At 39.4% G+C, this 144,179-nt stretch overlaps 1 protein-coding gene and 1 long non-coding RNA gene across 3 annotated transcripts; one reads left to right on the forward strand and one right to left on the reverse strand.

Annotated features, from left to right (window-relative positions):
* Positions 1-25,597: 25,597 nt before the first annotated feature.
* Positions 25,598-107,338, reverse strand: LOC128312178 (uncharacterized). Its single transcript, XR_008291130.1, has 3 exons — positions 104,731-107,338; positions 98,284-98,379; positions 25,598-27,274 (listed from the first exon to the last, which is right to left on the reverse strand). It is a non-coding gene; the product is annotated as an uncharacterized LOC128312178 (long non-coding RNA).
* SPATA31F3 (SPATA31 subfamily F member 3) lies at positions 79,737-87,483 on the forward strand. 2 transcript variants are annotated; one of them, XM_027039348.2, is made up of 6 exons: positions 79,737-80,932; positions 81,427-81,472; positions 81,971-82,031; positions 83,060-83,166; positions 83,430-83,543; positions 86,936-87,483. In XM_027039348.2, the coding sequence occupies exons 1-6, from the start codon at positions 80,789-80,791 to the stop codon at positions 87,397-87,399; spliced, it is 936 nt and encodes a 311-aa protein (XP_026895149.1). In that variant the 5' UTR covers positions 79,737-80,788; the 3' UTR covers positions 87,400-87,483. The 2 variants fall into 2 exon arrangements, with proteins under 2 accessions (XP_026895149.1, XP_026895150.1); XM_027039349.2 differs by lacking the exon at positions 83,430-83,543.
* Positions 107,339-144,179: the final 36,841 nt, after the last annotated feature.

A 144,179-nucleotide genomic window follows, 5' to 3' on the forward strand; every position in this document is an offset into this window, starting at 1 on the left:
CCCAGCCAATACCTTGATTGCAACTTTTTGAGACTCTGAACGGCATCCAGCTAAACCAAGCATGAATTCTTCACCCACAGAAAGTGTGAGGTAATAGATGTGTAATGAATGTGTTGTTTTAAGCCACTATGGTTGCGGTAGTTTGTTAAGCAGCAGTAGAAAGCAGTAGAAAGCAGGTTCCAAGTTGTCAGCAAAGAGCCTGATGCAGGGCTCAGACTCACAAGCTGTGAGATCATGACCTGAGCCGAAGTCAGACACTTAACTGACTGAGCATCCAGGTGCCCCAACAATGTCTATTGTTTAATTCGTGTGTTTATGCTATTTATATTTAGCATAGTTATTGATTCATGGATTTAGGTCTCTTCCTCTTCATGTTGCTTATTCATTGATTCAGCAATTATTTTTAACATCTTTATTGATAATTTACATACCATAGAATCCACTCAAGTGTACAATTTAATGATTTTTTAATATGAAATTTATTGTCAAATTGGTTTCCATGTAACACCCAGTGCTCATCCCAACAGGTGCCCTCCTCAATGCCCATCACCCACTTCCCCCCCCCGACCCCCCATCAACCCTCAGTTTATTCTCAGTATTTAAGAGTCTCTTATGGTTTGCCTCCTTCCGTCTCTGTAACTTTTTTTTTTTACCCCTTCTCCTCCCTCATGGTCTTCTGTTGAGTTTCATAGGTCTCACTATATATGGGTGAAAACAAATGATACCTGTCTTTCTCTGCCTGACTTAACAATTCAGTGATTTTGAGTACATTTCTAGAGTTGTGTGACCATCACCACAATTCTTCAGTCTTAGAATAGTTTTACCATCACTAAAAGATCCTTCTTGCTATATACAGCTACTCCTTGTTCCTAACCCCCGTCAACCATAAATCTACTTTCTGTCTGTGTAGATTTGCTTTTTCTGGACATTTGATATAAATAGAGTTGTATAATATATGGCCTTTTGCATCTGGATTTTTATTTTTTAATTTAATTTTTATTTTTTCTTTTAGAGAGAGAAAGAGCGTGAATGGGGGAGAAAGGGAGAGGGGAGGAGAAGGGAGAGAGAGATAGGAAGAGAGAGAGAGAGAGAATGGATCTCAAGCAGGCTCAATGCTCAGTGAGGAGCATGTCACAGGGCTTGATCCCATGATGCTGGGATCATGACCTGAGCCAAAATCAAGAGATCACAGCCAACTGACTGAGCCACCCAGGCATCCCTGCATTTGGAATTTCAACTTTAACATGTTTCTGAGCTCCATCTGTGTTGTAGCATGTATCACTTCTTTCCTTTTTATTGCCTCCTGGTAGTCCATTGTATGGATGTCATGTTTTTTGTTTATCCATTCACCAGTGGATAGACATTTGGACTAATTCATGAAGTTTTTGGCTGTTTGGCCATTTATTTCTGGAGTCTCAGTTCTGCTTATTGATCTATATGGCTGTCCTTCTACTAGTATTATGCTATCTTGATTACTGTAGCTTCAAAATAGTTTTGAAATCAGAAAATACAAGTTTGTTCTTCAAAATCATTTTTTTCTATTTTGGGTTCTTTGAATTTTCACATGAAATTTAGTAGTCAGCTTGTCAGTTTCTGCAACAATGACAGCTTTTATTTTAATAGGGATTGCACTGGATCTATAGATAGATTTGGAGAGAATTGCTATTTAATAATATTTTCTAATCTATGAAAATGAAATCTCTCTCAATCTATTTAGCACTTTCTCTTAGCAATGGTTCAGAGTTTCCTGTATATAGTTTTTATTTATTTTTTTGTTAATTTCTAAGAGTTGTTTTCTTAATTTGATATTTGGTCACTCATTGGTAGTATTTAGAAATGTAGTTTTGCATTGATCTTCAATCTCATGACCTTACTGAATTCATTCATTAGTTTTACTAGTTTCTTGTTTGTTTTTTTATTCCTTAGTTGTTGTTGTTTTACACACAGGATCGTATTATCTATGAATAAAGATAGTTTTACTTCTTCCCTTCCAATATGGATGTCCTTTTATTTCCTTTTCTTGCCTAGTTCTACTGACTAGAATCTTCAGTACAAGTTACATATCAGTGGTGGGAGCAGACATCATTGCCTTGCTCTTAATTTTAGGGGGAAATCACCCCATATTTCACAATCTCCATAAGTATGATGTTAACTATGGATTTTTCATAGATGTCATTTATCAGGTTGAGAAAATTCTCTTGTCTTCCTAGTTTGTTGAAATTTTTTTCACAACAGCAGGGCTCTTATCAGGTTCTATTTTTGTCACACAGCAGTTAAATTACAGGTTATTGAACCTTGGGTCATGTCTGTCAATTAAAGAGAATCCCCCTGGCCCTCAACTCTTGTACTTGTCAACCTATGACTAAGTTAAAATTGAGGATTTCCAGGAAAGGAAAAAACAAAACAAAACAAAACAAAACAAAACAAAACAAAACAAAACAACAACACTCCCTTGAAGCAGACAACAAGGCAAAGTAGATAGCTTCCACCCAAGACCACAGAACAAAATTCTGCTAGATCCCCTGTCTTTTACTAGAACTGATTTTTATAACAATTATTATGATATTACTGCTTTACAAACTAGCACAAAACATTCATACTCATGTTCCTTTTTCTGTTAGAGATTTTATCTACTCACTAAGACCTATTCAATGCATACCGTCCTTTACTAATCAAAATGATTATTGGTTATGTAGCCACTTAAATGCTCAGGAAGACTCTCAGTTAATATTAGAACCAGCTTGAGGGTGCCTGGCTCAGTTGGCTAAGGGTAAGACTTTGGCTCAGGTCATGGTCTAATAGTTCATGAGCTTGAGCCCTGAATGGAGCTCTGTGCTGACAGCTCAGAGCCTGGAGCTTGCTTTGGATTCTGTGTCTCCCTCTCCGTCTGCCCGTCCCTTACTCACACTCTGTCTCTCACAAATAAATAAACGTTAATTTTTTTAATTAGAAAATATTAGAACCAGCTCCTATATGTGCTTGGATGATAGGAAAATGGCTTTACAAAAAGATTTGATGTCCATCCCTTGGCCATTCAGCTAATACTTATGGCCAGTTAATCTGGTACTGGGCGAAGTTTGGAAGCCAAAGGATGGCCCATAACCCCTGCAAACTTCATTGTTGGCAATTTGTCCCAATGCATAGAAAGCCTAATGGTGCTTGACCTAATATAGGGCATGTTCTAAACTCACTCTGTAATCATACACTTTGGTTTGACTCATATGATGAAGATTGGACTTCTACATATAATAACACAGATTTTGAAATAGATTATGACAGTGATACTTTTGATTATGCTATTAGGAAAATTACTGAACCCAAACTTATCTTATTCTGCAAAACAGGTGACAATTTTCACTTGGACCACTTCTTGGATATGCCTTTGAAAGTCCTAGATGAGGGGCACCTGAGTGGCTCATTTGGTTAAGTGTCTGACTTGATTTTAGCCCAGGTCATCATCCTATGGTCATGAGATCGAGCCCCATGTTGGGCTGTGTGCTGAGATTAGAGCCTGCTTGGGATTCTCTCTCCTTTGTTTTCTCGCTGCCCCTCCCCCATGCTTGCATACATGTTATCTCTCTCTCTCTCTCAAAAAATAAAAACATTTAAAAAATACATAGATGCAATTCAAGCCGTTTGCCCAAATTGGCATGAGGTGCTCACTTAAAAAATTAAAAAAAAAAAAAAAAAGGCTTCATGTCCAGTGCAGAACCCTGATCTCAAGACCTGAGCTGAGATCGTCAGATGCTTAACCAACTGAGCCACCTAGGCATCCTGAGATGTTCACTTTTAACCAATTTTAAATAATTAGGAAAACTCTAATGATATAACCAGTCATTAAAAATAATAAACAACCTCTGCATTCTCACTATATAAGCTGTCTTATAACAATATACCTTTGACCCTCACTCCACTGTTAGTTTGAGAGCTCCCAGTTGCAAACTATTTGTATGTGCTTAGTAAACTCTAATTAAAAAAAAAAGGGATTTTTTCCCCACAAATTGCTGTTGGAGCCTGTTGAATGTTTTTTCTGCATCTATTAAGGTGACCATGTAGTTTCTGTCCTTTTTTCTATTACCATAGTGTATTACATTAATTGATTTTTATATGTTAAATCAGACATATTCCTGGGATAAATTCCACTTGATCATATTGCTTAATCCATTTTATATTTTGCTAGGTTCAGCTTTCTGTTATTTTTCTGAGCACTTTTGTGTGTCTATATTCATGAAGGAAATGGTTTATATTCTTTATTTTGATGTCTTTGTCCAGTATTTATGTCATGGTAATATTTACCTAAAAGAATAAGTTGGGAAGTGATCCTTCCTCTACTGTTTTCAGAAAGGTTTGTGAAAGATTGTTATTACATATTCTTTTTTTTTCAAATGTATGAAATTTATTGTCAAATTGGTTTCCATACAACACCCAGTGCTCATCCCAAAAGGTGCCCTCCTCAATACCCATCAACCATCCCCCATCAACCCTCATCAACCCTCAGTTTGTTCTTGGTTTTTAAGAGTCTCTTATGCTTTGGCTCTCTCCCACTCTAACCTCTTTTTTTTTTCCTTCCCCTCCCCCATGGGTTTCTGTTAAGTTTCTCAGGATCCACATAAGAGTGAAAACATATGGTATCTGTCTTTCTCTGTATGGCTTATTTCACTTAGCATCACACTCTCCAGTTCCATCCACGTTGCTACAAAGGGCCATATTTTGTTCTTTCTCATTGCCATGTAGTACTCCATTGTGTATATAAACCACAATTTCTTTATCCATTCATCAGTTGATGGACATTTAGGCTCTTTCCACAATTTGGCTATTGTTGAGAGTGCTGCTATAAACATTAGGGTACAAGTGCCCCTATGCATCAGTACTCCTGTATCCCTTGGGTAAATTCCTAGCAGTGCTATTGCTGGGTCATAGGGTAGGTCTATTTTTAATTTTCTGAGGAACCTCCACACTGCTTTCCAGAGCGGCTGCACCAATTTGCATTCCCACCAACAGTGCAAGAGGGTTCCCGTTTCTCCACATCCTCTCCAGCATCTGTCGTCTCCTGATTTGTTCATTTTGGCCACTCTGACTGGTGTGAGGTGATATCTGAGTGTGGTTTTGATTTGTATTTCCCTGATGAGGAGTGACGTTGAGCATCTTTTCATGTGCCTGTTGGCCATCCGGATGTCTTCTTGAGAGAAGTGTCTATTCATGTTTTCTGCCCATTTCTTCACTGGGTTATTTGTTTTTCGGGTGTGGAGTTTGGTGAGCTCTTTATAGATTTTGGATACTAGCCCTTTGTCCGATATGTCATTTGCAAATATCTTTCCCATTCCGTTGGTTGTCTTTTAGTTTTGTTGGTTGTTTCCTTTGCTGTGCAGAAGATTTTTATCTTCGTGAGGTCCCAGTAGTTCATTTTTGCTTTTAATTCCCTTGCCTTTGGGGATGTGTCGAGTAAGAGATTGCTACAGCTGAGGTCAGAGAGGTCTTTTCCTGCTTTCTCCTCTAGGGTTTTGATGGTTTCCTGTCTCACATTCAGGTCCTTTATCCATTTTGAGTTTATTTTTGTGAATGGTGTGAGAAAGTGGTCTAGTTTCAACCTTCTGCATGTTGCTGCCCAGTTCTCCCAGCACCATTTGTTAAAGAGACTGTCTTTTTTCCATTGGATGTTCTTTCCTGCTTTGTCAAAGATGAGTGGGCCATACGTTTGTGGGTCTAGTTCTGAGGTTTCTATTCTATTCCATTGGTCTCTGTGTCTGTTTTTGTGCCAATACCATGCAGACTTGATGATTACAGCTTTGTAGTAGAGGCTAAAGTCTGGGATTGTGATGCCTCCTGCTTTGGTCTTCTTCTCCAAAATTACTTTGGCTATTCGGGGCCTTTTGTGTTTCCATATGAATTTTAGAATTCCTTGTTCTAGCTTCAAGAAGAATGCTGGTGCAATTTTGATTGGGATTGCATTGAATGTGTAGATAGCTTTGGGTAGTATTGACATTTTGACAATATTTATTCTTCCAATCCATGAGCACGGAATGTGTTTCCATTTCTTTATATCTTCTTCAATTTCCTTCGTAAGCTTTCTATAGTTTTCAGCATACAGATCTTTTACATCTTTGGTTAGATTGATCCCTAGGTATTTTATGCTTCTTGGTGCAATTGTGAATGGGATAAGTTTATTTGTCTTTCTGTTGCTTCATTGTTAGTGTATAAGAATGCAACTGATTTCTGTACATTGATTTTGTATCCTGTGACTTTGCTGAATTCATGTATCAGTTCTAGCAGACTTTTGGTGGAGTCTATTGGATTTTCCATGTATAGTATCATGTCATCTGCAAAAAGTGAAAGCTTGACTTCATCTTTGCCAATTTGGATGCCTTTGATTTCCTTTTGTTGTCTGATTGCTGATGCTAGAACTTCCAAAACTATGGTAAACAACAGCGGTGAGAGTGGGCATCCCTGTCGTGTTCCTGATCTCAGGGAAAAAGCTCTCAGTTTTTCCCCATTGAGGATGATGTTAGCTGTGGGCTTTTCATAAATGGCTTTTATGATGTTTAAGTATGTTCCTTCTATCCCGACTTTCTCAAGGGTTTTTATTAAGAAACGGTGCTGGATTTTGTCAAAGGCCTTTTCTGCATCAATTGACAGGATCATATGGTTCTTCTCTTTTTTTTTTTTTATTAATGTGATGTATCACATTGATTGATTTGCGAATGTTGAACCAGCCCTGCATCCCAGGAATTAATCCCACTTGATCATGGTGAATAATTCTTTTTATATGCTGTTGAATTCGATTTGCTACTATCCTATTGAGAATTTTTGCATCCATATTCATCAGGATATTGGCCTGTAGTTCTCTTTTTTTACTGGGTCTCTGTCTGGTTTAGGAATCAAAGTAATACTGGCTTCATAGAATGAGTCTGGAAGTTTTCCTTCCCTTTCTATTTCTTGGAACAGCTTGAGAAGGATAGGTATTATCTCTGCTTTAAACGTCTGGTAGAACTCCCCTGGGAAGCCATCTCTTATTTGTTGGGAGATTTTTGATAACCGATTCAATTTCTTTGCTGGTTATGGGTCTGTTCAAGCTTTCTATTTCCTCCTGATTGAGTTTTGGAAGAGTGTGGGTGTTTAGGAATTTGTCCATTTCTTCCAGGTTGTCCAATTTGTTGGCATATAATTTTTCATAGTATTCCCTGATAATGGTTTGTATCTCTGAGGGATTGGTTGTAATAATTCCATTTTCATTCATGATTTTATCTATTTGGGTCATCTCCCTTTTCTTTTTGAGAAGCCTGGCTAGAGGTTTGTCAATTTTGTTTATTTTTTCAAAAAACCAACTCTTGGTTTCGTTGATCTGCTCTACAGTTTTTTTAGATTCTATATTGTTTATTTCTGCTCTGATCTTTATTGTTTCTCTTCTTCTGCTGGGTTTAGGCTGCCTTTGCTCTTCTGCTTCTATTTCCTTTAGGTGTGCTGTTAGATTTTGTATTTGGGATTTTTCTTGTTTCTTGAGATAGGCCTGGATTGCAATGTATTTTCCTCTCAGGACTGCCTTCACTGCGTCCCAAAGCGTTTGGATTGTTGTATTTTCATTTTCGTTTGTTTCCATATATTTTTTAATTTCTTCTCTAATTGCCTGGTTGACCCACTCATTCTTTAGTAGGGTGTTCTTTAACGTCCATGCTTTTGGAGGTTTTCCAGACTTTTCCTGTGGTTGACTTCAAGCTTCATGGCATTGTGGTTCGAAAGTACGCGTGGTATAATTTCAATTCTTGTATACTTATGAAGGGCTGTTTTGTGACCCAGTATATGATCTATCTTGGAGAATGTTCCATGTGCACTCGAGAAGAAAGTATATTCTGTTGCTTTGGGATGCAGAGTTCTAAATATATCTGTAAAGTCCATCTGATCCAATGTGTCATTCAGGGCCCTTGTTTCTTTATTGACCGTGTGTCTAGATGATCTATCCATGTCTGTAAGTGGAGTGTTAAAGTCCCCTGCAATTACCACATTCTTATCAATAAGGTTGCTTATGTTTGTGAGTAATTGTTTTATATATTTGGGGGCTCCCGTATTCGGCGCATAGACATTTATAATTGTTACCTCTTCCTGATGGATAGACCCTGTAATTATTATATAATGCCCTTCTTCATCTCTTGATACAGTCTTTAATTTAAAGTCTAGTTTGTCTGATATAAGTATGGCTACTCCAGCTTTCTTTTGGCTTCCAGTAGCATGATAAATAGTTCTCCATCCCCTCACTCTCAATCTAAAGATGTCCTCAGTTCTAAAATGAGTCTCTTGTAAACAGCAAATAGATGGGTCTTGTTTTTTTATCCATTCCGATACCCTATGTCTTTTGGTTGGCGCATTTAATCCATTTACATTCAGTGTTATTATAGAAAGATACTGGTTTAGAGTCATTGTGATGTCTGTATGATTTATACTTGTAGCGATGTCTCTGGTACTTTGTCTCACAGGATCCCCGTTAGGATCTCTTGTAGGGCTGGTTTAGTGGTGACAAATTCCTTCAGTTTTTGTTTGTTTGGGAAGACCTTTATCTCTCCTTGTATTCTAAATGACAGACTTGCTGGATAAAGGATTCTCGGCTGCATATTTTTTCTGTTCAGCACATTTTAGATCTCGTGCCAATCCTTTCTGGCCTGCCAGGTTTCAAAAGAGAGATCAGTCACGAATCTTATAGATCTCCCTTTATATGTTAGGGCACGTTTATACCTTGCTGCTTCCAGAATTTTCTCTTTATCCTTGTATTTTTCCAGTTTCACTATGATATGTCGTGCAGAAGATCGATTCAAGTTATGTCTGAAGGGAGTTCTCTGTGCCTCTTGGATTTCAATGCCTTTTTCCTTCCCCAGTTCAGGGAAGTTCTCAGCTATTATTTCTTCAAGTACACCTTCAGCACCTTTCCCTCTCTCTTCCTCCTCTGGGATACCAATTATGCGTATATTATTTCTTTTTAGTGTGTCACTTAGTTCTCTAATTTTCCCTTCATACTCCTGGATTTTTTTTTCTCTCTTTTTCTCAGCTTCCTCTTTTTCCATAACTTTATCTTCTAGTACACCTATTCTCTCCTCTGCCTCTTCAATCCGAGCCGTCGTCGTTTCCATTTTGTTTTGCATTTCGTTTAAAGCGTTTTTCAGCTCCTCCTGACTGTTCCTTAGTCCCTTGATGTCTGTAGCAAGAGATTCTCTGCTGTCCTCTATACTGTTTTCAAGCCCAGCGATTAATTTTATGACTATTATTCTAAATTCACTTTCTGTTATATTATTTAAATCCTTTTTGATTAGTTCATTAGCTGTTGTTATTTCCTGGAGATTCTTCTGAGGGGAATTCTTCCATTTGGTCATTTTGGATAGTCCCTGGAGTGGTGCAGACCTGCAGGGCACTTCCCCTGTGGTGTGGTGTATAACTGGAGCTGGTGGGCGGAGTCGCAGTCAGACCTGACGTCTGCCCCCAGCCCACCGCTGGGGCCACAGTCAGACTGGTGTGTGCCTTCTCTTCCCCTCTCCTAGGGGCGGGATTCACTATGGGGTGGCGTGGCCCATCTGGGCTACTTGCACACTGCCAGGCTTGTGGTGCTGGGGATCTGGCGTATTAGCTGGGGTGGGTAGGCAAGGTGCACAGGGGCAGGAGGGGCAGGCTTAGCTCGCTTCTCCTTAGGTGATCCACTTCAGGAGGGGCCCTGTGGCAGCAGGAGGGAGTCAGACCAGCTGCTGGAGGGGTGGCTCCACAGAAGCACAGCGTTGGGTGTTTGCGCAGAGCAAGCAATTTCCCTCGGAGGAACTGGTTCCCTTTGGGATTTTGGCTGGGTGATGGGCGAGGGAGATGGCGCTGGCGAGCGCCTTTGTTCCCCGCCAAACTGAGCTCTGTTGTCCCCGGGCTCAGCAACTCTCCCTCCCTTTGTCCTCCAGCCTTTCCGCTTTCCGAGCAGAGCTGTTCACTTATGACCTCCCAGATGCTAAGTCGCGCTTGCTGTCGGAACACACTCCGTCCGGCCCCTCCGCTTTTGCAAGCCAGACTTGGGGGTTCTGCTTGGCCGGCAGGCTGCCCCTCCGCCCCGGCTCCCTCCCGCCAGTCCGTGCAGCGCTCACCGCCTCTCCGCCCTTCCTACCCTGTTCTGTGGGCCTCTCGTCTGTGCTTGGCTCCGGAGACTCCGTTCTGCTGGTTTCTGGTGGTTTTCTGGGTTAGTTAGGCAGGTGTAGGTGGAATGTAAGTAATCAGCGTCAGGACGCGCGGTGAGCCCAGTGTCCTCCTACGCCGCCATCTTCCTATCCCAGAACATTTAAATTATCAGTCAAGGTAGGTTTTTTTCTTTAAAAAAATTTTTTTAAATAAATTTTTTAAATTTACATCCAAGTTAGTTAGCCTATAGTGCAACCATGATTTCAGGAGTAGATTCCTTAATGCCTCTTACCCATTTAGCCCATCTCCCACCCACAACCCCTCCAGTAACCCTCTGTTTATTCTCCATATTTAAGAATCTATTATATTTTTGTCCTCCTCCCTATTTTTATGTTGTTTTTGCTTCTCTTCCCTTATGTTCAACTGTTTTGTATCTTAAAGCGCTCATATGAGTGTAGTCATATGATATTTGTCTTTCTCTGACTAATTTCACTTAGTATAATACCCTCTAGTTCCATCCACGTAGTTGCAAATGGCAATATTTCATTCTTTTCGATTGCCAAGTAATACTCCATCGTATATATGTATCACATCTTCTTTATCCATTCATCTATTGATGGACATTTGGGCTCTTTCCATACTTTGGCTATTGTTGATAATGCTGCTATAAACATGGTGGTGCATGTGCCCCTTCTAAACAGCATACCTGTATCCCTTGGATAAATACCTAGTAGTGCAGTTGATGGGTTGTAGGGTAGTTCTTTTTTTAATTTTTTGAGCAACCTTCATTCTGTTTTCCAGAGTGGCTGCACCAGTTTGCATTCCCGCCAGCAGTGCAAAAGAGATCCTCTTTCTCCGCATCCTCGCCACCATCTGTTGTTGCCTGAGTTGTTAATGTTGGCCATTCTGACAGGTGTGAGGTGGTATCTCATTGTGGTTTTGATTTGTATTTCCATGATGATGAATAATGTTGAGCATTTTTTCATGTGTCATTTGGCCATCTGGTTGTCTTCTTTGGAAAAGTGTCTACTCATGTCTTTTGCCCATTTCTTCACTGGGTTATTTGTTTTTGGGGTGTTGAATTTGATAAGTTCTTTATAGATTTTGGATACTGACCCTTTATCTGATATGTTGTTTGCAAATATCTTCTCCCGTTCTGTCAGTTGTCTTTTAGTTTTGCTGATTGTTTCCTTCACTGTGCAGAAGCTTTTTATTTATTTTTATTTTATTATTATTTTTTTAATTTTATTTTTTAAAATTACATCCAAGTTAGTTAGCATATAGTGCAACAATGATTTCAGGAGTAGATTCCGTAGTGCCCTTTACCCACTTAGCCCATCCCCCCCTCCCAGAACCCCTCCCATAACCCTCAGTTTGTTCTCCATATTTATGAGTCTCTTCTTTTTGTCCCCCTCCCTGTTTTTATATTATCTTTGTTTCCCTTCCTTTATGTTCATCTGTTTTGTCTCTTAAAGTCCTCATATGAGTGAAGTCATATGATTTTTGTCTTTCTCTGACTAATTTCACTTAGTATAATACCCTCCAGTTCCATCCACCTAGTTGCAAATGGCAGGATTTCATTCTTTTTGATTGCTGAGTAATATTCCATTGTATATATATACCACCTCTTCTTTATCCATTCATCCATTGATGGACATTTGGGCTCTTTCCATACTTTGGCGATTGTTGATAGTGCTGCTATAAGCATGGGGGTACCTGTATCCCTTCGAAACAGCACATGTGTATCCCGTGGATAAATGCCTAGTAGTGCAATTGCTGGGTCGTAGGGTAGTTCTACTTTTATTTTTTTTTTGAGGAACCTCCATACTGTTTTCTAGAGTGGCTGCACCAGCTTGCATTCTCAAGAAGCTTTTTATTTTGATGAGGTCCCAGTAGTTCATTTTTGCTTTTGTTTCCCTTGCCTCGAGAGATGTGTTGAGTAAGAAGTTGCTACAGCCAAGGTCAAAGAGGTTTTTGCCTGCTTTCTCCTTGAGGATTTTGATGGCTTCCCATCTTACATTTAAGTCTTTCATCCATTTTGAGTTTATTTTTGTGTATGGTATAAGAAAGTGGTTCAGATTCATTTTTCTGCATGTCGCTGTCTAGTTTTCCCAGCACCACTTGCTGAAGAGACTGTCTTTGTTGCATTGGATATTTTTTCATGCTTTGTCAAAGATTAGTTGGCCATACATTTGAAGGTTCATTTCTGGGTTTTCTATTCTGTTCCATTGATCTGAGTGGCTGTTCTTGTGTCAGTACCATACTGCCTTGATGATTATAGTTTGGTAATACAGCTTGAAGTCTGGATTGTGATACCTCTTGATTTGGTTTTCCTTTTCAAGATTGCTTTGGCTATTTGGGGTCTTTTTTGGTTCCAAACAAATTTAGGATTGTTTGTTCTAGCTTTGTGAAGAATGCTGGTGTCATTTTGATAGGGATTTCATTGAATATGTAGATTGCTTTGGGTAGTATCGACATTTTAACAATATTTGTTCTTTCTATCCAGGAGCATGGATTATTTTTCCTCTTTTTGGTGTCTTCTTCAATGTCTTTCATAAGCTTTCTGTAGTTTTCAGTGTATAGATTTTTCACCTCTTTGGTTAGATTTATTCCCAGGTATTTTATGGTTTTTGATGCAATTGTAAATGGGATCAATTCCTTGATTTCTCTTTCTGTTGCTTCATTGTTGGTGTATAGGAATGCAACCGATTTCTGTGCATTGATTTTATATCCTGCCACTTTGCTGAATTTAAGGATCAGTTCTAGCAGTTTTTTGGTGGAATCTTTTTGGTTTTCCATATAGAATATCATGTCATCAGCGAAGAGTGAAAGTTTGATCTCCTCCCGGCCTATTTGGATGCCTTTTATTTCTTTGTGTGGTCTGATTGCTGAGGCTAAGACTTCCAATACTATGTTGAATAACATTGGTGAGAGTGGACATCACTGTCTTGTTCTTGACCGTAGGGGGAGAGCTCTCATTTTTCCCCATTGAGGATGAAATTAGCAGTGGGTCATTCGTATATGGCTTTTATGATCTTGAGGTATGATCCTTCCATCCCTAATTTCCTGAGGGTTGTTATCAAGAAAGGATGACATATTTTGTCAAATGCTTTCTTTGCATATATTGAGAGGATCATGTGGTTCCTGTCTTTTATTTTATTGATGTGATGAATCACATTGATTGTTTTGTGGATATTGAACTAGCCCTGCATCCCAGGTATAAATCCCCCTTGGTCGTGGTGAATAATTTTTTTAATGTATCGTTGGATCCAGTTGGCTAATGTCTTGTTGAGGATTTTTGCATCCATGTTCATGAGGGAAATTGGTCTATAGTTCTTCCTTTTTTGGGGTGTTTGTCTGGCTTTGGAATCAAGGTAATGCTGGCTTTATAGAAAGAGCTTGGAAGTTTTCCTTCAATTTCTATTTTTTGGAGCAGCTTCAAGAGAATAGGTGTTAACTCTTCCTTAAATGTCTGGTACAATTCCCCTGGAAAGTGATCTGGCCCCGGACTCTTGTTTTTTGGGAGATTTTTGATTACTAATTCGATTTCTTTACTGGTTATGGGTCTGTTAAAATTTTCTATTTCTTACTGTTTCAGTTTTGGTAGTGTATATGTTTCTAGGAATTTGTCCATTTCTTCCAGATTGCCCATTTTATTGGCATATAATTGCTCATAATATTCTCTTATTATTGTTTTTATTTCTGCTGTGTTGGTTGTGATCTCTCCTCTTTCATTCGTGATTTTATTTATTTGGGTCCTTGCCTTTTTCTTTTTGATCAAACTGGCTAGTGGTTTATCAATTTTGTTAACTCTTTCAAAGAACCAGCTTCTGGTTTCATTAATCTGTTCTACTGTTTTTTTTGGTTTCTATAGCATTGATATCTGCTCTAATCTTTATTATTTCCTGTCTTCTGCTGGTTTTGGGTTTTATTTGCTGTTATTTTTCCAGCTCTTTAAAGTGTAAGGTTAAGTTGTGTATCTGAGACCTTTCTTCCTTCTTTAGGAAGGCCTGGATTGCTATATACTTTCCTCTTATGACTGCCTTTGCTACGTCCCAGAGGCTAGGGGCTGTGGTATCATTTTCATTGGCTTCTATGTACTCTTCAATTTCCTCTTTAACTTTTTGGTTAGCCCATTCATTTTTTAGTAGGATGTTCTTCAGTCTCCAAGTATTTGTTACCTTTCCAAATTTTTTCTTGTGGTTGATTTCGAGTTTCACAGTGTTGTGGTCTGAAAATATGCATAGTATGATCTCGATCTTTTTGTACTTGTTGAGGACTGATTTGTGTCCCAGTATGTCATCTATTCTGGAGAACATTCCATGTGCATTGGGGAAGAATGTGTATCCTGCTGCTTTAGGATGAAATGTTCTGAATATATCTGTTAAGTCCATCTGGCCCAGTGTGTTATTCAAAGCCATTGTTTCCTTGTTGATATTGTGTTTATATGGTCTGTCCATTGTTGTAAGTGGGTGTTGAAGTCCCCTACTATTATGGTATTAGTATCAATGAGTTTCTTTATGTTTGTGATTAATTGATTTATACATTTGGGTACTTCCGCATTTGGAGCCTAAATGTTTACAATTGTTAGGTCTTCTTGGGGGATAGAACCCTTAATTATGATATAATGCCCTTCTTCATCTCTTGTTACAGTCTTTATTTTAAAGTCTAGATTTTCTGATATAAGTATGGCTACTCTGGCTTTCGTTTGTTGACCATTAGCATGATACATGGTTCTCCATCCCCTTATTTTCAATCTGAAGGTGTCTTTAGGTCTAAAGTGGGTCTTTTGTAAATAGCATATAGATGGATCTTGTTTTCTTATCCATTCTGTTACCCTGTGTCTTTTGATTGGAGCATTGAATCCATTGTCATTTAGAGTGATATTGAAAGATATGAATTTATTGCTATTGTGTTTCTTGTAGAGTTGGAGTTTCTGGTGGTGTCTTCTGGTCCTTTCTAGTCTTTCTTGCTTTTGATCTTTTTTTTTCTGTTTTTTTCTCTCCTCAGAGAGTCCCCCTTAAAATTTCTTGCAGGGCTGGTTTAGTGGTCAAAAACGCCTTTATTTTTGTTTGGGAAACTTTTAATCTCTCCTTCTATTTTGAATGACAGCCTTGCTGGATAAAGAATTCTTGGCTGCATATTTTTCCTATTCAGCACATTGAATATATCCTGCCACTCCTGTCTGGCCTGCCAGACAGGATAGGTCTGCTGCAAAACAGATCTGTCTTCCCTTGTAGGTTAAGAACTTTTTTTCCCTTGCTGCTTTCATGATTCTTTCCTTGCCCGAGTATTTTGTGAATTTGACTGTGATATGCCTTGTTGATGGTTGGTTTTTGTTGAATCTAATGGGAGTCCTCTGTGCTTCCTGGGTTTTGATGTCTGTGTTCTCCCCAGATTAGGAATGTTTTCTGCTATGATATGCTCACATAACCCTTCTACCCCTTTCTCTCTCTCGTCATCTTCTGGGACCCCTATGATTCTGATGTTGTTCCTTTAATGAGTCACTGATTTTTCTCATTCTTAAATAGTTCTCTTTATGCCTTAGTCTCCCTTTTTTTCCTGCTTCATTTTTCTCTATAAGTTTGTCCTCTGTATCGCTGATTTGCTGCTCTGCCTCATCCATTCTTGCCACTGTGGCATCTATTCGAGATTTTAGCTCAGTTATAGCATTTTTTATTTCATCATGACTAACTTTTACTTCTTTTATCGCCATAGAGAAGGATTCTAATCTATTTTCGACCCCAGCTAGTATTCTTATTATTATGATTCTAAATTCTGTTTCACACATATTGCTTGTATATGTGTTGGTTAAGTCCCTGGCTGTCGTTTCTTCCTGTTCTTTCTTTTGGGGTGAATTCCTTCATTTCATCATTTTGAAGGAAGAAAAGGAATTAATAAGGTAAAAAAATTAAAATTAAAAAATTAAAAACAACACACACACACAAATCAAATAAATGATGCTAGATCCTAGGTGTTTTGGTCCAGTTATTGATAGGAGCTTGTTAGTTTAGAGAAAAAAGGGGGGGGGAGAGAGGGAAAAAAAAGGAAAACGTCTGAAAATTTGAGAAAATGAATACAATGAAATAGAGTAAAATGAAATCGAAGTAAAATAGAATTTGAGAAATTTACAAAAAAGTAAAAATATAGTAGCAAAATATTAAATAAAAATATTTTTAATAAAAATTGAAAAAATAAATAATTTCTCTTTCTTTATTCAAGAAAAAGAAAATTGAAAAAAAAAGAAAATTGAATAGATGGACCAGTGAACAGACTGAAATATGATTTAAATGACATAGTTTTCCCCTAGAAGTCAAACTATGAAGTACTTGGTATCCATAAACTAAGCAGGCAGAGAGATTTGTGGTGTTCCTGAAGAGTGGGTTTGGCCCAGTTGGGCAGGGCTTAGTGAAATGGCTCTGTTCTCCACTAGATGGCACAGCTTAGCTTACTGGGATGATTGTTGTGGTGCTTGAGGTGTGTATGCGCATGTGCGGGAGGGGTGAAAATGGGGTCACCCAGCTGCCCAGCCTCTAGTATCAGAACTCTGTGCTCTCCCCAACCAACAATCATGTACCTGTCCTTTGTCTCCAGCTTCTGTCCACTCTCTGCTTTTACATTGTCCGTGACCAAGCCATCAGGTAGCCAGACGCCACCTCCCTCCTGAGTTTTATGTCAAATGCGGCTGTTTGCCGACTCCTCACTTCTGACGGACTGCAGCTTTGACCCACTTAGATCCTCTGGGGAAGGTCTCACTGAGCAATGGCTGGGTGCTGGCTGCACCCAGGAATGTTCATGGGACTGTGCTGCTGCTGATGCCCAGAGACTGCAGCTCGGTGCCAGTCCACTCCAGAAAAAGTTCTCACAATTGTGTAGCAACATCGTTTCAGGGATTATGGGAAACCACAACACACACCTGGCACCAGCCTTCACCCTTAGCGACCTTGTTCCAGCACCAGTGAATGTGGTTGTTCTCTGGTGTCTGCTGGGACCAGATACAATAGCCTCTACTAAATGTCCTTCCAGCAGTGGAACCTCTTTTCCCTGTCTGTCCTGAGGACCTCCTGAACCCCACTCTGCTCCTAGGGATTCACCCTTCCTACCAGAGCACCGCCAGGTATTGAGCTGTGGAGTTTCAGACTCTGCACTCCCCCTGTTTATAGAGTCTTAATGGAATTTAAACCCTTTCCTTTCTCCTTTCTTCTTTTTCCTTTTTTAGTTCAGTCTCTGTGGCTGTTTCCACTTTTCCACTTTCTCTCCAGGTGCTTTTGGGGGGGGTTTCTTTTCCCACACTCTTCCCCCCATCTCTGTTGTCTCTCTGCAAGCAAAAACAGCTTTCTGCCTTCCACAGCTTCTCTCTCCCCAAGTTGACCACTCTGTGCCATCTACCTGCTGAGTTCTGTGATTCAGGTTGTGCAGATCGTTTTGTTAATCCTCAAATCAGTTTTCTAGGTGTGCAGGATGGTTTAGTGTTGATCTGACTGTATTTTATGGATGTGAGATGCAAAAAAACTTCCATGCTTTTCCACCATCTTGACTCCTCCAGTCAAGGCAGGTCTTTTATGCTAAGGTAAGGGTCCTAACCTGGAAAACCTGGGACCCTGGTGTATAAGATAGGGACATCTGGATGGATGCTTCTAAGGATTTTGGCTCTAAAGACTCCCCTAAGAATTTGCACAGTTGGCTTACTATTCCATAATAAGATTGATAGACATTGTATTGTATTATAAATTGTATAATCCCTTCTCCCATAAGGCAGCAGGTCCCCACTTCAGGAGCCCTACCCCCTCTCCTGGGTGGTAGGCCAATAACTTGGGGTTCAATACTAGCACAACCTGGCCAGGGAAATGCTGGAACTGGTAAGGGAGGAAAAATGTTATACACTGAAGGATCTGCAAGAATTAGCTAGCAGAAGCAAGGTGGTATACTTGGGGTTGTATTTTGAGGGTGATTTATCAGGGGTTGGAATGTAAGACTGGATAATCAAGAATCCAAAGACTTAGGGACACTTTTGGGGGGTTGCAGGATTTAGCACACTGGCAAGAACCCCAGGGGATGAGGTGGTTCTTAGAGTCTTTAAGAAAGGAACAGCCAGTGTTGAATGAAATAGAAATGTTTGAGCTATCCTGGCAGATAGTAGAAGAAAGCAGCTAAGGAAAGTGGGCAAGCAGGAATAGCTATGTTATATGACACCACCAAACATACCAATTGATTTTGTTCTATGGGAGAGCTTAGAAGACACACCATTCATGAGGCCATCAGGAAAACACTGGTGAGAATACCATCAGCATCATAGTGGCAGCTCTTCTCTGCAGGTCAGGGATGATTGTAGGAGAGGTGGTTACAGAGTGGGGCTCATTAATATCCATGAGGATGATGAGCTTCAATGTAATAGAGGCCACAATAATTATAATGACCTTTGAGGCCCGAGGGTACAGCTAAGGGACTAGAGCTGCACAGAATTGTAGAGATGGTAATAGAGAATGATGTCTCTAGCAGAAAAAGAGGTAACAATACCATGGCAAGTACATACTATGATGATTCTCGTAGTTCTTTTCTAAAAGGGACTTCTGGTAGTTTACTCGGGTGGTTGTATACTGGGGAAGGGAAAATGCTCAGACATTTTGAGGACTATTAGACACACAGTTTGAGTTGACATTGATACCTGGAGACCCAGAGCATCATCATAGTTCTAATAGAGTGGGGGCCTATAGGGACCAGGTAATAAATTAAATCCTTGCTAAAGTCTGGCTCAGAGTGGCCTGCTAGGTTTGTGGACACACCCAGTAGTTATTTCATCTGCTTCTGATTGCATTGATATACTTAGATGTTAGAGTAACCCTCATACTGGGTTCTTAGTCTGTAGAATAGAAGATAGAGTGAGGTATGCCAAGTAGAAACCTCCAAAATTGTTCCTTCACCTTACTTCTTTTCCCAGCCAAGATAGTAAATGGGAAATAATATCACATCCCTGAGAATGACTGAAGACTATTGCTGGTTTAAACAAGCAGTAGCTTTCGTCACAGCTACTGTGCCAGGTATAGTCTAATTGCTAGGGCAGATGGATAAGTCTTCAGATATATGATATATGGCCATTATCTGACAAAAGCAATTCTTTTTTTCCAAATCCAGTCAGGAAAGAGGATCAGAAACAGTTTGTATTAATGTGGGATGGCCAGCAGTATTTATTCATTTACACTTTGGCCTTAGGGCTATGTCAGCTTCCCTACCCACTGCCACAATATAGTTTGATGAGATCTGGGCTGTCTGGGTGTCCCACAGAACCATCACACTGATCCATTTCATTGATGGCATGCTGATGTGCTCCAGGTAATGTGGTAGGAGATAAACCCTACCAAGATTAAGGAACCTGCCATTTCAGTGAAGGTTTAAGGAATCTAATGGTCTGGAGTATGTTGGGATAGCTCTCCAGAGTAAAAAAATGCTGCATCTTTTATCCTCTACCATGAAGATGGAAGCACAGTGCCAGAAGTCCTCTTTGGGTTCTGGAAGCAATATATTCTACAACTAAGATCATTGCTTTGGTTCATATACCAGGTAACATGGAAGGCTGCCAGCTCTGAGTGAAACCTGGAGAAAAAAAGAGCTCTGCCGATAGGATCTGGAGAACCCAATGATGTTGGAAGTGTCAGTGATGGGAAAGATGCAACGTGGAGCTTTTGTTAAGCTCCAGTAGGAGAATCATAATGCAGGCCCTTAGAATTCTGACTATTGCTGCCTCTGAATGTTCAACTTGTCAATAGTAGAGATCTATGCTGAGCTCTCGATAGAGCACTATTTGAGGAAACCAACCAGTTACTTGGTGGCAAGTCAACTACAGTGGGCCTTGGGCAGTGGTTCATCCTCCAGAGATAGGTGACTTATTTAGGGTATGAGTTTGCCTTTTCTGCCTATAGTTCCTTGGCCACCATCACTATTTAGGGGCTTATGGAATGCCTATTCTATAAGCAGAGATTCTCACACAGCTTAGCATCCACACATGGAACCTACTTCACAGTAGAGGATGTGTGAAGTGGATCCATGGTCATGAGTCCACTGGTCATATAATGCACCATCCAGGGGCAGCTGGCCTTAGAAATGTTGGAACAATTTTTGTTTATTTTTTATTTTGTTAAATTTTTTTCAATATATGAAATTTATTGTCAAATTGGTTTTCATACAATACCCAGTGCTCATCCCAAAAGGTGCCCTCCTCAATACCCATCACCCACCCTCCCCTCCCTCCCACCCCCCATCAACACTCAGTTTGTTCTCAGTTTTTAACAGTCTCTTATGCTTTGGCTCTCTCCCACTCTAACCTCTTTTTTTTTTTCCTTCCCCTCCCCCATGGGTTTCTGTTAATTTCCTCAGGATCCACATAAGAGTGAAACCATATGGTATCTGTCTTTCTCTGTATGGCTTATTTCACTTAGCATAACACTCTCCAGTTCCATCCACGTTGCTACAAAGGGCCAGATTTCATTCTTTCTCATTGCTACGTAGTCCTCCATTGTGTATATAAACCACAATTTCTTTATCCATTCATCAGTTGATGGACATTTAGGCTCTTTCAACAATTTGGCTATCATTGAGAGTGCTGCTATAAACATTGGGGTACAAGTGCCCCTATGCATCAGTACTCCTGTATCCCTTGGGTAAATTCCTAGTAGTGCTATTGCTGGGTCATAGGGTAGGTCTATTTTTAATTTTTTGAGGAATCTCCACACTGTTTTCCAGAGTGGCTGCACCAATTTGCATTCCCACCAACAGTGCAAGAGGGTTCCCGTTTCTCCACATCCTCTCCAGCATCTGTCGTCTCCTGATTTGTTCATTTTGGCCACTCTGACTGGCGTGAGGTGATATCTGAGTGTGCTTTTGGTTTGTATTTCCCTGATGAGGAGCAACGTTGAGCATCTTTTCATGTGCCTGTTGGCCATCCGGATGTCTTCTTGAGAGAAGTGTCTATTCATGTTTTCTGCCCATTTCTTCACTGGGTTATTTGTTTTTCGGGTGTGGAGTTTGGTGAGCTCTTTATAGATTTTGGATACTAGCCCTTTGTCCGATATGTCATTTGCAAATATCTTTTCCCATTCTGTTGGTTTAGTTTAGTTTTTTTAGTTTAGTTGGTTTAGCCTTTTAGTTTTGTTGGTTGTTTCCTTTGCTGTGCAGAAGCTTTTTATCTTCATGAGGTCCCAGTAGTTCATTTTTGCTTTTAATTCCCTTGCCTTTGGGGATGTGTCAAGTAAGAAATTGCTACGGCTGAGATCAGAGAGGTCTTTTCCTGCTTTCTCCTCTAGGGTTTTGATGGTTTCCTGTCTCACATTCAGGTCCTTTATCCATTTTGAGTTTATTTTTGTGAATGGTGTGAGAAAGTGGTCTAGTTTCATCCTCCTGCATGTTGCTGTCCAGTTCTCCCAGCACCATTTGCTAAAGAGACTTTCTTTTTTCCATTGGATATTCTTTCCTGCTTTGTCAAAGATTAGTTGGCCATATGTTTATGGGTCTAGTTCTGAGGTTTCTATTCTATTCCATTGGTCTCTGTGTCTGTTTTTGTGCCAATACCATGCAGACTTGATGATTACAGCTTTGTAGTAGAGGCTAAAGTCTGGGATTGTGATGCCTCCTGCTTTGGTCTTCTTCAAAATTACTTTGGCTATTCGGGGGCTTTTGTGGTGGAACAATTTTTTAAAGGTACAACTGAAGTGCCAGATTTGTGATAACACTCTAAAGCAATGGGAAATATATAAGGAAAACTTGTGGTGCTACATCCCCAATGAGAAGGATACATGGGTCTGGGAACCAAGAGATGCAAGCTTATCAATTACTCACAGTGACCCCATGGAGGATTTTGTACTCTGTATACCTGCAGCTCTCAGCTTTGCAAAGTTGGAGGCCCTGATTCCCAAAGAAGGTGTGCTCTTGCCAGGGACACAGCAAGGATCCCACTGAACTATAATCTATGGCTGCCATGAGGACAATTGCAGATTCTTTGTGTCCAGGGACTAGACTGGATTGGCATAGGTAGTTGACCCTGATCATCAGGAAAAGGTAAGTCTGCTTTTATACAGTAGGGACAGGGAGGGAATATGTGTGGAATCTATGTGATGCATTTGGGCATCTCCTGGTATTCCCTTGACCCTTGAATGGACACATGCAGCAACTCCAGCCTGAGAAGGATGTGATTACCAGACCCTTCAGAAATGAAGGCTTAGGTCACACTACCAGTAAGCCATCAAGACCAGGCAGGGTGACAGATGACAGTGAGGAGAATTTAGAATGGAAAATCCAGAGTATGGGTATCAGTTGTGGGCCTGAGATCAACAGCAGTGATCAGGGTAGTTCATTCCATTAACCTGGCCCTTCTTCACAAAAAAAGGCCCCTGGGAATGAAGGAAGAACTGCTCCACAATCGCTTGTAGAGAGGGAGATGTGTGCAACCGTGAGAATGTGCCTTTCTTGTCTCTGACTGTGGGGAGCATAACTGATTGATGCCCCCAGCTGCTATATTGTAAGTACACTACCGCATTTGCTCTGAGGCTATGTTTCCTGTGGTCTGTTTCTAGCCAGTGAGGTGCACAGCAGGGATATTGCACCAGGCCCTTTCCTGTGAGGCAGAGGACGCCTCTGACTGATGACTTTGGCCTGAGGATTCTATGTTAGCTTTGCAGAAACTTTCTGAAAGCTTCATGGCAGTCTAAAGCTCTTCCTATCCTACTTTACTTCTTTCCCTTTCTCCTTCCTATGGGTCAGACGTGTGTCATTGTCTGACAGATCTCACCCTTCTCTAGCTCCCTCCCCATTTTCTTTCAGAGGCACTCTCAACCAATTTCTTGCAAGTCTAATCTGATCTTGATGCTTACTTCTTGGAGGACCTGAATGAACACAGGTAGCTATAAATTTACCCATTGTATAGATGAAGAAACTATACTTCAGAGGGATTAAGTAACCTGCACAAGGTTAAACAGCCACTTAGTGGCAGAGCAATGATATAAATCCAGGATTATCTGGCTTCAAAGCCTGAGTACCTAGATGTCATATTCTTGTTTTTCTGCCTCTGCCCTTTCTGTTTGATTCATTCTCCCTTAGTCTCCTGGAAGGGCTTTTGAATATTCTAGTCTGTCTCTACCTTGCAAAGGCAGGAGGAGTTTTTGACTGCACTTGTACCAGAATGTGAAAGGAATAACAGTTGTATTCCTGGGGTTGGTAGTTCTTGAGGTTAAAGAGTCCCCCTGGGGAAGGAGAAACTCAGAGGATATGGTTGGGGCAGTTTTGTTGAGCTTTCCCTCCGCTGCCTGGAAAGTCTCCTTGGAGAGTTAAATTGTGAAAGTTTAGTTTTATAAGAGAAACCATATGCCTTTATACTCATTATCTTATTAGAACATGTCCCTCTCTCACACAAAATCTTCTAGGATTTAGTAAGGTTTCTTTTTTTATTGAATAAAACACAAAATTTTTAAGGTGAACACTGAAATGAAAACCAAGGGCTGTCTGGACTTTGTGGCTCAGGTACTACGTCTGTGGAATTAATTCACTTTTTCCTGATGAGTTTATCTGTTCTCCTTTCACTGTTTCTCTTCCCAGTTTTTCTTGAACTCACCACATCAATTCCCACCATTCCACTGAGAATGTTCTTGGGAAGGTCCCCAGTGGCCTTCAGGTTATGAAATCCAATATTCACTTTCTCAGTTCCCATATTGCTTGTCCCTAGGCAATGTTAACATAGTTGATCACTCCCTAATCTTACCTTAAAAATGATCTTCATATTCACCTATCTTTGGAGACGCCACCTTTCACTGTTTTTCTGCCTATATCATGACCTGCTCCTTGTCATATTTCTTATTATATTAGAGTGCCCTAGGACACAGACCTCAGCAAACTACTTCTATATTGGGCCAGATACTAAATATTTTTTTGTTTGGGGGCCATATGGTCTCTATTACAACTACTCAAGAAGCCATAGACAGTATAGTAGTTCCCCATTATCTGTGGTTTCAGTTACTCACGGTGTGGTAGCAGATGTTCCTCCTGTTATAACGTCAGAAGGTCAGTAGTAGCTTAACAGTACTTCACAATGCCTATATCATTTACCTCATTTTGTCTTATCATGTAGGTATTTTATCATCTTACATTATCACAAGAAGGATGAATACATATAGTAAGATATTTTGAGAGAGACCACATTCATATAACTTTTATTACAGTATATTGTTAAAATGATTCTTTTTTATTATTAGTTATTTTTGTTGATCTCAGTGTGCCTGATTTTTAATTTTTTTAATGTTTATTTATTTTTGAGAGATAGAGACAGAGCAGGAGCAGGGGAGGGTCAGAGAGAGAAGGAGACACAGAATCTGAAGCAGGATTCAGGCTCTGAGCTGTCAGCACAGAGCCTGATGTGGGACTTGAACTCACAAACTGTGGGATCATAACCTGAGCCAAAGTCAGACACTTAACTGACTGAGCCACCCAGGCACCCCTAGTCCTAGTGTACCTGATTCTTAAATTAAACTTTATCATAGGTATGTATGTATAGGGAAGTGTGTGTGTGTGTGTGTGTGTGTGTGTGTGTGTGTGTGTGTGTATACACAGTTCAGTACTGTCCACAGTTTCAGGCATCAGCTGAAGGTCTTGGAACATATCCCTTGAGGATAAGGTAGTGGGGGACGACTCTACATAAGTGAATGTTGAATTGATCATTGTCAAGATTGCTATATTTATTCAGTGCTTATGATGAGCCTTGCATTGCTAAGTAAACAATAATTTGTCAACCTGGTATTTCAGCATAGTTATGCGAACATGACTGGAGCTCAGAGGGAGGAAAAGTTCCCTTCCAGTGTACATAAGGGCAAAGAATTCTGTTTTGAAATGTCTATTTCTCTAGGCCCTGTGCCAAATTTTATTTGAAATTCAGGGATTTTGAAAGGCTCAAGTCTCCATCTGAACTCTTTTTTCTTGTTAATGTCAGTATTCAGCCTTTGCTAATGACCTGAGAGTAGGAAGTATGTAGGGGTAAGGAGGAGAAGAGCTTCAGCTGGTGGGGGGAATGTGGGGCAGCTTCTTAGTAGGGTCTAAGAAAGAAAGAGGTTACTTTATTTGTTGAGATGTAGTGATTAAACTCCCAAAGTGCATTTTGAGAGACAGTTGCACACAAGAATAAAGATGACAATTAAAATTAATTACTGTTGTTGTAGATGTTTGCATTTCTATAGCAGTTTGTATTTACTAAGAATTTTGTAATCAGTTATTAACTCTCCCTTACCAGAGCCTTGTGACATGGGCAACATTACTACAGATATTTGTTTCGTCTTCTGGGAAGAAATATGAGCTTCTTTAGCCAAATACTAGGATTAAGGAATCAAAATCCTTATTGCTGCTCTTTCACTGACTGTGTGATTTTGAGAATCCAAATAATGAGAACTTGAACATTGTCTTACTCTGTAATTTTATTATGAAGAATAACTCATGAAGATGGTTCTGGGGTTTGGTAAATTAAAAAAGGTATGTAATAATATTTACCTCTCAAATTCATTTTCCTCTAGGTTTTATTTTTTTAATTTTTAATTTTTTTAAGTTTATTTATTTATTTTGAGAGAGAGACAGAGAGAGAGCACGAGCAGGGGGAGGGGCAAGAGAGAAGGGATCCCAAGAAGGCTCTACACTCAGTGTGGAGCCTGACATGGGGCTTGAACTCATGAAATGTGATATCATGAGTTCTCATGATCATGAAATCAAGAGTCGGATGCTTAACCAACTGAGCCACCCAGGTGCCCCATTTTCCTCCAGGTTTAAAAAAAATAAAATTAATAATAGCATTTATGGAGTATTTTTACATACCAAGTACTTAGCCTAGTACCTAGCATATTAATAAACCCTTAATAAAAATTGATAATAAAAATTATCAATACTGTAATAAAACTTACGTAATATATGCATTATTTTTGCTTCCATTCGATTGCAGTCATATTACTGTCTTTGGATGAAGATGCATGCAGATGTACACTCACTTATTCAGCAATATTTGTTGAGTGACTACCATTTATCATGCAGTGTTCCTGGAGCTAGGGATATAGCAGTAAACAAAAAGGAGTTCCTACTCTGATGAAGTTTATATTTTGGCAGGAGGGGGAGGACTCACATTATCGTGGTGGAGAGGCTTATATTCCAGTGGGAGTTAGGCCAAGATAGAGAGGGTAGAAGCATGATTAGGATATATTTAGAAAATATGTGGAGAACTTTTTTCTGATTTTTATATAAAATAGTATTTTATTATAGCAGTAGATTAAGAACAAGCTATTGATTTTTATAAAAATATTTAAATGCATACTTGTATATTTTATTTTAAAAACAAATATGCTGGGGCACTTGGGTGGCTCTGTCACTTAAGGGCCTGACTCTTGATTTTGGCTCACATCATGATCTCATGGTTGGTGACATCAAGCCCTGCATGGGTCTCTGCACTGCTGATAGCATGGAGCCTGCTTGGGATTTTCTCTCTCTGCCCCTTGTGTATTCTTTGGGTAAATACCCAATAACAGAATTATTGAATCATATGGTAATTCTATTATTAATTTTTTGAGGAACCTCTGTATTGTTTTCTACAGTTTTCTGGCAGTTTGCATCTCCACCAACAGCACACAGGGTTCTTTTTCTCCACATCCTCACCAAACTTATTTATTATGTTTTTTATTTTAGCTATTCTGACAGGTGTGAACTGATATCTCATTGATATGAGATGGTTTTGATTTGCATTTCCTTGATGATGAGTGATATTGAATTTTTTCATGTGTCTGTTGGCCATCTGTATGTCTTTTTTGGAGAAATGTCTACTCATGTCTTCTGCCCGTTATTTAATTGGGTTATTTGGTTTTTGGGTGTAGAATTGTATGAGTTATCTATGTATTTTGGATACTAACCCCTTCTCTTATTCAGTAGGTTGTCTTTTTGTTTTGTTGATTGTTTCCTTTGCTGTGCAGAAGCTTTATATTTTGATGTAGTCCCAATAGTTTATTTTTGCTTTTATTTCCCTTGCTATAGGAGACATATCTAGAAAAAATCTTCAAGCTTTTTTATTACATGAAGACCACAGGATTCCTGGTTCTTCTTTTAATGGTGAGGCCTCCATGCTCTGCCTTTCTGTTGGAAAACCCTGTAAGGGTAAGAAACAAGAGAACATTACAGGGGAATACTCCCAGAAGATGTCTCTGATCTTGGATTCCTTCTGTTTTACCAAAGGAAAATTCAAACAGGTTAGCCTCTGACATGAAGAGACCCAGGCATAAGTCCACAGCAGCATGTAAGTACACTGAGAAACCTGCATAAAAATAGACCATCTTAGGCACTCAGAACTTAAACTTCAGGCTTGGATTAAGCTCCTAGACACATTAGGGAGACAACCAACAATTATTCTATTTTACATGGAAATGCTAATTTCACTTGCAAAAGAGAAGTACTAAAATAGTATTATGATTATAATAGTAGAAATGTAGGAGTATGAAATTTGTAATGTTATAGACAAATTAAGCATGAAATGCAAATACCACAGTAGAGTGGGCTGGGTATCCAGATTTCAGCTGAAATTCTCTGAAAGGGTTACAATGGCTAGCTAGTGCCACTGATTAAAGGGCCCTAGAGTAGAGTGTTAGGAGAAGGAACAAGTATAAAGAGAGGATATAGACAAAAGGTAAAGTGGCTTTAATGTTTTTGACCTCTTCTTAGCTCTTCTCAGGAGGCCGTTCATAGATTTGAATATTTATAGTTGTGTATTCTCTTATTGGAGTATGGGTACATGAGAGCTAATTTAATAACTATTACTTTTAATATGATGACTGTGAGTGGTAGCTTGAAGACTGTCGTAGCATTCTTGGGCTTATATACCAAAATATAATAGACTGGCTGGCTTATAAGCAACAGAAATTTATTTCTCACAGTTCTGGAGGTTGGAAAGTCCAGGATTGAAGTGCCTGTAGATTCATTGTCTTGTGGGTAAGGGGCATTAAGGAATCTACTACTGAAATCATTGCTTTACCGTATGCTAACTAATTTGGATATAAATTTTAAAAAATAAAAAATAAAGAAAAAAAGATTTAAAAACCAAAAAAAAAAAAAAAAAAAAAAGGAATTCTTGGCTGCATATTTTTCTGATTCAGCACAGTGAATATATCCTGCCACTCCTGTCTGGCCTGCCAAGTTTCTGTGCATAGGTCTGCTGCAAGCCTGATCTGTCTTCCCTTGTAGGTTAGGGACTTTTTTCCCTTGCTGCTTTCATGATTCTCTCCTTTCCTGAGTATTTTGTGAATTTGACTATGATATGCCTTGTTGATGGTCAGTTTTTGTTGAATCTAATGGGGTCCTCTGTGCTTCCTGGGTTTTGATGTCTGTGTCTTTCCCCAGGTTAGGAAAGTTTTCTGCTATGATTTGCTCACATAACCCTTCTACCCCTTTTTCTCTTCCTCTTCTGGGACCCCTGTGATTGTGATGGTGTTCCTTTTTAATGGGTCACTGATTTCTCTGATTCTTAAATTGTGCTCTTTTGCCTTAATCTCCCTCTTTTTTTCTGCTTCATTTTTCTCTATAGATTTGTCCTGTATATAGCTGATTCTCTGTTCTGCCTCATCCATCCTTGCTGTCGTGGCATCCATCCATAATTGCAGCTTAGTTATAGCATTTTTAATTTCATTCTATTTTTTTACTTCTTTTATCTCTGCAGGAAGGGATTCTAATCTATATTCGACTCCAACTAGTATTCTTATTATTGTGATTCTAAATTCTGGTTCAGACATCTTGCTAGTATCTGTGTTGGTTAAATCCCTGGCTGTCGTTTCTTCGTGCTCTTTCTTTTGGGGTGAATTCCTTTGTTTTGTCATTTTGAAGGGAGAAAAGGAATTAATGAGATAGAAAAATTAAAATAAAAAACACTTAAAAATTTAAAATATTAAAATTAAAAAATTAAACACACAAAAAAAATCAGATAAATGATGCTAGATCCTAGGTGTGTTTTGGTCTGGGTGTTCAAAGTGGTTTGGCAGAAGAGAAAAAAAGGGGAAAAAAAGGAAATCTTTTGGGAATTTGAAAAAAATGAATACACTGAAGGAGACTAAAATGAGATGATGGGAGTAAAATGGAATTTGAAAAATATTACACAAAAATAAAGAATATAGTAGAAAAAAGTAAGGAAAAATATTTTTAATATGATAATAAAAATGATTTTTTTCTCTTTCTGTATTCAAGAAAAAGAAAAGAAATGAAAAAAAATCATTTGAAAATTTGAAAAAGTGAATACACTGTAGTAGACTAAAAATGATGGAAGTAAAATAGAATTTGAAAAAATTTACATAAAAGGAAAAAATATAGTAAGAAAGTAAAGAAAAATATTTTTAATAGAAATTGAAAGTAAAAATGAAGTTTTTCTGCATTCAAGAAAAAGAAAAGAAACGAAAGAAAAAGAAAAAAAGGAAATCGTTTGAAAAGGTGAATACACTGAAGTAGACTAAAATAAAATGATGGAAGTAATAATTAGAAAAAATTTACACAAAAGCAAAAAATATAGTAAAAAATTAAAGAAAAATATTTTTAATAAAAACTGAAAATAAAAATGAATTTTTTCTTTCTGTATTCAAGAAAAGTGTAAAAGAGAAAAAAAAGAAAGAATATTGAATAGATGGACCTGCTAACAGACTGAAATAGGACTGAAATTACTTTGTTTTCCCCTAGAAGTCAGACTATGTAGCGCTTTGTAGTCCATAAACTAAGTAGGTGGTGAGACTTGTGTTCCTCAAGAGCGAGGTTGGCCCAGTTGGGCAGGGCTCAGTGTAATGACTCCGTTCTCCACTAGATGGCGCTGCTAGCATACTAGGGTGGATTGTTACAGGGCTCGTAGTTGTGTATACGCATGCGCAGGAGCCGTGAAAATGGCATCACCCAGCTACCCTGGCGCTAGTATCGGAATTCTGTTCTCCCAGATCAGCAGTCGAGCACCGTCCTCTGTCTTCAGCTCTCGTCTGCTCCCTGCTTGTTCACTGTCCGTGACCAGGCCCTAGGCAGTACCTCTCTCCCAAGTTTTGTTTCAGATGTGGCTGTTTTCCCTGGCCCCTTACTTCTGAAGGACTGTGGCTTTGATCCATTCCGCCCCTCTGTGGGAGAGTCTCACTGAGCAATGGCCGAATGAGTAATGGCCGAATGTCAGCTGCATCCAGGAACGCTTGCTGAACCCTGCTGCTGCCGGTGCCCCAAGATTGTGGCCAGGTGCCAGCCCGCCCCAGAAAAAGTTCACGAGATAGTGTAGCAGCAGCTTTTCAGAGATTATGGAAAATCACAACACACATCTGGCACCAGGCTTCACCCTTAATGACCTTGTTCCAGCACCACCAAATGTGGCCGTTTTCTGGGGTCTGCTGGTACCAGGTGGCTTCAACCGTCTCTACCAAATGTCCTTCCAGCAGTGGAACCGCTTTTCCCCGTGTGGCCCGAGAACTTCCCAGGCCCCACTCTCTATTCCTGGGGATTCGCCCTTCCCACCAGAGCACCTCCAGGTATGGAGCTGCGGAGTTGTAGACTTTGCACTCCTCTTGTTTACAGTCTTAATGGAATTTAAACCCTCTCCTTTCTCCCTTTTTAGTTTAGTCCCTGTGGCTGTTTTCAATTTTCCACTTTCTCTCCAGCTGCTTTTGGGAAGGGGTGCTTTTCCCATATTCTCCCCACCCTACCCCCTCCCAGTCTCCGTCCTCTCTCCGCCTGCAAAAGCGGCTCCCTGCCCGCCCCTGGCTTCTCCCTCCCCAAGTTCAGCTCTCCTGCCGCATATCTGCTGAATTCTGTGGTTCAGGTAGTGCAGATTGTTGTATTAATCCTCCAATAAGTTTTCTAGGTGTGTAGGATGGTTTAGTGTTGGTCTGGCTGTATTTCATGGAAGTGAGCCACACAAAAAGCTTCCATGCTGTTCCCCCATCTTGGCTCCTCATACCCTATTGGAAATTTTTTGATTATTGATTCAGTCTCCTGGCTGATAATTGCTTTGTTGAAATTTTCTATTTCTTTCTGCTTCACTTTTGATAGGTTATGTTTCTAGGAATTTATCCATTTCTTCTAGATTGTCTAATTTGCTGAAACATATAGTTTTTCATAAAATTCTCTTACAATTGTTTGTATTTCTGTGGTGTTGTTATTTCTCTTTCATTTATGATTTTGTTTACTCGAGTCCTCTCTCTCTCTTTCTCCCTCCCTCCTTCTTTTTATGAATCTGGCTAGAGGTTTATCAGCTCTGTTGATCTTTTCAAAGAATTAGCTCCTGGTTTCATTGATCTCTTCTATTGTTTTTTGTTTGTTTGCTTCCATATCATTTATTTCTGCTCCATTCTTTATTATTTCCTTCTTTCTGCTGTTTTTGGGATTTTTATATTTTTTTATTTTATTTTTTTAAATGTTTATTCATATTTGAGAGACAGAGCATTAGCAGGAGAGGGGCAGAGAGAGAGGGAGACACAGAATCTGAAGCAGGCTCCAGGCTCTGACCTTTCAGCACAGAGTCCAACATGGGGCTTGAACTTACAAACCTTGAGATCATGATCTGAGCCATAGTTGGACACCCCACCGACTGAGCCACCCAGGCACCCCTGGGATTTGTTTGTTGTTCTTTCTAGCTTCTTTAGGTGGAAGGCTAGGTTGTTTATTTGAGATTTTTCTTGCTTGAAGTAGGCCTGGATTGCTATAAACTTCCCTCCTAGAACTATTTTTGTTGCATCCCAAAGGTTTTGGACCGTTGTGTTTTCCTTTTCATTTCTTCCATGTAATTTTTCATTTCTTCTTTGATTTCTTGGTTAACCCATTCATTGTTTAGTAGCATGTTATTTAATCTCCATCTATTTGTGCTCTTTTCATACTTTTTCTTGTTGACTTCTAGTTTCATAGCATTGTAGTCAGAAAAGATGCATGGTATGACTTCGATCTTTTTTTGAATTTCTTGAGACTTGTTTTGTGGCCTAACATGTGATCTATTCTGGCAAATGTTCAGTGTGCACTTGAAAAGAATGTGTATTCTGCTGCTTTAGAATGGAATATTCCAAATATATGTGTTAAATACATCTGATCCAGTGTGTCATTAAAAGCCACTGTTTCCTTGTTGATTCTGTTTAAATGATCTGTCCATTGATGTAAGTGGGGTGTTAAAGTCCCCTACTATTACTCTATTGCAGGCAATTAGTTCCTTTATGTTTAACTGTTTTGTGTATTTGGGTATCCCCATATTGGGTTCATAAATATTTACAATTGTTATATCTTCTTGTTGGATTGTCCCCTTTATTATTATGCAGTGTCCTCCTTTGTCTTTTTTTTTTTTACAGACTTTGTTTTAAAGTCTATTTTGTCTGACATAATTACTGCTGTTTTAGCTTTTTTGACATCAGTTTGTATGAGGGATGTTTCTCTTCTCACTTTCAATCTGCAGGTGTCTTTAAGTCTAAATGAGTCTCTTGTAAGCATCATATAGATGGGTCTTATGTTTTCATCCACTCTGTCACCCTATGTTTTTTAACTGGAGCATTTATTCCACTTACATTCAAAGTAATTATTGATTGAAATGTATTTCTTGCCATTTTGTTACCTGTTTGGTGGTGGTTTTTGTAATTTTTTTCAGATCCTTTGTTCTCCTTCTGTCTTTCATGGTCTGCTGGTTTTCTTTAGTGATATATTTGGATTCCTTACTCTTTATTTTTTGCATGTCTATTACTGTTTTTTGATTTGTGGTTACCATTCAGTTTATACATAACAAATTCTGCATATAGGTGTCTTTTCTAAGTTGATGGTCACTTAATTTAGAACTTATTCTTCTCTCCGCTCCATGTTTCAGATTATTTGGTCTATTTTATATCCTCTTATTTATGCTTCTCTTGATTAATTTTTTACAAATATACTTTTTTTTTGCTTTTGTGCCTCCTATTTTTATTACTCTTACTTATGGTTTTTGTTTTCCACTCACAGAGTCCTTTTTTTATATTAAAGATGCATTTTATATATTTTTCCAAATTTTTATTTAAATTCTAGTCAGTTAAAGAAAAAAGGTTAGAGTGGGAGAGGGCCAAAGCATAAGAGACTCTTAAAAACAGAACAAACTGAGGGCTGATGGGGGATGGGAGGGAGGGGAGGATGGGTGATGGGCACTGAGGAGGGCACCTGTTGGGATGAGCACTGGGTGTTGTATGGAAACCAATTTGACAAAAAATTTCATATATTTAAAAATAAAATAAAATAAATGAAAAAAAAAATTCTAGTTAGTTAAATACAGTGAAATACTGGTTTCAGGAGTAGAATTCAGTGATTCATCAATTACATACAACACCCTGTGCTCATTATAACAAGTGCCTTCCTTGATATCCATCACCCATTAGCCCATCCCCCACCCACCTCCCTCCATCAACCCTCAGTTTGTTCCCTATTTGAAAGGTCTCTCTCCTTTCACTCTCAAAGAGTTCCTTTTATTTATTTATTTATTTATTTATTTATTTATTTATTTATTTATAAATATGAATTTATTGTCAAATTGGTTTCCATACAACACCCAGTGCTCATCCCAACAGGTGCCCTCCTCAGTGCCCATCACCCATCCTACCCTCCCTCCCAACCCCCATCAACCCTCAGTTCTCAGTTTTTAAGAGTCTCTTATGGTTTGGCTCCCTCCCTCTCCAACGTTTTTTTCCTTCCCCCTCCCGCATGGGTTTCTGTTAAGTTTCTCAGGATCCACATAAGAGTGAAAACATATGGTATCTGTCTTTCTCCATTTCCACCCACATTGCTACAAAAAGCCATATTTCATTCTTTCTCATTGCCAAGTAGTATTCCATTGTGTATATAAACCACAATTTCTTTATCCATTCATCAGTTGATGGACATTTAGGCTTTTTCCATAATTTGGCTATTGTTGAGAGTGCTGCTATAAACATTGGGGTACAAGTGCCCCTATGCATCAGCACTCCTGTATCCCTTGGGTAAATTCCTAGTGGTGCTATTGCTGGGTCATAGGGTAGGTCTATTTTTAATTTTTTGAGGAATCTCCACACTGTTTTCCGGAGTGGCTGCACCAATTTGCATTCCCACCAACAGTGCAAGAGGGTTCCCGTTTCTCCACATCCTCTCCAGCATCTGTCGTCTCCTGATTTGTTCATTTTGGCCACTCTGACTGGCGTGAGGTGATATCTGAGTGTGCTTTTGGTTTGTATTTCCCTGATGAGGAGCAACGTTGAGCATCTTTTCATGTGCCTGTTGGCCATCTGGATGTCTTCTTGAGAGAAGTGTCTATTCATGTTTTCTGCTCATTTCTTCACTGGACTATTCGTTTTTTGGGTGTGGAATTTGGTGAGTTCTTTATGGATTCTGGATACTAGTCCTTTGTCCGATATGTCATTTGCAAATATCTTTTCCCATTCCGTCGTTTGCCTTTTAGTGTTGTTGGTTGTTTCCTTTGCAGGGGAGAAGGTTTTACCTTCATGAGGTCCCAATAGTTCATTTTTGCTTTTAATTCCCTTGCCTTTGGGGATGTGTCAAGTAAGAAATTGCTGCGGCTGAGGTCAGAGAGGTCTTTTCCTGCTTTCTCCTCTAGGGTTTTGATGGTTTCCTGTCTCACATTCAGGTCCTTTATCCATTTTGAGTTTATTTTTGTCAATGGTGTGAGGAAGTGGTCTAGTTTCATCCTCCTGCATGTTGCTGTCCAGTTCTCCCAGCACCATTTGTTAAAGAGACTGTCTTTTTTCCATTGGATATTCTTTCCTGCTTTGTCAAAGATTAGTTGGCCATACTTTTGTGGATCTAGTTCTGAGGTTCCTATTCTATTCCATTGGTCTATGTGTCTGTTTTTGTGCCAATACCATGCTGTCTTGATGATTACAGCTTTGTAGTAGAGGCTAAAGTCCGGAATTGTGATGCCTCCTGCTTTGGTCTAATACTTCAAAATTACTTTGGCTATTCAGGGCCTTTTGTGGTTCCATACAAATTTTAGGATTGCTTGTTCTAGCTTCGAGAAGAATGCCAGTGCAATTTGATTGGGATTGCATTGAATGTGTAGATAGCTTTGGGTAGTATTTTAAAATACAAACATTTTAGAGATGGTGGCGTAGGAGGATGCTGGGCTCACCGCATCCTGCTGATCACTTAGATTCCACCTACACCTGCCTAAATAACCCAGAAAACTGCCAGAAGACTAGCAGAATGGAGTCTCCGGAGCCAAGCGCAGACGAGAGGCCCACGGAAGAGGGTAGGAAGGGCGGCAAGGCGGTGCGCACTACGCGGACTTGTGGGAGGAGCCGGGGCGGAGGGCCGGCCCGCTGGCCAAGCAGAGACCCCGAGTCTGGCTTGCAAAAGCAGAGGGGCTGGACGGAGTGTGTTCCGACAGCAAGCAGGACTTAACATCTGGAAGGGTATAAGTTAACAGTTCTGCTCGGAGAGTGGAAAGGCTGGAAGACAACGGGAGGGAGAGTTGCTGAGCCCCCGGATGACAGAGCTCAGTTTGGCGGGGAATAAAGGCACTCACCAGCGCCATCTCCCTTGCCCATTCCCCAGCCAAAATCCCAAAGGGAACCAGTCCCTGCCAGGAACTTGCTGGCACCGCGCAAACACCCAACTGTGCTTCTGCGGACCCACAGCTCCGGTGGCGGGCCTGACTCCCTCCCGCTGTCACACGACCCCTCCCAAAGCGGATCACCGACGGAGAAGCGAGCTGAGCCTGCCCCTCCCGCCCCCGTGGACCTTGCCTATCTATCCCAGCTACTACCCCAGATCCCCAGCACCACAAGCCTGGCAGTGTGCAAGTAGCCCAGATGGGCCACGCCACCCCACAGTGAATGCCGCCCCTAGGAGAGGGAAAAAGAAGGCACACACCAATCTGACTGTGGCCCCAGCGGTGGGGTGGGGGCAGACATCAGGTCTGATGGCGGCCCCACCCACCAATGCGAGTTATTCAAGACAGCACAGGGGAAGTGCCCTGCAGTTCTGCACCACTCCAGGAACTATCCAAAATGACTAAATGGAAGAATTCCCCTCAAAAGAATCTCCAGGATAACAACAGCTAACGAACTTATCAAAAAGGATTTAAAAAATATAACAAAGTGATTTTAGAATAATAGTCATAAAATTAATTGCTGGGCTTGAAAGCAGTATAGAGGACATAAGAGAATCTATTGCTACAGAGATCAAGGGACTAAGGATTAGGAGGAGCTAAAAAATGCGATAAACGAGCTGCAAAATAAAATGGAAACGACCACGGCGCAGATTGAAGAGGAAGAGGAGAGAATAGGTGAACTAGAAGATAAAATTATGGAAAAAGAAGAAGCTCAGAAAAAGAGAGATAAAAAAATCCAGGGGATGAGGGGAAAATTAGAGAACTTAGTGATGCATTAAAGGGAAATAATATACGCATAATTGGTATCCCAGAGGAGGAAGAGAGAGGGAAAGGTGCTGAAGGTGTACTTGAAGAAATAATACCTGAGAACTTCCCTGAGCTGGGGAAGGAAAAAGGCATTGAAATCCAAGAGGCACAGAGAACTCCCTTCAGATGTAACTTGAATCGATCTTCTGCACAACATATCATAGTGAAACTGGCAAAATATAAGGATAAAGAGAAAATTCTGAAAGCAGCAAGGGAGAAACATGCTCTAACATATAAAGGGAGACCTAGAAGACTCGTGACCAATCTCTCTTCTGAAACTTGGCAGGCCAGAAAGGAATGGCAGGATATCTTCAATATGAGGAACAGGAAAAATATGCAGCTGAGAATCGTTTATCCAGCATGTCTGTCATTAAGAATACAAGGAGAGATAAAGGTCTTCCCAAACAAACAAAAACTGAAGGAATTTGTCACCACTAAACCAGCCCTACAAGAGATCCTAAGGGGGATCCTGTGAGACAAAGTACCAGAGACATCACTACAAGTATAAAACATACAGACATCACAATGACTCTAAGCCCATATCTTTCAGTAGTAACACTGAATGTAAATGGACTAAATGTGCCAACCAAAAGACATAGGGTATCAGAATGGATAAAAAAAAAAAACAAGACCCATCTATTTGCTGTCTACAAGAGACTCATTTTGGACCTGAGGACACCTTCAGATTGAGAGTGAGGGGATGGAGAACTATTTATCATGCCACTGGAAGTCAAAAGAAAGCTGGAGTAGCCATACTTATATCAGACAAACTAGACTTTAAATTAAAGGGTGTAACAAGAGATGAAGAAAGGCATTATATAATAATTACAGGGTCTATCCATCAGGAAGAGGTAACAATTATAAATGTCTATGTGCCGAATATGGAAACCCCAAATATATAAAACAATCACAAATATAAGCAACCTTATTGATAAGAATGTGGTAATTGCAGTGGACTTTAACACTCCACTTAAAGAAATGGATAGATCATCTAGACACACGGTCAATAAAGAAACAAGGGCCCTGAATGATACATTGGTCAGATGGACTTGACAGATATATTTAGAACTCTGCACCCCAAAGCAACAGAATATACTTTCTTCTCGAGTGCACATGGAACATTCTCCAAGGTAGATCACATACTGGGTCACAAAACAGCCCTTCATAAGTATACAAGAATTGAGATCATACCATGCATACTTTCAGACCACAATGCTATGAAGCTTGAAATCAACCACAGGAAAAAGTCTGGAAAACCTCCAAAAGTATGGACGTTAAAGAACACCCTACTAAAGAATGAGTGGGTCAACCACGCAATTCGAGAAGAAACTAAACAATATATGGAAACAAATGAAAATGAAAATACAACAATCCAAACGCTTTGGGATGCAGCGAAGGCAGTCCTGAGAGGAAAATACATTGCAATCCAGGCCTATCTCAAGAAACAAGAAAAATCCCAAATACAAAATCTGACAGCACACCTAAAGGAAATAGAAGCAGAACAGCAAAGATACCCCAAACCCAGCAGAAGAAGAGAAATAATAAAGATCAGAGCAGAAATAAACAATATAGAATCTAAAAAACCTGTAGAGCAGATCAACGAAACCAAGAGTTGGTTTTTTGAAAAAATAAACAAAATTGACAAACCTCTAGCCAGGCTTCTCAAAAAGAAAAGGGAGATGACCCAAGTAGATAAAATCGTGAATGAAAATGGAATTATTACAACCAATCCCTCAGAGATACAAGCAATTATCATTGAATACTTTGAAAAATTATATGCCAACCAACTGGCCAACCTGGATTATGGACAAATTCCTAAACACCCACACACTTCCAAAACTCAATCAGGAGGAAATAGAAAGGTTGAACAGACCCATGACCAGCGAAAAAACTGAATCAGTTATCAAAAATCTCCCAACAAATAAGAGTCCAGGACCAGATGGCTTCCCAGGGGAGTTCTACCAGACGTTTGAAGCAGAGATAATACCTATCTTTCTCAAGCTATTCCAAGAAATAGAAAGGGAAGGAAAACTTCCAGACTCATTCTATGAAGCCAGCATTACTTTGATTCCTAAACCAGACAGAGACCCAGCAAAAAGAACTACAGGCCAATATCCCTGATGAATATGGATGCAAAAATTCTCAATAAGATACAACCAAATAGAATTCAACGGCATATAATAAGAATTATTCACCATGATCAAGTGGGATTCATTCCTGGGATGCAGGGCTGGTTCAACATTCGCAAATCAATCAACATGATACATCACATTAATAAAAGAAAAGATAAGAACCTTATGATCCTGTCAATCGATGCAGAAAGGCATTTGACAAAACCCCAGTTCTGGGGCTTCTATTCCATTCCATTGGTCTATGTGTCTGTTTTTGTGCCAATACCATGCTGTCTTGATGATTACAGCTTTGTAGTAGAGGCTAAAGTCTGGGATTGTGATGCCTCCTGCTTGGGTCTTCTACTTCAAAATTATTTTGGCTATTCGGGGCCTTTTGTAGTTCCATATGAATTTTAGGATTGCTTGTTCTAGTTTGGAGAAGAATGCTGATGCAATTTTGATTGGGATTGCATTGAATGTGTAGATAGCTTTGGGTAGTATTGACATTTTGACAATATTTATTCTTCCAATCCATGAGCAGGGAATGTCTTTCCATTTCTTTATATCTTCTTCAATTACCTTCATAAGCTTTCTATAGTTTTCAGCATACAGATCTTTTACATCTTTGGTTAGATTTATCCCTAGGTATTTTATGCTTCTTGGTGCAATTTTGAATGGGATCAGTTTCTTTATTTGTCTTTCTGTTGCTTCATTGTTAGTGTATTAGAATGCAACTGATTTCTGTACCTTGATTTTGTATCCTGCAACTTTGCTGAATTCATGTATTAGTTGTAGCAGACTTTTGGTGGAGTCTATCGGATTTTCCATGTATAATATCATCTCATCTGCAAAAAGTGAAAGCTTGACTTCATCTTTGCCATTTGGATGCCTTTGATTTCCTTTGTTGTCTGATTGCAGATACTAGAACTTCCCACACTATGTTAAACAACAGCAGTGAGAGTGGACATCCCTGTCGTGTTCCTGATCTGAGGGAGAAAGCTCTCAGTTTTTCCCCATTGAGGATGATGTTAGCTGTGGGCTTTTCATAAATGGCTTTTATGATGTTTAAGAATGTTCCTTTTATCCCGAACTTCTCAAGGGTTTTTATTAAGAAAGGGTGCTGAATTTTGTCAAAGGCCTTTTCTTTATTTTTATTTTTATTTATTTTATTTATTTATTTTTCAATATATGAAATTTATTTTCAAATTGGTTTCCATACAACAACCAGTGCTCATCCCAAAAGGTGCCCTCTTCAATACCCATCACCTACCCTCCCCGCACTCCCACCCCGCCCCCCCAATCAACCCTCAGTTTCTTCTCAGTTTTTAACAGTCTCTTATGCTTTGGCTCTCTCCCACTCTAACCTCTTTTTTTTTTTCCTTCCCCTCCCCCATGGGTTTCTGTTAAGTTCCTCAGGATCCACATAAGAGTGAAACCATATGGTATCTGTCTTTCTCTGTATGGCTTATTTCACTTAGCATCACACTCTCCAGTTCCATCCACGTTGCTACAAAAGGCCATATTTCATTCATTCTCATTGCTACGTAGTCCTCAATTGTGTATATAAACCACAATTTCTTTATCCATTCATCAGTTGATGGACATTTACGCTCTTTCCATAATTTGGCTATTGTTGAGAGTGCTGCTATAAACATTGGGGTACAAGTGCCCCTATGCATCAGTACTCCTGTATCCCTTGGGTAAATTCCTAGTAGTGCTATTGCTGGGTCATAGGGTAGGTCTATTTTTAATTTTCTGAGGAACCTCCACACTGCTTTCCAGAGCGGCTGCACCAATTTGCATTCCCACCAACAGTGCAAGAGGGTTCCCGTTTCTCCACATCCTCTCCAGCATCTATAGTCTCCTGATTTGTTCATTTTGGCCACTCTGACTGGCGTGAGGTGATATCTGAGTGTGCTTTTGGTTTGTATTTCCCTGATGAGGAGCAACGTTGAGCATCTTTTCATGTGCCTGTTGGCCATCTGGATGTCTTCTTGAGAGAAGTGTCTATTCATGTTTTCTGCCCATTTCTTCACTGGGTTATTTGTTTTTCGGGGGTGGAGTTTGGTGAGTTCTTTATAGATTTTGGATACTAGCCCTTTGTCCGATATGTCATTTGCAAATATCTTTTCCCATTCCGTTGGTTGTCTTTTAGTTTTGTTGGTTGTTTCCTTTGCTGTGCAGAAGCTTTTATCTTCATAAGGTCCCAGTAATTCATTTTTGCTTTTAATTCCCTTGCCTTTGGGGATGTGTCGAGTAACAGATTGCTACAGCTGAGGTCAGAGAGGTCTTTTCCTGCTTTCTCCTCTAGGGTTTTGATTGTTTCCTGTCTCACATTCAGGTCTTTTATCCATTTTGAGTTTATTTTTGTGAATGGTGTGAGAAAGTGGTCTAGTTTCAACCTTCTGCATGTTGCTGCCCAGTTCTCCCAGCACCATTTGTTAAAGAGACTGTCTTTTTTCCATTGGATGTTCTTTCCTGCTTTGTCAAAGATGAGTGGGCCATACGTTTGTGGGTCTCGTTCTGGGGTTTCTATTCTATTCCATTGGTCTATGTGTCTGTTTTTGTGCCAATACCATGCTGTCTTGATGATTACAGCTTTGTAGTAGAGGCTAAAGTCTGGGATTGTGATGCCTCCTGCTTGGGTCTTCTTCTTCAAAATTACTTTGGCTATTTAGGGCCTTTTGTGGTTCCATATGAATTTTAGGATTGCTTGTTCTAGTTTGGAGAAGAATGCTGATGCAATTTTGATTGGGATTGCATTGAATGTGTAGATAGCTTTGGGTAGTATTGACATTTTGACAATATTTATTCTTCCAATCCATGAGCAGGGAATGTCTTTCCATTTCTTTATATCTTCTTCAATTACCTTCATAAGCTTTCTATAGTTTTCAGCATACAGATCTTTTACATCTTTGGTTAGATTTATCCCTAGGTATTTTATGCTTCTTGGTGCAATTGTGAATGGGTTCAGTTTCTTTATTTGTGTTTCTGTTGCTTCATTTGTCTTTCTGTTAGTGTATAAGAATGCAACTGATTTCTGTACATTGATTTTGTATCCTGTGACTTTGCTGAATTCTTGTATCAGTTATAGCAGACTTTTGGTGGAGTCTATTGGATTTTCCATGTATAATATGTCATCTGCAAAAAGTGAAAGCTTGACTTCATCTTTGCCAATTTGGATGCCTTTGATTTCCTTTTGTTGTCTGATTGCAGATGCTAGAACTTCCAAAACTATGGTAAACAACAGCGGTGAGAGTGGGCATCCCTGTCGTGTTCCTGATCTCAGGGAGAAAGCTCTCAGTTTTTCCCCATTGAGGATCATGTTAGCTGTGGGCTTTTCATAAATGGCATTTATGATCTTTAAGTATGTTCCTTCTATCCCAACTTTCTCAAGGGTTTTTATTAAGAAGGGTGCTGGATTTTGTCAAAGGCCTTTTCTGCATCGATTGACAGGATCATATCGTTCTTCTCTTTTTTTTTATTAATGTGATGTATCACACTGATTGATTTGTGAATGTTGAACCAGCCCTGCATCCTAGGAATGAATCCCACTTGATCATGGTGAGTAATTCTTTTTATATGCTGTTGAATTCGATTTGCTAGTATCTTATTGAGAATTTTTGCATCCATATTCATCAGGGATATTGGCCTGTAGTTCTCTTTTTTTGCTGGGTCTCTGTCTGATTTAGGAATCAAAGTAATGCTGGCTTCATAGAATGAGTCTGGAAGTTTTCCTTCCCTTTCTATTTTTTGGAATAGCTTGAGAATCATAGGTATTATCTCTGCTTTAAACGTCTGGTAGAACTCCCCTGGGAAGCCATCTAGTCCTGGACTCTTATTTGTTGGGAGATTTTTGATAACCGATTCAATTTCTTCGCTGGTATGGGTCTGTTCAAGCTTTCTATTTCCTCCTGATTGAGTTTTGGAAGAGTGTGGGTGTTTAGGAATTTGTCCATTTCTTCCAGGTTGTCCAATTTGTTGGTATATAATTTTTCATAGTATTCTCTGATAATGGTTTGTATCTCCGAGGGATTGGTTGTAATAATTCCATTTTCATTCATGATTTTATCCATTTGGGTCATCTCCCTTTTCTTTTTGAGAAGCCTGGCTAGAGGTTTGTCAATTTTGTTTATTTTTTCAAAAAACCAACTCTTGGTTTCGTTGATCTGCTCTACAGTTTTTTAGATTCTACATTGTTTATTTCTGCTCTGATCTTTATTATTTCTCTTCTTCTGCTGGGTTTGGGGTGTCTTTGCTGTTCTGCTTCTATTTCCTTTAGGTGTGCTGTCAGATTTTGTATTTGGGGTTTTTCTTGTTTCTTGAGATAGGCCTGGATTGCAATGTATTTTCCCTTCAGGACTGCCTTTGCTGCGTCCCAAAGCGTTTGGATTGTTGTATTTTCATTTTCGTTTGTTTCCATATATTGTTTAGTTTCTTCTCGAATTGCGTGGTTGACCCACTCATTCTTTAGTAGGGTGTCCTTTAACGTCCATGCTTTTGGAGGTTTTCCAGACTTCTTCCTGTGGTTGATTTCAAGCTTCATGGCATTGTGGTCTGAAAGTATGCATGGTATGATCTCAATTCTTGTATACTTATGAAGGGCTGTTTTGTGACCCAGTATGTGATCTATCTTGGAGAATGTTCCATGTGCACTCGAGAAGAAAGTATATTCTGTTGCTTTGGGATGCAGAGTTCTAAATATATCTGTCAAGTCCATCTGATCCAATGGATCATTCAGGGCCCTTGTTTCTTTATTGACTGTGTGTCTAGATGATCTATCCATTTCTGTAAGTGGAGGGTTAAAGTCCACTTCAATTACCACATTCTTATCAATAAGGTTGATTATGTTTGTGAGTAATTGCTTTATATATTTGGGGGCTCCCGTATTTGGCGCATAGACATTTATAATTGTTAGCTCTTCCTGATGGATAGACCCTGTTAATTATTAATAACGCCCTTCTTCATCTCTTGTTACAGTCTCTAATTTAAAGTCTAGTTTGTCTGATATAAGTATGGCTACTCCAGCTTTCTTCTGACTTCCAGTGGCATGACAGATAATTCTCCACCCCCTCACTTTCAATCTGAAGGTGTCCTCAGGTCCAAAATGAGTCTCTTGTAGACAGAAAATAGATGGGCCTTGTTTTTTATCCATTCTGATACCCTATGTCTTTTGGTTGGCACATTTAGCCCATTTACATTCAGTGTTACTATTGAAAGATATGGGCTTAGAGTCATTGTGATGTCTGTAGGTTTCATGCTTGTAGTGATGTCTCTGGTACTTTGTGGTCCTTGCAACATTTCACTCACAGAATCCCCCTTAGGATCTCCTGTAGGGCTGGTTTAGTGGTGATGAATTCCTTCAGTTTTTGTTTGTTTGGGAAAACCTTTATCTCTCCTTCTATTCTGAACTACAGACATGCTGGATAAAGGATTCTCAGCTGCATATTTTTTCTGTTCCTCACATTGAAGATTTCCTGCCATTCCTTTCTGGCCTGCCAAGTTTCAGTAGATAGGTCTGCCACTAGTCTTATGAGTCTACCTCTGTAAGTTAGAGCGTGTTTATCCCTAGCTGCTTTCAGAATTTTCTCTTTATCCTTGTATTTTTCCAGTTTCACTATGATATGTCGTGCAGAAGATCGATTCAAGTTATGTCTGAAGGGAGTTCTCTGTGCCTCTTGGATTTCAATGCCTTTTTCCTTCCCCAGATCAGGGAAGTTCTCAGCTATGATTTGTTCAAGTGTACCTTCAGCCCCTTTCTCTCTCTTCTTCTTCTTCTGGAATTCCTATGATACGGATATTGTTCTGTTTGATTGCATCACTTAGTTCTCTAATTCTCCCCTCATACTCCTGGATTTTTTTTATCTCTCTTTTTCTCAGCTTCCTCTTTTTCCATAATTTTATCTTCTAATTCACCTGTTCTCTCCTCTGCCTCTTCAATCCGAGCTGTGGTCGCCTCCATTTTATTTTGCACCCCATTTATAGCATTTTTTAGCTCCTCATGACTGTTTCTTAGTCCCTTGATCTCTGTAGCAATAGATTCTCTGCTGTCCTCTATACTATTTTCAAGCCCAGCGATTATTTTTATGACTATTATTTTAAATTCATGTTCTGTTATATTGCTTAAATCGTTTTTGATCAATTCATTAACTCTTGCTACTTCCTGGAGTTTCTTTTGAGGAAAATTCTTCCATTTTGTCATTTTGGATAGTCCCTGGAGTGGCGGAACTGCAGGGCACGTCCCCTGTGCTGTCTGGAGTAACTTGTGTTGGTGGGCGGGGCCACAGTCAGACCTGATGTCTGTCCCCAGCCCACTGCTGGGGCCACAGTCAGACTGGTGTGTACCTTATCTTCCCCTCTCCCAGGGGCAGGGCTCACTGTGGAGTGGTGTGGCCCCTGTCTGGGATACTTGCACACTGCCAGGCTTGTGGTGCTGCTTCGATGGGATCTGGCATATTAGCCAGGGTGGGTCCGCAAGGTGCACAGGGACACGAGATGCAGGCTTAGTTCACTTTGCCCTCGGTGGTCCCCTGTGGGAGGGGCCCTGCAGCACCTGGAGGAAGATCTGTCAGAGGGATGGATCCATACAAGCACAGTGTTGGGCGTTTGCATGGTGCAAGCAAGTTCAGTGACGGGAACTGGTTCCCTTTGGAATTTCGGCTGGGGGATGGGAGAGGGAGATGGCGCTTGCCAGCGCCTTTGTTCCCTTGCCGAGCTGAGCTCTGTCTTCTGGGGCTCAACAACTCTCCCTCCCGGTGTCCTCTCGCCCTCCCGCTCTCCGAGCAGAGCTATTGACTTTTAACATTCCAGATGTTAAGTCCCACTGGCTGTCAGAACTCACGGAGTCCGGCCCCTCCGCTTTTGCAAGCCAGACTTGGGGGCTCTGCCTTGCCGGGCGAGCTGCCCCTCCACCGCCCCGGCTCCCTCCCGCCAGTCCGTGTAGCGCGCACCGCCTCTCCGCCCTTCCTACCCTCTTCTGTGGGCCTCTTGTCTACACTTGTCTCCGGAGAATCCATTCTGCTAGTCTTCCGTCGGTTTTTTCTGGGTTATTTAGGCAGATGTGGGTGGGATCTAAGTGATCAGCAGGATGAGGTGAGCCCAGCGTCCTCCTACACTGCCATCTTCTCAAGGAGTCTCAAAGAGTTCTTCTTAACATTTCTTGCCGGGTGGTTTAGTAGTCATGAATTCTTTTTCCTTTTGTTTATCTGGGAAACCATTTCTCTTTCTATTCTGAATGGTAGCCTTGCTGGATAGAGTATTTCTGGCTACAGTTTTTTCCTTTTTGGCTCTTTGAATATATTGTGTCACTCCCTTTTCTCATGCAAAGTTTCTGCTGAAAAATCACCTGATGCCCTTTTAGAGTTTCTCTTGTACGTAGATTTTTGCTTCTCTCTTGTTGCTTTTTAAATTCTTTCTCTTTAACCTCTGACATTTTAATTATTATGTGTTGTAGTATGGATCTCCTTGGGTTCATCTTTTTTGGAACTTTCTGTGCTTCTCGAACCCAGATGTCTATTTCCTCCCCTATACTAGGGAGATTTTCAGCTGTTATTTTTTCAAATAAATTTTCTGTCCCTTTCTCTTTCTTCTTCTGGGATCCCTATAATGTGAATGTTCATGTGCTATTGTTTAAGAGGTCTTTTAAGCTATTCTCATTTTTAAAAAATTCTTTTCTTTTGCTGTTCACTGAAGTACTTTCTTTTATCCTGTCTTCCAGATTGCTGATAATTTCTTCTGCATCCACTAATCTGTTGATTTCCCCTAGTGTATTTTTTGTTTCAGTTACTGTATTCTTCAACTCTGATTGGTTCTTTTTTATATTTTCTGGGTTTTTTTTTTTTTTTTAGTTTTTATTTAAATTCCAGTTAGTTAACATACAGTGTAATATTAGTTTCAGGTGTCAAAGAGGAAAGAGAGAGAGACAAATCTTTTATCTTTTTTTATATTTTCTCTTTATTGAATGCCTCACTGAGTTCTAATCTTCTCTCCAGCTTGGTGGGTATCTTTACAATCATTACTTTAAGTTCTTTATACAGTATATTGCTTATCTCTGTTTAATTTTTTTCTAAGACTTTGTCTTTTTTTTTCTTTTTGAGCATATTTCTCTGTCTCCCCTTTCTTCTCTGTTTTGACTTTCTGTGTTTGTTTCTATGGCTTAGGTGGAACAACTGCTTCTAAACCTGAAGGAATGGTCTTATATATGGATATCCCCTGTGTATATTGTGTGTGCTCGGTGACTTACTGGCTGGCTAGAGCTGTGGCTGATGTGAGCTTGGAGTCCTGGAGCTCTCCACACAGTGGGCACCCTGGTAGGATGGCTATAGCTGAAGCGGGCATGTATTGGTACAGTCCGTGGACTCCCCACATTGCAGATGTCCTGGCCAGAGAGCTAAGGCTAAAGTGGGTGCAAGCCAGGGTGTCCTGAGGCTTTACACATAGAGGGCACTTTGGCAGGATAGCTGAAACTGAAGTGGGTGTTTTTGAGGGTGTTCCAGGGTTGTCTGTGCAAAGGGTACCCTGATAGGGCAGTTGGAGCTGAGGCACAGTGTGGGCTTGGAGGTCCTGGGGGTTTCTGTGCAGTGGGTGCCCTGGTAGAACAGCTGAAGCTGAAGTGGGTGGGTGCTGGAGGATACCTGGGTACTCTGTGCTGGGGTGTGCTGGCAGAGCAGGTGGAGCTGAGGCTGTGTGCAGCCTGGGAGGTCCTGGGTCTTTCCACACAGAAGGCACCCTGGAAAGATAGCTGAAGCTGAAGTGGGTGTAAGCTGGGAGATCCTTTGGCTGTCTACACAGCAGATTCCCTTGTCTTCATCTCTCTTGCTGTTCTTGTTTGCTGTTCTATCTTTCATTGTGCAGAAGCTGTTCATTTGGCCCTTGGTTATTCTTCAGGAGGAACTGCTCTATAAATGGGTGTAATTTGGTATGTCTTGTGGAGAAGGTGAGTGTAAGGTCTTCCTATGGGGCCATTTTTGACTAGAACCTATACTTAAATGTTAGTTTTCTTCTGGGGCACTGTTGCCTACTGGTCCTGTTCCCCTAGCAGCCAGCAGAGCCTGGCAGGAGTGCAGGGGCCATGGCACCATCAAGAAGCAGATGTTGTATATGGGGCACCTGGGTGGCTCAGTCAGTTAAGTGACTGACTTCAGCTCAGGTCATGATCTCACTGTTTGTGGGTTCAAGCTCCATGTTGGGCTTTGTGCTAACAGCTCAGAGCCTAGAACCTGCTTGGAACCTAGAGCCTGCTTTGGATTCTGTGTCTCCATCTTTCTATGCCCCTCCCCGAATTGTCCTCACTCGTTCTCTCTCTCAAAAATAAACAAACATTTAAAAAATTTAAAAAAGAAGTAGATATTGTATATTCATTTTTTTACTTAAAATTTTTTAAAAATGTTTACTTTTGAGAGAGACAGAGTGCGAGTGGAGGAGGGGCAGAGAGAGAGGGAGACACAGAATTCAAAGCAGGCTCTAGGCTCTGAGCTGTCAGCACAAAGGCTAATGTGGGGCTCAAACTCACAAACCGTGAGATCATGACCTGAACCTAAGTTGAACTCTTAACTGACTGAGCCACCCAGGTGCCTTGTATATTCATCTTTTTTTTCAATATAATTTATTGTCAAGTTAGCTAGCATACAGTGTATACAGTGCTCTTGGCTTTGTGAGTAGATTCCCATGATTCATCATTTACATACAATAGCCAGTGCTCTTCCCAACAAGTGCCCTCCTTAATGCACATCACCCATTTTCCCTTTCTCCCAAATCCCATCAATCCTGGTTTGTTCTCTGTATTTAAGTCTTTTATGGTTTGTCTCCCTCTCTGTTTGAAACTGTTTTTTCCCTTCCCTTCCCTTCCCCTATGGTCTTCTGTTAAGCTTCTCAAATTCCATGTATATTCATTTAAAAAAATAGTTAATGTGTGATAAAAATGACACTTTACCTGTGTCATCTTCCTCTCCAAACCTCCATAATCCCAGGCTAATCATGAGAACAACAATAGACAAATTCCAATAGAGGGACATCTTCTACCTTGTACTGCCTGACCAGTACTCCTCAAAACTGTCAAGGACATCAAAAACAAGGAAAGTCTGTGGAACTGGCACAGCCAAGAGGAGCCTAAGGAGACATGACAGCTAAATGAAATGTACTATCCTGGATAGGATCCAGAAACAGGTAGGGAGGATTAGTTAAAAATTATGGAAATTTGAGGAGTACCTGGGTGGCTCAGTTGGGTAAGTGTCCGACTCTTGATTTTGGCTCCGGTCATGATCTCATGAGCCCCGTGCTCTCCCTCTGCCCCTCTCCCCAATTTATTCTCTCTCTCTCTCAAAATAAATAAACTTTTTAAAATATTGGAATTTGACTAAAATGTGGACTTTAATTAATAATAATGTATTAATATTGTTCATTAATTATAACAAGTGTGCCATAATAATATAATAATTAGTAACAAGGGAAAATGTGTGAGGGGGCTGAGGAAGGGAAGAGACTTTTAGCACTTCAATTTTTCTATACATCCAAAATTTCCAAAAAAACCAGTTCATTAAGAAAAATAAACTACACTTTAAAAATGAAATTAAAATTAATACTTGTGAGATGTTTGAAAGTCCTGGAACACTTTGCTAGAACCCAGCATTTTGCAGAGCACAATATGAAAACTACAAGTTTAACCAATATAAATGATTCTTAAGGTAATTCATTTTCCAGCACAGGCAGTTCTTACTTTGCACAGTAGCCTGGGACCATAAAAAGGACTGTGCAAGCTGAAACCAGGTAAAGTGATCTTAAATAATCAATGGGGAAATTTACAGTTATTTAGTGAACTTTAAAATTGTTTTCTCAAAACATTAAAAACTCCCTTATTGCCAGTAATAATGAATAGGGAAATGAAAAAAGTAGTAAAACTATTTAGTATACTGTAATTAGAAATACTGAGACTTCAAGCGTTTTATTAAAAAATTTTTTGATAAGACAATTTACCAAGATACTACTGCTAAGGATTTTCCCTTCCTCTGTCTCTAACTCTGAAGTGGTATCTTAAGGCTTACATATTGATCTTTGCTACTTATAGAAGACATTTTAGAGGATATGTTTTATGTATTTTTTTCCAACACAAGAATTTTATAGGTGTGAACACCTCAGTAACTTTGTAAACAAAAAAATCACTCATGGTTTGGTCACCAGTACTCCAGTATTCAAAAGCTTATGAGTTTTAAATTAAACTATTCAGTGATATTTAAAATTTTTCAAAGATACAGAATAATTAAATAGGAAAAAGGGTTTTTCTTTTTACTGTATTATTGTCCATGTACATGGAAAGTTTGTATTTCTCCATATGTTTTCACTCATATGTGGATCCTGAGAAACTTAACAGAGAACCATGGGGGAGGGGAACGGGGGGAAAAAAAATAGAGAGGGAGGGAGGCAAACCTTACATAAGAGACTCTTAAATGCTGAGAACTGAGGGTTGATAGGGGGTGGAGGAGAGGGGAATGTGGGTGATGGGCAGTGAGGAGGGCACCTGTTGGGATGAGCACTGGGTGTTGTATGGAAACTAATTTGACAATAAATTATATTTAACATACAATTTTTTTAAGTTTTAAATAAATTTTAAAAAATAAAGTAGAAGCTTTTGAGGGTTATTGTATAATCTTGAGATTTTTAACCTGAAACAATAAACTGAATTTCTTTTTCATTCTAAAAAAAAGTATGTATTTCTCTTTAAAAAATGTATCATTTTAAGAAGGTTGCATGGTATAACAATGATGATAATGCTTTCAGATACTCTCTGAACTGTCTTGCTAAGATTTAAATTTTTTTTAAGTGAAAAAAATCAGTGGGAACTCTTGACACCAAATTTACTACTTTGAAATATCTGTAATTAAAAAAAATTTTTTTTAATGGGAAAAGACTTGCATGGACATGTCACCAAAGAAGATGTAGAGATGACAAATAAGCACAGAGAAAAAAATGCAAATCAATATTATTACTCATTAAGGAAATGCAAATTAAAACTTTTAAAATTAAAAGTTATAAAGAGTTTGTAAGCAAAGCTGAGAGTCAAGCTGAGAAACCAAAAGCAGTTGAACAATCTGGAAGTAGGATCAAGGCTGAGATTGAGAGAAAAATGAGAAAAATTCACATACAGGTTTTTGTGTGAACACAGGCTTTCATTTCAGTTTAGTAATAAGTAGGACTGGGATTACTGAGTGGTATGGTAAATATCATAAATTTGTAAGAAACTGGAAAAATGTTTTACAAAGTGGCTGTACCATTTTGTATCTCTACCAGCAATGTATTGTCAGTTTTGTTTTGGTTTGTTTTTTACGCATTCTATTGGGTTTATGTTAGTATTTCATTGTGGTTTTAGGGTTTTTTTTCCCTGTCCAATTAGTTTATTTTTCAGTCCAATCTCTTTACCATGGTTCTTAACCAGGGTGTACATCAGATCATCTGGGGAGCTTTTTGAAATATGAATAGCTGTGCTCTGCAGTCTCAGTTAACCAGTACCTGCCCCTGTGATTCTGATACACATCCTTGGTTGAAAACCATACTCAGGAGGTCCCATACCCAGCTAACCTTCAGAATCACTGAAAGGGCTTTAAAATGCAGATTCCTGGGCCACTCCACCAGAGATTCTGATTTGGTGTGACTGGGTTTGGGCCTAGAAACATGTATTTTTGAAAAGTTTCACAATTCACTTTAATGATTAGTCAGATTTGGAAACCACCTTTGTCCTGAGTCATATTAATTTCACCAAAAAAGCAGTTTTTGATTAAAAAGAAAAATAATCTGGTCATGTGTATAGTACCTTTGAAACAATACCTATGTTTCCATTGTTTTCACCTTAAACTTTTTCCTAGCTTTGTCCCTGCCTGCTTCTCTCCCATCTCAGTAGAAGAAATGCCTGATCCTTTTCTCCTCTGGTGCCCCTGACCTCCTCTCTTCCATCCCATCTTGTTATTTTCTTAGATACTCTTCCTACTTGGGCCTATAACCTGTTCATATTTTCCCAAACAAAACAAAAATGGCCACAGCCATCAACCATTGTAGCTACTGAGCTCTCCTGGGTCCTCCTCCCTGACTGCTTGTCTACTATTGCCACCTCTGGCAATGTAATTGTGGGCCACCATGACCTATTTGTCACTGGGCGAAACCAGTGGCCCTTTTTGAGTCTGTAATTTCCTTGATGTCTTTGCAGCCAGTGACCCTATGAATCACGCCCTCTTTGAACCATCTATTCCTTGTCTGTGATCCTACTGTGTTCTCTTGGTTTTCCTACCAGGGTTCAGGCTTTGGTCTGTTTCTTTTTCTCTGTTTCCTTCTCGTAGTGATCTTAATCCATTCCCATAGCTTTAACTCGCATCTCTGTCCAGATGCCTCTCATATCAAGATCCCTAACTCTGATGTCTTCCTTGAGCTTCTAACCAGTCTTTCCTTGCATCCACTGAGACCCCAAATCCTGTATGTTCAGAATCTAATACTCTTCTCCATTCTTTCCCCAGCTCGTTCTCTTAAATCACGTACTTTTGCTAACAATGACCCCGAGACTCAAAACCTTGGTCTCTCTCCCATCCTTGGCACCAAAACTCGGTTACTTGCTATATGCCCTATCAAGTTTTATGCCCACAGCTTCTCCTACGTAGTTCTTTTTTTTTTTAATTTTATTTTTTATTTTTTAAAATTTACATCCAAATTAGTTAGCATATAGTGAAGCAATGATTTCAGGAGTAGATTCCTTAGTGCCTCTTACCCATTTAACCCACCCCCCAACAACCCCTCCCGTAACCCTCAGTTTGTTCTCCACATTTATGATCCTCTTCTGTTTTGTCCCTCTCCCTGTTTTTATATTATTTTTGTTTCCCTTCCCTTATGTTCATCTGTTTTGTCTCTTAAAGTCCTCATATGACTGAAGTCATATGATTTTTGTATTTCTCTGACTAATTTCACTTAGCTTAATACCCTCCAGTTCCATCCCTGTAGTCGCAAATGGCAAGATTTCATTCTTTTTGATTGCCGAGGAATACTCCATCGTATATATATATACCACATCTTCTTTATCCATCCATCCATTGATGGACATTCGGGCTCCTTCCATACTTTGGCTATTGTGGATAGTGCTGCTATAAACATGGGGGTGCATGTGTCCCTTCGAAACAGCACATGTGTATTCTGTGGATAAATGCCTAGTAGTGCAATTGCTGGGTTGTAGGGTAGTTCTATTTTTAGTTTTTTCAGGAACCTCCATACTGTTTTCCAGAGTGGCTGCACCAGCTTGCATTCCCATAATTTAGCTTTTTTTTAAGTTTACTTATTTACTTTATGGGAGAGAGACAGAAAGAGACAGTGCATATGAGCAGGGGAGGGGCAGGGAGAGAATCACAAGCAAGCTCACACTATTAGCACAGAGCCTGACACAGTGCTGAAACTCATGAACCATGAGATCATGACCTGAGCTGAAATCAAGAGTTGGACGCTTAACTGACTGAGCCACCCAGGCAGCCCAAAAGACTTTAGAGCAGTTTAGGTTCACAGAAAAATTCAGAGGAAGGTACAGAAAGCTCCTATATACTCCTGCCCCCACACATGCATAACCTTTCCCATTATCAATATCCCCCACCAGAGTGTTACAATTGATGAACCTACAGTGACACATCACAATCACGCTAAGTCCACAGTTACACTAGGGTTCCACTCTTAGTGTTTCACTTTCTATGGGTTTGAGAAAATGTATAATGACATGTGTCCATCATTATAGTATCATACAGAGTATTTTTAATGCCCTATAAATTCTCTGTAGTCTGCCTATTTATTCCTCCCCCAACTCCCAACCTCTGGTAACCACTGATCCTTTTACTGTCACCATAGTTCAACCTTTTCTAGAATGTCAAATAGTTGGAATCAAATAGTATGCAGCCTTTTCAGATTAGCTTCTTTCACTTAGTAATATGCATTAAAGTTCCTCCATTTCTTTTCATGGCTTGATAGATCATTTCTTCTTAGTGCTGAATAATATTCCATTGTCTGGGTTACCACAATTTATTTATCTATTTACCTATTGAAGGACATCTAGGTTGCTTCCAAGTTTTGGCAATTATGAATAAAGCTGCAGGTTTTTGTGTGGAATAAGTTTTCAACTCCTTTGAATAAATACCAACGAGCACAGTTGCTAGTATAGTAAGAGTATGTCCCATTTTGTAAGAAACCACCAAATTGTCTTCAAAAGTGGCTATATAAATTCACATTCCCACCAGCAATGTATGAGGGTTCCTGTTGCCTCACCCCTCACCAGCATGTGGTGTTGTTGGTGTTCCAGATTTTGGTGATTCTAATAGTTGTATAGTGGTATCTCATTGTTTTAATTTGCATTTCCCTGATGACAAACTATGTGGAGCATCATTTCATATGCTTATTTGCCATCTGTATATCTTCTTTGGTGAGGTATCTGTTAAGGGCTTTGGCTCATTTTTTAATTGGGCCATTTATTTTAGTACTGTTGAGTTTCAAGAGTTCTTTATATACTGGGTACAAGTCTTTCATCATATATCTGATTTGCAAGTATTTTCTCCCAGTCTGTGGCTTGTCTTTTCATTCTCTTAACAATATCTTTCAAAAAAGCAGAAGTTTAGAATTTTGATGAAGTCCAGCTTATCAATGTGTCCTTTTATGGCTTTTGCTTGGATGGTGTATCTAAAACCTCTTTGCCCAGCTCAAAGTACAAAAGTCTTTTATGTTTTCTTCTAAGAGTTTTATAGTTTTATATTTTGCTTTTAGGTCTCTGTTCAAGTTTGAGTTAATTTGGAATGTGTGAAGTATAGGTCAAGATTCAGTTAGGCTTTTTTTGTGTGTGTGGTGGTGGGGTGCAAATGGATGCCCAATTATTCTGGCACCATTTGTTGAAAGACTGTCATTTTTCTATTGTTTTGGCTTTTCACTTAGGTCAAAAATCACTTGGCCATTTATGTGTTGAGTTTATTTCTGGACTCTCTATTTCAGGAATTGACTTTTTTTCCTTAAAGGGCCAGACAGTAAATATTAAAGGCTACTAGATAGTAAATATTCAGGCCATATGGTCTCTGTAGCAACCACTCAACTTTGCTATTTTAGCATGAAAGCAGCCATATATGTACAATATGTAAAATGGGCATGAATGTGTTCCATAAAACCTTATTTTCAAAAATAGGCAGTGGGTCAGACGTGGACCACAAGCTGCCGTTTATTAACTGCTGTATTCTATTCCATTGATTTTTGTGTCTTTTTTAAATCTGATACCACACTGTATTGGTTACTGTAGCTTTATACAGTAAGTCTTGATACCAGGTAACATGAGTCCTCCACTTTATTCTTCTTTTCCTCACTTGTTTTGGGTATTCTTTCTTTGCCTTTCCATGTAAATCTACAAAAAAGTTCTTCTGGGGAATTAACAGATCAGTTTGGGCAAAGTTGAAATGTTAACAATAGTAATTTTCCAATCTTTGAACTTAATATGTCTCTTTGTTTGTCTATGTCTTCTCTAATTTCTTTCATCAGCATTTTGTCCAAATATTTGAGGATTCTCCAGATATTTTTCTAGTCATTAAACTATCACTTCTAGTTTAAGTCTCTAATAGTGAGATAATATACTTTGTACAATTTCAGTTTTCAAAATCTTAATTTTGTTTTATGGCCCAGATATGTTCTATCTTGATGAATTATTCCATATGCACTTGAAATGAATGGGCATTTTGCTTTTTGTTGGGTGGTGTGTTCTATACATGTCAATGTGAGACTGAAACCATGAAAACACTAGAAGAGAGCATAGGCAGTAACCTCTTCGACATCAGCCATAGCAACTTCCTTCTAGATATGTCTCCTGAGGCAAGGAAAACAAAAGCAAAAATACACTATTGGGACTTCATCAAAATAAAGAGTTGCGGCATGGCAAAAGAAAGTCAACAAAACGAAAAGGCAATCCACAGAATGGGAGAAGATATTTGCAAATGACATAGCTAATAAAGGGTTAGTATCCAAAATATGTAAAAAACTTATGAAACTCAATACCCCAAAACAGAATAATCCAATTAAAAAGTGGGCAGAACATATGAATAGATATTTTTACAAGGAAGATATACAGATGGCCAATAGACACATGCAAATATGCTCAACATCACTCATTATCAGGGAAATACAAATCAAAACCATGATGAAATATCACCTCACACCTGTCAGAATGGCTAAATTCAACAACATAAGAAACAAATGTTGGTGAGGATGTGGAGAAAGGAGAACCCTCTTGCATTGTTGGTGGAAATACAAACTAGTGTAGCCCCTCTGGAAAACAGTATGGAGTTTCCTCAAAAAGTTAAAAATAGAACTACCTTACAACCCAGCAATTGTACTACTATTTACCCAAATACAAACACACACACACACACACACACACACACACACACACACACTCACACTGGAATATTAGTCATAAAAAGAATGAAATTTTGCCAATTTGCAATGACATCGATGGAGCTAGAGAGTATTTTCCTACACTAAATAAGTCAGTCAGAGAAAGACAAATATCAGTGATTTCACTCATGTGTGGAATTAAACAAATGGGCAAAAGGGAAAAAAAGAGAGAGGCAAACCAAAATGGCAAACTGTGATGAGCACTGGGTGTTGTATGGAAGTGTTGAATCACTATATTGTTCACCTGAAACTAATACTGTATGTTAAATGGAATTTAAATAAAAAAATAAATGTCTGTGTGGTCAGATTGTTTGATAGCATTGTTGATGTCTTCTGTATCCTTGCTAACTTTCTGTCTCCCTATTACAGAGAGGAGTGCTGATGTCTCCAGCTATACACGTGCATTTGTCTCTCTTTTCAGTTCTATCAGTTTTTGCCTCATGTATTCTGGAGCTCTGTTGTTAGCTGCATATACATTTAAAATTGTTACATCTTCTTTGGTAATTGACCCATCAATCACTATATAATTTTCCTCTTTACTGCTATTAATTTTCCTCATTCTGAGGTCTACTTTTCTGATATTAAAGAACTATCTGGCTTTTTTTCTGGTTAGTGTTTCCATTGTATATGTTTTTCAACGTGTGTGTGTGTGTGTGTGTGTGTGTGACTCCATATATGAATAGTTATATTTAAAGTAGGTTTTTTGAAAGCAGCATATAGTTCTATAGCTTGGTCTTTTTAAAATTCAATGTGAGAATTTCTGTGTTTTAATTTGCATTCATAGACCATTCACATTTACTACGATAACTGAAATGGTTGGATTTAGGTGTACTACTATATTATTTTTCTGTTTGTCTTCTATATTTTTTTAGTCCTTTTTTCCTCTGGCCTAGCCTCTTTTGGAATTTTTGCATATGTATTAGTATTCTGTTTTAATTTATCTATATAATATATTTATTGGGTTTTTAGCTATATAGCTTTGCATTATTTTTTAGTGGTTGCTCCAGTGACGATAATACACATACCTAGTACTCACAGCCTATTTCAATTTAATATTTTATCACTTCAAGTGAAACACAGAAGCCTTAACAACCACAAAGGTCCCTTATCCTCTCCCTTTATAAAAGCTGTCTTATGTATTACATACAAATACAATGTTATAATTGTTGCTTTCAACATTCTTACATATTTTGATAGAAATTGAAAAGTAGCCTATTTACCCTGATATATACTCTTTCTGTTATTCTTGATTAATACATGAAGTTCGAAGTTTCTTCCTGGGATCATGTCCTTTCAGTTCTTTAGGAGCTTCTTTCAGCATTTCTTTAAGAGCAGGTCTGCTGGCAACAAATTCCCTTAGTTTTCTTTCATATAAAAATGTTTCTAGTTCATCTTCATTGGATTTCAAGTTTTATTTAAACTTTAGTTAGTTGGAGCGCCTGGGTGGCTCAGTCGGTTAAGCGGCTGACTTCAGCTCAGGTCATGATTTCACGGTCTGTGAGTTCGAGCCCCACATCGGGCTTTGTGCTGACAGCTCAGAGCCTGGAGCCTGTTTCAGATTCTGTGTCTCCCTCTCTCTCTGACCCTCCCCTGTTCATGCTCTGTCTCTCTCTGTCTCAAAAATAAATAAACGTTAAAAGAACATTTTAAAAAATAAATAAACGTTAGTTAACATATAGGGTAAAATTGGTTTCAGGTGTAGAATTTAGTGATTCATCACTTACATATAACACGTAGTGCTCATCAAAACAAGTGCCCTCCTTTATACCCATCACCCATTTAGCTCACCCCCCACACACCTTCCACCATCAACCCTCAGTTTGTTCTCTATAGTTAAGAGTCTTTTATGGTTTGCTTCCATCTCTTTTTTTCTTCCATGTTCATCTGTTTTGTATCTTAAATTCCACATATGTGAAATCATATGGTATTTGTCTTTCTCTGACTTATTTCACTTAGCATAATACACTCCAGCTCAATCCATGTCATTATATATGGCAAAATTCCATTCTTTTTTATGGCTAAAACTCCACTGTGTAAAAATACAACATCTTCTTTATCCATTCATCAGTCAGTGAACATTTGGGCCCTTTCCATAGTTCGGCTAAGGTTGATAATGATGGGTGTATGTGCCCCTTCAAATCAGTACTGTTGTATCCTTTGGAAAATACCTATCAGTGGAATTGCTGCATCGTAGGGTAGTTCTATTTTTAACTTTTTGAGGAACCTCCACTCTGATTTTCCAGAGTAGCTGCATCAGTTTGCATTCCCACCAACAATGTAAGAGGGTTCCACTTTCTCTGCATCCTTGCCAACATCTGTTGTTTCCTGTATTGTTAATTTTAGCCATTCTGACAGCTGTGAGGTGGTATCTCATTGTAGTTTTGATTTGTATTTCCCTGATGATGAGTGACACTGAGCATCTTTTCATGTGTCTGTTGGCCATCTGGATGTCTTCCATGGAAAATGTCTGTTCATGCTTCTGTCCACTTCTTACCTGTATTATTTATTTTTGGGATACTGAGTTTGATAAATTCCTTTTAGATTTTGGCTACTATCCCTTTACAGATACGTTATTAAACAAGAGATTAGCAAATTGAATCCAACAGTACATTGAAAGAAATATTCACGAGAGGTTCTCGAGGAAGATGGCAGCGTAGGAGGACGCTGGGCTCACCTCATCCTGCTGATCACTTAGATCCCACCCACATCTGCCTAAATAACCCAGAAAAAACCGACGGAAGACTAGCAGAATGGATTCTCTGGAGACAAGTGTAGACAAGAGGCCCACAGAAGAGGGTAGGAAGGGCGGAGAGGCGGTGCGCGCTACACGGACTGGCGGGTGGGAGCCGGGGCGGTGGAGGGGCAGCTCGCCCGGCAAGGCAGAGCCCCCAAGTCTGGCTTGCAAAAGCGGAGGGGCCGGACTCCGTGAGTTCTGACAGCCAGTGGGACTTAACATCTGGAATGTTAAAAGTCAATAGCTCTGCTCGGAGAGCGGGAGGGCGAGAGGACACCGGGAGGGAGAGTTGTTGAGCCCCAGAAGACAGAGCTCAGCTCGGCAAGGGAACAAAGGCGCTGGCAAGCGCCATCTCCCTCTCCCATCCCCCAGCCGAAATTCCAAAGGGAACCAGTTCCCGTCACTGAACTTGCTTGCACCATGCAAACGCCCAACACTGTGCTTGTATGGATCCATCCCTCTGACAGATCTTCCTCCAGGTGCTGCAGGGCCCCTCCCACAGGGGACCACCGAGGGCAAAGTGAACTAAGCCTGCATCTCGTGTCCCTGTGCACCTTGCGGACCCACCCTGGCTAATATGCCAGATCCCATCGAAGCAGCACCACAAGCCTGGCAGTGTGCAAGTATCCCAGACAGGGGCCACACCACTCCACAGTGAGCCCTGCCCCTGGGAGAGGGGAAGATAAGGTACACACCAGTCTGACTGTGGCCCCAGCAGTGGGCTGGGGACAGACATCAGGTCTGACTGTGGCCCCGCCCACCAACACAAGTTACTCCAGACAGCACAGGGGACGTGCCCTGCAGTTCCGCCACTCCAGGGACTATCCAAAATGACAAAATGGAAGAATTCTCCTCAAAAGAAACTCCAGGAAGTAGCAAGAGTTAATGAATTGATCAAAAACGATTTAAGCAATATAACAGAACATGAATTTAAAATAATAGTCATAAAAATAATCGCTGGGCTTGAAAATAGTATAGAGGACAGCAGAGAATCTATTGCTACAGAGATCAAGGGACTAAGAAACAGTCATGAGGAGCTAAAAAATGCTATAAATGGGGTGCAAAATAAAATGGAGGCGACCACAGCTCGGATTGAAGAGGCAGAGGAGAGAACAGGTGAATTAGAAGATAAAATTATGGAAAAAGAGGAAGCTGAGAAAAAGAGAGATAAAAAAAATCCAGGAGTATGAGGGGAGAATTAGAGAACTAAGTGATGCAATCAAACAGAACAATATCCGTATCATAGGAATTCCAGAAGAAGAAGAAGAGAGAGAAAGGGGCTGAAGGTACACTTGAACAAATCATAGCTGAGAACTTCCCTGATCTGGGGAAGGAAAAAGGCATTGAAATCCAAGAGGCACAGAGAACTCCCTTCAGACATAACTTGAATCGATCTTCTGCACGACATATCATAGTGAAACTGGAAAAATACAAGGATAAAGAGAAAATTCTGAAAGCAGCTAGGGATAAACACGCTCTAACTTACAGAGGTAGACTCATAAGACTAGTGGCAGACCTATCTACTGAAACTTGGCAGGCCAGAAAGGAATGGCAGGAAATCTTCAATGTGAGGAACAGAAAAAATATGCAGCTGAGAATCCTTTATCCAGCATGTCTGTAGTTCAGAATAGAAGGAGAGATAAAGGTTTTCCCAAACAAACAAAAACTGAAGGAATTCATCACCACTAAACCAGCCCTACAGGAGATCCTAAGGGGGATTCTGTGAGTGAAATGTTGCAAGGACCACAAAGTACCAGAGACATCACTACAAGCATGAAACCTACAGACATCACAATGACTCTAAGCCCATATCTTTCAATAGTAACACTGAATGTAAATGGGCTAAATGTGCCAACCAAAAGACATAGGGTATCAGAATGGATAAAAAACAAGGCCCATCTATTTTCTGTCTACAAGAGACTCATTTTGGACCTGAGGACACCTTCAGATTGAAAGTGAGGGGGTGGAGAATTATCTGTCATGCCACTGGAAGTCAGAAGAAAGCTGGAGTAGCCATACTTATATCAGACAAACTAGACTTTAAATTAGAGACTGTAACAAGAGATGAAGAAGGGCGTTATTAATAATTAACAGGGTCTATCCATCAGGAAGAGCTAACAATTATAAATGTCTATGCGCCAAATACGGGAGCCCCCAAATATATAAAGCAATTACTCACAAACATAATCAACCTTATTGATAAGAATGTGGTAATTGAAGTGGACTTTAACCCTCCACTTACAGAAATGGATAGATCATCTAGACACACAGTCAATAAAGAAACAAGGGCCCTGAATGATCCATTGGATCAGATGGACTTGACAGATATATTTAGAACTCTGCATCCCAAAGCAACAGAATATACTTTCTTCTCGAGTGCACATGGAACATTCTCCAAGATAGATCACATACTGGGTCACAAAACAGCCCTTCATAAGTATACAAGAATTGAGATCATACCATGCATACTTTCAGACCACAATGCCATGAAGCTTGAAATCAACCACAGGAAGAAGTCTGGAAAACCTCCAAAAGCATGGACGTTAAAGGACACCCTACTAAAGAATGAGTGGGTCAACCACGCAATTCGAGAAGAAACTAAACAATATATGGAAACAAACGAAAATGAAAATACAACAATCCAAACGCTTTGGGACGCAGCAAAGGCAGTCCTGAAGGGAAAATACATTGCAATCCAGGCCTATCTCAAGAAACAAGAAAAACCCCAAATACAAAATCTGACAGCACACCTAAAGGAAATAGAAGCAGAACAGCAAAGACACCCCAAACCCAGCAGAAGAAGAGAAATAATAAAGATCAGAGCAGAAATAAACAATGTAGAATCTAAAAAAACTGTAGAGCAGATCAACGAAACCAAGAGTTGGTTTTTTGAAAAAATAAACAAAATTGACAAACCTCTAGCCAGGCTTCTCAAAAAGAAAAGGGAGATGACCCAAGTAGATAAAATCATGAATGAAAATGGAATTATTATAACCAATCCCTCAGAGATACAAGCCATTATCAGGGAATACTATGAAAATTATATGCCAACAAAGTAGACAACCTGGAAGTAATGGACAAATTTCTAAGCACCCACACACTTCCAAGACTCAAACAGGAAGAAATAGAAAACTTGAACAGACCCATGACCAGCGAAGAAATTGAATCAGTTATCAAAAATCTCCCAACAAATAAAAGTCCAGGACCAGATGGCTTCCCAGGGGAATTCTACCAGATATTTAAAGCAGAGATAATACCTATCCTTTCAAGCTATTCCAAAAAATAGAAAGGGAAGGAAAACTTCCAGACTCATTCTATGAAGCCAGCATTACTTTGATTCCTAAACCAGACAGAGACCCAGGAAAAAAAGAGAACTACAGGCCAATATCCCTGATGAATATGGATGCAAAAATTCTCAATAAGATACTAGCAAATCGAATTCAACAGCATATAAAAAGAATTATTCACCATGATCGAGTGGGATTAATTCCTGGGCTGCAGGGTTGGTTCAACATTCGCAAATCAATCAACATGATACATCACATTAATAAAAGAAAAGAACCATATGATCCTGTCAACTGATGCAGAAAAAGCATTTGACAAGATTCAGCACCCTTTCTTAATAAAAACCTCGAGAAAGTTGGGATGGAGGGAACACACTTAAACATCATAAAAGCCATTTATGAAAAGTCCACAGCTAATATCATCTTCAATGGGGAAAAACTGAGAGCTTTCCCCCTAAGATCAGAACACGATAAGGGTGTCCACTCTCACCGCTGTTGTTTAACATAGTTTTGGAAGTTCTAGCATCAACAATCAGACAACAAAAGGAAATCAAAGGCATCAAAATTGGCAAAGATGAAGTTAAGCTTTCACTTTTTGCAGATGACATGATATTATACACGGAAAGCCCAACAGACTCTACCAAAAGTCTGCTAGAACTGATACATGAATTCAGCAAAGTCACAGGATACAAAATCAATGTACAGAAATCAGTTGCATTCTTATACACTAATAATGAAGCAACAGAAAGACAAATAAAGAAACTGAACCCATTCACAACTGCACCAAGAAGCATAAAATACCTAGGAGTAAACCTAACCAAAGATATAAAAGATCTGTATGCTGAAAACTATAGAAAGCTTATGAAGGAAATTGAAGAAGATATAAAGAAATGGAAAAACATTCCGTGCTCATGGATTGGAAGAATAAATATTGTTAAAATGTTTGTATTTAAAATACTACCCAATCAATACTATTGTTAAAATACTACCCAAAGCTATCTACACATTCAATGCAATCCCAATCAAAATTGCACCAGCATTCTTCTCGAAGCTAGAACAAGCAATCCTAAAATTTGCATGGAACCATAAAAGGCCCTGAATAGCCAAAGTAATTTTGAAGAAGACCAAAGCAGGAGGCATCACAATCCCAGACTTTAGCCTCTACTGCAACGCTGTAATCATCAAGACAGCATGGTATTGGCACAAAAACAGACACATAGACCAATGGAATAGAATAGAAACCCCAGAACTAGATCCACAAAAGTATGGCCAACTAATCTTTGACAAAGCAGGAAAGAATATCCAATGGAAAAAAGACAGTCTCTTTAACAAATGGTGCTGGGAGAACTGGACAGCAACATGCAGGAGGATGAAACTAGACCACTTTCTCACACCATTCACAGAAATAAACTCAAAATGGATAAAGGACCTGAATGTGAGACAGGAAACCATCAAAACCCTAGAGGAGAAAGCAGGAAAAGACCTCTCTGACCTCAGCCGCAGCAATTTCTTACTTGACACATCCCCAAAGGCAAGGGAATTAAAAGCAAAAATGAACTATTGGGACCTCATGAAGGTAAAACCTTCTCCCCTGCAAAGGAAACAACCAACAAAACTAAAAGGCAACCAACGGAATGGGAAAAGATATTTGCAAATGACATATCGGACAAAGGGCTAGTATCCAAAATCTATAAAGAACTCACCAAACTCTACACCCAAAAAACGAATAGTCCAGTGGAAAAATGGGCAGCAAACATGATTAGACACTTCTCTAAAGAAGACATCCAGATGGCCAACATGCACATGAAAAGATGCTCAACGTCACTCCTCATTAGGGAAATACAAATCAAAACCACACTCAGATATCACCTCACGCCAGTCAGAGTGGCCAAAATGAACAATTCAGGAGTCTATAGATGCTGGAGAGGATGTGAAGAAACGGGAACCCTCTTGCACTGTTGGTGGGAATGTAAACTGGTGCAGCCACTCTGGAAAACAGTGTTGAGGTTCCTCAAAAAATTAAAAATAGATTTACCCTATGACCCGGCAATAGCACTGCTAGGAATTTACCCAAGGGATACAGGAGTGCTGATGCATAGGGGCACTTGTACCCCAATGTTTATAGCAGCACTTTCAACAATAGCCAAATTATGGAAAGAGCCTAAATGTCCATCAATTGATGAATGGATAAAGAAATTGTGGTTTATATACACAATGGAGGACTACGTGGCAATGAGAAAGAATGAAATATGGCCTTTTGTAGCAATGTGGGTGGAAATGGAGAAAGACAGATACCATATGTTTTCACTCTTACGTGGATCCTGATAAACTTAACAGAAGACCATGGTTGAGGGGAAGGAAAAAAAAAGTTGGAGAGGGAGGGAGCCAAACCATAAGAGACAGTTAAAAACTGAGAACAAACTGAGGGTTGATGGGGGGTGGGAGGGAGGGTAGGATGGGTGATGGGCATTGAGGAGGGCACCTGTTGGGATGAGCACTGGGTGTTGTATGGAAACCAATTTGACAATAAATTTCATATTAAAAAAAATTCACAATCAAGTGGGTTTATTTCTGGGCTGCAAGGGGTGGTTCAATATTCACAAAGCAATAAATGTGGTATACCACATTAATAAAAGAAAGGATAAGAAACATATGGTCCTCTCAATAGATACAAAACATTTGAAAAAATACAACATCCACTCTTGATAAAAACCCTCAACAAAGTAGGGATAAATGGAACATAACATCTTAAAGGCCATAGAAAAAAGACTCATAGCTAGTATCGTCCTCAATGGAGAAAAACTGAAAGATTTTCCTTTATGGTCAGGAATAAGACAGGGATGGACAGTCTCACTATTGTTATTTCAGATAGTACTGGAAGTTCATCTTTATTTTAAAGGACATTTTAGCCAGATACAACATTGTGGATTGATAGTGGATTCTTTTTAACACTTTAAAGATGTTGTTACACTGTCTGCTGGCCTATATGGTTTTTTTAATAAGAAATCCAGTCATCTGAACAGTAACATATTGTTTTCAAGAGTTCTTTGGTTTTAAGAAGCTTGATTATGGTGGGTCTAGGCATGGATTTCTTTTAGTGTATCCTGTTTGGGCTTCACTGAGCTTTTTGAATGTGTAAATGTATAACTTTCATTAAATTTGGGCAATTTTCACCCACTTTTTTTTGAAAAAGAGAGGGGGACACAAGTGAATGAGGGAGAGAGAGAGAGAGAGACAAGTGGGGCTCACCCATATTGGGGCTTGTGTTCACCCAAAGCGAGGCTTGAGCTCACCTGAAGCAGGGGTTGAGCTCTCCCAATCTGGGACTTGAACTCACAAACTGTGAGATCATGACCTCAGCTGAAGTCAGATGCTCAACGACTGAGCCACCCAGGTACCCAGCCATTACTTTTTCAAATATATTTTCTATGCCAATGATACATATGTATGTATATACAGTAAAACCTTGGTTTGTAAGCATAGTTCATTCCAGAAATATGCTTGTAATCCAAAGCACTTGTATATCAAAAAAAATTTTCCCATAAGAAATAATGGAAACTCAGATGATTCGTTCCATAACTAAAAAATATTCATATAAAAGTGATTACAATACTATAATATAATACAAAATAATAAAGAAAAATATATAAAGTAAAATAAACCAATTAACCTGCACTTAACCTTTGAAAACCTTCATGGCTGGTGTGAGGGAGACAAGGGAAAGGAGGGTTACTCTGTAGGATGACTTTCACTATCACTAACAGAATCACTGCTGTCTCTTGGTTCAATGGAATCTTTTTCTTTTTGTGCAACTTTAACAAGGAATTTATCCAATGACACTTGCTTTTGCCTCTTTTTGAGGATTTTGCAGAAATGTGACATTGTGTTGTCCTTAAACAGATTCATTGCTCACATTGCTACAGCCTTATTAGGGTGGTGCTTTTCTACAGAATTTTGCACTGTTTCCCATATCTTACACATCTCCCTAATCTCATTTGAAGTGAGGGATTCCTATGCCTTTTTTTCTTCCTCCTCTGCAGATGAGATGCAGACGTGGACTTCTTATAAAATCTTGCAATTCTGGCCACTCACATACTTCATTCGTACTTTTCAATGATTTCCTTCTTAACTTCAACCACAATCATTTCCTTCTTACCACCTTTCTTTTCAACTTTTTTCTGCAGGGGGGGCATTATATATACTTGCATGGATGTTGACTACAGCACAATATTAGTAAACTCTTGTCATATACTGTATTTAATATAACTGGCAATAAGGCAGCAAAGGAAAGGGTCTATAACTGCAAGCAGCCTGACCTAGAATAAAGCAAAGCATTCCTAAGCTTACTCTTGTATGGAAAAGCAAAGGGCTATCTGTAGGTACTTTGAAGTGACAAAAAAATACACTAGTGCCAGTTGTGGGCACCTTCCAACATTCTGAAAAATCACTGATTTCTGCCAAATACCGTGCCCTGAGACTGAATATCCAAGCATGGGAGCCGATCACCCACAATCCTGCAGCAAGAGAGGGAGAGAACCATTGGCTCAGTTGTGATCATGTGACATTAAGCATCACATAATACTCGTATTGCAAGACAATGCTCATTGAATAAGTTAAGATTTATTAGAAATGTTTGCCCATAGAACACTCACAGAACAAGTTACTCGCAATCCAAGGTTTTACCGTATTAGTTTAAATAAAATGGTAATGATATCTTTTCAAAGGAGTTTAAGAAATTCTTACAATTCTAGAACTCATAAGGATATAACATATTAGCCAAAATTGTATTTCCAGATTCTTTTTAAAATATTTATTTATTTAAAAAAAAATTTTTTTAACGTTTATTTATTTTTGAGGCAGAGAGAGACAGAGCATGAATGGGGGAGGGTCAGAGAGAGGGAGACACAGAATCCGAAACAGGCTCCAGGCTCTGAGCTGGTGAGCTGTCAGCACAGAGCCTGACGCAGGGCTCGAACTCACAGACTGCGAGATCATGACCTGAGCCGAAGTCGGCCGCTTAACCGACTGAGCCACCCAGGCTCCCCTAAATGTTTATTTATTTAGAGAGAATGCGCACAAGAGTGGAGGGAGCTGCAGAGAGAGAAGAGAGAGAATCCCAAGCAGTGTCTGCACTATCAGCAGAAACCTGATGTGGGGCTCGATCTCACGAACCATAAGATCATGACCTGAGCCGAAAACAAGAGTCAGACACAACTGACTGAGACACCCGGGTGCCCCATATTTCCAGATTCTTAACTAACTTTAAAACTTTAATATAAAATTAAACAGATGATCAGTTTAATTAATAAACAATCTCTGGATACCTGGATTATTTCTAAGAAACAGATGTGGAGGGGCACCTGGGTGACTCAGTCAGTTAAGTGTCCGACTCTTGGTTTTGGCTCAGGTTATCATCTTAGTTTGTGAGATCAAGCCCCGCCTTGGGTTCCATGCTGGCAGCTCCGACCTTGCTTGGGATTCCCTCCCCTATCTCCGCCCCTCCCCTGCTCACGTGTGAGTGTGTGCTTTCTCTCTTTCAAAATAAATAAACTTTTTAAAAAATTTAAAAAAAAGGAACATGTAGAAATACTGCTCACTAAGCATAATTTTGATTTGTTCTCATTTCTTAGAATGGCAATATATTAACAAATATGAAAAAATATGCAAGTGCACTGGATGATTGTTTACTACCTCAGTTTTCTTAAGAGGATATATAGTAAATGCCTATGGAAAAAAACTAGCTAAATCATTTTACATTTCTTTTAGTTTTCTCCTATGTCTGGAGAAAATTTGGTTACTTTCATTAAAGATGATAATTTATATACTTTGTTGATTGTGCCAGGCATTTTTTCTGTTTTGCCAGCAATTAGAACAATGCCTTTAACCTACACAAAAGCACCCAATTAAATTTTGATGAATCAGTTAATGAATTTACTATGGCAGTGACAGTAAAGACAAAAGTCCAAGACTTACCCTAAAATATCTTTACAACAAGAGGTACTCCCTTTCCCAATTTAAAAACATTTGATTTTGGGGTGTGGGTGGGTTATGGTATTAGCTCCATACATTAGAAGAGAAAGGAAAACTCACAGAGAGAGAAAACTTCAATGAAGAAAGGAATAGAACTGGGATGATAAGGAATGAAAGGAAGAAATAAAATTTGATTTTTGACAATGAAAAAGAAAAGAAAAAACTGAAAGAAAATAAAGAGGAAAAATGAAAAGAGATAGAAAGTGATGGATAAAAGATGGCATTTTGAAACATTAGCCTTTTACTAATAAATGTATTCTTAGAAAAAGAACTTCTAGGTCCATGGGACAATGAATTATCAACTATTTAAAATACTAATAATGTGTAATAGTTTCATATTTGGGTTTCAGACAGGTTCCCCTCAACATCTTACTTTCTCCCCCCCCACCCAGTCCCCCGCCTTTGCCACCCTTCTAATCCTTGCTCTGTCATTCCTTCCTGTCCTCTCAGGACTGCATGAGCACACACCTAAAGAGATCAAAATATCTATAGAGAAATGCACCCACACAGACGTTTATACCTAGAAACACATATGGTCAGATTCAGGAGACCCACCTTCATAATTTATGTCCACAGGATACAGAAAAATACACCCACAAGGAGATATCCACAACCTCAGTTTCCATATGAAGACAAAATGAAGTCTAAACCTCACCACATTGAGATCAAATATATACAAAATAAAATGTACCCAGAATGAAATAAATATTTCAAGAATCCTTCTGTTATCCCCACATATCATTACACAGAAACACCAGCAAACTCTGTGTGCATACTGACTCCTGGCATTTAAATCACTTTCTCTTCTGATCCCACACATTATAATTTTCTCTCTGTTTCAAGCACCAGCTTAAATGCCATTTGCTGCATGAAGGTTTCTCAGATCACTTCAGCCAAAAATAATCTCTCTCCTCTTTATAGGAGACTTATATAGCCATTTGTCTATGCCAGGCACACTCTGAGATAATTTGAGTATTTTTGTATAACTGTCTATTATTTCCTATCAAGCTGAAAACATACAACTTTTAAGTGTTCAGGATAACATTTATTACCCCCCCCACGTGTTATTCATTAAATAGCCTTTAATAGATACTACTTTATACTAATGGAAGAAAACTAAGGCACACATGAGGAAGGGAGCTTAGACTGAGAAACAGTGGCACTCACTGTCCTCTGTGATGAAGCTGGGGACTGTGGTCATTGCAGAAGCCTGATGTTTAGGATTGTTCTCCCTGCCTCTGCAGCTGGTTAGGAGGATGGAGACTACTGACTAAGAGGATCAGAAAAGGGAGGAGTAAAAGTCAGCGTTCCTCAGATTTACAATTTAAAAAACTCCCATCTTGTCAAACTCTGTGAGACAATTGGTTTCTTCAGGATGGACAGACGGTAATCAAACTGAAAAGAATGTGGGGCATGGGGCTGGGTCAGTCAGTGGAGCGTGTAACTCTTGATCTCAGGTTTGTGAGTTTGAGCCCCATGTTGGGTGTAGAGATTACTTAAAAATTGAATCTCTTTAAAAAGAATGGAGGGAGATGGGTGGGAGATGGGCTAGATGGGTGATGGGTATTAAGGAGGGCACTTGTTGTGATGAGCACTGGGTGTTGTGTGTAAGTGATGAATCACTGAATTCTACTCTTGAAATCAATATTCCACTGTATGTTAACTAAAATTTAAATTAAAAAAAAGGAGGCATAAATTGTAATACTAATATACTAATTTACACTGGGAAATATAATCCCATGAGACCTCTCATACTCCCACTTGCTGGCCAGGGCATTCTCTTCTTATAGGTTTATTTACATTGAAAGGTACATTCTGCTCAGAGTGAGAAGCCTGTAATCAAGCCAGGAGTGTGAATGGGACAATCTTAGAAAGGGTCCCCTTTCTTCCTTGTGTTCCTGCATTCTTAACCTTCATTTATAGTTTACTGTCTATGTTAGGTCATTGCTAGAGCTGACCAAACTTACCTATTGTAGGCAGATTTTTCACAATATCATCCACATAGAATTGCTTTAAATTTTATGGGACTTTTGTTATCACCCCATTTCACTCCCCCCTCCCCACAAGAGCTCTTTCATTTTTAACTGAAATCTGTCATATATAGGAATTAAATTTTCAGCACATTTAGAAGCATTTCTTTAAATGGGAAAAAAAGGTATATCTTTTTAAAACATTTTTGAAATCAAGACAAGTTTCATTTTTATAAAGTTTCTTCTAGATATGTTATTTAAGGCAGAGGGAAATGTATTATTTTCTTTCATTGGATGGGTCACTTTAATAACAGTAATATTTAATAGAATAACATTTTATATAAGAATAAAAATTCATTTTTGTAATCATAGTAACATGCTACTTGTAAGATATGAATAAAATTTAATCATTTTGATTATAAAAAGCTTTATATGTATATTAATTCAAAAGCATTTTTACGTATTTATTTATCTCCTGTCTTCTGACAGTTTTTAGTTGTTAGTAAGGTATTTAAAAGCATTTTACTTTGGAAGATTCTATTTTTAATTATCTTTTTAGTAAGGCAAATTTCAAATATATTACAATTGTTAAGAGAATAACATACCTTCATATACATGTCACCCAACTTCAATATTTGACATTTATAGGGAACATAAGTTGTTTCTTCTATACCACCACACTATTCCAACTCCACTTATTTGAGAGAGAGAGAGAGAGAGAGAGCGAGCGCGTGAGAGCAAGCAGGGGAGAGTGGCAGAGGGAGGGAGAAAGCAACCCAGGAAGACTTCATGCCTAGCGGTGAGCCCAACAGGAGCTCCATCCCTTCCCCTGGGGATCATGAGCTGAGCCGAAATCAGTAGATGCTCAACCAACTGAGCCACCCAGGTGCCCCTCAACTCCACTGTTTCGAAGTAACTCCCAGAATCAGAGTTATATCAGTATATTTCAGTATGTAAAAATATACAAACTTAAAAATGAGTGTACAATGATTATCAACTCTAGAAAGTTCACAATAGTTTCTTAATATCATCAAATATCCAATCAGGGCTGGATTAAAGTCTCTTGAATTTCTGTGTCTTTTAAAAAACAGAGGTTCTGCTCTATTGCTGACTCTTTTTTTCTATATAATTTTTCTGGCTGAAGAAGCTAGATCAATTACCTGTATTCTTGATTTCAGTAATTGCATACATATGGTTTAGAATATTTCTATGTCTTCTGTATTTCCTATTAATTGGTAGTTAGATTCAGGGTTTGATCAGATTTAAGTTCAATTCTTTTTGACAGGAATACTTCATAAGTGGTGTTATATACTTCCTTTAGAAAATACATAATACCTGGTTATCTGTTCATGGTGTCAGTAATGTTTTTGATTAATGATTAGATCCATTAATTCATTAGAGTTTTCACCATGTTGATTTTGAAGTTTTAAGTTTTGATAAAACCCAGTTTATTAATTTGTTCTTTTATGAATTGTACTTTTGGTGTAATATCTGAGAAATCTTTGCCTAACCCAAGGTCACAAGGATTTTCTCCTGTGTTTTCTTCTAGAAGTTTTATAGCTTTAGGTTTTTAGTTCTTTGATCCTTTTTATTTTTATTTTTTTAAGTTTATTTATTTACTTTTGAGAGAAAGAGTATGAGCAGAGGAGGGGCAGAGAGAGGGAGAGAGAATCCCAAGCAGGCTCCGCACTGTCAGCATGCCTGACTCAGAGCTCATACTCACGAACCATAAGATCATATCTTGAGCTGAAAGCAAGAGTCAGATGCTTACCCAACTGAACCATCCAGGTACCCCAACTTTTTATTTTTGAAGAAACCATTCATTAGAAGGGCTACATCCAGAAAGACCTAAATGTTAAGACAGGAAGCCATCAAAATCCTAGAGGAGAAAGCAGGCAAAAACCTCTTTGACCTTGGCCATAGCAGCTCCTTACTCAACATGTCTCTCAAGGCAAGGGAAACAAAAGCAAAAATGAATTATTGGGATCTCATCAAGATAAAAATGTTCTGCACTGCAAAGGAAACAATCAGCAAAACTAAAAGGCAGCCGGTGGAATGGGAGAAGATATTTGTAAATGACATATCAGATAAAGGGTTAGTATCCAAAATGCATAAAGAGTTTATCAAACTCAACACCCAAAAAACAAATAATCCAGTAAAGAAATGGGCAAAATACATGAATAGACACTTTTCCAAAGCAGACATCCATATGGCTAACAGACACATGAAAAAATGGTCAACATCACTTATCAGCTGGGAAATACAAATCAAAACCACATTGAGATACCACCTCACACCTGTCAGAATGGCTAACATTAACAACTCAGGCAACAGCAGATGTTGGCGAGGATGCAGAGAAAGAGGACCCTTTTGCACTGCTGGTAGGAGTGCAAACTGGTGCAGCCACTCTGGAAAAAAGTATGGAGGTTCCTCAAAAAAACTAAAAATAGAACACCCTACGACCTAGCAATTGCACTACCAGGTATTTATCCAAAGGATACAGGTGTGCTGTTTTGAAGGGGCACATGCCACATCCCAATGTTCATAGCAGTGCTATCAACAATAGCCAAAGTATGGAAAAAGCCCAAATGTCCATCAGACATTTGACATCAGACATCAGACAGATGAATGGATAAAGAAGATGTGGTGTACACACACACACACACACACACACACACACACACACACACACAATGGAGTATTACTCAGCAATCAAGGAGAATGAAATCTTGCATTTGCAACAACACGGATGGAACTAGAGTGTTTTATGCTAAGCGAAATTAGAGAAAGACAAATATCCTATGACTTCACTCATATGAGGACTTTAAGATACAAAACAGATGAACATAAGGGAAGCAAAAATAATATAAAAACATGGAGGGGGACAAAACATAAGAGACTCTTAAATACAGAGAACAAACTGAGGGTTACTGGAGGGGTCATGGTTGGGGGGATGGGCTAATTGGGCAAGAGGCATTAAGGAAGACACCTGTTGGGATGAGCACTGGGTGTTATATATAGGGGATGAATCACTGGATTCTACTAACATCATCATTGCACTACATGCTAACTAACTTGGATGTAAATTTAAAAAAATAAAAATGAATTTGCAAAAAAAAAAAAGGACTACATCCAGTTGAATTTGTTTACACTGACAATTTATCTACTCTACTAATAATACAAAATCTCAGCAAATGCAAATGGCATTCCATGAATAATTCCACAGTTTAAACATTTCAATTTTATTTTTTTAAGTTTTTATTTTAATTCTGGTTAGTTAAAACACTTCAATTTTAAATGACATGTGTAAAGACCTCTTTTTTTTTAAGTTTATTTATTATTTTGAGAGAGGAAGAGAAAGCAAGCACTGTCAGGACAGAGCCTGATAGCAGGACTCAAACTCGTGAACGGTGGGATCATGACCTGAGCCAAAACCAAGAGTCAGATGCTTAACTGACTGAGCCACCCAGGTGCCCATGACCTCTTTATTCATATATTAATCCTGATTTTTTTAAAAGGAAATATCCATATTTCCCATGGAAAAATTATGTAGACCCTCTCTAAAAAACTTACAAAGATAATATCAAAAAGCTGTAAATACTGTCATGTATTTTGCTATACTGCCCAAGTCTTAGCACAAGAAGAGCTGCAAATCTTATATACTTGCATAAAGACTTTTGCCCCACAATCAAATGCCTGTCATTTTTTTCATTGTAAAAGGTACATAACATAAAATTTACCATTCGAACCATTTTTAAGTGTACAGTTCAATGGCATTAAGACATTCACATTGTTGTGTTTCTGATCCATTTTAAATCTGTATTTGTACATATATTGTGAGAAGAATGGATTGAAATAAATCATGCATCATTGTGAAAAATCGTATGTTCATATATGTGTGAGTCTAAGGACTCTTTCTTCTGTTCCACTGATCTATTTATCAATATTTATGCCAATATCACACTGTTGATTATGATAGCTTTATATTTATCAAATCAGGGAGTAATAGTCCTTTGTATTAGAGTTATCCAGACAGAAAGAACCAATAGAATATACATGTGAGATTTGTTGTAAGAAATTGATGTGATAATGTGATAATGAAGAAGTCACACAACCAGCCATCTACAAGCTAGAGACCCATGAGAGCCAGTAATGTATTTCTAGTCTGAGTGTAGAAGATTGATATCCCAGTTCAAAAACCGGAAGAGAGCATATTCTCCTTACCATACATTTTGTTCTTTTCAGGCCTCCAATGGATTGGGTGAGGCCCACCTGCATCAGAGAGGGCAATCTGCTTTACTCAGTCTACCTATTTAGATGTTAATCTCATTCAGAAATACTCTCACAGATATACCCAGAGTAACATTTAGGCAAATATCTGGGCATCCCATGTCCCAATTAAGTTGACACATAAAATTAACAATCACACCCTAAACTTTATTCTTTTTTTTTTCTTCAAATTTTGCTATCCAAGGGCCTTTGTACTACCATACAAATTTTAGAATTCTATTACCAGTTCCTGCAAAAGAGCCTTCCAGGATTGCACTGACTCTGTAGATCAATTTGAGAGAAATGACATCCTTTTTTTTTTTTCTGACATTTATTCATTCTTGAGAGACAGAGCATGAGTGTGGGAGACATAGAGTGAGAGAGGGAGACACAGAATCCAAAGCAGGCTCCAGGCTCTGAGCTGTCAGCACAGAGCCTGATGCAGGGCTCGAACTCATGAACTATGAGATCATGACCTGAGCCAAAGTTGGACGCTTAACCAACTGAGCCACCCAGGCGCCCCTAATGACATCTTAACAATACTAAGTCTTCCTTCCCATGAACAAAGTATACCTCTCCATATATGGGGTCTATAAATTTCCTTAGAAGTATTTATAGTTTTCATATTTATACTTTTATAGTATAAGTCTCTCACATCTTCTGGTAGATTTATTCCTAAATTTGTCATGTTTTTGGTAATATTGTAAATTGTATTAAAAAAACTTTAATTTCTGACTGTTGCAAGCACATAAAAATCCAACTGGTTTTGGTACATTGATCTTGTATCAGCCTTGCTAAATTTACTTACTAGTTCTAATAGCTTTTTAATAGATTCTATAACACTTTCTGCATAAACAATCATGCTATTTGCATATTAAGGCAGTTTTACTTCTTCTTTTTCAATATGGATGCTTTTATTTCTTTTCTTGCCTAATTAAACTGGCCAATACATCTAGTGCAATGTTGAAAAGAATGGTTGAGAGTGGATGCCCTGATCTTAAAGCAGAAAGTATTGTCTTTCCCCATTAGTGAGTTTTTTGTAGATGTTCTTTATCAGACTGTGAAAGGTCCTTTCTATTTCAAGATTGCTAACACTTTTTATGAAGAATGGATGTTGGATTTTTTGTCCAATGCTTTTTCTGCATCTATTGAGATAATCATATGGTTTTCTTTTTTAGTTTTTTTAACTTGTTGGATTTCAGTGATCAATTTTTGACTGCTAAACCAACCTTGCATTCCTAGGATAAAGTATCTTGGTCATTATGTATTATATATTTTATATATTGTTGGATTCGAATGGTAAAATATTCTTAAAATTTTTTGTGTATGTGTTCATGAAGAATATTGGTCTTTAATTTTCTATTCTTGTAATGTCTCTGTTTAGATTTGGTATCAAGGCAATGCTGGTCTCAATTAATAGAGAAGTATTCCCTTGTCTTCAAATTTTTGGAAGAATTTGTGTATAATTGGTACTATATCTTTCTTAAATCTCTGGTAGAGTTCACCAGTGAGGAAATATGGTCTTGGCGTTTCCTTCATAGTGATTTTTTTTTTACGATAAGATTTTAACTAAAAATCCTCTTTAAATAGACGGATGTATGGTTATTTGGGTTATCTGTTTCTTTGAGTAGGGTTTGATGATTTGTGTCACAGAATTTGTTTAGTTAAGTTGTCAGTTTACATGTTAAATTTTATTTATTTATTTATTTATTTATTTATTTATTTAGAGGGTGCAAGTGAGTGAGAGGCAGAGAGAGAGGGAGAGAGAGGGAGAGAATCCCAGTAGCCAAGACATGGAAACAACCTAAGAGCTCATCAATAGATGAATGGAAAAAGAAGATGTGATTATATACATATATGGGGTATATTATTGAGGCATAAAAAAGAAGGAAAAACCTTGCCTTTTGCAACAGCATGAATGAATAGTGAAGGCATTATGCTAAGCAAAAATAAATAATGAAAGACAAATATTATATTATCTCACTTACATGTGTAACCTAATAAACTCTTGAACCTGAGAACAGTTTGGTGATTATCAGTCAGTGGCAGGTGGTGGAGAGTAGAGGAAAAGAAAGAAGGTGGTTAAAAGGTACAAACTTCCAGTTATAAGATTAATAAGTTCTGGGGGTCTAATATATAGCATGGTGACTATAGTTAACAATACTATATTGTATATTTGAAAGCTGCTGAGAGAGTAGATTTAATTTCAAAGTTCTCATCATAAGAAAAAAAATTGTAACTATGTAGGAGATGAATGTTAAACTTATTGTGGTAATAGTTTCTCAATATATACATAAATTACTATGACGTACACCTTAAACTAATACAATGTTATATGTTAATTATATCTCAGGATAACTGGGTGGCCGGTGCTGTTGCTAGTATCTCCCAAATATACATCCAGACCTTAGTGCTTTATTGCTTGAGGATTATTTTTGATATTAATATGTAGATTGCTGGGCCCTGCCTCTAAATATTCTGATTCATTAAGTCTGGGATGAGGCCAGGAAATCTATATATTTTACAGGCTTCCCAGTAATTCTGATGTAAGGCCAGGATTGAGAGCCACTGGAACAGATGACGTTTTAAAGTTTCTGTCAGTGAGAGTTCCCTGGACTAGGAGAATTGAGTGTGCAGGTGCTGCCCTCTAGTGTCTCTGGCTGCTTGCTACACTCACTGTATGCTGTAATCTGCTGCATGAGCAATGGTGGTCTTGCTGCCTGACACTTCTCTAGGGCTTCCTGTCCAGCGCCCTGCAAATCTTAACTCTTGGGCATTAATAAAAACGCTCATATATAAAAATGTTGCTGCTGAATATCACAACTGTGATTCTCTGTTCCCGGTACCTTGGCACATCTAAGATGTTCAACAATACTTCCTGATGAGACACAGCAAAACTCCTTTGTAAGGTTTGTGTGGAGGGACAAACTCACATCAGTGGCATGTCTCTCAGGATTTTTCTGTATGGAGTTGTGATATGACCCATGGTACTTTTGAGTCAATAAATTAACAGTTTCCTGAAGAAATTCTACTATTACAATAATTGTACCAATGTAGCACAATCATGGAAGCCAGTCTGGCTTTAGCAAGTTTTCTAGAAACAAATGAATATGAATCTATAGTTGTGTAGCCCTCCAGAGTCCATAGAGTATTTTCAGGTACCTCCTCTCCCTTGTTTGCTGTTCACTCTAAACATAAAGCAGAAAGAGCAAATGTGAAGATCCATGCCCACATCATTGATGTGGTCATTACATGAATGTGCCTTTGTTTGGAAAAACACTGGTCCCACTGTCCTAACCACTCAAGAACCCTTCATCACTGAGTATCAAATCAGTAAATAAACCTGTACTAAAGGCCTACCCTGAAAAAACACATAAGATTGTCTTTGGCTCTAACTCCTGAGCTCTGAGACAGAGGAGCAAGGGTGGGCGAGTTGCCGCAGAGGAGTTTGCAGCAGATGGTTTTAATGGCTTAGTGGGATGGCAGTGGCTGTGGGCTATCTGTAGGGTGAATAGTGCACTGGTTGGAGCAGGTGCAAAGTTTGCAGAATTTGATGGTTTTGCCTTGAGTGAGAGGTTAGGCTAATGGGAGACTGAGAACTGTTTCAGCAGTAAAAAGGCTGCAGCAGCTGTAGAAAGCAGGGGCTGGTTTGATAGGAGATACAATATTTGTTCACCTCCTTTTCATCCCATTGGTGAGGGTGAGTGTCCTGGAGGTCTGGGGATGGCTGAACTCACAGCACTTGACACTGGACCTATGAGACTGACAGCAGTTTATTAATCACATATAATCACAGCCCAGGAGAAGAGGACACCAAACACCATACAGGGCCACGTTAAGTCAGGTTAATGGAGGACAAAACTTTTGCAGTAGCATAGAGGGCAGCCACAGCTACAGGGAGCAGGAGTAGGTTGGGTAAAAATAATAAAAATAAAAGATTCAAGCTACATTGAAGGTATATCAACCTGCTACTAAAAAGCTTATGCAGGGGCACCTGGGTGGCTCAGTCAGTTAAGCATCTGACTTCAGCTCGGGTCATGATCTTACGGTCTGTGAGTTTGAGCCCCACATCGGGCTCTGTGCTGATACCTCAGAGCCTGGAGCCTGCTTTAGATCCTGTGTCTGTCTCTCTCCCTGCCCCTTCCCTGCTCGCTCTCTCTCTCTCTCTCTCTCTCTCTCTCTCTCTCTCTCAAAAATAAACATTAAAAAAATTTTAAGTTAATGTAAGCTACTTTTTAACTGATTTTTGTTCACTTGTCATTCAGTGCTCTGTGGTTGAAAAAGTCTTCTCATTTTTGTGTTATGGAATTTGCAAGTTCAGGAGAGATGTTAAAATGACTCAAATTTATCCCATCATCAGGGTGAGACTATTCTTAAATTATCTTAAATGTAAGGATGTATTTGTTTTAATTCTGTTCTATTAAAAGGACACTTAAGAAAAACAATCACTATTCTATATTTCTTTCAAATCATTTTTGGAGTATTTTTCCCTTGTAGCTAATAAAAATCCCTCATACTAATGATTGGTACAGGGTTTTGTTTTGGTTCTTTTTGCCTTTTGTATCTTAAACTGTGGTGTATATACTTAACATACAATTTATTTTTTTAACTATTTTTAAGTGTATAGTTCAGTGTCACTGAGTACATTTATAATGTTGTGTGCTGTCATCACCACTATCCTTTTTCAGAACTTTTTCATCATCCTAAAGAAAAACTCTGTACACACTGAATAATAACTCCTTAATCTCCACTTCCCCAACTCCTAGTAAGATTGATTTTTTATTCATGTGAAGTAGTCTTATCTTTGTAACTCAGTTTTTAAGTGTCTTGAGAGCAGGCAGATAACACAACTCAGATGTCTTTGTGCCTTTGACACTTGCCCAGCTTAGGGATGAACACAGATTGAATGCTCATTACATCTGTTTACTGGTGGACTGGGTGCTGGAGGAAGGACCAAATAGCACTTTCAGAGATTTTGAGCCCAACAATTTTGTGGGTGTGGGACCATTCTCATCAGGGCAAGAACTTAAGGAAATTCAGAAGTCCTAGAATGTTGGAGGCATTTCACATTGTTGACAGGGGCCATAAAGTTAACATTCAACCAAAGAAACTACAAGTTTGTAGCCTTTAATCAAAAATTTTACCAATGATCCATCTCCATGAATAGGCAGGATGCTATAAGATCTGTAGAGGCTGTTCTAGAAAATCAAGCTCCAGAAGTGAGCGTCAATTATGTGCCTCCTGGAAGGCAGTATTTACAGTCTTTTCCCACCCATCCCAAGCTTGGCCATAGACTGGGAGGAATCCTCCTTTAACTCTCAGAAAGTTATTTTAAAAGATATTATCTAGGGGCACCTGGGTGGCTCAATTGGTTGAGTATTGGAATTTTGATTTTGGCTTGGGTCATATTCCCAGAGTTGTGGGATTGAGCCCTACATGGGGCTCTGTGCTGATCATGGAGCCTGCTTAAGATTTTCTCTCTCTTTCTCTCTCTCTCTTCTTCTCTCTCTCTACTTCTGTCTCTCTCTCTCCCTCCCTCCACCCCTCTGCCCCTTCCCCCTCTTGTGAACTCTCTCTGTAAAATAAGTTAAAAAAAAAAAAGACAACAGCTATATCCTTTCCTTGACACATCAAACATGATCCTCTTCTTGAACCTCTTAATACTGACCATCAATTGCCTGTAACATCAAAATCCTCACTTTCTAACACTTAACAAGATAATGGATGTCCTATCCTCTTGTGTGTTTTTTAGTTATCCTCCCAGTACAGGTGATGTAGTTTATGGAGTTATTCTGACCTAATCACTCTCTTATAGTGCATGCAGTATACATAAAGATTCATTTACTTAAGGATAGATGCCAGATTTTTGTCTTTTTTAAAGTTTATTTATTTATTTTGAGAGAGAGAGCATACACATACGTGCACTCAAGCGGGAGAGAGGCAGAGGGGAGAGAATCCTAAGCAGGCTCTGTGCTGACAGCACAGAGTCTGACATGGGGCTTGAACTCACAAACCGTAAGATCATGACCTGAGCCAAAATCAAGAGTCAGATGCTTAGCTGACTGAGCCACCCAGGCACCACACCAGATTGTTGTCTTACTGAGAGAACTGAGCCATCAGGTTATAGGGAATAGAGCCTGAAAGTCTATACTGCCCATGACGTTGGCACCTCTAGGCCCAGATTCCGCAGGTCATACAGAGACAACCAGAGACCTTCATCTGAAACACTGAATCACATGAGCTTCTCCTAGACAAATAAAGGCCTGTGATGCTCTGCATGCCTTTTGAAATAGGAGAGCTTTGTGATGTAGTCTGGTGATCTGGTTCCATCTTCTGTGAGGCAGAGATGACAAGGTCTAGAATTTGGGGGCATTAGGTGCCAAGTTCTTGAAAGTCTAGGAAGAGAGATGGCTCGTCAGGTTTAGATTATGTTGAGCCCTACCTTTATTCTGTGGGATGTTGGATATCCCTTATATGCTTATGGCTCCATTATTATTATTGCATTAATTATTTGGCAAGTGAAAAAGAGCCACCAAGAATTTAGGTTGGGACCTAACAGGAGCTGTTGCCGGGTAGGGAAACACAATGACCATGACTGAACCAATTAAGCCGCAAACAAGATTTTATCTCCTTACTTTTTCCTGTGACACTTACTCCTACTTTTTTATGGGGTTTTCTCAGTGAATCCAAGAACAGCTCAAAATTTGGGTGATTCTTCTGGTTGGGAGACATTGAGGGCCTGGATAGCTAAAGTCCTTTGGCTACTGGACTTCTTATCCTTTAATCTGTTCCTCTTTTCTCCTGTCTCATTACGACCTCCCCCACAGGACTTGTTCAGAGAATGGGGGTGGAGGTTATGGAGTATGGAAGAGCCTCAAAATAAATTAGAAATAAGAGAAGGGAAATGATGGAGTGAAAAAGATAGAGTAGGGAAAAGAATGGTAGGAGGATGTATAAAATTGGAATAAAAAAACATTTGGGAAATATTTACAGGTTTTGTTTGTTTCATTTTAGACACAAAGAGTAAAGGTGCCCAGCTTAATACTCTAACTGTTTTGTTTTCAAGCGTCACCGGAGAGTCAAACAAAGAGCTAAAGATAGAACATCAAGAGGTAAAGTTCTAGTTTTCCCTCTGACTCCCTTCACTATAGGCAAGATTCCCCTGATTCATGTCCCCTGGTGCCAGGAACCAGGTGCTCTAACCACTGAAGGGTCTAATTGCCTCAGCTGACAAATTCTTCCAGATTTTCTTGGGTGTAAGATTCTCCATCTTACCCCATCTGCTAGTAATGAAGAATGAGGAAGTAGGACAGAAGCCCTTACTAATTTTTTGATCCTGTGGAAATCACTTCATCTCTCAGTCTGTGATTCATGAAATGGGTCCTGCCTCACTCATAGTGTGGTTTTGATAATCAAATGAGATTAGGTCCAGGACAGCATGATACAACTGGTTAAGTTGTACACAGACATGCCTGAGAGCATTTACTGTTGGGGTTTTGAATCTCCTCTTACTCAAAGGCCTTCAACTTCCTATAGGACGTCCCTTCAACTTCCCACAGGACGTCCCTGTATCCTCTCATTCCTTGTAACACTGTCTCCTGGTTTCTCAGCTAGGAGACTTTCCTGGGAAGAAGCTGAGAAGCCATGGGAGCTGCTCTCTGTCATGAAAAGGTGACCACTTGCTCTTTGCAGTCTCCAAACTCCAGCCTGGCCCGTCATCATTTCTGTGCTTGGCCTGGGGAAGGGATGAGGAGAGGGATAATGGCTGGGTGGGAGTAAGACACAAGTGGACACTGAGCACAGTTGAGAGGGTTGCCAGGGCAGAGGGGGACCAGGTGTCTCAGAAGAGAGGAGTCTCCCAGTTCTGCTATGGGCTCAGTTAACAGTGGTCCTGGAATTCAGGATTTCACTAGTATGTAATTCATTAAAGACTCTACATGAGTTTGCACTCAGCCACAAGACAAGTTATCCAGTCAAGAGAATAGACAAATGTGCGCATAACTAAATGTCCATTGTCATATTCCCTTTACAGTTACAATCATTCAAGGGCAGACCTGTGGAACCTGTTGACATTACCTCCATGGTTTTGTCTTGGGGGAGGCCAGTTCCTGGGACAGCCCTCAGGAAAGAGCCTGTCATCTTATCCTCTTCTTAAAGTCTCTAGAGAATGGGACTGGCTCTGAAGGGATGCTATGAACAGGAGCTGGGACACCCCAAAGTCCCCAGAATGTAGAGTTCCCACAAAGACCTCATTTCCCACAGTTTAGAAATACCGAATACAGGCTGTGGCCTTCTTAACCCCAAAGGAGACTGACTCCAGAATCTACCTGGTCATGTTCCCAGTGATGCCCCATCAGCTAACCATTGGCTTCCCCTCCACCCCCACCTGGTTCCCTTCTCCTAGTTTAGCTTCTCAACACAGGTCAACAGAGAACTCACCTCACCTCCCAGTCTGTCATGGCCCTGTGCTCCCATGAGCTGTCTGAGACCTTGCCCAACAAGGTCCAGACCCTCAGTCCAGCCCAATATAACTTACCAGTGGCATTTTCCTTGGAGGAAAAGGAGATGGGTAAACACCCTGGGGGTACAAGCCCCCAAGGTTCCCAGGACTAGGGAAAGCAGGCCCAATCTCCAGGCCATACGCATTCAAAGAGGCAGGTGTCACTCCATCAGTAATGGTTGCCATCTTCCCTTCCCAGCCAGGGCTGGCTTCCTAAGGAGGGAAGTGTTCGGCGGCTCCTGTGTGCAGATCCTTCCTGCCCCATTTGCAATGCTGTGGCTCTGGAGATTCAGCAGTTGCTGGCGGGTGAGAACACCCTGATCTCTTCCCCTTCATCAGGGCCATCACAAGGCTCCTCTTGCCTAGAGATTTTGTCCATGTCTAGTCTCTCTTTGGAGCAGAGTCAGGGTTCCCTGCACTCCAAAGATCTTCCACTTCCATCTGTAACCTCCACAATGTCACAATTAATCAGAAATGCTTAACACACTCAGCTGCTCAGAGAGCCAGTGTCAGCATCCCAGACCACCAGGCTGAATGCCTCCAGCAAAAAAAGGGATTTCAAGTGCCAGATGTTCCCTGGGATGCAGGAGCTCTGTCTTCTTCAAACCTTGAGGAGCCTAGGACTCCTGTGATTCAGCAGGACAAGAGGAAGAGCCACTCCGAAGGTGTACTAAAAAAACAAGGTCAGCTGCCCTTGAATATCTGATTCTCTCTTTTCCTAAAGCCAGAGCTCATGAGCCTAAAACTACCCCCATTGCCTTACATTTTCCTATTTCCCAAAATCCCTGAGACATGTTTATAAATGCATGCAAGATCTTTAGAAGAATTCCTGTGGCAGCTTATAACACAGCCCCAAATATTTTCCAAGCCTGGGGTGGGGGGAACCATTTATTTCATCATAAATGCTACCTCTAAGGCCTCTATTGAAAATATGGGCCATTTCTTGAGCTGGTTTCATGAAAGTTGAGCCAGTCCACCCAAACTTTCTGGGTTATTGAAGGATCCACTGTGAATCAAGAGCAAATATTGCTGCAAGCAAATCCCAAACTCCATTGCTCTGGCTCTACCCTCTACCACATTTCAGTTTCTAAGTGGTCTCTGCCCATTGCCCTGGGGACCCGCTGAGGCCTCAGTGTGCTATCTGCAGCAGAAACATAGCTACCTTGCTATGGTTCCTCTTTTCTGCACAATGAGCCTGGTCTGCCCATAAAGATTTCTTCACAAAAGGGAGGCCCCAGTCCCTTTTTCCTCAATAATTTCTTTTTAATCTCTGTACTGATGAAAATTTCTTCCATATAAGTTAGCCCCGCCTTCTTCCCACATTCCCCAATTTGGGCCTCTCCATCTGACTATCAACAAACTGCTATCAATCTCCCATTTCCTCTTCTGGCCAAGTGTGAAGACTTAGAGTGGCACCAGCTGCAAAGGCAGCCCCAGCTTCCGTGGAGGTTGCCAGCTGTTGCCCAGAAATATCTGCAGATGCAAAAAGCCATACAACATAAGCCCTGAGACATGTTTCTGCCTGTCTCTATGGATCTACCGGTTAGGAGAACCCATCTCAGTCCTTAAGAGAGAGGTGGTGTTTCCCTAGAACATGCTCAGAGCTGCTAGAGTTCTCCCTTCAGAAGTGGTTGATTTAGCAGGTTGATTCACTATTGCTGGGGCCTGCCCCAGAAGATCCAGAAGTCCATCCAGTTGCTCCTGTCCCCTGCTGACCAGCAGCCCCTGCCCCAGAGCAGCACACTGACCAGCATAAGTGTCCTGTAGCTTTAAGACCTAGAGGCCAGTGGGGACAATGACCTATTCTGATCCATTGTGGCAGCAGGGACAGTTCACAGTTGCTTGCCCAGGCTAAGGCAATGTTGCAGAGCTATATTTACTATAAGTGTGGGAAGATCTGCTTGGGCATTGTTCCTGCCCATATTTGCAGCTGTGGGACTGCAAATCATTGGGTCTGCCACATTCCAAGGGTCCTGGCAGCAGCTAGGTTCCCTTGTGCCCCAGAAAGTAAGTTCCTAGACATGGAGCAATCAGCCTCTACATGGATCAGGGATTGATGTAGTTAATTCTGATAGGCCTTGATCAGTAGCAACAAGCCTCACCTGATGCTGTCACTGATCATCCTGATCAGCACCTGCCTGGGTATCTTCCCAAGAAGCCACTGAGAAACTGGAGACAATTTTTGGCCTCCCTGTCAGGGCTTTCAGCTCTTTATTATGTGGCTTTCTTCAAGGCCATAGCCCTGGCAATCACTAGCCAATTTGCAATCATAGAGATATGCCTGGGGCTGTTGAGGGCCCAGTAGAACCTATGGCTCACTAGCACCTAAAAAACAATGTATAAGTCCTGGGTCAGGCTTTCCAGATGCCAATGAGACTTGTGCAGACAGTGTGCAGAGACTTAAATATAGTTGAATGGAGATGGTGCCTTTAGAGAGCCAGATATCCTGCTGGCCCTGCTCATTCAAAATACCCATCTTGGTGAAACTAAATTTTTATCTGAAAAAGAAATTCCTGGAGATATATTTGGGAAGTCCTACAAAGACAAGGGAGTCCAAGGAAAAAGTTGTGGCTGTCCCAAGGTGTATCTGTGGCTACAAGTCCTTTAGGAGTCTAAACAACCAAAGAGGGGTGCCTGGGTAGCTCAGTCAGTTAAGTGTCCAATTTTGGCTCAGGTCATGATCTCACAGTTCATGAGTTTGAGCCCCGTGTTGGGCTTTGTGCTGACAGCTCAGAGCCTGGAGCCTGCTTCGGGTTCTATGTCTCCCTCTCTCTCTCTGCCCCTCCCCGCTTGTTCTCTCTCTCTCTCTCTCTCTCTCTCTCTCTCTCTCTCTCTCTCTCTCTCTCTCAAAAATAAATAAAACATTAAAGAAAATTTAAACAGTGAAGGAAAAACATTGCTTCAGGATCTTCCCATCCCACCAGGTGTTCCATGTGCTCCAGAATGGTCCACCTTAAAGAAGAGCTTGCAGTTAACTAAGGCAGTGTCAGGGAACCAAAAGCATGCTAGTCCTTATGGTCCTGCCCACTGGGCCTCCAAGATCTTACAACCCAGTGGGGACATGAAAGGGGCCCAGGTGCTTTGTGTGCAGCTGGAGGTCAGTGTGAACAACCTTGGCCTCGAGGAACCCTGGAACCCTTAGCCCCTGCAAGGGTGAGGACAACTCCCTGCCCAGCAGAGAAAACAGAGGACCCAGGAAAAGTGAAGCAGAAGAGAATCACAAACAAGGGAGTGCAGCAGTGAGGCTGTCCCCAGCTGGATAAAACGTTTACTCTGCTGAGGTTCAGGGGCTAGGAGGGACTCTTATAAATAGAACCCTCAAAGCCCCTGACTTCCCAAATGTATCTCCAGGATCTTTCTTTTTTATTTATTTTTTTAACATTTATTCACTTTTGAGACAGAGCACAAGCAGGGGAGGGGCAGAGAGAGAGGGAGATACAGAATTCCAAGCAGGTTCCAGGCTCTGAGCTGTCAGCACAGAGCCCCTCAGAACCCAGTGCAGGGCCTGAGCCCACGAACTATGAGATCATGACCTGAGCTTAAGTTGGATGCTCAACTGACTAAGCCATCCAGGTGCCCCTCTCAGGATCTTTCTTAAGTAAAATTTCAGTTAGGTCAGGATGGTTGCCTTGAGTGAGTTGGAACTAGCAAGAATCTGTCTGGGTCTGCAGAGCCACCATTTCCATACTCTCAGCTGATTGATTCCTTTCAGCACCTTCACCAGTTTCTTCCTCACTGTTAGTTCCTAGAGCATCCCCTAGGATACCTTGGGTCAAAAGGCCAGATGAGAATGGTCTGTAAAGCTGTTAAAGCAAGCTGAATGACCTCACCCAAACAAGGATTCTTCAGAATGCCAAAACTGGAGTGACCAGAGCTTAATGGGTCAGACCTTACGTTATCAACTTACTGGGCAATTATTTGCTGGGCCAAATTTTACAAGCTCAGCATTTAAAGAGACTACATTTTTGAGATCCAAACTTTGAAGGGCCAAAATTTATAGGGCCACACTTTTTGTGGTCAAGAACTGTAGGATCTGATAAAAGCAGCCCATATTCACAAGATCCCATTCTTCTAGAAGCTGCAGAAACTTGCTTGGGAAATAAGATGAAGCTCTTTCCACACTGGATTAACCCCGAGGTGAAAGGTCAAGGGCATAAGGAATCCATTCTCTCTAAGGATGAGACAGTGGCTAAAACCATGACAAAAAAGGTTGAGAAGAGTCCACCCTCCACCAAACACCCTGTGAGAGGAGCCAAGTGGGAGAAAAAAACAGAAGAGGAGGGCATAACCTTCTTTGATGTCCCCCAGTCTCAGGACAATGAACTCAAGCAACAACCCCTTCAGTCCAGATGCTCTTGGCTCCTGGGCCTTCCCCACAACAACTCCAAGCACTGTCCTCAGCTGACTGGTGACACTCAACCAGAACATCCACCCCAAATCTCAGCTCTTACCTCAGCAGAAGGTACTGGTCTATACAAAGAGAATACCCAATCCAGGAAAACGGAGTTCATAGGTTCCCAGTCCTCTGCATTCCCATGAAAAAAGGTTGTCATCATCATTTCTGTTAATGTGCAGGTGAAGCAGGACCCTCTCCAAATATACTCTATACCTCTAAGCAAAGAACCACCTGTTTGTCCTCCTTATTTTCAAGGCTGTATGTGATGGAGAAAGTAGAGAAGGTAGATAGTAATTCCTATATGGCATAGGAGCTTAGACTCATTTCAGATAGGTCAGCATTTCACACCACTCTTTCAGTCCCACCTTGGACTGTAGATAGAGGGACTTGAGCAGAGAAGGAAGACCCTTGTCTAAGGTGCATTGAAGGTGCATCAGGCTTGAATTCTATCATGTCTTTCCATGCCATCTATGGGTCCCAGAGAAACAATGTGGGCATGATGACAGTATAAGAAGTAGTGGCCAGGAACGTAGTACATTTTTGGCCTATATGCATAATTCACCAATAACTTCTATATATGCCCACAATCTGAAGGGAAGGTTTTTAGGAAGTATCATAGTGCTCCATCCTTGATAAACACAAAAGCACATAGATAATATGACATGTGCCAGGAGCAAATGATGGGATCTCTCCTCTTTGTGCCCTGTTGTTATTCATTAAATATTTAAGGGCTAACCCATCTGGGAGTCTGCTGTAGCCTGTTGCCAATTTTATCCCCATTGCCTTTTAGTTGGATGGGATAAATGCCTGCTAGAATGAAGATCAGTTGATGAGAAGGTTCCCAAAAGGGTTACGATAAAAATGACTTTGACCTGAGTCTTTCAATCAACAGTTCAAATATTCACCTCCTTACTATGTGCCAGGTAATATGCCAGATACAAGGAACACAATAGTGAATACTACACAGGACTTCCTCCATTGAGTTCATGGAATCACAGAGTATATAGTCAAATAAAAATTAACTAAAAGCAGTGTGATAAGAACTGGTAGAGGAAGTAGGTGAAAATACCCAGGAGGGAATTTAACCTAATTTGGCAGGAGGAGGGGGTTTATGGAAATTTTCCTAGAAGAGGTGATATGTAGATTGAGCTTCAAAGGGTAAGAGGAAGTTAGCCAGGAAGCACATGGGAGGGGGGGGTCTCTGGGTTTCCCCATGCTGAGAGTACAAAATGAGCAAATGTATGGTGTCAAGCAAATAGGCATGCTATGTAAGAGAACAGTGACTTGCTAGAGAAGCGCTTATAATCAATCAAAGGCATATTAAAATGTTTGAGGGATCAAAATGAAGTTGCCAAGATGGAGAATGGGTGGCATTCACTCATGCAGTTTTTCATTCCTTCAACTAATATTGAACACCTACTATATGCCACATACTTGTATAGGCACTGAGTATACAGCAATGAACACAAGAGGAAAAAACAAATTCTTTAATGAGCTTATATTGATGGTACACTAGGAAGGAAGATAAAAGAAGCATGATTTAAAAATATAATATGTAGAAGATGACCAAATGTATGCAAAAAATCAGGATAAGAGGTTTGGGGAAGACTTAGGTGGGGTGCAATTTTAAATAGGAGGTTCAAGCCAGGTCTCATTAAAAAATTAGCGTGGGCATGGACTAGAGAGAGATGAGAAAATAAATCACTTGAATGACTGAGGAAATTTCAAGTCAGAAACATGAATTGTCTGGAGGCTGGAGCATGCCTGAGGTATTCCAAGGAAGGACAGTGAGCCTGAAGCAGAATAATCTAGGGGGAAAGTAATAGAGGACAAGGTCAGAGCAGTAAAGGGGCCAAATGGGGAAAGGCCTAGAAGATCAATGCAAAGACACTGATTTTTTCAGTAAATGGAAGTTGCTATTAGAAGATCTCCTTAGATCTAACTAATGTTTTACTTTATTTTTCAATATAAAAATGATTTTATTTCTATTATACACAATGAAATAGAGGTTAAAATTTCAAAAAATACCATTTTCAATAACATCAATGTATGGAAATACTTAAGAATAAATCTGACAGGGAAGAGCCAAGATGGCAGAACAGCATGGAAGTTTTCTGTGTGTCTCACGTCCATGAAATACAGCCAGACCAACACTAAACCATCTTGCACACCTAGAAAACTGATCTGAGGATTAACAACAAACTGCACAACCTGAACCACAGAATTCAGCAGGTGCACAACGTGGAGAGGTGAACTTGGGGAGCGAGAAGCCGTGGGAAGGAAGGTGCTTTTGCAGGTGGAGAGAACATGGAGAAGGGGGGTGGAGAATATGGGAAAAGCATCCCTCCCCAAAAGCAGCTGGAGAAAAAGTGGAAAATTGGAAATAGCCACAGGGACTAAACCAAAAAGGGAGAAAGGAGAAAGGAGAGGGTTTAAATTCCAGTAAGATGTAAACATGGGGAGCTCAGAGAGTCTGAAACTCCGCAGCTCGATACCTGGTGGTGCTCTGGTGGGAAGAGCAAATCCCCGGGAGCAGAGTGGGGTCAGGGAGGTCCTTTGGCCTCACGGGGAGAAGCCATTCCACTGCTGGAAGGACATTTGGTAGAGGTTGTGAGGCAACCTGAGCCCAGCATACACCAGAGAATGGCTGCATTCACTGGTGCTGGAACAAGGTCATAAGGGGGGAAGACTGGTGCCAGATGTGTGTTGTGATTTTCCATAATCCCTGAAAAGCTGCTGCTACACTATCTCATGAACTTTTTCTGGGGCAGGCTGGCACCTGGCTGCAGTCTCGGGGCACCAGCAACAACAGGGTCCAGTGGGCGTTCCTGGGTGCAGTCGACATTCAGCCATTGCTCGGTGAGACCCTCCCACAGAGGGGCAGAACGGGTCAAAGCCACAGTCCTTCAGAAGTAAGGGACCAGGGAAAACAGCCACATCTGAGACAAAACTTGGGAGAGAGTTACTGCCTGGGGACTGGCCATGGGCAGTGAAAAAGCAGGGAGTGGCCGAAAGCTGAAGACAGAGGATGGGTGCGCGATTGCTGATCAGGGAGAACAAAGTTCTGATACTAGAGACTGGGTAGCTGCCATTTTCACCACTCCTGCGCATGTACATACGCACCTAGTAGCACCACAACACTCCACCCAGTAGGCAGTAGCGCCATCTAATGGAGAACGAAGCCATTACACTGAGCCCTGCCCAATTGGGCAAACCTCGCTATTCAAGAACACAAGTCTCCCTGCCTACTTAGTTTATGGACTATAAAGTACATAGGGGAAAGCAAAGTAATTTCAGTCCTATTTCAATCTGTTAGGTCCATCTATCCAATTTTCTTTCTTTCTTTTTTTTGTTCTCTTTTTCACTTCCTTTTCTTCAATACAGAAAGAAAAAATTCATTTTTATTTTCAATTTTTATTAAAAATATTTTCCTTTAATTTTTTTACTATATTTTTTCCTTTTATGTAAAATTTTCAAATTCTATTGTACTTCCATCATCTTATTTTAGTCTACTACAGTGTAGACTAAACTTTTTAAAACTTTCAAACAACTTCTTTTTTTCTTTTTAATTTCTTTTCTTGAATACAGAAAGAGAAAAAAGCATTTTTATTTTTAACGTTTATTAAAAATATTTTTCTTTAATTTTTTTCTACTATATTCTTTACTTTGTGTAAATTTTTTCATATTCTAGTTTACTCCCATCATCTCATTTTAGTCTACACTTCAGTGTATTAATTTTTTCAAATTCTCAAATGATTTATTCCCCTCCACCCCTTTTTATCTTTAATCTGTCAAACCATTTTCAACACCCAGACCAAAACACCTCGGATCTAGAATCATTTAAAGAAGGATTTGTGTGTGTGTGTGTGTGTGTGTGTGTGTGTGTGTGTATTTAATTTTAATATTTTTATAATTTTAATTTTTTAATTAAAAATTTTCTACCTCATTAATTCCTCTTCTCCCTTCGAAATGACAAAATGAAGGAATTTGCCCCAAAAGAAAGAACATGAAGAAATGACAGCCAGGGATTTAACCAGCACACATACAAGCAAGATGTCTGAACCAGAATTTAGAATCACGATAAAAAGAATACTAGCTGGAATAGAAAATCGATTAGAATCCCTTTCTGCAGAGATAAAAGAATTAAAAAATAGAATGAAATTAAAAGTGCTATAACTGAGGCGCAATCACAGATGGATGCAGTGGCGGCAAGGATGGATGAGGCAGAACAGAGAATCAGCTATACAGAGGACAAACTTAGAATAATGAAGCAGAAAAAATAGAGGGAGATTAAGGCAAAAGAGCACGATTTAAGAATCAGAGAAATCAGTGACTCATTAAAAAGGAACACCATCAGAATCAGAGGGATCCCAGAAGAGGAAGAGAGAGAAAAAGGGGTAGAAGTGTTATGTGAGCAAATCATAGCAGAAAACTTTCCTAACCTGGGGAAAGACACAGACATCAAAATCCAGGAAGCACAGAGGACCCCCATTAGATTCAACAAAAACTGACCATCAACAAGGCATATCATAGTCAAATTCACAAAATACTCAGGAAAGGAGAAAATCATGAAAGCAGCAAGGGAAAAAAAGTCCCTAACCTACAAGGGAAGACAGATCAGGTTTGCAGCAGACCTATCCACAGAAACTTGGCAGGCCAGAAAGGAGTGGCAGGATATAATAAATGTGCTGAAACAGGAAAATATGCAGCCAAGAATTCTTTATCCAGCAAGGCTGTCATTTAAAATAGGAGAGATAAAAAGTTTCCCAGACAAAAAAAATTAAAGGAGTTTGTGACCACTAAACCAGCCATTCAGGAAATTTTAAGGGGGACTCTCTGAGGGGAGAAAAGATGAAAAAAAAATATATATATATAATATACATATATACACATATATACATATATACGTGTATACACATATATGCGTATATATACACATACACATATACGTACATATAAATATATATACATATATATTGTATATATACATGTATATATAATATACATATGTGTGTATATACGTGTGTGTGTATACACACACATATACATATATATAAAAATAAGTAAATACCAAAAGCAACAAAGATTACAAAGGACCAGAGAACACCACCAGAAACTCCAACTCTACAAGAAACATACTGGCAATAAATTCATATCTTTCAGTACTCACTCTAAATGTCAATGGACTCAATACTGCAATCAAAAGACATAGGGTAACAAAATGGATAAGAAAATAAGATCCATCTATATGCTGTTTACAAGAGACCCACTTTAGACCTACAGATACCTTCAGATTGAGAGTAGGGGATGAAGAGAAGTAAGGGGATGGAGAACTATCATGCTAATGGTGAACAAAAGAAAGCCGGAGTAGCCATACTTATATCATACAATCTAGACTTTAAAATAAAGACTGTAACGAGATGCAGAAGGGCATTATATAATAATTAAAGTGTCTATCCACCCTGAAGACCTAACAATTGTAACCTTTAGGCGCCAAATGTGGAAGTACCCAGATATATAGATCAATTAATCACAAACATAAAGAAACTCATCAATAGTAATACCATAATAGTAGGAGATTCAACACCCCACTCACGGCAATGGACAGATCATCTAATCAAAAAATCAACAAGGAAACAATGGCTTTGAATGACACACTGGACCAGATGGACTTAACAGATATATTCAGAACATTTCATCCTAAAACAGCAGAATATACATTCTTCTCCAGTGCACATGGAACGTTCTCCAGAATAGATCATATACTCAGACACAAATCAGCCCTAAGTAAGTAGAAAAAGATAGAAATCATACCGTGCATATTTTCAGACCACAACGCTATGAAACTTGTAATCAACCACAAGAAAAAATTTGGAAAGGTAACAAATACTTGGAGACTGAAGAACATTCTACTAAAGAATGAATGGGGAACCAAGAAGTTAAAGACGAAATTAAAAAGTATATGGAAGTCAGGGGCGCCTGGGTGGCTCAGTCACTTGAGCATCCAACCGGTTCACATCACAATCTCATAGCTCATGGGTTCGAGCCCCACATTAGGCTTTGCACTGGCAGCACAGAGCCTACTCTGGATATTCTGTCTCCCTCTCTCTCTGCCCCGCCCCCACTCACATGCTCGCACACATGCAGGCATGCACTCTCTCTCAAAAATAAAAAAACATTAAAAAAAATTTTAAAAATAAAAACAAAAAAAAGTATAAGGAACTCAATGAAAATGATAGCACCACGACCCAAAACCTATGGGACGCAGCAAAGGCAGTCATAAAAGAAAGTATATAACAATCCAGGCCTTCCTAAAGAAGGAAGAAAGGTCTCAGATACACAACCTAACCTTATGCCTTAAGGAGCTGGAAAAAGAACAGCAAATAAAACCCAAAACCAGCAGAAGACAGGAAATAATAAAGATTAGAGCAGAAATTAATGCTATCCAAACCAAAAAAACAGAACAGATCAATGAAACCAGAAGCTGGTTCTTTGAAAGAATTAACAAAATTGATAAACCATTTGATCAAAAAGAAAAAGGAAAGGACCCAAATAAATAAAATCACGAATGAAAGAGGAGAGATCACAACCAACACAGCAGAAATAAAAACAATAAGAAGAGAATATTATGAGCAATTGTATGCCAATAAAATGGGCAATCTGGAAGAAATGGACAAATTCCTAGAAACATACACTACCAAAACTGAAACAGGAAGAAATAGAAAATTTGAAAAGACCCATAACCAGTAAGGAAATCGAATTAGTAATCAAAAATCCTCCAAAAAACAAAGAGTCCAGGGCCAGATGGCTTTCCAGGGGAACTCTACCAAACATTTAAGGAAGGGTTAACACCTATTCTCTTGAAGCTGTTTCAAAAAATAGAAATGGAAGGAAAACTTCCAAACTCTTTCTATGAAGCCAGCATTACCTTGATTCCAAAACCAGACAAAGACCCCACTAAAAAGGAGAACTATAGACCAATTTCCCTGATGAACATGGATGCAAAAATCCTCAACAAGATATTAACCAACTGGATCCAACAATACATTAAAAAAATTATTCACCATGACCAAGGGAGATTTATACCTGGGATGCATGGTTGGTTCAATATCCACAAAACAATTAACATGATTCATCACATCAATAAAAGAAATGTCAAGAACCAAATGATCCTCTCAATAGATGCAGAGAAAGAATTTGACAAAATATAGCATCCTTTATTGATAAAAACCCTCAAGTAGGGATAGAAGGAGCATACTTCAAGATCATAAAAGCCATATATGAACGACCCAATGCTAATATCATCCTCAATGGGGAAAAACTGAGAGCTCTCCCCCTAAGGTCAGGAACAAGACTGGGATGTCCACTCTCACCACTGTTATTCAACATAGTATTGGAAGTCTTAGCCTTAGCAATCAGACAACACAAAGAAAGAAAAGGCATCCAAGTCGGCCAGGAGGAGGTCAAACTTACACTCTTTGCGGATGACATGATACTCTATATGGAAAACCGAAAAGATTCCACCAAAAAACTGCTAGAATTGATCATGAATTCAGCAAAGTTGCAGGATATAAAATCAGCGCACAGAAATTGATTGCATTCCTATACACCAACAATGAAGCGACAGAAAGAGAAATCAAAGAATCGATCCCATTTACAGTTGCACAAAAAAACCATAAAATACCTAGGAATAAATCTAACCAAAGAGGTGAAAAATTTATATGCTGAAAACTATAGAAAGCCTATGAAAGAAATTGAAGAAGACACAAAAAAATGGAAAACGACTTCATGCTCCTGTATAGGAAGAACAAATTTACAAAGATATAAAAGATCTGTATGCTGAAAACTATAGAAAGCTTATGAAGGAAATTGAAGAAGATATAAAGAAATGGAAAAACATTCCATGCTCATGGATTGGAAGAATAAATACTGTTAAAATGTCAATACTACCCAAAGCTATCTACACATTCAATGCAATCCCAATCAAAATTGCACCAGCATTTTTCTCAAAGCTAGAACAAGCAATCCTAAAATTTGTGTGGAACCACAAAAGGCCCCGAATAGCCAAAGTAATATTGAAGAAGACCAAAGCAGGAGGCATCACAATCCCAGACATTAGCCTCTACTACAAAGCTGTAATCATCAAGACAGCATGGTATTGGCACAAAAACAGACACAGAGGCCAATGGAATAGAATAGACTCTAGAATTGGACCCACAAAAGTATGGGCAACTAATCTTTGACAAAGCAGGAAAGAATATGCAATGGGCAAAAGACAGTCTCTTTAACAAATCATGCTGGGAGAACTGGACAGCAACATGCAGAAGGATGAAGCTAGACCACTTTCTTACACCATTCACAAAAATAAACTCAAAATGGATAAAGGACCTGAATGTGAGACAGGAAACCGTCAAAACCCTAGAGGAAAAAGCAGGAAAAAAAACCTCTCTGACCTCAGCTGCAGCAATGTCTTACTCGACACATCTCCAAAGGCAAGGGAATTAAATGCAAAAATGGAATATTGGGACCTCATGAAGATAAAAAGCTTCTGCCCTGCAAAGGAAACAATCGACAAAACTAAAAGGCAACCGACGGAATGGGAAAAGATATTTGCAAATGACATATTGGACAAAGGGCTAGTATCCAAAATCTATAAAGAACTCACCAAACTCCACACCCAAAAAACAAATAATCCAGAGAAGAAATGGGCAGAAGACATGAATAGACACTTCTCTAAAGAAGACATCCAGATGGCCAACAGGCACATGAAAAGATGCTCAACGTCACTCTTCATCAGGGAAATACAAATCAAAACCACACTACGATATCACCTCACACCAGAGTGGCTAAAATGAACAAATCAGGAGACTAGATGCTGGAGAGGATGTGGAGAAACGGGAACCCTCTTGCACTGTTGGTGGGAATGCAAATTGGTGCAGCCACTCTGGAAAACAGTGTGGAGGTTCCTCAAAAAATTAAAAATAGATCTACCCTATGAACCCAGCAATAGCACTGCTAGGAATTTACCCAAGGGATACAGGAGTGCTGATGCATAGGGGCACTTGTACCCCAATGTTTACGGCAGCACTTTCAACAATAGCCAAATTATGGAAAAAGCCTAAATGTCCATCAACTGATGAATGGATAAAGAAATTGTGGTTTATATACACAATGGAATACTACTTGGCAGTGAGAAAGAATGAAATCTGGCCTTTTGTAGCAATGTGGATGGAACTGGAGAGTGTTATGCTAAGTGAAATAAGTCATACAGAGTAAGGCAGATACCATATGTTTTCGCTCTTATGTGGATCCTGAGAAACTTAACAGAAGACAATGAGGGAGAGGAAGGGGGAAAAAAAAGTTGGAGTGGGAGGGAGCCAGACCATAAGAGACTCTTAAAAACTGAGAACAAACTTAGGGTTGATGGGGGGTGGGAGGAAGGGGAAAGTGATGGGCATTGAGGAGGGCACTTGTTGGGATGAGCACTGGGTGTTGTATGGAAACCAGTTTGACAATAAATTTCATATATTAAAAAATAATAATAATAAATAAATAAATTAATTAAAAATAAATAAATAAATCACTATACTCTAAATAAATAAATCTGACATATGATGTGCAAGAACATTGAAAACCAGAAAACATAGCTGAAAGAAATTAAAGAACTAAATAGATGGAGAGATATACCTTGTTCCTAGACTGAAAGACTCAATGATGTTAAGACTGTAACGTTAAGATGCTGTAAGTCTCCCCAAGTTGATCTATAGATTTAATGCAATATCAGGTATAATACCAGTAGGCTTTCCCTCTCCCACATATATACACACGATTTTAGTAAGTTTGTCATAGTTGAATTTTCCTACAATGCTAAACTAATTAAAAATGTTAAGAATATTTAAAATATGTGTACAAAAATTCATAACATTGTGTAAGTTAAACATGTTATTTACATCAGCACCAGAAATTATTATACTTTTAATAATCTAAGTTTAATTGAAGCAAAATAATTTTTAAAATATTTTTAAAAAGTAGAATTCTTAAGTAATGTTTTAAAGGGATCACTTAGTCTGTGTTGTTAACAACAGTGTTGGGGGTAAAGACTTGGGTAGAAGCAGGGAGATTAGTTATGAAATTATTCCAGTAATGATAGGAGCAGAGGAGACTAAAATGTTTTTTTAATGTTTATTTCTTTTGAGAGAGAGAGAGAGAGAGAAAGAGAGTGAGCAGGGAATGGGCAGAGAGAAAGGGAGACACAGAATCTGAAGCAGGCTCCAGGCTCTGAGCAGTCTGCATAGAGCCCAATGCGGGGCTCGAGCTCATGAATTGCAAAGTCATGTCCTGAGCTGAAGTCGGATGCTTAACCAATTGAACCACCCAGGCTCCCTGAGACTAGAAGTGTTTAGATGCTGGATTCATTTTGAAGTAGAGACAATAGGATACTGATATCCATTTACTGATAGATTGGATGTGGACAGTTAGAAGAAATAAAACATCAAGAATAACACCAATGTTTTGGCCTAAACATCTGGCAACATGGAGTTGTCATTAACTGATGTGAGAAATGCTAGGGCAGGAGTAGGGTGGTGTGTGTGATTAGTGGTGTTGGTGGTAGTGGGGTAATCAGGAGTTCACTTTTACACAGAGATAGATCTTGGACTTTCAAGTGTATATGTTGATTAGATGATTTGGGCATAGGACCTTGTAGTTCAGAGAAGAGATCTGGCACACAGACAGACAACTAGATAAATAGATATACACTGATAATGATTGATTGATACATGATAGATAGATAGATAGATAGATAGATAGATAGATAGATGATAGATGCATTTAAAATCATGAACCATGAGAGTGGGCTGGGGAGACACATAAACTATTACATTAGTGTGATGAGTGCTATCATGTGTGGAGTCCTGTCCCAGGAGGAGGTACTCAGCTGACGAGGATGGGGTCACATAAAGGTTTCACAATAAAAATGACCTTGAAAGGCATCTTACATTCAACAGTTAAAATATTTGAGTACTTACTATCTTTCAGGAACTATGACAGTCACCAAGACATAGGCCTTGCCTCCATGTAGATCATGATCTCATAGGGTAGACGGTCTCACATGCCCAAATTGTCTAATCAAAATAAACACATGGATGTCCAATATTAATCTCAAAAGTGAACTCCTGGTTTCCTATTCCCACTGAATCACACATACCAGACCTGACAGAAAGACAGAGACTGCTGTGAGTGAATGGGATGAATCTCTGTTTTGGATACCTCGTATTTCTCAGGAGGTGGCACCTCTGTTTTCTCCCCCTTCTGACCTACCACACAGGAGCCAAAAGCTAGAGGAAGTGCAGGAAGTGCTGTAGTCTCCCGATGATGTGGTATGGGGGACTGTGGGACACTCTTGCCTCACCGATTCCTAAGGAAATCCAGGATGACTCAACATCTCATCAAACCAAGAGACGGTGGCAAGACTTCTCTTCCACTGATAGAACCCCAGCACTCAGCACAATGTGTCCGCTGCTAGCTAGAAAATACAGGATGGGAAGAGGCATGAATGTGCCCCTACCCTAAATGGTGTGTGCCTAAGGGATGGGGGCCCAGATACTGTTGTGGCCCTCAGGTGAGGAGGCACAAGGCCCAATCCTGCTGAGGCAACACCCTCCAAGTGTTTTTGTAAAGCATCCAAGAGATCATAGGAGGTCTTATGACAGGCACATCCTCCTGCCTGTGGGAAATTGGGCAGAGAGCCACGTAGGAGGATGTCCAGGACTCAGAAGGGTCACAGCAGCATCAAGTGAAAAGCCAAGGTTAATGTGCACACATCCTGGCTTAGGTGGAGCAGGTCCTTTCCATGGTCCCCCACAGGCTCCTACCTGACCCCAGCAGATGTCTGTCATGGAAAAATGGAAGTTTCAAACAACTGACCACAACTACTTGACTTTAATTCCTGCTCACCCTGGCAGGGAAGTTACAGAATACTCTGAGCACAGGAGTGAGTGTATGAGCCTTCATCTCTTTGCTCTTGTTCAACGTGGTCATGCCAGCCTCTTGCAAGAAGGGGACGAGGATTCCACGAGCATGATTGGAAACTCCCTGCCCTATTCAAATTCCCAACCTGTTGGAGATGCTCAGATTCAAGGGCTCAGTTATCTTTGCTTGTCTACTCAAAACTGTAGTCTCTCTACTCTGTAGGTCTTTGGGTAAAATATCCCCTGCCCCTAAGTTCCTACATCCTCTGCATCTCATCTTCCTTTCCATAGCTTCATCGCTATTTTGGCCTAACTTCCCATTGCTACCCTATCTATACTTGCCCCTCCCTGTCCAGGCTGAATCCCTGGAAGGATGATAATAATATATAAATGTAGTAGTGAAAAACTGCAAGTTACAAAAATAATATTATAGTCTCATTTTAAAAAAATTAATATGGGCACCTGGGTGGTTCATTTGGTTAAGCATCTGACTTCAGCTCAGGTCATGATCTCACAGTTCATGATTTCAAGCCCTGCATCAGGCTCTGTGCTAACAGCTCAGAGTCTGGAGCCTACTTCAGATTCTGTGTCTCCCTCTCTCTCCCTGCCCCTCCCCCACTCATGCTCTGTCTTTCTCTAAAATAAATAAACATTTAAAAATGTTTTTAATTTATAGATTCATTTTTAGAGCAGTTTTAGGTTTGCAGAAATATTGAGCAGCAAATACAGGAATTCCCATATACCCATTCCCATCCTTGGCCACATACAGTTTCCTCTGTTATTAACATCTTGTATGTAGTCTGGTATATTTTTTAAAATTGATGAGCCAATACTGATGCATTATTGTTAACCAAAGTTCATAGTTTACCTTAGGATTTATTTGTGTTATACATGCTATGGGTTTTGACCAATATATAATGATGTGTATCCACCATTAAGGTATCATACAAAATAGTTTCTATATCTAAGAATCCCCTATTCATCCATTTTTCCCTCTCCTCAAACTCTTGGCAACCACTCTCCTTTTTTTGAAATTGTGGTAAAAGATACATAACATGAAATTTACCATTTTAACAAGTTTTAAGTGTACAATTCAGTAGCATTAAGTACATTCACAATGTTGTATAACCATCATCACTATTTCTAAAACTTTTTCATCAACCCAAACAGAAACTCTGTACCCATTAAATAGTAACCCACTATATCACCCCACCCTACCCAGCATCTTGTAACTTCTATTTTCTATCTCTGTCAGTTTCCTTATTTTAGATACTTCATATAAGAGGAATCATGCAATATTTATCCTTTTGTGTCTGGCTTATTTAGCTTAGCATAATGTATTCAAGGTTCATCTATACTGTAGCATGTATCAGAATTTAATTTTTTATGCTAACTATTCCATTTTGTGTATATATTACATTTTGCTTATCCATTTATCCGTTAATGGACACTTGGATTATTTCCACTTTTAACTACCATGAAAAATGCTGCTAAGAAAACTAGGGTGTAAGTATCTGCTTGAGTCCCTGCTTTCTATTCCTTTGAATATGTACCTAGAAATGAAACTGTTGGATCATATGGTAAATCTTTAACTTTTAGAAAAACTGCCACCAAATTGTTTTCTCCCCTGCATTTCCACCAGCAATGAATGAGAGATCTTATTGCTCCATGTCCTCACCAGCATCTGTTGTTGTCAATGGCCTGGATTTTGGCCATTCTAATAGGTATGCAGTAGTATCTTATAGTGGTTTAAATTTTCAATTCTCTAGTGACATATAATGTGGAATATCTTTTGATATGCCATCTGTATCTTTTTTGGTGAGGTTTTGTCTATTTAAAAAAGTTTTTATTTTATTTTTTGAGAGAGCGTCGAAGTAGGGGAGGGGCAGAGAGCGCCGGGGACAAAAGATGTATGATCTGAAACAGGCCTTGTGCTGACAGCAGCGAGCTCATGGAGCCCAGGGAGCCCAGTGAGCCCAGCAAGCCCAGTGCTCAAACTCACAAACTGTGAGATCACAACCTGAGTCAAAGTTGGTCACTTAAACAAAACCCCTCTTTTGTCCATTTTTAAATTGAGGTGTTCAGGTACCTGGCTGTCTCAGGCAGTTAAGGGACCAATTCCTGGTTTTAGCTCAGGTCATGATCTCACAGTTTGTGAGTTCAAGCCTTGCATGGGGGTCTGCACTCACAGTGCAGAGCAGGGGAGGAGCCAACATGGTGGAACAGCATGGAAGTTTTTTGTGTGTCTCGTGTCCATGAAATACAGCCAGACCAACACTAAACCATCCTGCACACGTAGAAAACTGATTGGAAGATTAGCACAACAATCTGCACAACCTGAACCACAGAATTCAGCAGGTACGTGGTGCAGAGGGGTGAACTTGGGGAGCAAGAAGGCACAAGAAAGGAGGTGCTTTTGTGAGTGGAGAGAGAAGAGAGACGGGGGTTGGGGGAGAATATGGGAAAAGCACCATCCCCAAAGGCAGCTGGAGAGAAAGTGGAAAATTGGAAATAGCCACAGGGGCTAAACTAAAAAGGGAAAAAGGAGAGAGTTTAAATTCCATTAAGACTGTAAACAGGGGGAACACAAAGGTTGCAACACTGCAGCTCAATACCTGGTAGTGCTCTGGTGGGAAGGGTGATTCCCAGGAACAGAGTGGGGTCCAGGAGGTTCTCAGGCCACAAGGGGAAAAACGGTTCCGCTGATGGAAGGACATTTGGTAGAGACTGGTAAAGCCACCGTGTCCCAGCAGACCCAGAAGGTGGCCACATTTGCTGGTGCTGGGGCAAGGTCATTAAGAGTGAAGACTGGTGCCAGATGTGTGTTGTGATTTTTCCATAATCCCTGAAACGCTGCTGCTACACTATCTCATGAAATTTTCTGGGGTGGGCTAGTACATGGCCACAGTCTCCGGGCACCGGCAACAACAGGGTCCAGCGGGCGTTCCTGGGTGCAGCCGACATTTGGCCATTGCTCGGTGAGACTCTCCCACAGAGGGGCAGAACACGTCAAAGCCGCAGTCCTTCAGAAATAAGGGGCCAGGGAAACCAGCCGCATCTGAGACAAAACTTGGGAGAGAGGTGCTGCCTAGGGCCTGGTCACTGACAGGGAAAATGCAGGGAGTGGACAAAAACTGAAGACAGAGGACAGGTGTGTAACTGCTGATTCCAGAGAACAGAGTTCCGATACTGGAGACTGGGTAGCTGGGTGGCACCATTTTCACCACTCCCGTGCATGCGCATTACGAGCACCACAACACTCCACCCAGTAGGTGAACAGCGCCATCTAGTGGAGAACAGAGCCATTACACTGAGCCCCGCCCAACTGAGCAAACCTTGCTATTCAAGAACACAAGTCTCACTGCCTAGTCTATCACTATAAAGCGCTACATAGTCTGACTTCTGGGGGAAAACGAAGTAATTTCAGTCCTATTTCAATCTGTTAGCAGGTCCATCTATTCACTTTTCTTTCCTCTTTTTCTCCTTTTACACTTCTTTTTTCTTGAATACAGAAAGAGAAAAACTTCATTTTTATTTTCAATATGTATTGAAAATAATTTTCCTTAAAATTTTTTTACTATATTTTCTACTTTTGTGTAAAATTTTTCAAATTCTATTTTACTTCCATCAATTTATTTTACTACTTGTGTATTTACCTTTTCAAATTTTCAAGCAATTTGCTTTTTTCTCTTCTTTTTTTTTCATTTCTCTTTTTCTTGAATGCAGAAAGGGAAAAGCTTCATTTTTACTTTCAATTCCTTTTTTTTTTAATGTTTATTCATTTTTGACAGAGAGAGAGAGAGAGACAGAGCATGAGTGGGGGAGGGGCAGAGAGAGAGAGAGACATAGAATCTGAAACAGGCTCCAGGCTCTGAGCTGTCAACATAGAGCTCGATGTGGGGCTCGAACTCACAGACTGTGAGATCATGACCTGAGCCAAAGTCGGACGCTCAACCGACTGAGCCACCCAGGCGCCCCTTGCTTTCAATTTCTATTCAAAGTATTTTTCTTTAATTTTTTTCACTATACTTTTTGCTTTTATGTAAATTTTCCAAACGCTATTTTGCTTCCATATTATTTTAGTCTACTTCAGTGTATACATTTTTTCAAATTCTCAAACAATTTCCTCCCCCCCCTTTGTTATCTCTAATCTGTCAAATCACTTTCAACATCCCGACCAAAACACAACTAGGATCTAGCATCATTTATTCAATTTTGTGTGTGTGTGTTTAATTTTTTAATTTTAATATTTTTAATTGTAATTTTTCTACATCTAATTCCCTTTCTCCCTTCAAACTGACAAAATGAAGAAATCCACCCCAAAAGAAAGAGCACAAAGAAACGACAGCCAGGGATTTAACCAACACAGATACAAGCAAGATGTCTGAACCAGAATTTAGAATCACAATAATAAGAATACTAGCTGGAGTCAAAATAGATTAGAATCCCTTTCTGCAGAGATAAAAGAAAAAATAGAATGAAATTAAAAATGCTATAACTGAGATGCAATCACGGATGGATGCAGCAGCAGCAAGGATGGATGAGGCAGAACAGAGAACCAGCTATATAGAGGACAAACTAATAGAGAATAATGAAGCAGAAAAAAAGAGGGAGATTAAGGCAAAAGACCACGATTTAAGAATCAGAGAAAACAGTCACTCGTTAAAAAGGAACACCATCAGAATCACAGGGATCCCAGAGGAGGAAGAGAAAAAGGGGTAGAAGGGTTATGTGAGCAAATCATAGCAGAAAACTTTCCTAACCTGGGGAAAGACACAGACATCAAAATCCAGGAAGCACAGAGGACCCCCATTAGATTCAACAAAAACTGACCATCAACAAGGCATATCATAGTCAAATTCACAAAATGCTCAGGAAAGGAGAAAATCATGAAAGCAGCAAGGGAAAAAAGTCCCTAACCTACAAAGGAAGACAGATCAGGTTTGCAGCAGACCTATCCACAGAAACTTGGCAGGCCAGAAAGGAGTGGCAGGATATAATAAATGTGCTGAATCAGAAAAATACACAGCCAAGAATTCTTTATCCCACAAGGCTGTCATTCAAAATAGGAGAGATTAAAAGTTTCCCAGACAGGATGGCAGAACAGCACGGAAGCTTTTTGTGTGTCTCATGTCCAAGAAATACAGCCAGACCAACACTAAACCATCCTACACACCTAGAAAACTGATTGGAAGATTAACACAACAATCTGCACAACCTGAACCACAAAATTCAGCAGGTACACAACATGAAGAGTTGAACTTGGGGAGCAAGAAGCTGCAAAAGGTAGGGAACCCCATTTGCGGGCTGAGAGAGGATGGAGACTGGGCGGGGGAGAATACAGGAAAAGCACCCCTCCCCAAAAGCAGCTGGAGAGAAAGTGGAAAATTGGAAACAGCCACAGGGACTAAACTAAAAAGGGAGAGAGGAGGAAGGAGAGGGTTTAAATTCCATTAAGACTGTAAACAAGGGGAGCAAAAAAGCTGCAACTCCGCAGCTCAATACCTGGTGGTGCTCTGGTGTAAAAGGTGAATCCCCAGGAACAGAGTGGAGGCCGGGAGGTTCTCTGACCACACAGGGAAAAGCAGTTCCACTGCTGGAAGGACATTTGGTAGAGGCTGTTGAAGCCACCTGGTCCCAGCAGACCCCAGAAGGCAGCCACGTTCGCTGGTGCTGGGGCAAGGTCATTAAGGGTGAAGCCTGGTGCCAGATGTGTGTTGCAGTTTTCCATAATCCCTGAAACACTGATGCTACACTGTCTCACGATCTTTTTTGGGGGTGGGCTGGCACCTGGCTGCAATCTTAGGGCACCGGCAGCAGCAGGGTCCAGCGGGCATTCCTGGGTGCAACCAACATTCAGCCATTGCTCATTCAGCCATTGCTCAGTGAGACCCTCCCACAGAGGGGTGGAATGGATCAAAGCCACAGTCCTTCAGAAGTAAGGGGCCAAGGAAAACAGCCACATCTGAGACAAAACTTGGGGGAGAGGTACTGCCTGGGGCCTGGTCACAGAGAGTGGAAAAGCAGGGACTGGATGAGAGCTGAAGAGGAAGGATGGGTGCGTGACTGCTGATCCGGGAGAACAGACTGGTGGCTGGGTGGAGCCATTTTCACCACTCCTGCGCATGCGCATATGCACCTACAAGCTCTGCAACGATCCACCCCAGTAGGCTAACAGCGCCATCTAGTGGAGAGTGGAGCTGTTACACCAAGCTCTGCCCAACCGGGCCAACTTCGCTCTTCAAGAACACAAATCTCCACGCTGGCTTAAGTTATGGACTACAAAGAACTACATGGACTGACCTCTAGGGGAAAACGAAGCAATTTTAGTCCTACTTCAATTTGTTGGCAGGTTCATCTATTCAATTTTTTTCTCTTTTTCCTTTTTCTCTTTTACAATTCTTTTCTTTTTTCTTGAATACAGTGAGAGAAAAATTCATTTTTATTTTCATTTTTATTAAAAATATTGTATTTTAATTTTTATTACTTTAATTTTTATTACTGTCTTTAATTTTTATTACTATATTTTTTACTTTTGTGTAAATTTTTTCAAATTCTACTTTACTTCCATCATTTCATTTTAGTCTACTTCAGTGTATTCACCTTTTCAAATTTTCAAAAATTTCCTTTCTTTCTTTTTCATTTTTTCTTTTTAATTTCTTTTTTTCTTGAATGCAGAAAGAGAAAAACTTCATTTTTACTTTCAATTTCTTTAAAAAATATTTTATTTAATTTTTAGCACTATATTTTTTCCTTTTATGTTAATTTTTTCAAATCCTATCTTACTCCCATCATTTTATTTCAGTCTACTACAGTGTATTCACTTTTTCAAATTTTCAGAAGATTTCTTTCTTTTCTTTTGTTCTTTTTTTTACCTTTTTTTTCTTTTCATTTCTCTTTTTTGTTAAATACAGAAAATGAAAAAATTCATATTTCTTTATAATTTTTATTAAAAATACTTTAATTTCTTATACTATATTGTCTACCTTTCTGTATATTTTTTCAAATTCTACTTTACCCATATCATCTCATTTTAGTCTACTTTAGTGTATTCATTTTATCAAAATCTCAAACAAAATCTCAAACAATGTCTTTTTTTTTCTCCTCCCCCCCTTTTTTTTCATTTCTCTAATCTGTCAAACCACTTTCAACACCCAGACCAAAACATACCTCAGATCTAGCATCATATATTCCATTTTTGTGTGTGTGTGTGTTTTTAATATTTAATTTGTAATTTTCATATTTTTTAATTTTAATTTTTTTAATTTCAATTTTTCTACCTCATTAATACTTTTTCTCCCTTCAAAATGACAAAACGAAGGAATTCACCCCAAAAGAAAGAGCACAAAGAAATGAAAGCCAAGGATTTAACCAACACAGATACTAGCAAGATGTCTGAACCAGAATTTAGAATCACGATAATAAGAATACTAGTTGGAGATGAAAATAGATTAAATCCCTTTCTGCAGAGATAAAAGAAATAAAAAATAGAATGAAATTAAAAATGCTATAACTGAGATGCAATCACGAATGGATGCAGCGGCAGCAAGGATGGATGAGGCAGAACAGAGAATCAACTATATAGAGGACAAACTTATAGAGAATAATGAAGCAGAAAAAAAGAGGGAGATTAAGGCAAAAGAGCACGATTTAAGAATCAGAGAAATCAGTGACTCACTAAAAACAAACACCATCAGAACCACAGGGGTCCCAGAAGAGGAAGAGAGAGAAAAAGGGGTAGAAGGGTTATGTGAGCAAATCATAGCGGAAAACTTTCCTAACCTGGGGAAAGACACAGACATCAAAATCCAGGAAACACAGAGGACTCCCATTAGATTCAACAAAAACTGACCATCAACAAGGCATATCATAGTCAAATTCACAAAATACTAAGGCAAGGAAAGAATCATGAAAGCAGCTAGGGAAAAAAGTCCCTAACCTACAAGGGAAGACAGATCAGGTTTGCAGCAGACCTATCCACAGAAACTTGGCAGGCCAGAAAGGAGTGGCAGGATATATTCAATGTGCTGAATCGGAAAAATGTGCAGCCAAGAATTCTTTATCTGGCAAGGCTGTCATTCAAAATAGAAGGAGAGATAAAAAGTTTCCCAGACAAACAAAAATTAAAGGAGTTTGTGACCACTAAACCACTGTGACCACTGGGACTCTCTGAGGGGAGAAAAGATGAAAATATATATATATATATATCTATATATATATATATATATATATATATATATATATATATATATCTCAAAAGCAGCAAAAGATTAGAAAGCACCAGAGAACACCACCAGAAACTCCAACTCTACAAGCATCATACTGGCAATAAATTCATATCTTTCAGTACTCTAAACGTCAATGGACTCAATGCTCCAATCAAAAGACATAGGGTAACAGAATGGATAAGAAAACAAGATCCATCTATATGCTGTTTACAAGAGACCCACTTTAGACCTAAAGACACCTACAGAGTGAAAATAAGGGGATGGAGAACTATCTATGAAGCTAATGGTCAACAAAAGAAAGCTGGAGTAGCCATACTTATATCAGACAATCTAGACTTTAAAATAAAGACTGTATCAAGAGATGCAGAAGGGCATTATATCATAATCAAGGGGTCTATAGACCAAGAAGACCTAACAATTGTACACATTGAGGCGCCAAATGTGGAAGTATCCAGATATATAGATCAATGAATCACAAACATAAAGAAACTCATCAATAGTAATACCATAATAGTAGGAGACTTCAACACCCCACTCATGGCAATGGACAGATCATCTAATCAAAAAATCAACAAGGGAAACAATGGCTTTGAATGACACACTGGACCAGATGGACTTAACAGATATACTCAGAACATTCCATCCTAAAACAGCAGAATATACATTCTTCTCCAGTGCACATGGAACGTTCTCCAGAATAGACCATATACTCAGACACAAATCAGCCCTAAGTGAGTACAAAAGGATCGAGATCATACCGTGCATATTTTCAGACCACAATGCTATAAAACTCGAAATCAACCACAAGAAAAAATTTGGAAAGGTAACAAATACTTGGAGACTGAAGAACATCCTACTAAAGAATGAATGGGCTAACCAAGAAGTTAAAGAGGAAATTAAAAAGTATATGGAAGTCAATGAAAATGATAGCACCACAACCCAAAACCTCTGGGACGCAGCAAAGGCGGTCATAAGAGGAACGTATATAGCAATCCAGGCCTTCCTAAAGAAGGAAGAAAGATCTCAGATACACAACCTAACCTTATGCCTTAAGGAGCTGGAAAAAGAACAGCAAATAAAACCCAAAACCAGCAGAAGACAGGAAATAATAAAGATTAGAGCAGAAATTAATGCTATCGAAACAACAACAACAACAACAACAACAACAACAACAAAAAACAGTAGAATAGATCAACGAAACCAGAAGCTGGTTCTTTGAAAGAGTTAACAAAATTGATAAACCACTAGCCAGTTTGATCAAAAAGAAAAAGGCAAGGATCCAAATAAATAAAATCACGAATGAAAGAGGAGAGATCACAACCAACACAGCAGAAATAAAAACAATAAGAAAAGAATATTATGAGCAATTGTATGCCAATAAAATGGGCAATCTGCAAGAAATGGACAAATTTCTAGAAACATATACACTACCAAAACTGAAATAGGAAGAAAGTAGAAATTTTGAACAGGCCCATAACCAGTAAAGAAATTGAATTAGTAATCAAAAATCTGCCAAAAAAGAAGAGTCCAGGGCCAGATGGCTTTCCAGGGCAATTCCACCAAACATTAAGGAAGAGCTAACACCTATTCTCTTGAAGCTGTTCCAAAAAAAAGAAATGGAAGGAAAGCTTCCAAACTCTTTCTATGAAGCCAGCATTACCTTGATTCCAAAACCACAGAGACCCCACTAAAAAGGAGAACTAAGAGCAATTTCCCTGATGAACATGGATGCAAAAATCCTCAACAAGATATTAGCCAACCGGATCCAACCACACATTAAAAAAATTATTCACCACGACCAGGTGGGATTTATACCTGGGATGCAGGGCTGGTTCAATATCTGCAAAACAATTAACGTGATTCATCACATCAATAAAAGAAAGGAAAAGAACCATATGACCCTCTCAATAGATGCAGAGAAAGAATTTGACAAAATACAGCATCCCTTCTTGATAAAAACCCTCAAGAAAGTAGGGATAGAAAGAACATACCTTGAGATCATAAAAGCCATATATAAATGACCCAATGCTAATATCATCCTCAGTGAGGAAAAACTGAGAGCTCTCCCCTAAGGTCAGGAACAAGGCAGGGATGTCCACTCTCACTACCATTATTCAACATAGTATTGGAAGTCTTAGCCTCTGCAATCAGACAACACAAAGAAATAAAAGGCATCCAAGTCAGCCAGGAGGAGATCAAACTTTCAAACTGGACATTGGCATGCGGAAGAATGAACCTGGACCACTTTCTTACGCCATACACAAAAATAAACTCAAAATGGATGAAAGACCTCAATTTAAGACAGGAAGCCATCAAAATCCTCAAGGAGAAAGCAGGCAAAAAAAAAATCCTCAAGGAGAAAGCAGGAGAAAGCAGGTAAAAAAAAAAAAAAGTTGGCTGCAGCAACTTATTACTCAACACGTCTCCAAAGGCAAGGGACAAAAGCAAAAATGAACCACTGGGACCTCATCAAAATAAAAAGCTTCTGCACGGCGAAGGAAACAATCAGCAAAACTAAAAGGCAACCGACAGAATGGGAGAAGATATTTGCAAATGACATATCAGATAAAGAGTATCCAAAAATCTATAAAGAACTTATCAAACTCAACACCCAAAAAATGAATAATCCAGTGAAGAAATGGGCAAAAGACATTAATAGACACTTCTCCAAAGAAGACATACAGATGGCCAACCGACGCACAAAAAAATGCTCCACATCACTCACATCAGGGAAATACAAATCAAAACCACAATGAGATACCACCTTACACCTGTCAGAATGACTAACATTAACAAGTCAGGCAACAACAAGTTGGCGAGGATGCAGAGAAAGAGGATCTCTTTTGCATTGTTGGTGGCAATGCAAGCTGGTGCAGCCACTCTAGAAAACAGTATGGAAGTTCCTCAAAAAATTAAAAATAGAACTATGATACGACCCAGCAATTGCACTACTAGGCCTTTATCCATGGGATACATGTGTGCTGTTTCAAAGGGACACATGCACCCCCATGTTTATAGCAGCACTATCAACAATAGCCAAAGTATGGAAAGAGCCCAAATGTCCATTAATGGATGAATGAATAAAGAAAATGTGGTGTTTATATATTTTATGTATATATATATATATATAGAGAGAGAGAGAGAGAGAGAATATATATAAATATATATATATATATATATATATATATAGAGAGAGAGAGAGAGAGAGAGAGAGAGAGAGAGAGAGAGAGAGGGAGTATTACTCGGCGATCAAAAAGAATGAAATCTTGCCATTTGCAGCTAGGTGGATGGAACTGGAGGGTATTATGCTATGTGAAATTAGTCAGAGAAAGACAGAAATCATATGACTTCACTCATATGAGGACTTTAAGAGACAAAACAGATGAATATAAGGGAAGGGTAACAAAAATAATATAAAAACAGAGAGGGAGACAAAACAGTAGAGACTCATAAACATGGAGAACAAACTGAGGGTTACAGGATGGATTGTGGGAGGGGGGATGGGCTAAATGGGTAAGGGGCACTAAGGAATCTACTCCTGAAATCATTGTTGCATGATCTGGATGTAAATTCTAAAACTAATTTGGATGTAACTTCTAAAACATAAAAAAATTATTTAAAAAAACAAATTAAAATTTAAACAAAATTAAAATTTTTAATTTAAAAAAAAACACACAACCCTTCACTGTGGACCTTCCTCATGATTGATCAATTATTATTTCCAATGCCACACTGTTTTCATCAGAAGCCATTTGCGGTTAGTTTATTATTTTTTACTGTTACCCTTAGTAAGAAATGAAATATAGCTTATGATTTGACCCTATATACACATATTTATAAACATGTGTTCATAGATCTATTAACTGAACCCAAAGTTTTGTGAAACAATCCTTTTACTACATGTGATGCTCCCTGATATTTTCTATCCTCTTTATCCTATTTCATTAAAATCAATTCTGATAGTGGCTTAAAAGGCTTCACGACTTCCCAATGAGTCTGGACCTACAATTTGAGAAACATAGCCTTAGGGTAATTTTACATTTTTGATTACAGAACTACACTTTTGTCTTGATTTAAAGATGGTTACCTCTAAAAGACAAGGGCAACATTGTGGAGTATAAGGTAAGGTTTCCCCTTGACTGGTGTGGTGCAAGAACAGAATTCGCAAGCTTGTCTTAAGAGTGTGTGGTTGGAAGTTCTCACAGAGATGGACAACCGCTAATATAACTTTGACTGAAGAAAACCCTACTCTATATGAGAGGCTGACTCTTTTGACCTGTGAATATATGTAAAAGAATGATTTATTAGAGCATTGTTTTTAGTGATTTAAATGTGGAAACAATCTCAACAGGAATACCAAGTCTAGAGCAATGGTTCTTAAATGGTAAACTGGCTGGATCCTGAGCAGTTGGGAGGTGTCTATAAGAAACTCCAGGAAGAAGGGGAGAAATGAGTGGATTGAAAAAGTCTATCAATTAGAATATACATATTTATATTTGGAAAACAAATATTAAAACACACCAACCTTTTCTTTTTTGTAACATAGACTATGAAACAGCAGAGGTTTCCAGTATCTTCTTGGTTCTTGGGAAGACACAAAAGGTACCAGCTCTCGAAATAGTTTAGGGAAACCCCCTCCAAGAAGTTATATCAGAAGTTTAAGGGAGCAGTCATAAAATTTTTACATTTAAAAAAATGGAGAAACACTTGTTCAAAGACCTAGAATAAACATACTTGAAAAATCAATTTTCAAGAATTACTCCTTGGAGGAAAATCAGTGGTAATCATTTTGTTCTTATGAGCATTTTCAGATAATGTAATAAAAGTTATTGAACAAAGGCCAACCAATTAGGAAACTTACACTTTAAGTGAACTGACTCATTAATAGTGTATCAGTAAGGAGTGCCTGGGTGCCTTAGTCAGTTTTATTCTGACTCTTCAGCTCAGGTCATGATCCCAGGTTCATAGGATTGAGTCCTGCACCAGGTTCTGTGCTGAGTGTGGATCCTGCTTGGGATTTTCTCTCCCCCCCCTCCCCTCTACCTCTCTCCCCTACTCACTCTCTCTCTCTCTAAAAGAAAAATAAGTAAATCATTTTTAAAATATTTTATGAGCAAATTAACCACAGGCACCTCCTAACACATTTTAGTCCCGCAACAACCATTATTCTCTATAAGGAAAACAAGAATCACTATTAAGCTATCTCAGTTGTTGATCATGTCATTACAGTGATTTGGGAGACTGTCTTTAAAGGAATTGCATTGAGCTGAAACTGACATCTACCAATAAAACAAACAAAAAACCACAACTCCCCCCACCACACTTCCCTCCCAGAAAAACACCCCAACACTTTCCAGCCCTGACCACAGACTCTAAGAAGAATTCTGTTCCTTTTACCTGAAATGGCTCCTTTCCTAGCCACTTTTTAGAACCCTTAAATAAGACATCAAAATCCAAATAAGATCTCAAGTCATTTTGAAATAATGTGGCCTTGATTTTTTTTTAATTTAACATTTATTTATTTTTGAGACAGAGAGAGACACAGCATGAACGGGGGAGGGTCAGAGAGAGAGGGAGACACAGAATCTGAAACAGGCTCCAGGCTCTGAGCAGTCAGCACAGAGCCCGACACGGGGCTCGAACTCACGGACCGCGAGATCGTGACCTGAGCTGAAGTCGGACACTTAACCGACTGAGCCACCCAGGCACCCCAATGTGGCTTTGATTTTTGACAGGAAATGGTGACGACACAATAGAATTAGGCTTAATGAGTGAGGCCAAAGTTTTTAATGATTAATGGAGGAGAGGATCAAACCTATATATAAAAGATATCTGGTCTTTTTAACAAATGGTGCTGGGAAAATTGGGCAGCTACATGCAAAAAAAGTGAAACTGGACCACTTTATTACACCTTATACAAAAATAAACTCAAAATAGATTAAGGACCTAGATGTGAGAACTGAAACCATAAAAATCCTAGAAGAGAGCACAGGCAATAATTTCTCTGACATCGCCATAACAACATCTAGTTATGTCTCTGAGGCAAGGGAAATAAAAGCAAAAATAAACTATTGGGACATCAAAATAAAAAGCTTCTTCACGGCAAAGGCAATAACCAACAAAACTAAAAGACAACTTATCAAATGGGAGAAGATATTTGCAAATGACATATCTGATAAAGGGCTAGTATCCAAAATATATAAAGAACTTATACAACTCAAAACAAAAAAAAAAACAAATAATCCAATTCAAAAACAGAAGATATGAACAGATATTTCTCCAGACAAGACATCCAGGTAGCCAACAGATACATGAAAAGATGCTCAACATCACTCATCATCAGGGAAATACAAATCAAAACTACAATGTGGTATCACTTCACACTTGTCAGAATGGCTAAAATCAAAACCACAAGAGACAACAAGTGTTGGAAAGGATGTGAAGAAAAAGGAACCCTCTTGCACTGTTGGTGGGGAGGCAAACTGGTACAGCCACTATAGAAAACAGGGAGGTTCCTCAAAAAGTTAAAAACACATCTAACGTATGATCCAGAATTGCACTACTGGGTATTTACCCAAAGAATACGAAAACACTAATTCAAAGGGACACATGCTCCCCTATGTTTATAGCAGCATTATTTACAAGGGCCAAATTATATATATATATATATATATATATATATATATATATATATATATGCATGCCATAAAAAGAATGAAATCTTGCCATTTGCAACAACATGGATGGATTTAGAGAGTATAATGCTAATCAAAATAAATCAGAGAAACAAACACCATATGATTTCACTCATGTGGAATTTAAGAAACAAAAAAAATGAACAAAGGAAAAACAAGAGACAAACCAGAAAACAGACTCTTAACTATAAATAAACAGGTGGTTACCAAGAGGAGAAATGAGTCAAGGGATGGGTGAAATAGGTGAAGAGTATTACAAGTATACTTATCTTGGGGCACCTGGGTGGTTCAGTTGGTTAAGCATCCAACTTTGGCTCAGGTCATGAGCTCACAATTTGTGAGTTAGAGCCCTGCATGGGGTTCTTTGCTGTCAGTGCGGAGCCTCCTTTGGATCCACTGTCTCCCTCTCTGCCCCTACCCTGCTTTCATTGGTGCACATGCTCTCTCTCTCCCTCTCTCTCCCTCAAAAATAAACATTAAAAAAAGATCACACTTATCTTGATGAGCACTGAGTAATATATGAAATTGTTGAATCATTATATTGTACACCTTAAGTGAATATAACACTGTATGTTAACTTCACTGCAATTAAAAATTGAAAACAAGTTTAAAATGGATCAAAAAAAGACACTTTGATTCAAAGTGAGTGTTCTCAGATATCCAACATCTGCACATGGAATATTTGAAAAATTAACCAAATCAGCTTGAATTTTCAGAAAAACAAGTGGTAGTGGTTAGTGACAAGTAAAAACAAATGTCTGGGAAGTCCCAGCTAATGTAAGAACACACAAAAAGGAAATGAAAGGTAGACAGACTGCAAAGGAAAAAACCAGACTATTTTTGTTCACAGATGACATGAATTTTTATGTAGAAAATCTGAAACAACTGACAAAATTGGAATAAGCAATTATAGCAAGGTTGTAGGATATAAGCTTAATTTACAAAAGTCCATTGCTTTCATATGTACCATCTATATGAGGAAAACTACAAAAATCTGATAAACAATATAAAAAACCTAAATAAATAAATATTCCATTTTCAAAGAAAAGGAAGCTTTAATACTATCAATAAACTGATTCTAAAGTTTATATGGAGAGGAAAAAGACCGAGAATAGTGAGCTCAATTTTGAAAGAGAAGAGCAAAAGAGAAGAGGGACAAAAAGGTATAAAGATAAAAAGACCATCTGGTTGTATGAACTAGAGGAAATGAAAGCAGAGGACAGCCTGAATCTTTCCTTGGTACTGTTTCAGCCAAAAAGTCTGTCTAGATGTCTTTCTAAGGTATGAAGATATACATGGCAACTTGGGTTGTGTGTTTATGTGTGTACAAAATATATTCTCTGTGGAGAACTTGCTTATTTATAAGGGCAAAGTGGGAAGAGGGGTGCTGCTCTGCATCAGGAGGGAAAAAGGGAATCAGAAGGCAATTTAGAAAACTCCTTCTGTGCCCTGCCAGTTTGAATTGAAGGGGGTGGAGATTTTATGGACCCAAGGAAGGGTGTGGGACTCAGATTTTGCCGACCCTACGATACCTATCCTGTTCTGCTGTAACTTGTGATGTTCTTCAAGAAAAAGGAAGAATGGGCCCACAATTCCGAGATGATGAGGGCCACAGCTTCTGTTAAAAAGCCAAATGGACTGAGGACTTGGGGGCTGGGCTACCCTCACAATGAATCACCCAGATCTGATTTAGATGAGGTCAGTTGAAACTTTGGAATTGATACTTTAGAGTTGATGCTGAAACAAGTTAAGACATGTGGGACTGTTGGGATGGAATGAATGTATTCTGCAGGCAAAAAAGATGTGACTTGTGGGGGCATAGGCAGGGGTTGAATGCTATGGACTGAAAGTGTTGTCCAAAATTTATATGTTGAAGCCCTAATCTCCACTGTGATGGTATTTGGAAGGGGGGTTGCTTTGGGAAGTAATTTGGTATAGATACTATCAGGAAATTGTGCCCCATGATGATATTAGTGTCCTTCTAAGAAGAGGAAGAGACCAGAGTACCCCCTCTCTCTGCCATATGAGAATACAGCAAAAAGGCAGCCATAACCTGGAAGAGGGTTCTCATCAGAATCTACTGATGCCTTGATCTTGGACTTCCAAGCCACCAGAAGAGAGAAACAAATGTCTCTTGTGTAAAAAAAAAAAAAAAAAAAAAAAAAGGAACCTCTCTCTGTAAAGCTAAATAGCTAAGTAAATATCAGCGATCTCTTGAAAAATGAGAGGGCTTCATTAGGCAAAAACAAAGCAAAAGAAATATCTCAAAGGGAGGACAGGTGAAAGCAACAAAAGAGGGTCCAAAAGGCGGAAAAGAAAGCCCCAACTTTTCATTGAGATCAGGAGAGAGGAAATCTAGATGATTTTTGCTGGCTTCCACAGAGCATGTGTTTTATATATCTTTGTTGAATGAATGCCACATCAATGACTGGGCAATAGAAAATGTTCAAAAGCATGGTATCAGTACCTTTTCTTTTCCTCAATATGGACCAGAGAGATTGATCAGACCAAATCTTCAAAATTCAATTCTAGAAAATTCTCATCACATCTACTTTACTACCCCAGAGGCAGAGCCTGAATGATGATTCAGGATAGCAGGGATGAGAATAGGCAATCTCTATAGTAGCTACAGGTGATTTCTCTGACCACAGAGGAGATCTACAAAATCGTGGAATTTAGCCAGTTTTCCACAACCATAATGATAAGAGAGACAAAAATCACCAAAGTCAAAAGTTATCTGCATTTATGCTGTATCCTGGGGCACTGTGACCTGGCCCACAGGAAGGAAGCTGCCCTAAAGGCATATGTAGGAAGCTTGAAAATGCATCTCCTCTGTCCTGGGTTTGAGCTGGAGAAATTTATCACAAGCAGCATCTGCACATAACAGTGAAAAATTTCAGGGTGGTCAATAACTGGCTTCTGGATGTGACTTACTGACTGAGAGCCTCAGGGAAAGCCACATACCTAACATAGAAAGTGGAAAAACAACAGAACTAGGGTCTTTAACAAATCCAGAATGCAAATAACAACACCCTGAGCTCCCTGCACATCTGGCTGTTATTAACACTGATGAGACTCTAAGCATAAACAAAACAAAACAAAACAAGAGTTTCTTACCGCCTCCATGAGACTCCTTCCCTTTGAGGAAATTGAAACCTTAAGTGATTTGCCTGTTCACAAGTGACTGGCTATTGCTTTAGGAATAGAACACCTCACCACAGGGAGTAGCGAAAATGGTGGAACAGTATGGAAGGTTTTTTTTCATCTCACATCCATGAAATATAGCCAGATCAACACTAAACCACCCTGCACACCTAGAAAACTGATCTGAGAATTAACACAACAATCTGCACAACCTGAACCACAGAACTCAGCACGTATGCAGCATGGAGAGATGAACTGGGGGAGAGAGAAGCCGCGGAGGACAGGGAGCTGTTTTTCCTTGCAGAGAGAGGATGGAGATGGGGGGAGGGAGAGTACGGGAAAAGTACCCCCCACCCAAAGCAGCGGGAGAGAAAGTGGAAAAGTGGAAAGAGCCGCAGGGACTGAACTAAAAAAGGAGAAAGGAGAGGGTTTAAATTCCACCAAGACTCAATAAACAGGGAGTGCAGTCTGAGAGTCTGGAGCTTGATACCTGGCAGTGCTCTGGTGGGAAGGGCGAATCCCCAGAGGCAGAGTGAAGTCTGGGTGGTGCTCAGGCCACTTGGGGAGAGGCGGTTCCCCTGCTGGGAGGACATTTGGTAGAAGCTGTGTGGCCCCCCACGGGCAAAGGTGCCAGCAGACTCCAGAGAACAACCACATTGCTGGTGCTGAAACAAGGTCACTAAGGGTGAAGGCTGGTGCCAGATGTGTGTTGTGATTTTCTATAATCCTGAAACACTGTTGCTACCCAATAGCGTGAACATTTTCTGGGGTGGACTGGCACCCAGCTGCAGTCTCTGGGCAATGGCAGCAGCACAGTGCCATGAACATTCCTGGGTGTGGCCAGCACCTGGCCATTGCTTGGTGAGACCCTGCCCCAGAAGGTCTGAGTGGGACAAAGCCACAGTCCCTCTGAAGTAAGGGGTTGGGAAACAGACCTCATCTGAGATAAAACTCAAAAGGGAGGTGCCCCCTGGTAACCTGATGGCTTGATCATGGATAGTGCAAAAGCGGGGAGTGGTACAGAAGCTGGAGACAAAGGATGGGTGTGAGATTCCTCACTGGAGAGAACTGAGTTCTGATACTAGAGACTGGGTAGCTGGGTGATGCCATTTTCATCCCTCCTGTGCTTGTGCATACACACCTACAAACACCACAACAATCCACCCCACTAAGCTAAGCAGCGCCTTCTAGTGGACAATGGAGCCAATTACTCTAAACCCTGCCCAACTGGGCCAAACTAGCTCTTCAGGAACACCAAAAGTATCTCTACCTGCTTAGTTTACTGACTATAAATTGCTTCATAGTTTAACTTCTAGGGGACACCAATGTAATTTCAATCATATTTCAGTCTGTTTGCTGGTCCATCTATTCAATATTCTTTCCCCCCCTTTTTTGTTTCTTTACTTCTTCTTGATTACAGAGAGAAAAGAAATTGATTTTTATTTTCAATTATTACTAAAAATATTTTTATTATTCTTTTCTACTATATTTTTTACTTTTTTGTAAATTTTTCAAATTCTATTTACTTCCATCATTTCATTTTATTCTATTTCATTGTATTTTTTTTTCAAATTTTCAGATGTTTTACTTTTTCTTTTTTTCTTCCCCTTTTTTCTCTAATCTATCAAGCTCCTTTCAACAAGACCAGAATACACCTAGGATCAGGCATCATTTGATGTGTGTGCTGTGTGTGTGTGTGTGTGTGTGTGTTGTTTTTAATTTTTTAATCTTTTTACATTATTAATTCCTTTTCTCCCTTCAAAATGACAAAATGTAGGAATTCACCCCAAAAGAAAGAGCACGAAGAAACAACCAGGGACTTAATCAACACATATACAAGATGTCTGAACCAGAATTTAGAATCATGATTATAAGAATAGTAGCTGGGGTTGAAAACTGATTAGAATCCCTCTCTGTGGGTATAAAAGAAGTAAAAACTAGTCAGGATGAAATAAAAAATGGTATAACTGAGCTGCAATCATGAATGGATGCTGAGGTGGCAAGGAAGGATGAGGCAGAATAGAGAATCAGCAATATAGAGGACAAACTTATAGAGAATAATGAAGCAGGAAAAAAGGGATATTAAGGCAAAAGAGCACAATTTAAGATTTAAAGAAATCAGTGACTCATTAAAAAGGAATACCATCAGAATCACAGGGGTCCCAGAAGTGGAAGAGAGAGAAATAGGGGTAGAAGGGTTATGTGAGCATACCACAGAGGAAAACTTTCCTAACCTGGGGAAAGACACAGACATCAAAACGCAGGAAGCACAGAGGACTCCCATTAGATTCAACAAAAACCGACCATCAACAAGGCATATCATAGTCAAATTCACAAAATACTAAGGAAAGGAAAGAAACATGAAAGCAGCAAGGGAAAACAATCCTTAACCTACAAGGGAAGACAGATCAGGTTTGCAGCAGACCTATCCACAGAAACTTGGCAGGCCAGAAAGGAGTGGCAGGATATATTCAATGTGCTGAATCAGAAAAACATGCAGCCAAGAATTCTTTATCCCACAAGGCTGTTATTCAAAATAGGAGAGATTAAAAGTTTCCCAGACAAACAAAAATTAAAAGAGTTCATGACCACTAATCTAGCCCTGCAAGAAATTTTAAGGGGGACTCTCTGAGGGAAGAAAAGAAAAAAAAGGACGCAAAGCAAAAGCAACAAAGACTAGAAAGGACCAGAGAACACCACCAGAAACAACAACTTTATAAGAAACCTACTGGCAATAAATTCATATCTTTCGGTACTTACTCTAAACGTCAATGGACTCAATGCTCCAATAAAACATAGGGTAACAGAACGGATAAGAAAACAAGATCCATCTATATGCTGTTTACAAGAGACCCACTTTAGACCTAAAGGCACCTACAGATTGAAAGCAAGGGGATGAAGAGAAGTAAGGGGATGGAGAACCATCTATCATGCTAATGGTCAACGAAAGAAAGCCAGAGTAGCCATACTTATATCAGACAATCTAGACTTTAAAATAAAGACTGTATCAAGAGATGCAGAAGGGCATTATATCATAATCAAGGGGTCTATAGACCAAGAAGACCTAACAATTGTACACATTGAGGCGCCAAATGTGGAAGTATCCAGATATATAGATCAATGAATCACAAACATAAAGAAACTCATCAATAGTAATACCATAATAGTAGGAGACTTCAACACCCCACTCACGGCAATGGACAGATCATCTAATCAAAAAATCAACAAGGAAACAATGGCTTTGAATGACACACTGGACCAGATGGACTTAACAGATATACTCAGAACATTCCATCCTAAAACAGCAGAATATACATTCTTCTCCAGTGCACATGGAACGTTCTCCAGAATAGACCATATACTCAGACACAAATCAGCCCTAAGTGAGTACAAAAGGATCGAGATCATACCGTGCATATTTTCAGACCACAATGCTATAAAACTCGAAATCAACCACAAGAAAAAATTTGGAAAGGTAACAAATACTTGGAGACTGAAGAACATCCTACTAAAGAATGAATGGGCTAACCAAGAAGTTAAAGAGGAAATTAAAAAGTATATGGAAGTCAATGAAAATGATAGCACCACAACCCAAAACCTCTGGGACGCAGCAAAGGCGGTCATAAGAGGAACGTATATAGCAATCCAGGCCTTCCTAAAGAAGGAAGAAAGATCTCAGATACACAACCTAACCTTATGCCTTAAGGAGCTGGAAAAAGAACAGCAAATAAAACCCAAAACCAGCAGAAGACAGGAAATAATAAAGATTAGAGCAGAAATTAATGCTATCGAAACAACAACAACAACAAAAAAACAGTAGAACAGATCAACGAAACCAGAAGCTGGTTCTTTGAAAGAGTTAACAAAATTGATAAACCACTAGCCAGTTTGATCAAAAAGAAAAAGGCAAGGATCCAAATAAATAAAATCACGAATGAAAGAGGAGAGATCACAACCAACACAGCAGAAATAAAAACAATAAGAAGAGAATATTATGAGCAATTGTATGCCAATAAAATGGGCAATCTGCAAGAAATGGACAAATTTCTAGAAACATATACACTACCAAAACTGAAATAGGAAGAAAGTAGAAATTTTGAACAGGCCCATAACCAGTAAAGAAATTGAATTAGTAATCAAAAATCTGCCAAAAAGGAAGAGTCCAGGGCCAGATGGCTTTCCAGGGCAATTCCACCAAACATTAAGGAAGAGCTAACACCTATTCTCTTGAAGCTGTTCCAAAAAAAATAAATGGAAGGAAAGCTTCCAAACTCTTTCTATGAAGCCAGCATTACCTTGATTCCAAAACCACAGAGACCCCACTAAAAAGGAGAATAAACAATATCCCTGATAAATATGGATGCAAAAATCCTCAACAAGACATTAGTCAACCGGATCCAACAATACATTAAAAAAATTATTCACCACGACCAAGCAGGATTTATACCTGGGATGCAGGGCTGGTTCAATATCCACAATCAATGTGACTCATCACATCAATAAAAGAAAAGACAGGAACAACATGACCCTCTCAATAGATGCAGAGAAAGAATTTGACAAAATACAGCATCCTTTCTTGATAAAAAAACCTCAAGAAAGTAGGGAAAGAAGGAGCATACCTCGAGATCATAAAAGCCATATATGAAAGACCCACAGCTAATATCATCCTCAATGAGGAAAAACTGAGAGCTCTCCCCCTAAGGTCAAGAACAAGACAGGGATGTCCACTCTCACCACTGTTATTCAACATAGCATTGGAAGTCTTAGCCTCAGCAATTAGACAACACAAATAAATAAAAGGAATCCAAATAGGCCGGAAGGATGTCAAACGTTCACTCTTCACAGATGAAATGATACTCTATATGGAAAACCCAAAAGATTCTGCCAAAAAACTGCTAGGACTGATCCATGAATTCAGCAAAGTCGCTGGATATGAAATCAATGCACTGAAATTGGTTGCATTCCAGGGCACCTGGGTCACTCAGTTGGTTAATCGTCTGACTTCGGCTCAGGTCATGATCTCACAGCTCATGAGTTCAAGCCCCGTGTCAGACTCTGTGTTGACTGCTCAGAGCCTGAAGCCTGCTTCAGATTCTGTGTCTCCCTCTCTCTCTGCCACCTTCAAAGCTCACACTCTGTCTCTTTCTCTCTCCAAAAATAAACATTAAAAAAAAGGTATCAGTTGCATTCCTATACACCAATAATGAAGAATAGAAAGAGAAATCAAGGAATGGATCCCATTTACAATTGCACCCAAAACCAGAAAATACCTAAGAATAAATCTAACCAAAGAGGTGAAACATCTATACACTGAAAACTATAGAAAGCTGATGAAAGAAATTAAAGAAGACACACAAAAAAATGGAAAAAGATTCCATGCTCCTGGTAGGAAGAACAAATATTGTTAAAATGTCAATACTACCCAAAGCAATCTACATATTCAATGTAATCCCTATCAAAATAACACCAACATTCTTCACAGAGCTAGAACAAACAATCCTAAAATTTGTAAGGAACCAGAAAAGACCCCGAATAGCCAAAGCAATCTGGAAAAAGAAAACCAAAGCAGGAGGCATCACAATCCCAGACTTCAAGCTGTATTACAAAATTGTAATCATCAAGACAGTATGATACTGGCAAAAAAACAGACACTCAGATCAATGGAACAGAATAGAGAACCCACAAATGGACCCACAAACGTATGGCCAACTAATCTTTGACAAAGCAGGAAGGAGTATCCAATGGAATAGACAGTCTCTTCAGCAAGTGGTGCTGGGAAACCTGGACAGTGACACGCAGAAAAATGAACTTGGACCACTTTCTTACATTATACCCAAAAATAAACTCAAAATGGATGAAAGACCTCAATGTAAGACAGGAATCCATCAAAACCCTCGAGAAGAAAGCGGGCAAAAACCTCTTTGACCTCGGCCACACCAACTTTTTACTCAACACGTCTATGGAGGCCAGGGAAACCAAAGCCAAAATGAACTATTGGGACCTCATCAAAATAAAAATTTCTGCACTACAAAGGAAACAATCAGCAAAACTAAAAGGCAACTGATGGAATGGGAGAAGATATTTGCAAATGAGATTATATATATATATATATATATATATATATATATATATATATACACACACACACACATACATACATACATACAATGGAGTATTACTTGGCAATCAAAAAGAATGAAATCTTGCCATTCTCAACTATGTGGATGGAACTTCAGGGTATTATGCTAAGTGAAATTAGAGAAAGGAAAATATCACATGACTTCACTCATATGAGGACTTTAAGATATAAAACAGATGAACATAAGGTAAGGGAAACAAAAATAATATAAAAACAGGGAGGGGGACAAAACAGAAGAGACTCACAAATATGGAGAACAAACTGAGGGTTATGGGAGGGATTGTGGGAGGGGGGATGGGCTAAAAGGGTAAGAGGCATTAAGGAATCTACTCCTGTAATCATTGTTGCACTATATGATAACTGACTTGAATGTAAATTAAAAAAAAAAAAAAATAACACCTCATCACAGTGCTTTTGGAGCCTATTCGTAGCCAGAGTGATTCGGCATGCTATTTTTAGTTTCCATCTCCATTCACCCTTGTTTATCCAGTACTGCAGCACTGGCTTCAGTCATCCCAGGAAAATATGGCCAAAACAACTGAGTTATTTTGGGGTTTCCAAGGACTGAAACTGAGTCTTCTTGGACTGACCTCAAGAGAATGAGGCATCTAGGAGATCCTGCTACTGCTTAGTATTTAACGAAAGCCCACCAAGCTCTAACATACATGGGGACAAATTATGTCACAATCTTTAGTCTCTGGGGAACCTGGATGAATCTTCATGAAAAGCTACAGTTCTGATTCCCACAGAAGCAGAGCAACAGTTAAGGAACATCCCATGTAAGTGACTGGCTGGTATGACTGCACTTAGCAGGCAGAACTTTACAGCATGATGGAGAGGCACTCCCTGTTCTCTGCTCCGGACCCATGAAGCAAAGATTCAGTCCTATTTAATGCACTCATTACACCCTGTTTATCAGCATTTATCTGCCGATACTACAAACATTTGTTGAGTGCAACCTAGTATGTGTCAGGCACACATAAGCCTCATAATAAATGTTAAAATAAACAAAAAAAACCTCACTCAGGCTGTAGAATGCAGCATGAGTATGTGTGTGCAGCATGCATAAGTGGAAGACCTTTTTAAAAAGGTGTTCATAAGCTAAATCTTGAAAGATGAGTAAGAGTTTCTGCAATGGATAAAGAACAATCATTCCAGAAGGAAGTAAATGCACACAGAAAGGTAGGCATATAGATGTAAAGAGACCCATTGTGGCTCAGATAGTATGAAACCAGACTGGGTGCTGGGTAGAAATAGGCAAGGAAACCTACTTTCACATAGAATTATTTATCATTAGTCCAAGGAATTGATTGGAAATAGCATGGTTAAAATTTTTAGAAGGAAATACTCTATGTACTTGGATTTCAGGAATTAAAAATGAACTGACCTAGAAAACTGAATTTCCTGAGGCTAGTGTGGTAGGTAGCCTCTCAGATGGCTCCTGTTGAGCCCTGCCTCCTGATATCCATGGCATTGTATAATCCCCTCCTGAGTACCTTGCTTCTGACCAATAGATTATAGCAGCATTGTGGGGTATCACCTTCCATGATTAGGTGACAAAAGATTATTACTTCCATCTTGCTAGCCAGCTCTATTGCCTTCTTAATGTGCACACTTTTATGAATTAAGCTGTCATACTGGAGAGGCCCACATGCTGAAGTACTGAAGGTGACCTGTGGCACACAACTAGTGGGGAACTAAAGCTCTAAGTCCAAAAGAGCCTGATGAATTAAATTCTTCCAACAACCACTGAGTGAGCTTGGAAGCAGGTCTATGGTTGAAACTTTGGATGAGACTGCAGACTCTTGGCTGACACCTCGATTTTGACCTTATGAGAGACCATGAGGCAGAGGATCCAGCTAAGCGATTCCTGACCCATAGATACCATGAGATAATAAATAGTGCTGTTGGAACTGGCTAAGTTTTAGATTAATTTGTTATGCAGCAATAGTAATAAAAACTCTGATAAGTTCCAGGACTTTCAATGTATGCACTGCAATAAGGTAAAGGCCTTGGGACACAAACATTCCTGTCCCTCACCAATTCTCTGGTGAAGTATGTGTTTAAGTCCTTTCCTCTTTTTTAAAATTGGGTTTTTTGGGGTGGGAAAAATTGAGTTGCTTGCTTTCTTATTATTGAGTTTAAGAGTTCTTTATATGGGGGGAGGAGCCAAGATGGCAGAAGAGCATGGAAGTCTTTAGTGTGTCTCATATCCATGAAATACAGCCAGACCAACACTAAACCATCCTACACACCTAGAAAACTGATTGGAGGATTAACACAACAATCTGCACAACCTGAACCACAGAATTCAGCAGGTACGCATTATGGAGAGCTGAACTTGGGGAGCAAGAAGCCACGAAAGATAGGGAACCACTTTTGTGGGTGGTGAGGACAGAGACTGGGGGCGGGGCGGGGGGGGGGGAGATTCCGGGAAAAGCACCCTTCCCCAAAAGCAGCTGGAGAGAAAGTGGAAAATTGGAAACAGCTGCAGGGACTAAACTAAAAAGGGATAAAGGAGAAAGGAGAGGGTTTAAATTCCATTAAGACTGTAAACAAGGGGAACACAAAGGCTGCAACTCTGCAGCTCAATACCTGGCGGTGCTCTGGTGGGAAGGGTGAGGAACAGAGTGGGGTCCAGCAGGTTCTCAGGCCACACGGGGAAAAGCAGTTCCACTGATGGAAGGACATTTGGTAGAGACTGTTGAAGCCACCTGGTCCCAGCAGACCCCAGAAGGTGGCCACATTCACTGGTGCTGGGGCAAGGTCATTAAGGGTGAAGCCTGGTGCCAGATGTGTGTTGTGATTTTCCATAATCCATGAAACGCTGCTGCTACAGTGTCTGGCAAACATTTTCTTGGGCGGGCTGGCACCTGGCCAGAGTCTCAGGGCACCAGCAACAACAGGGTCCAGCGGGCGTTCCTGGGTACAGCCGATATTCAGCCATTGCTCAGTGAGACCCTCCCACAGAGGGGTGGAACGGGTCAAAGCCGCAGTCCTTCAGAAGTAAGGGGCCAGGGAAAACAGCCACATCTGAGACAAAACTTGGGAGAGAGTTACTGCCTGGGGCCTGGTCACAGACAGTGAAAAAGCAGGGAGTGGATGAGAGCTGAAGACAGAGGACTGGTGCCTGACTGCTGATCTGGGAGAACAGACTGGGGTAGCTGGGTGGGGCCAGTTTCACGCTCCCACGCATGCGCATACGCACCTACAAGCTCTGCAACAATCCACCCCAGTAGGCTACCAGCGCCATCTAGTGGAGAACAGAGCTGTTACACTGAGCTCCACCCAACTGGGCCAACTTCGCTCTTCAAAAACACAAACCTCACCACCAGCTTAGTTTATGGACTATAAAGAGCTACATAGATTGACTTCTAGGGGGAAATGAAGCAATTTCAGTCCTACTTCAATCTGTTAGCAGGTTCATCAATTCAATTTTCTTTCTTTTTTCTTTTTCTCTTTTACAATTCTTTTCTTTTTCTTGAATACAGAAAAATTCATTTTTATTTTCAATTTTTAGTATAAATATTTTTGTTCAATTTTTATTACTATATTTTTTACTTTTGTGTAAAGTTTTTCAAATTCTACTTTACTTCCATCATTTTATTTTAGTCTACTTCAGTGTATTCACCTTTTCAAATTTTCAAACCATATCCTTTTTTCTTTTTCTTTTTTCTTTTTCATTTCTTTTCTTTTTCTTGAATGCAGAAAAAGAAAAACTTCATTTTTACCTTCAATTTCTAGTAAAGATATTCTTATTTAATTTTCATTACTATATTATTTGCTTTTATGTAAATTTTTTCAAATTCTATTTTACTTCCATCATGTTATTTTAGTCTACTGCAGTGTATTCACTTTTTCAAATTTTCAAATGATTTCTTTTCTTTTTTATTCTCTTTTTGTCTCTTTTTTCTTTTTCATTTCTTTTCTTGTTTCTTAAATACAGAAAATGAAAAAATTCATTTTATTTTTAATTTTTATTAAAAATATTTTTCTTTAGTTTTTTTCTACTATATTCTTTACTTTTGTGTATATTTTTTCAAAATCTATTTTACCCCCATCATCTCATTTCAGTCTACTTCAGTGTATTCATTTTTTTCAAATTCTCAAACGATTTCCTTTTTTTCTCCCCCCCCCCTTTTTTCTCTAATCTGTCAAACCACTTTCAACACCCAGACCAAAATACACCTAGGATCCAGCATCATCTCTTTGATTCTTGTAAAATCGAGTTTTAAAATCCAGTAAAGAAATGGGCAAAAGACATGAATAGACATTTCTCCAAAGAAGACATACAGATGGCCAAAAAACACATAAAAAATGCTCAAGTTCACCCATCATCAGGGAAATACAAATCAAAACCACAATGAGATACCATCTCACACCTGTCCGAATGGTCAACATTAATGTCAGGCAACAACAGATGGTGGCGAGGATGTGGAGAAAGAGGATCTCTTTTGCACTGCTGGTAGGAATGCAAACTGGTGCAGCCACCCTGGAAAACAGAATGGAGGTTCCTCAAAAAATTAAAAATAGAACTACCCTACGACCCAGTAATTGCACTACTAAGTATTTATCCACAGGATTCAGGTGTGCTGTTTCGAAGGGACACATGCACCCCCATGTTGATTTTTTTAAATATGTTTAACGTTTATTTATTATTGGCAGACAGAGAGAGACAGAGCATGAGCATGGGAGGCACAGAGAGAGGGGAAGACACAGAATCCGAAGCAGACTCCAGGCTCCGAGCTGTCAGCACAGAGCCCGACGCTGGGTTCGAACTCACAAACTGCAAGATCATGACCTGAGCTGAAGTCGGACGCTCAACCGACTGAGCCACCCAGGCGCCCCTGCACCCCCATGTTTATAGCAGCACTATCAACAATAGCCAAAGTATGGTAAGAACCCAAATGTCCATTGATGGATGAATGGATAAAGAAGATGTGGTATGTATGTATGTGTATACACACACACACACACACACACACACACACACACACACAATGGAGTATTACTCGGCAATCAAAAAGAATGACATCTTGCCATTTGCAACTATGTGGATGGAACTGGAGGGTATTATGCTAAGTGAAATTAGCCAGTCAGAGAAAGACAAATATCTATGACTTCACTCATATGATGACTTTAAATACAAAACAGATGAACATAAGGGAAGGGAAACAATATAAAAACAGGGAGGGGGACAAAGCATAAGAGACTCATAAATATTGAGAACAAACAAAGGGTTACTGGAGGAGGTATGGGAGGGGAGATGGGCTAAATGGGTAAGGGGCATTAAGGAATCTACTCCTGAAATCATTGTTGCACTATATGCTAATTTAGATGTCAATTAAAAAATTTGGGGGGGATGCAAGCTGGTGCAGCTGCTCTGGAATACAGTATGGGGTTTCCTCAAAAAACTAAAAGTAGAACTACCCTACGACCCAGAAATTGCACAACCAGGCATTCATTCATGGGATACAGGTGTGCTGTTTTGAAGGGACAAATGTACCCCCATGTTTATAGCAGCACTATCAACAATAGCCAAAGTATGGAAAGAGCCCAAATGTCCATCGATGGATGAATGGGTAAAGACGATGTGGTATATACATATATACACACACACAATGAAGTATTACTCAGCAATCAAAAAGAATGAAATCATGTCATTTGCAACTACGTGGATAGAACTGGAGGGCATTATGCTAAGTGAAATTGGTCAGTCAGAGAAAGACAAAAATCATATGACTTCACTCATATGAGACAAAACAGATGAACATAAGGGAATGGAAACAAAAATAATGTAAAAGCAGGGAGGGGGACAAAAGAGAAGCGACTCATAAATATGGAGAACAAACTGAGGTTTACTGGAGGGGCTGTGGGAGGGGGGATGGGCTAAATGGGTAAGGGGCACTAAGGAATTTACTCCTGAAGTCATTGTTGCACTATATGCTAACTAATTTGGATTTAATTTTAAAAGATAAAAAATAAAATTAAAAAATATATATGTATAAGTAAAGTGTATGACAATAATACCAACAGGCATGGAATGGAGAAATAGAAATATACTATTATAAACTTCTCATACATGAAGTGGTATAATATCACTTGAAGGTAGTTGGTAATAAGTTTAGAGTTAAACTGTAAACCCTAACAAAGCCACCAAAATAACAAAAACATATTTATAGAAAATCAAATGAGATAAAATGGAATCATAGAAAACACTGAATTCAAAAGAAGACAGAAGAAAAGAGGGAAAATGGAACAAAGAACACAGAACATGAATAGCAAGATGATAAACTTAAACCCAACCATATAAATAATAACAATCCCAATGAAAAAGCAGAGGTTGTGTGATTGACAAAGCAAGACAGAATTGTTATCTGCCTATAAGAAACAAAATTTAAATATAAAGATGCAAATATGTTAAAAGGATAGAAAAAGATATACTGTGCTAATCCTAATAAAAATAAATCTGCAGTGGCCATATTAATATTAGATAAAGATTTCAGAACAAAGAGATGGCCAGAGATGAAAGTCATTTCATAGTGATAAATGAATTAATCAAGAGAACATAACAATCCTAAACATTTATGCTCCTAATAACACAGCTACAAGATAAGTAAAAAAAGGACTGAAGGAGAAATAAATCTGTTATATTCAGAGATTTCAGTAACCATTTCTCAATAACTGATAGAATAACTAAAGGAAAGTCAATAAAATATAATAGCCTTGAACAATGCTACCAATTAATATAAATGGCATTTATAGGAACATTTCACCCATTAACAGCAGAATACATGTTTTCTTGAAGTGCACATGAAAGATTTACCAAAATAGAAAATATTCTGTCATAATGAAAATCTCAATAACTTTAAAAGAATTCGAGTTCTACAAAATATGTTCTCTGAACTCCCTTCAGACGTAACTTGAATCGATCTTCTGCATGACATATCATAGTGAAACTGGCAAAATACAAGGATAAAGAGAAAATTCTGAAAGCAGCGAGGGATAAACGTGCTCTAACATATAAAGGGAGACCTATAAGACTTGTCACCAATCTCTCTTCTGAAACTTGGCAGGCCAGAAAGGAATGGCAGGAGATCTTCAATGTGATGAACAGGAAAAATATGCAGCCGAGAATCCTTTATCCAGCAAGTCTGTCATTTAGAATAGAAGGAGAGATAAAGGTCTTCCCAAACAAACAAAAACTGAAGGAATTCGTCACCACTAAACCAGCCCTACAAGAGATCCTAAAGGGGATCCTGAGAGACAAAGTACCAGAGACATGGCTACAAGCATAAAACATACAGACATCACAATGACTCTAAACCCATATCTTTCTATAATAACACTGAATGTAAATGGACTAAATGCGCCAACCAAAAGACATAGGGTATCAGAATGGATAAAAAAACAAGACCCATCTATTTGCTGTCTACAAGAGACTCATTTTAGACCTGATGACACCTTCAGATTGAGAGTGAGGGGATGGAGAACTATTTATCATGCTACTGGAAGTCAAAAGAAAGCTGTAGTAGCCATACTTATATCAGACAAACTAGACTTTAAATTAAAGGCTGTAACAAGAGATGAAGAAGGGCATTACATAATAATTACAGGGTCTATCCATCAGGAAGAGCTAACAATTATAAATGTCTATGCACCGAATACGGGAGCCCCCAAATATATAAAACAATTAATCACAAACATAACCTTATTGATAAGAATGTGGTAATTGCAGGGGACTTTAACACTCCACTTACAGAAATGGATAGATCATCTAGACACACAGTCAATAAAGAAACAAGGGCCCTGAATGGTCCATTGGATCAGATGGACTTGACAGATATATTTAGAACTCTGCATCCCAAAGCAACAGAATATACTTTCTTCTCGAGTGCACATGGAACATTCTCCAAGATAGATCACATACTGGGTCACAAAACAGCCCTTCATAAGTATACAAGAATTGAGACCATACCATGCATACTTTCAGACCACAATGCTATGAAGCTTGAAATCAACCAAAGGAAAAAGTCTGGAAAACCTCCAAAAGCATGGACGTTAAAGAACACCCTACTAAAGAATGAGTGGGTCAACCACGCAATTAGAGAAGAAACTAAACAATATATGGAAACAAACGAAAATGAAAATACAACAATCCAAACGCTTTGGGATGCAGTGAAGGCAGTCCTGAGAGGAAAATACATTGCAATCCAGGCCTATCTCAAGAAACAAGAAAAATCCCAAATACAAAATGTGACAGCACACCTAAAGGAAATAGAAGCAGAACAGCAAAGGCAGCCTAAACCCAGCAGAAGAAGAGAAATAATAAAGATCACAGCAGAAATAAACAATATAGAATCTAAAAAAACTGTAGAGCAGATCAACGAAACCAAGAGTTGGTTTCTTCTCAAAAAGAAAAGGGAGATGACCCAAATAGATAAAATCATGAATGAAAATGGAATTATTACAACCAATCCCTCAGAGATACAAGCAATTATCATTGAATACTTTGAAAAATTATATGCCAACAAACTGGACAACCTGGATGTAATGGACAAATTCCTAAACACCCACACGCTTCCAAAACTCAATCAGGAGGAAATAGAAAGCTTGAACAGGCCCATAACCAGAGAAGAAATTGAATCAGTTATCAAAAATCTCCCAAGAAATAAGAGTCCAGGACCAGATGGCTTCCCAGGGGAGTTCTACCAGACGTTTAAAGCAGAAATAATACCTATCCTTCTCAAGCTATTCCAAGAAATAGAAAGGGAAGGAAAACTTCCAGACTCATTCTATGAAGCCAGTATTACTTTGATTCCTAAACCAGACAGAGACCCAGCAAAAAAAGAGAACTACAGGCCAATATCCCTGATGAATATGGATGCAAAAACTCTCAATAAGATACTAGCAAATCGAATTCAACAGCATATAAAAAGAATTATTCACCATGATCAAGTGGGATTCATTCCTGGGATGCAGGGCTGGTTCAACATTCGCAACTCAATCAACGTGATACATCACATTAATAAAAGAAAAGATAAGAACCATATGATCCTGTCAATTGATGCAGAAAAGGCATCTGACAAAATTCAGCAGCATTTCTTAATAAAAACCCTCGAGTAAGTCGGGATAGAAGGAACATACTTAAAGAGCAAAAAGCCATTTATGAAAAGCCCACAGCTAACATCATCCTCAATGGGGAAAAACTGAGAGCTTTTGCCCTGAGGTCAGGAACACAACTGGGATGTCCACTCTCACCGCTGTTGTTTAACACAGTGTTGGAAGTTTTAGCCTCAGCAATCAGACAACAAAAGGAAATCAAAGGCATCAAAATTGGCAAAGATGAAGTCAAGCTTTCACTTTTTGCAGATGACATGATATTATACATGGAAAATCCGATAGACCCCACCAAAAGTCTGCTAGAACTGACACATGAATTCAGCAAAGTTGCAGGATACAAAATCAATGTACAGAAATCAGTTGCATTCTTATACACTAACAATGAAGCAACAGAAAGACAAATAAAGAAACTGATCCCATTCACAATTGCACAAAGAAGCATAAAATACCTAGGAATAAATCTAACCAAAGATGTAAAAGATATGTATGCTGAAAACTATAGAAAGCTTATGAAGGAAATTGAAGAAGATATAAAGAAATGGAAAAACATTCCATGCTCATGGATTGGAAGAATAAATATTGTCAAAATGTCAATACTACCCAAAGCTATCTACACATTCAATGCAATCCCAATCAAAATTGCACCAGCATTCTTCTCGAAACTAGAACAAGCAATCCTAAAATTCATATGGAACCACAAAAGGCCCCGAATAGCCAAAGTAATTTTGAAGAAGAAGACCAAAGCAGGAGGCATCACAATCCCAGACTTTAGCCTCTACTACAAAGCTGTAATCATTAAGACAGCATGGTATTGGCACAAAAACAGACACATAGACCAATGGAATAGAATAGAAACCTCAGAACTAGACCCACAAACGTATGGCCAACTCACCTTTGACAAAGCAGGAAAGAACATCCAATGGAAAAAAGACAATCTTTTTAACAAATGGTGCTGGGAGAACTGGACAGCAACATGCAGAAGGTTGAAACTAGACCACTTTCTCACACCATTCACAAAAATAAACTCAAAATGGATAAAGGATCTGAATGTGAGACAGGAAATCATCAAAACCCTAGAGGAGAAAGCAGGAAAAGACCTCTCTGACCTCAGTTGTAGCAATCTCTTACTTGACACATCCCCAAAGGCAAGGGAATTAAAAGCAAAAATGAACTACTGGAACCTTATGAAGATAAAATGCTCCTGCACAGCAAAGGAAACAACCAACAAAACTAAAAGGCAACCAACGGAATGGGAAAAGATATTTGCAAATGACATATCGACAAAGGGCTAGTATCCAAAATCTATAAAGAACTCACCAAACTCCACACCTGAAAAACAAATAATCCAGTGAAGAAATGGGCAGAAAACATGAATAGACACTTCTCTCAAGAAGACATCCGGATGGCCAACAGGCACATGAAAAGATGCTCAATGTCGCTCCTCATTAGGGAAATACAAATCAAAACCACACTCAGATATCACCTCACGCCAGTCAGAGTGGCCAAAATGAACAAATCAGGAGACTATAGATGCTGGAGAGGATGTGGAGAAACGGGAACCCGCTTGCCCTGTTGGTGGGAATGCAAATTGGTGCAGCCACTCTGGAAAGCAGTGTGGAGGTTCCTCAGAAAATTAAAAATAGACCTACCCTATGACCCAGCAATAGCACTGCTAGGAATTTACCCAAGGGATACAGGAGTGCTGATGCATAGGGGCACTTGTACCCCAATGTTTATAGCAGCACTCTCAACAATAGCCAAATTATGGAAAGAGCCTAAATGTCCATCAACTGATGAATGGATAAAGAAATTGTGGTTTATATACACAGTGAAGTACTACGTGGCAATGAGAAGGAATGAAATATGGCCCTTTGTAGCAACATGGATGGAACTAGAGAGTGTTATGCTAAGTGAAATAAGCCATACAGAGAAAGACAGATACCATATGGTTTCACTCTTATGTGGATCCTGAGAAACTTAACAGAAACCCATGGGGGAGGGGAAGGAAAAAAAAAAGAGGTTAGAGTGGAAGAGAGCCAAAGCATAAAACACTCTTAAAAACTGAGAACAAACTGAGGGTTGATGGGGGTTGTGAGGGAGGGGAGGGTGGGTGATGGGTATTGAGGAGGGCACCTTTTGGGATGAGCACTGGGTGTTGTATGGAAACCAATTTGACAATAAATTTCATATATTGAAAAAAAAAAGAAAGTGGCTTGATAGATTAGAGAAAAAAGGGGAAAGAAGAAAAAAAAGGAAATCATTTGAAAATTTGAAAAAATGAATACACTGAATTAGACTAAAATGAAATGATGGAAGTAAACTAGTATTTGAAAAAATTTACACAAAAGTAAAAAATAGAAAAAAATTAAAGAAAAATATTTTTAATAAAAATTGAAAATAACAATGAATTTTTCTCTTTCTGCATTCAAGAGAAAGAAAAGAAACAATAAAGAGAAAAAAGAAGAAAAAAGAAAAGAAAAGAAAGTAAATTGAATAGATGGACCTAACAGACTGAAATACGCTGAAATTACTTCGTTTTCCCCTACAAGTCAGACTATGAAGCACCTTATAGTCCATAAACTAAGCAGACAGTCAGACTTCTGTTCTTGAAGAGCAAGGTTGGGCCCGTTGGGCGGGGCTTAGTGTAACAGCTCCATTCTCCACTAGATGGTGCTGCTAGCTTACTGGGATGGATTGTTGTGGTGCTTGTAGGTGCGTATGCACACGCACGGGAGTGGTGAAAATGGCAGCACCCAGCTACCCAGTCTCTAGTATCAGAACTCTGTTCGCCCTGATCAGCAATCGCACCCCTGTGCTTTGTCTTCAGCTTTTGTCCACTCCCCTCTTTTACACTACCCGTGACCAAACCCCAGGTAGTACCTCTCTCCTGAGTTTTGTCTCAGATAAGGCTGTTTCCCTGGCCCCTTACTTCTGAGGGACTATGGCTTTGTCCTGTTCAGCCCCTCTGCGGAGGGGCTCACCAAGCAATGGCCGAATGCTGGCCACACCCAGGAAAGTTTGCAGGACTGTGCTGCTGCTGAAGCCCAGAGATTGCGGCCAGGTGCCAGCCCGCCCCAGAAAAAGTTTGTGAGATAGTGTAGCAGCAGCTTTTCAGGGATTATGGAAAATCACAACACACATCTGGCACTTAGCGACCTTGTTCCAGCACCAGCAAATGCAGCTGTTCTCTGGGGTCTGCTGGTCCCAGGTTGTCTCACAACATCTACCAAATGTCCTTCCAGCAGTGGAATGGCTTCTCCCTGTGTGGCCTGAGAACCTCTCTGACCCCACTCTGCTCTTGGGGATTCACCCTTCCCACCAGAGCACCTCCAGGTATCGAGCTGTGGAGTTGCAGACTCTCTGAGCTCCCTCGGTTCATAGTCTTAATGGAATTTAAACCCTCTCCTTTCTCCTTTCTCCCTTTTTAGTTTAGTCCCTGTGGCTATTTCCAACTTTCCACTTTCTCTCCAGCTGCTTTCGGGGAGGGTTGCTTTCGCCATATTCTCCCCACCGTCTCTGTCCTCTCTCTGCACGCAAAAGCACATCCCTGCCCTCCGCAGCTTCTCTCTCCCCAAGTTCACCTCTCCGCACCTTGTACCTGCTGAACTCTGTGGTTCAGGTTGTGCAGACTGTTTTGTTAATCCTCAGGTCAGTTTTCTAGGTGTGCAGGATCGTTTAGTGTTGGTCTGGCTGTATTTCATGAACGTGAGACACACAAAACACTTCCATGCTGTTCCACCATCTTGGCCCCCTCCCCTCTTATACATATATTTTCATTTTATTTTTTTAACTTTAATTTTAATTTTAATTTTTTAATTTACATCCAAGTTAGTTAGCATGTAGTACAATAATGATTTCAGGAGTAGAATCCAGGGATTCATCCCCTATGTTTTACATATATATATTTTTTTCAACGTTTATTTATTTTTGGGACAGAGAGAGACAGAGCATGAATGGGGGAGGGGCAGAGAGAGAGGGAGACACAGAATCGGAAACAGGCTCCAGGCTCTGAGCCATCAGCCCAGAGCCTGACGCGGGGCTCGAACTCACGGACCATGAGATGGTGACCTGGCTGAAGTCGGACGCTTAACCGACTGCGCCACCCAGGCGCCCCTTACATATATTTTTAAATGAACAGCATATTATTGTTATTTCTGTTCAGTCACTTATCTTTAATGAGATATAAATAACAGGAAAATATATGTTTACCTGTATTTTTCCATTTGTAGTTCTCCTCATTCCTTTTTATAATTCTTATTTCCATCTGGTATCCATTTTCCTTATGCCTGATTTCTTTTAACATTTCTTATAGGGTGTGGTTCCTGATGACGAGTTCTTTCAGTTTTTGTATACAAGTCTAAAATATTTATTTCACATTTTTAAAAATCATAACTTTGTTGAGATATAATTCATATATCATACCCATTTAAAGTTTATAATTTAGTGGGTTTTAGTATATTTGCAGAGTTGTGCAACCATCACCATAATCAATTTCAGAATTTTTTCATTAATAAGAAACCCTATAACCATTAGCATTTCCCATCCTCACCTCCTGTTTCCCCTCACTGTCCATGGGCCTAGGAAACTAACATAATATCTATCTATATTTGCCTTTTCTGGACATTCATATAAATTGAATAATATATTGTCAAATGTATTGTAATAATACAATTGTGGTCTTTGGCGACTGGCTCCTTCACTTAGCATAATGTTTCCACACTTCACCCATGTTGAAGCATATATCAGTACTTTATTTGCTAAATAATATTTCATCTTATGGATATGGCATATTTTATTTATCTGTTCAATTGATGGACCCCTGTGTTGTTTCAATTTCTTTAGCTATTATGAATTCCAGTTCAATGATTTAACTTTTTCACTACGCTACATCCTTATCACTTTTCTTAGTCATCCTAGGGTCCATGGCCTAGCACTAATATGGTCTTTTTTAAAGCCCCTTGCTTCTCTTTTCTGTCCATAATTCTTGCCTGGTAAAAATCATATTCTGGCCAAACTAAATAATCTCTAGTTCACACAGCTGCTGAATCTTGGAGGAGAAAACCATTTAACAATGCTGACTGGATTCATATTACCAAAATTCTTCCAAGTCAGCCATTTCCCATTCTCACTTTCTTTATATCTATACCACTTTCCCCCCCTAACACTCAGGTGAAGAACTATAATTTCATATAGAAAATAAGTATATTTGGAAAAGAAATTTTCTCATTTTCTCATTACAAATTCTACCAAAATTCCTCCTTCTGTATTCACATAATATTCCTTATTCTCTACACTAAACTGCATCAAGTAGTCCCTCCATCTTTCCATCAATTTCTTCCTATCTAGATAATTCTCAACATACAAATATGTAGTAGTACTATCAAATTTCTCCCTTCCTCCCTCCTTCTCTCCCACTGTCCCTCCTTCCCTCCTTTCCCCCCTACACACACACACACACACACACACACACACACACACACACACACTTCCCTTTATCCTATACCCTTTCTAGTTACCAAACAATTCTTTTGCAATTCTTTTGTTTTTCCTTTACAGCAAAATTTCTTTAAAATTTGTACTAATTTGCCCTACTTTTTCACTTGTTTGCTGAACCTCCTCTAACCAGGCTTTTTTTCCCCATGGCTCTACAAGAATGGACCTTGTCAGAGTCACAAATGAGTCATATCTTACCAAAATCAATGATCATTTTCTGTTTTATTCTTACTAGGCCTTTCAATAGCATTTGACACAGCTGACTATGCCCCTTACTTTGAAATACTTTCTTCCTAAAGCTTCTGGAAGCCTACACCCTCTTTTTTACTTCAAACTCACCATCCTTTCCTTCTGATTTCCTTTTCTGGCTCTTCCTCCTCTACCTGACCTTAAATTGTTTGGCCTGCTTAATTTTCTTTTCTTCTCTAGTTGTACCTTCTCCAAGATTTTATCTGGCCACACAGTTCCAATTATGTCTAGCTACTGACTTTTAAGTTTATATTTCTAGGTGAGACCTCCATCCCCCAAAATCCATATACCCCAAGCCTTTATTTTATCATTAAATAGCACCACCCACCTAATTCCTCAGGCCAATAATAACCTAGAGATATTCCTTAATTCATTCTTTTACCTTAACACACAACATTCAATCCACCAATAGAAGAGTTTCCAAAATACATCCTACATTTCACAACTTCTTACCAAATCTACTGCTAAAAATCCCATCTAAACTCCAACCATGTCTAGTTTGAGCTAGTTACAGCATCCTAATGGTCTCTTGTCTATTCTTGCTCCCCTAAAGTCTTTCCACCAAAAAGCAACTAAAGTGATTTCTAAAGAGCAAAACTGATAATAACTCCCCTAATGTCCTTTATAGCTAATTTTTTCCTCATGCATTGCATTTAGGTGTCTTGTCTCTTACTGTTGGAAGAGTACAGGCCAGTTATTTTGTAGGATATCCCTCCATTTGTCCAATGTTTCTTCATGATTAGATTAAAGTTTTGCTTTTTGACCATTATACAACAGAAGTGATACTGTGTTCTTCTCAATGCATTAAAGCAGGAGGCATGTGATTTGATTTGTCCCAATATTGACGATGTTTGATTTGGCTAAGGTGGTTCCTTAACTTGTGGAAAGACACAATGAATCTATGAAAATACTCCTTCCTTCCTCAAACTTTCACACACTAGCTGGAGCAATTATAGACTTTCTAACATCATCATTCCTTCTATATTTGTAAGTTGGCATTCTTCTATAAGGAACTTTCCTTTCTCTCATATTTATTTATACCAGTATAAACTAATTCTTATTTCATTCCATTCAATATATTATAATTCATTATTATCAGTCTTTATTCTGATGCTCAAATTGTCCAATACTTGGTCAGTGGCAGCGACTTTAAGGTGGCTGCTGTGCCCTTTTGATGTCTTCATGATTCTTTGAGCACTTCTATACTTTATGGCATATGAAGATGTTCAAAGCTAATCTTATAACTTTCGTACCTTTGCCTCACATTTAGAGAATACAGAGGTTTGTTTTTGCACACAGTTAATATATTAGCATCAATAACTCTTTTTTCAAGGATTTTTCTAACCTTTGTTATTGTGGGACTAGAGTGGCCCTTATCTAGGTCTAGAGTGGTCCTATCCTACAGTATGGCCTTTCTGGAGGGCCAATTGAGTGTCCATGATGTCCAGTGACTTCCCCACTGGACTCCTATGTCTAATAGAACTGTGGGGCCTCCAGAAATTCAGTTCAGCTCACACCTCTCTAGCAGCTGTCCTTAACTAGATCTTACAGAATCTCATTCTATACATGTGCAAATTATCATTCAGCCAGAGACTTAAAGGACACACTATCCACATTTCCAGTGCTCAGGTCCAGAAAAACTCAAAAGCCAGAAGGACTTGTCTCTACTTCCAGAGCACAGCAATATAATGGTGCTCTGTTTGGGCCTCGTTCTGGCACTATAGTCCACAAGGTGCCCCCAGGCAAAGCTGGGGCAATTGTGCAGCTTTCCTCATGTGTTTCTTCTGTCTAAAAGGCCAAAGTCCACTGTGCCTACTGTCCAAACAATTTGTGCATGTATTTTGTCTAATTTTGTATTTCTTTACAACCAGAGGGATAATGAAGTTCAGTTACTCCATTATTATCTGAAGTGGATTCAACAACTACTCTTCATAGGAATTGTATATAAAACAGAACCCTTAACATGATTACACACTCACTTACATACCCAACAGACACACACATACAATTTTTTTTTATTTTATTTTTTGTTTAAATTCCAGTTAGTTAAAATACAGTGTAGTATTTTGTTTCAGGAGTACAGTTTAGTGATTCAACACTTATATACAACTTATATTGTGGTGTTCATCACAACAAGTGCATTCCTTAAGCCCCATCACATATTTAACCATCCCTCTACCCACTTCCCCTCTGGTAACCATCAGTTTGATCTCTATAGTTAAGAGTCTATTTCTTGGTTTGCCTCTCTCCTTTGTTTTTTTCCCTTTGCTTGTTTGTTTTTTCTTAAATCCCACAAATGAGTGAAATCCTATGGTATTTGTCTTTCTCTGACTTGCTTATTTCATTTAGCATAATATTGTCTAGCTCCATGCATGTCGTTACAAATGACAAGATTTCATTCTTTTTATGGCTGAGTAATATTCCATTGTGCGTGTGTGTGTGTGTATGTACACACACACACACACACACATATATACACACACACATATACACACCACATCTTCTTTAATAATTTTTAAAAATCTCACTGCAATAATCATCAATATCTACATTTTCACTAAAGTCAGGAGCAGGTCAATTCTGTGCTAGCCAATAAAATTAGACAAGGAAAAAAGAGAAATAAAAATTAGAATGAAAGATATAAAAATTATTGTGTTCTGATGATGGAAACCAAAGAAAATAAACTAAAAATTTTAATCCTTTTTATGAAGTTAGTAAATAGAATTGAACAGCACTTATTTACAATAGCAAAAATAAAATAAAAACAGGAATGAATCCTAATTAAAATAGAGCAGGAACCATAGAAAGAAAACTTTACAACTCTGCTGAGACTCTCACTTATAGTCAAGATAGAGTAACAGGGCCACATTTACCCTACTATCTACAGCAAAAACAGAACTAAACAAAATATACAATAGCTCTTAAGACATTAGACACCAAGAAACAAATACTAGTGATCACTGAGAGATGGGAAAACAATGAGGTGAGCCCTGCAATGGTGTAAGCTTATGGCCTGGACAAAGTTCTCAGTTTGTGGTATAGTAAGAAGGAGCTCAGGTAGAACTAGACAGTCTATGAGTTGAGAAGATGGAGCTGGAGTCAGAGATGGCCAAAGCATAGTATCTAAGAAGAAAGGGATGGACAGAGAACTCCTGAGATCTGAAGAGGGTCTCCTTCAAGTGTTCAGCAGAGGACTAGTCAGTACATGTATATAAGAAAAGTACCTGAGATAAGATTTTTTTTTAAAACATGAAAAGACAGAAAGGCATAATAGTCAGAGATCACACAGAGGTAGATAGAGTATGTATTCCAACAGATAAAGTAGAAAACTTCAAAATAAATGGGACATTGGATAGAGTATAAACAAAGGCCTTGCCTCAGTAGTAAGTAAAAATTAATCCTGGACTGAATGTTGGTAGGATCTGCCTAATAAGGTTTATAAGGAATACCTGAAAGGATCAAACTGTTTCCAAGTAACTTAACTGAATTATAAAACAAAGCTCAACAATATTTATAGAAAAATGTGGAGACTAGGAAATTCCAAATCCTCACTCTCCCATGGAAACATCAAAAAACAAACAGAAACTGACAACTGTAGTAACTTTATAGGAGCTCTGGAAAATAGTCAAAGGTCTGTAGCAACCAAGAAAATGTACAATTAAAAAAATCACATTCAGGGCGCCTGGCTGGTTCAGTCGGTTGAGCCTCCAACTTCGGCTCAGGTCATGATCTCACAGTCTGTGAGTTTGAGTCCTGCGTCGGGCTCTGTGCTGACAGCTCAGAGCCTGGAGCCTGCTTCATATTCTGTGTCTCCCTCTCTCTCTGCCCCTCCCCCGTTCATGCTTAGTCTCTCTCTGTCTCAAAAATAAATAAACATTAAAAAAAATCACATTCGGGGCGCCTGGGTGGCGCAGTCGGTTAAACGTCCGACTTCAGCCAGGTCACGATCTCGCGGTCCGTGAGTTCGAGCCCCGCGTCAGGCTCTGGGCTGATGGCTCAGAGCCTGGAGCCTGTTTCCGATTCTGTGTCTCCCTCTCTCTCTGCCCCTCCCCCGTTCATGCTCTGTCTCTCTCTGTCCCAAAAATAAATAAACGTTGAAAAAATTTTTTTTTAAAAATTAAAAAAAAAATCACATTCAAAACTGTAGAAATGTTATGTTTTTACTTGCCTTTGCCACACCCCTTCCCCAGTGGGGTAAGGTTTTGATCTAGAGGGAGTAGCAACCCAACCATCAATTCCCTTCCTCAAACCAAAGGAAGCAGAGCAGACTTTATGTGAACATTTGAACCTATCTGGGAGCTGTCTGAAGGGCTGATCTACCTCCCCTAATTTGGAGTTCATGCAGAGAGAAGAAGTAGATGCTACTCATGAACGCTGCAAGGGGACTACAGACCCCATGGACAAAAGATTATGAGTACAGACATAAAATAGACCATAAAAGTCCCCAAAGATAAGCTGGAGTGAGATTCTTTGAAAGACTGAGACATTTAGAAGCAGCCATGTGTACAAGGGAAATGAAAAAGCCATGATCAGGCCCAGTCAAGACAGGCTTCAGAAAAGACCTGTAAAAACCTTACATTTTTACCTTGAGCTTATCCCTAGGCTCAGAGCATGTCCAGCTAATTAGAAAAGGACTACTCCAGGATAAAGCAAGTCTGCAAAGACTAAGAGAGGTAGCTGTTTTCACAAATGCCCAATTTTCAAAAAAAAAAGAAAGAAAGAAAAAAAAAGAGAAAACTACAAGGAATACAAAGAAACAGGAGAGTATGGCCCATTTAAAGAAAGAAAACAACATGGTAGGAAGTGTCCCTAAATAAGCACAGGCATTAGACTAACTAGACAAAGATTTTAAAACAACTATCTTTGGGTTGCCTGGGTTGTTAAGCATCTGACTCTTGGTTTTGGCTCAGGTCATGATCTCACAGTTCATGGGATCAAGCCCTGCACTGGGCTCTGCACTGACAGCCTGGAGCCTGCTTGGGATTCTCTCTCTCTCCCACCTCTCTCTCTGCTCCTTTTCTGCTTGTGCACACATGCATATGCTCTCAAAATAAATGTTAAAAAAAAACTATCTTTAAATTTTCATTAGCATACAATGAAATATTGGTTTCAGGAGAATTCAGTGATTCATCACTTACATACAACACCCTGTGCTCATCACAACAAATATCCTCCTTAATACCCATCTCCCACCTACCTCCCTCTATCAAACCTCAATTTGTTCTCTATTGTTAAGAGTCTCTTATGGTTTGTTTCCTTCTCTTCTCCCCTCCCCCTTCCCATATGTTCATTTGTTTTGTTTCTTAAATTCTACATATGATTGAAATCATATAGTATTTGTCTTTCTCTGATTGACTTATTTTGCTTAGCACAGTACATTCTAGCTCCACCCATGTCATTACACATGGCAAGATTTCATTCTTTTTGATGGCTGAGTAGCATTCCATTGTATATATATACCACATATCCTTTTTATTTTATTTATTTTTATTTTTTTTAACCTTTATTTATTTTTGAGACAGAGAGAGACAGAGCATGAATGGGGGAGGGTCAGAGAGAGGAAGACACAGAATCTGAAATAGGCTCCAGGCTCTGAGCTGTCAGCACAGAGCCTGACACGGGGCTCGAACTCACGGACCACAAGATCACGACCTGAGCTGAAGTTGGACACTTAACCGACTGAGCTACCCAGGCGCCCCAATACCACATATTCTTTATCCAGTCATCAGTCAACAGACATTTGGGCTCTTTCCATACTTTGGCTATCATTGATAATGCTGCTGTAAACATTGGGGTGCATGGACCCCTTCAAATATATATTTTTGTATCTGTTGGGTAAATACCTAATAGTACAATTGCTGGATCATAGGGTAGTTCTATTTT

This window comes from Acinonyx jubatus, chromosome D4, assembly GCF_027475565.1.
Source record: "Acinonyx jubatus isolate Ajub_Pintada_27869175 chromosome D4, VMU_Ajub_asm_v1.0, whole genome shotgun sequence".
In the NCBI taxonomy this organism is placed as follows: Eukaryota; Metazoa; Chordata; class Mammalia; order Carnivora; family Felidae; genus Acinonyx; species Acinonyx jubatus.

Excerpts from the sequence above, each read along its gene's own strand:
- SPATA31F3 (XM_027039348.2), top strand. The coding sequence starts at position 80,789 with ATGTTGAGCCCTACCTTTATTCTGTGGGATGTTGGATATCCCTTATAT. Across the intron at positions 80,933-81,426 it reads CTAACAGGAGCTGTTGCCGG|CGTCACCGGAGAGTCAAACA; the intron begins GTAGGGAAACAC and ends TTTGTTTTCAAG. Across the intron at positions 83,544-86,935 it reads AGGTGTACTAAAAAAACAAG|AAGCTGCAGAAACTTGCTTG; the intron begins GTCAGCTGCCCT and ends CCATTCTTCTAG.